At 41.0% G+C, this 144179-nt stretch overlaps 4 protein-coding genes and 2 long non-coding RNA genes across 7 annotated transcripts in view; 5 read left to right on the forward strand and 1 right to left on the reverse strand.

The window, feature by feature from the left end:
* The first annotated feature begins 6818 nt into the window (after positions 1-6818).
* SRGN (serglycin) lies at positions 6819-26853 on the forward strand. Its single transcript, XM_040485228.1, has 4 exons — positions 6819-6831; positions 11440-11539; positions 21594-21741; positions 25895-26853. The coding sequence occupies exons 2-4, from the start codon at positions 11464-11466 to the stop codon at positions 26160-26162; spliced, it is 492 nt and encodes a 163-aa protein (XP_040341162.1). The 5' UTR covers positions 6819-6831; positions 11440-11463; the 3' UTR covers positions 26163-26853.
* A 4746-nt stretch (positions 26854-31599) lies between these two features.
* On the reverse strand, positions 31600-46118 carry LOC121036722 (uncharacterized). Its single transcript, XR_005793450.1, has 2 exons — positions 45773-46118; positions 31600-32470 (listed from the first exon to the last, which is right to left on the reverse strand). It is a non-coding gene; the product is annotated as an uncharacterized LOC121036722 (long non-coding RNA).
* Positions 42660-43379, forward strand: LOC121036721 (uncharacterized). The gene is made up of 2 exons (XR_005793449.1): positions 42660-42832; positions 43060-43379. It is a non-coding gene; the product is annotated as an uncharacterized LOC121036721 (long non-coding RNA).
* Positions 46119-46433: 315 nt separating the features above from the next.
* Positions 46434-79445, forward strand: VPS26A (VPS26 retromer complex component A). Of its 2 annotated transcripts, none has more exons than XM_040485230.1 (9): positions 46434-46543; positions 53515-53664; positions 64546-64621; positions 65781-65937; positions 66512-66676; positions 69234-69340; positions 71640-71708; positions 74206-74348; positions 77508-79445. In XM_040485230.1, exons 1-9 carry the CDS (start codon positions 46541-46543, stop codon positions 77619-77621), a joined length of 984 nt encoding a protein of 327 aa, XP_040341164.1. In that variant the 5' UTR covers positions 46434-46540; the 3' UTR covers positions 77622-79445. The 2 variants fall into 2 exon arrangements, with proteins under 2 accessions (XP_040341164.1, XP_040341163.1); XM_040485229.1 differs by lacking the exon at positions 46434-46543 and adding an exon at positions 46759-46893.
* A 9373-nt stretch (positions 79446-88818) lies between these two features.
* On the forward strand, positions 88819-116588 carry SUPV3L1 (Suv3 like RNA helicase). The gene is made up of 15 exons (XM_040485231.1): positions 88819-89201; positions 96092-96169; positions 96998-97105; positions 98380-98494; positions 99893-100061; positions 102166-102277; positions 104819-104896; positions 106541-106632; positions 107910-108090; positions 108630-108723; positions 109650-109869; positions 111141-111221; positions 111599-111775; positions 115069-115217; positions 115847-116588. The coding sequence occupies exons 1-15, from the start codon at positions 88925-88927 to the stop codon at positions 116277-116279; spliced, it is 2364 nt and encodes a 787-aa protein (XP_040341165.1). The 5' UTR covers positions 88819-88924; the 3' UTR covers positions 116280-116588.
* A 14583-nt stretch (positions 116589-131171) lies between these two features.
* HKDC1 (hexokinase domain containing 1) overlaps positions 131172-144179 on the forward strand; it is a 52142-nt gene continuing 39134 nt past the window's right edge. The window contains exons 1-2 of the mRNA XM_040485235.1: positions 131172-131434; positions 138723-138885. Coding sequence (XP_040341169.1) covers positions 131372-131434; positions 138723-138885 — 226 coding nt within the window. The 5' untranslated portion in view covers positions 131172-131371. The remainder of the gene's footprint in view (positions 131435-138722; positions 138886-144179) is intronic.

The raw sequence follows: 144179 nt of genomic DNA on the forward strand, positions 1-144179 counted from the left end.
CTGTGGAGATGGGCCAGAGTCGACAGAGGGTTGAGACAGCCAGAAGTGGAACATCCAGAGGACACGGGGCCCAGGATGGGGGCAGCCCTGCCTGGGGAGGGCAGTCGCGTGACCCTAACCTCATTCTTGTGGCTGCCCTTAGGTACTGATTATCCTCTTTGGGGGACTGAAGCAAGAGGTCAGATGTCTCTGAAGCTCAGTTATCTCTGGGAGTTGGATCTCTGTGGGGTCTTGCCTCACACACCAGTTGTGGGGTTCTTCCTATCTCTGTTTCACACACACACATCGCAGATTAGGAGGCGGGGCCAATGGATCATATCAAGGAAGCTCCTCCCAGGAAGATTTTGAGGCCAGGATCGAGAGACCTTAAATTAAAATTTCTGCTAGGAAGGAATTGTGCTTCATAGGCGGCCCTGCCTTCGGAGGGTCTGACGAGGGTGTGACAGGATCTGATTCTCACTGTAACAAGCTGGCTCCGGCCGCGGGACAAGATTAGTGGGGCTGAGTCTGTACTCTCCCCCCCGCCCCCCAGAAGGTCAACCCTATGGGAGCCCACCTTGGCCGGAGTCCTGGATTGGAGAGGTCCCCTCTGTCAGCCTCCTTGGAGCATGGCTACAGCTGATCAAATTCTATCCTCAGCTTCCCCATCTGCACAACCCTCAAAGGATTGAATGTGTTAAATGTGAAAGGTGCTTAGAGCGGGACCTGCTCATATTTTACATGTGAGTGATTATTATTATAATTCCTCCTGGCCTCATGAACAGAGATGGACAGAAACTGGAGTCTGTCCTGTGTCCCTCCTCTTTACCAGCCAGCCCTCACCGTGAGGTGGGGGATGGGAAGGCCAAGCTGGCAGAATGATGTGAGGATCAGACCTCACCCTCAGGCCCTGCCTGACCCATGGTAGACCCCTCTGCACCCAAGATTAAAGAAAATGGGTTTAAGATTTCTCAGGAAGGTTTAGGGCGCCTGGGTGGCTCAGTCAGTTGAGCGTCTGACTTCAGCTCAGGTCACGATCTTGCTGTTCATGGGTTTGAGCCCCGCGTCAGGCTCTGTGTAGATGGCTCGGAGCCTGGAGCCTGCTTCGGATTCTGTGTCTCCCTCTCTCTGCCCCTCCCCCACTCACACTGTCTCTCTGTCTCTCTCTCTCAGGTAAATTAAAAAAAAGAAAAAATTCTCAGGAAGGTTTGCTCCTGCTGGTTTCCCTTCCTGGTTTCCCAATTGTCCATGCTCTTCCCCCCAGCCCCGCCCTGCCCCAAGCTACCCCCAGCTTTCCCATCTTCAGTTCCCGGATCTAGTGTGGCTCCTTGTAGCTTCTGTGTCAGCTAAGATTACCCTTTTGGTGTCTCTGCCAGCCCTCTGCCTCTGGGAAATAACATATACTTTTAAGGACTTCCATCCAAGCACACCACGCTCAAATGGTAGGAACACCTACCTACCACGTGCCGACTGGGCGCTGACTTTGTTCTTTTTTTTTTAAATTTTTTTTCAACGTTTTATTTATTTTTGGGACAGAGAGAGACAGAGCATGAACGGGGGAGGGTCAGAGAGAGGGAGACACAGAATCGGAAACAGGCTCCAGGCTCTGAGCCATCAGCCCAGAGCCCGACGTGGGGCTCGAACTCACGGACCGCGAGATCGTGACCTGGCTGAAGTCGGACGCTTAACCGACTGCGCCACCCAGGCGCCCCTGACTTTGTTCTTTATCGTCTTCTGCCAGGCCTTCACCCGCTCCTAGGTTTGATCCCCAGCGCTCCTAGGTGGTTGGCGCAATCATCGCCCCATTTAATGATGGAAAAACTGAGACACACCTGACATCACAGCCAGGAAGTGGCAGGTTTGAACCTCCACAGTCTCAGGCCAAGCCCCGGCCCCAACCGCTCCATTTTTCTTGCTGCCATATGCCCCTACCGTTTAGAATCCACAGGAATTGGGTAAAAGGAGCACTGACTTTGTCCTATAAATATCAGAGCTTTATTTGTTTGTTTTTAAAGTGTCTTTTAAAATTTTATTTTATCCATTTTTGAGGGAGAGAGAGAGACAGTGCAAGCAGGCAGAGAGAGAGGGAGATGGGATCCCAGGCAGACTCCGTGCTGACAGCGGGGAACCTGATGCAGGGCTCGAACTCATGAACCGTGAGATAGTGACCTGAGCCAAAGTCAGGTGTTCAACCGACGGAGACACCCAGGTGCCCCTCTTTGCTTTTTTTTTTTTTTTTTTTTTTTTACCCAAAAGATTACTTTAAGGTTGGACATCGCAAGTTTCCCCTGGTTCTATTGTATCTCCTTCTAAGGACAGCCTTCTTTCTAAATTTCATTGAACTTGCTTAGAAATAGGCACATTTTCTCTTGTTTCTGTCACCTGTAGAGATGGGAAACTGCTGATGAGCCCATTCTTTCACGCGCTGTAAAACAGTCCTACGATGTCTCAAAACCTCTCTGAGCCTGTTCCTCTGTGAAGCAAGAGGGCCCTGGCCCCTTCCCACTAGCCTGGTTTCCTGTCCACGTTTCTGAGAAAAGCGTTCAGTGTTTTCCAGGCTCTCTCCTTCCTCAGAATTTTATTTTACCTTAATTTGCTATTTCCATGTACCAGAACATTTAGAAATGAAATAAAAGTGTAAAGAAGTAGGGAAATAAAGTAATGCCTAAGATCTCTCTCCTGACATAGTTATACAGATTAGGCTCGACCTTCAACCTGAGGGAGGCCTGCCTATATGCTCAGCACTGCAAGGGCCTTGCCCTGAGATTCTTACAGTCTGAGCTGATGAACGTGGAGAACAGCTTTGAACATTTCCCATTGCAAACAGTATTTATAGAGCATCTACTGTGACCACGGGTTCTTTCTCGTGTTTGGGGTCTATCTGCAAACAAGATCCCTATCCTCACAGAGCTCACATTCTAGTGGGGAAGGCGGATGATGAATTCATAAATGTTATAGAAAAAAGAAAAGGAAGAGGGTCGGGTTGCAGGGTGTGTGGGGGGAGCCTGCAGTATTTTTTTTTAACTTTTTTTTTTTAACATTTATTTATTTTTGAGACCGAGACAGAGCATGAATGGGGTGGGGGGTGCAGGGCAGAGAGAGAGGGAGACAGAATCCAAAGCAGGATCCAGGCTCTGAGCTGTCAGCACAGAGCCCCATGTGGGGCTCAAACTCACGGACCATGAGATCATGACCTGAGCAGAAGTCAGACACTCAACCAACTGAGCCACCCAGACGCCCCGGGGAGCCTGCAGTATTAAACGGGGGACAGGGGTGGCCTTCTTAAGGTCAGATTTGGGGCACCTGGCTAACTCAGTCGGCAGGGCATGTGACTCTTGATCTTGGGATCGTGAGTTCAAACCCCATGGTGGGCGTTGGGCATAGGGTTTACTTAAGGGGAAAAAAAAAGGTCAGATTTGAGTCAAGACTTGAAAAAGGTAAGGGATTTGGCCAGGCGGATATCTGAGAATAGCGTGTTTTAGGCAGCAGGAATAGCTAAATTCTCAAAGAAACAAAATCCAACACAAACATCAGGAAGGGGCCACCCGAAAGATAAGAAGTCTGAGAAAGGGCCAAAGGGAGGAAGGAGGTCTTCTTATGCTAATCACATGCTGGTGGCTCTGTTGGGTGGGGTGACTTATCCGCCCCTGGGGACCACTCTGCCCAAACCTCTGGGTCAACGGAAATCTGCTGTGACCCAGGCTCTCTCATAACTGGGACACGGCCTTGAGGGAGCACGTACTCCCAGGGCCTCAGCGGCCTCCTCTGTAAAAAAAGGCAGCCAACATCTGACTGCTCTCTGGTGTCCTGGCCCCTCGCTCCGTGAGTGCCCTTTGTAGTCATGATAGTAATAACAATAATAGTAATAATAATAATAACCTCACAAAAAAATAAGATGGCAGTTACAGCATTTTTCTGGGGTGAACAAGTTAATTAATCTTATTATTGGGACTTTTAAAAACCAAAGGCAAAACCACTGCTGTGGTTTCTGAGGAAAAGAAGGCAAGAGCATGGCCTTCAGTCAGGGGGGAGAAAATGAGGCAAAAGAGGCAAAAAGCTTCCTCTGACCAGCGTTTAACCGTCGTCTCCCCTCTGTGGGAAGTGTGCTCTGAGGGCCCTCTTGGCCGCTCCTGAGAGTATTTCCTTAGCTGAGGTTCAGAACATCCGTGAGCAGCCAACTGTCACTTTGGGAAGGTTTGGGAAATATTATGCAAAAGGTAAAAAAAAAAAAAAAAAAAAACAACCCAACCCAAAACGGTCTTTGACAAACGTTTAAAAGTTACAACTTAGCAAAGTTTCCAAGCCTTTAGGCTGTAGGGGCCAGAAACGTAAAACTGTTCTCACAATCCACTGAGTTGCTAAAAAGGAGGGATTTGAGTCAGACACTTGATTTTGCCCAAATGGCAGGATTCTAGGCCCTGTGATTCTAGGGAAGGGCTTTCCCTACTCATGACAGACAGGAGTGTTTTGGGTTTTTTTAACGCCAGGGCAGAGGTGGGGTGGGCTTTCTGGGGAAATAACACTGACAAAGAAAAGATCCCCTGCAGAAAGTACATCCAGAAAGGAGAACTCATGTGAGGGGTCACAGAACAAGAAAGAGGGTCTGAAGTCAGATTGCCAAAAGTCAAATCCCACCTGCAATTAAAACTCCTTGTGCCTCAGTTTCCTCATCTGTATAATAAGTATACAAATGATGCCTACTTCACAGGGTAGTTGTAAGAAGCAAGTGAATTAATGCACATGAGGTCCTTACCCATGGAACCCATGTCCTAATGAAACGGCCAACAGTGGATACTTTGGGTTGTATGAGTTCTTTCTAAGTAAAGTTTGAGTGTTTTTCATTGAGAGCTGCCACTTTAGGGAACATTTTCCATGCAAGCACACTTTCAGGTTATGTATCTCCCTTCTAACGCAAATTTTCCTTGATCTTAAAAGAGCCATCATTTTTTTTTATGCCAACACTGTCCAATAATAGAAATACGATGCAAGTGTAGGGGCCAAGGGCAGGCCACCCCCAAATGTGCCACTTTGACATATTGATTGTTTTAAATAAAAGTCACTTAAGAGAGTCAATGTAAAAAAAACATTCTGCCAGGGGCACCTGGGTAACTCAGTTGGTTAAGCATCCTGACTCTTGATTTTGGCTCAGGTTATGATCTCATTGTTCACGAGATCACATGCCGCATTGGGCTCTGCACTGACGGCTCAGAACCTGCTTGGGATTCTCTCTCTCTCCTCTCTCTCTGCCCCTCCCCCGCTATCACACAGGCTTGCGTGCACAGTCTCTCTCTCTCGGTATAAATAAACACTAAAAAAAAAAAAAAAAACAAAAAAACAAAAAACACTCTGCCCACCCCCAGCAGAAAGAAAGAAATCTCCCATGTGAAATGTACCCTCCCTGTGCCAAGAGGTAGACATCCTTATCACGAGATATGGGAAATTTATTTTTTAATTAATTAATTAATTATTTTTTAAAATACATCCAAGTTAGTTAGCATATAGTGCAATAATGATTTCAGGAGTAGAATCTGGTGATTCATCCCCTATGTATAACACCCAGTGCTCATCCCAACAAGTGTCTTCCTTAATGCCCCTTACCCATTTAGTCCATCCCCCGACCCACAGCCCCTCTGGAAACCCTCTATTTGTTCTCTATATTTAAGAGTCTCTTATGTATTGTCCTCCTCCCTGTTTTTATATTATTTTTGCTTCCCTTCCCTTATGTTCATCTGTTTTGCATCTTAAATTCCACATATGAGTGAAATCGTATGATATTTGTCTTTCTCTGACTAATTTCGCTTAGTATAACACCTTCCAGTTCCATCCACGGTGTTGCAAATGGCAAGATTTCATTCTTTTTGACTGCTGAGTAATATTCCATTGTGTGTGTGTGTGTGTGTGTGTGTGTGTGTGTATGTACACACACACACACACACACACACACACACACCACATCTTCTTTATCCATTCATCTGTCGATGGACATTTGGGTTCTTTCTGTACTTTGGCTATTATCAATAGCACTGCTATAAACATTGGGGTGCATGTGCCCCTTTGAAACAGCACACCTGCATCCCTTGGATAAATACCTAGTAGTACAATTGGTGGGTCATAGGGTAGTTCTACTTTTAATTTTTTGAGGAAACTCCATACTGTTTTCCTGAATGGCTGCACCAGTTTGCATTCCGATATGGGAAATTTAGATCCAAGAAGGCTGTATAAACACTCCTTGTTACTTTTTACTAATTTACAGCCTAAACTAAAATTCTGTTTAGTATTCCTTACTAATTGAAGCTCCCAAAGTTAAATTTTCTTTGTATTGTCACTTCCTCACAGATTTATTGTCTCTTTGTCTAAAAAGTATGAAAACTGCCTGCTTTGGGTCTCAGTTCATTATTGGACCCCATGTGCATATAATTAAACTTTGGGTTTTTTTCCTCCCCATTAATTTGTTTCATGTCAATGTAACTTTTAGACCAGCTGGAAGACTCTTGAAGGTTAGTAGGACATTTTTCCTCCCCTCCATAGCCACAAATGTATGTCACTATGTGTGATTTTACATCTTCTAGTAGCCACATTTTAAAAAAGTAAAACAAACCAGGCAACATTAATTTTAATAATATATTTTAACCCAATATATTCAAAATACCTCAACATAATCAATATAAAAATTATTAATAAGATTTTACATTTTTTCCTTAATATATCTTTTAAATCCAATGTATAGTTTACAAATAGAGCATATCTCAATTCAGATTAGCACATGTCAGGTGCTTACTAACCACGTAGGGCTACCATGTTGGACAGTGCAGTTCTGAGTGATGGGAGGATGGTTCTTGGCAGTGAGCTGGGGTGGGCTAGTTAGGCTGGGCCCTGATTCCCTCCCAATCACCACGATGATATCCAGAAAGGCCTCTGGGATGAGGATCTTCTGGTCATACAGAACGAGGAAGATCTTGATTGCAAGCCCTACAAGTTCAAGAGTGTGGTTTTGAATAGTGATCTATTGAGCAAGCTCTTGCTTGCCCCTAACGGTCTTTTCTTTTCTCCCCACTAGCCCCATCCTATCTGAAAACTACATTGGGAGTCCCTTGAAATAGGAATTTCGCTGAATTGTTCTGCCTATATTCCCACCAGCCAGGAAGGAGAGACCATCCCATCCCCCCTTGGGGAAATGCCCTTTGGTCCAATTCAAGGAGATTTCACTTTGGTCTTTAAAGTAGGATGGGCCTTGGGGAAGACTGACTTGATTTTGAGGACAAGACCTCTTCTCTTCACCTCTTTAGACATGAATTTGCATGTCTTTCCTCCAGTTCATTATTATAAGTTTGTTTGAAGGGAGCCTCATTTTCTTATTTTCAAGTTTTTAAAAAGAGTGGAAGGGAACTCATTCTTACCCCCATGAGCTAGAAGTATCAATACCTCCATGGATACTCTAAAATCTGAAAAGAAACTCATGCTCATTACATTTGTGATGAGGTTGCACTATCTACTTAACCCACAGATGTTCTTTTCTTTCAGCCTTCCTAACTACTGTTTGTACGAATCTTTGATATTTCCAGCCACATTGCCTTGAGGTGAATTACTTTTATCAGGCAGTTCTTAAGTGCTGATCTCTGATTCAACTTTCTCTTTTTTTTTTTAAGTTTGTTTGTTTGTTAGTTTGTTTATTTATTTCTTTATTTCTTTCTTTCTTTATTTAGAGAGCAAGAGAGAGCACACAACCTGGGAAGGGGCAGAGAGAGAAAGAGGGAGAGAGAGAATCCCAAGCAGGCTCCATGCTGTCAGCAAAGAGCTTGACACCTGTGCTTCCAACCCACCACCCGTGAGGTCATGATCTGAGCCAAAATAAAAAATCAGGACGCTTAATCGACTGAGCCACCCAGTTGCCTCTGATTCAACTTCTTTGATATCATTGTGCCCCAAAGGAGGGAGATACAAATTAAAGCCACAATGAGATACCACCTCACACTAGTCAGAATTACCAACATTAACAACTGAGGCAACAACAGATGTTGGGGAGGATGTGGAGAAAGAGGGTCTCTTTTGCATTGCTGGTGGGAATGCAAGCTGGTGCGGCCACTCTGGAAAACAGTATGGAGGTTCCTCAAAAAGTTAAAAATAGGGGCGCCTGGGTGGCTCAGTCAGTTAAGCGGCTGACTTCGGCTCAGGTCATGATCTTGCGGTCCATGAGTTCTAGCCCCGCGTCGGCTCTGTGCTGACAGCTCAGAGCCTGGAGCCTGTTTCAGAGTCTGTGTCTCCCTCTCTCTGACCCTCCCCCGTTCATGCTCTGTCTCTCTCTGTCTCAAAAATAAATAAACGTTAAAAAAAAAAAAAGTTAAAAATAGAACTACCCTATGAGCCAGCAATTGCACTACTCGGTATTTATCCAAAGGATACAGGTGTGCTGTTTCAAAGGGGCACATGCACCCCAATGTTTATAGCAGTGCTATTGACAATAGCCAAAGTACAGAAAGCACCCAAATGTCCATCAACGGATGAATGGATAAAGAAGATGTGGTGTATATACACACACACACACACACACACACACACACACAATGGGGTATTACTCAGCAATCAAAAAGAATGAAATCTTGCCATTTGCAACAATGTGGATGGAATTAGAGGGTATTATGCTAAGCGAAATTAATCAGAGAAAGACAAATATCATATGGCTTCACTTATATGTGGAATTTAAGATACAAAACAGTTGAACATAAGGGAAGGGAAGCAAAAATAATATAAAAACTGGGAGGGGGACAAAACATAAGAGACTCTTAAATATAGAGAACTGAGGGTCGCTGGAGGGGTTGTGGGTGGGATATTAAGGGGTATTAAGGAAGACACTTGTTGGGATGAGCATGGGGTGTTACACATAGTGGATGAATCACTGGAATCTACTCCTGAAATCATTATTGCACTGAATACTAACTTGGATGTAAATTTATTAATTAATTAATTAAATTAAAAAAAAGAAAAAAGCAGTTGCTTAACTGACTAAGCCACTCAGGTGCCCCAAAACAGATCTGCTTTTAAAAAGACCACCCTGAAACCAATAGCTAGTGGGAAGCCATGTTGTTGTTTTTAATATTTTGTTTATTTTTGAGAAAGAGAGACGGAGTATGGGCAGGGGCAGAGAGAGAGGGAGACACAGAATCGGAAGCAGGCTCCAGGCTCCGAGCTGTCAGCACAGAGCTCAACATGGGGCTCGAACCCCTGAGCCTCAAGATTATGACCTGAGCCAAAGTCAGATGCTTAACCAACAGAGCCACCCAGGCACCCTGGTGAAAAGTCATGTTTATGTGAAGAGGGGAGGAGGCGGGGTACATTACTTTTTAGATGTGGAACTGGTGTGTGTCCTGTTCCAGGTGATTGTTAAGGCATGAAGATGCCCACGCTACGGGAAAATCAATTGCGTGTGAAATAAAACAGATGCATTTAAGGTTGCCTGGTAACTGAAGAATGAAGTCCAGAACAGAATTTCCCTTTTAAAATTATGGAGAACAGGCTTATTGTAGAGGGTAAGGTTTAGGGACAGATAAAGATCCTCTTTGGTTAATGGAGGAAATTTGGGGCAAGAAGAATGGTAGGTCCCCAGCCCAGAGGGGCGCCGCTAACGCACTCCTCATAGGGTATGCCGTGAGCTTCCTCGGGCACCCTCTCATTGGTTCCCCTCACCATTGTCAGAACCAGAGCAGGGGGCCCAACGTCCCTCAGCTGCTAAGTGAGGGAGTCAAGTTAGGACCCAGGACTTCTGGATGCCACATGCATTTGTCCTGCTCCTCTGCAGCTTAAAGAAGCCTAGGGAAATGAAACTGGAGGAAGGCTGTTTGGGAAAAGAAACTGTTGGTTGTCAGCGTAGCGGGAGAAGAGCAGATGGTTGAGAATGCGGCACCATTAAAAAAAAAAAAAAATCACCATGACCCAGAGAAGGAAAAAATGAAATACCCAAAGGAAAAAGGCCTCCAAAATGATCATTTTCAATCAGGAGCTCTAAGCAGTTCTGTGGTTTTGCAGGGCTTACGGGAGCTATCGTTTTCGGGCCAGGGCTTTAAATTGGGGGATAGGGTTAAAAAAGACCAGAGATGAGGGCTGTTATTTCAAGCTGAAACCAATATTCCATACTGGGGAACTCACTAGGTTTGTGAGTTTTGGGGTTGGGTACAGCTAAAGAGGGGTCCCTGGCCTCACTTCCAGATGGTTCTGAGGACCGTCAAGATGTGCATTCTTCATAGCTCTTGTGGACTTGGACCACAGCTACTCAGCGATTAGATTGTGAGGCCTGTCCTTAGCAGGAAATGGTAAAGGAATCAGCAGGAAGCTGAAAACAAGAAAACGGAAACCCCTCCCTCCTGTCAAAGGACCGACAACAGTGAGGGTGAAAATGGAAAGTGGGGGCTGTAGGGACAGGCATGTGGAAATGGAGAGTGGTTGAACCTTGAATAGAAGGCAACAGTGTGTGCCCCCAGGCGAGAACACGTGTTCAACTGTTATGTCTGTCCTGCAACTTTAACGTGGAGCCTCTACCCGGTGTTCCTCAGTCCCCCAGAAGTCTATGCACGATTCCCAGGACCTGAGAAACAGCCACTCCTTTAGTTACAGGGGGCAGCGCAGCATGAGCTCCAGCAGCCCACTGGGCGGACACAACACACCTTGTTTCTGATGCCCAGCTCATTCAAGGCCAGAGAACCCCAAATTCAAGGTGGAAACTTTTACCAGGAGAAAAGGTGAAAGCATAAATGCAATTGCATCGTAAGAAATACTTGGTGTGGAGGGGCAGAGAAGTGCAAAGTCGTTTTTCTGTTGTGCCCAAGTGCTTGGTAACCAGAAATCCTCGCTCCATTCTTGAGGAAGAGGGAGAGCCAGGGATCGATCCAATGGAAGCAACAGAGTCCAATAAGAAACCTGTTCTCTGAAACCGGAGAACACTTTTTTTGTAGATGAGAACTCAGCTTTGAACTCTTACCTCTCGAGCTCGACTCAGTGACTTGTGCTACTCCTGACAGAAAGGAAAATTAACATTTTATGTTGAAGGTCCTCAGTATGAAAAGGCAGTGCCCAGCTCCCCCTCATCCACAGGGCAGTGGACTCTTTATGTTAAAAATCTTGTGTTCAGATTGCTAATTGAGGAGAGGAAAAACCGACTCTACTGAATGCTGATTCTACTGTTTTAGTGGGAAAACAATTTCTAACAGGCAAGTGTGAAGCAACAAAACTTTTGAAAAAGCAGACCTGGGGAGAGTTCAGTGCAGTTTCATAATGGGTATGAATAGTTATTTTGCTGTCTTTTTTTTTTTTTTTTTTTAATCTTTCTGGGTTTTGATGTGGATCTCTTTCTATTTGTTCAGGAAATTGTGACGTGTGTTCTGGGCAGGGTTTGAGGTTTTGGAACTTTTTCTAAAAGGGACAGAGTGCACCCTGCTACATTTCCTAATCGTGAAGTTGGTGTCCAGGCAGCAGGACCGAAGTGAGCTGGTCACGATGCAACGGCTCCTCCAGGGCACTACGTTTGTCCTGGCTCTTGCCCTCCTCCTGGTTTTTGATTCTTCGGTTCAAGGTAAGACCTGGGAAACTTGCACCCCCTGCTCCCCGCTGTAATCTTTGTAAGCCCCATGTTTCCCACAAATGATAATATTCACCTTAAGATACAGAATGTATTGTGGGAGAAAGTATGCAAGGAAAAAGTATTTGGGGTGGCTAAACTCCTTAATGTGAGTTTGGTTAAGTTTGGTACCAAGAAGGATGAGGCTCTGGAGGCAGGTGTGGCCTTGTAAGCTCTCACAATGGTTGAAACGTGCTCTTTTATTTTGGGATGAAAAGGTATAGTTTATAAACTTTTTTTAAATGTATATTTTCTTTTACTGAGAGAGAGAGAGAGAGAGAGAGAGAGAGAGAGACAGAGGGAGAGAGAATCCCAAGCAGGCTCAGCGCTGTCAGCACAGAGTCCCATGCAGGGCTCTATCCCAGGAACCCTGAGATCATGACCTGAGTCGAGATCAAGAGTCCCACACTTAACTGACGGAGGCACACAGGCACCCCTAGTTTATAAACTTTCAGAAATTCAAGAAAGTAATATAGAAAAATACCTATGTGTCTATGGAGAAAGTGGCACTGTTGAATGCCTATCCCTTAGGGTTTCTATCAGTCCCAAGTTTTCCTATATTATGGTGGTGTCATAATTACTCTAACAGTGGGAAATGATATAATTGTAGAAATCAGAGTAAATTTGTTTTTTTTTTTCCTTTTTAAAAAAAAACTTGGTTCTTAGTGAAAATTCAATTATGGCTAGACATAGTACAAGCCCTCTCAGAGTTTATAAAGAGGCCGAAGAATTTTAGTATCTGTGCTGTTGCTCAGAGAGACATTACATCTGGAAATTTCTTGTTAGATTTCTCTATGATCCAGGGTTGTTTAGTCAGACTGAAACAACTTAAAGTCTTAATGACTAAGACAACGAAAATTAACAGTTTGTAGGAAAGATACAATTTCTTCTCCTTTGGTAAATAAGGGATCATGTCTAAACAAGGCAGAAGGTCATTACCTGATAAATAGATGGGAGAGTTTATGGTAGAAACACATTTAAGGTTCCCCAAATTGCACAGGAAATACTGACTCCTAGTGACATACATGTCCCGGATTTGTTTCTTCAAAGTGACTCTAATGGTCTTGTTTTTACTTTTGGTGGAAATGAAATCATATAGGGAATCTCAGATATGTTCGTCATGTACTGGAAATTTATAAAGTTATTTTCTTCTTCTTATGCATTTATTGAAGAAAATAACAGCAAGTAGTGTTGCTGAAACTTTTTTATGAATCTATTTATTTAAAAAAAATTTTTTTTTACATTTATTTATTTTTGAGAGACGGAGAGAGACAGAGCACAAGTGGGGGAGGGGCCGAGGGAGAGGGAGACACAGAATCCGAAGCAGGCTCCAGGCTCTGAGCTGTCAGCACAGAGCCCGAGGCGGGGCTCGAACTCACAAACCACGAGATCGTGACCTGAGCTGAAGTTGGATGCTTAACCAACTGAGCCACGCAGGAGCCCCAAATCTATTTATTTTTTACAGTATAAAACATTATTGATTGTAGGGAACAGGCTTGGGTCTTTTAGGGAAAATCTTCAGCTTGACGAGGTAATTCCCTAGTGTGTTGTGACAAGATCCAGGGTAATGAGGTCTATATTTGTAGCACAGATTTGAGTGACCAGTTGGTGGGGAGAGGGGGTGGGGTGCGGGGGGAGTCCACCCTGGCAAGAGCTAAGTTAGTCTTTACGTATTCAGAATTTCCCCCAAATATCACGTTCCCCACAAAGATTCAGTAGGTAAAACTGGAATTAAAGCAAAAACGTTCCTTATGTAGTAGGTATTCATCAGAAAGAAGTGAAGAAACCATGATGAAACTGTACAAAGTACTAGCATTTATATCATCACCTGGTAGGTTTGGCTCTTTGTTGGAAAAGGAACCAAGAAAGAGAGAATGAATGAACTGAAAAACTAGGGTATTTCCAAAGGAGAAGTGCACTTGGTGTTGGAATGAAGGGTTTGTGCCCACGTCTCAATAGGAAGGGAGGGGCGCCTGGGTGGCTCGGTCAGTTAAGCGTCCGACTTCGGCTCAGGTCACGATCTCATGGTCCGTGAGTTCGAGTCCCACGTCGGGCTCTGTGCTGACCGCTCAGAGCCTGGAGCCTGTTTCAGATTCTGTGTCTCCCTCTCTCTCTGCCCCTCCCCTGTTCATGCTCTGTCTCTCTCTGTCTAAAAAATAAATAAACGTTAAAAAAAAAATTCAATAGGAAGGGAAACAGATGCCCACCCGGGGCTGTGTGTGCGAGTGACGGCAAGCTCAAGGCTGCAGTGGAAAGAGCCACGCCACTATTTCACCACACATCCACGTGATGCCAGGTGTGATCTGACAGTGTTTTTCCTCCATCTTTTAAAAAATATTTACTCAAACCACTGGTTTGACTGAACTGATCAAATTAACTAGGCTTTTGGCTTGCTTTTACTGCACATATTCAAAACATCTTAGATTACTGTATTTGTTTGCGAAGACTGCCCAGTATCCCAGACTGGTGTGGCTTAAACAACAGAAGTTTATTTCCTCACAGTTCTGGAGGCTAGAAGTCCAAGATCAAGATGTCAGTGGGGTTGGTTTCATTCTGAAGCCTCTTTCCTTGCCTTGAAGATGCCCATCTCTCTGTGTCTTCACATGGTCCTTCCTCTGTGTGTGTCTGTGTCCAGATCTCTTCTTCATAAGAGACACCAGCCATATTGGATTATAAGGACCCAGCCATATTGGATTAGGGTATATCCATATGACCTCATTTGACCTTAATTACCTCTTTTTAGTCCCTATCTCCAGATACAACCCCATTCTGAGGTATTGAGAGTTAGGGCTTCGACACACAAATTGAGGGACACAACTCAGCCCCTATCAGTTACTATAAGTCAAACCCAAGTAAAGACATGATGTAAAATCATGTCTATTAGGGGCAAAGAAATGGAAATTTGGCAACGCATGGGAGACCCTAGAGAGCACAGGTGGCCATCGATTTAATGTAGAGCTCCAGGGGATTATTGATTATTGATAAGGTCTGTGAATCCTAAAGTCTTTTATTGCCCCCCTTTTAATTTTTTTCATGTTTATTTATTTATTTTGAGAGGAGAGTGGGGTGGAGAGGGGCAGAGGGAGAGAGAGAGAGAGAGAGTCCCAAGCAGACTCCGCATTCTGTGGGGTGTCATCTGACAAACCATGACATCATGACATGAGCCAAAATCAAGAACTGGACGCTTAACTGACTGAGCCACACAGGCGCCCTGCCCCTCTTTTTAAAAGATGCCCATAAAGAGAGAAAATGGAAAATCCACGAGCAGTTGTGGCCAGATCATGTGTTCACTCCACACTATTGGGTTACAGTAGATATTGATTCCACCCATGTGTGCTGCTGTTTGATTGTAAAGTGATTTCATGTACATTCTCTCGTAAATGATCATCACATTTCCTATGAAGAGGAATTAACACCACTTTATAGAAGAGAAGATTCATTTGCTTTTTAGACCAACTGCTTGCAAAATATTTTGAGACTTTAGGCCAGAAGTGGCCATCTGATTTCAAGGACAGAGTTAACTTTCTACTGCAACTTGACTGTCTTCTAGGTAGAGATTTTCTTTTTTCTTTACTGATCTTATCTTTTCTCTTCTTATCTTTTCTTTCTTTTTAAAGTTTTTATTTTTAAGTAATCACTATATCCAATGTGGGACTTGAACTTACAACTCTGAGATCAAGAGTAACGTGTTCTACTGACTGAGTCAGCCAGGTGCCTCAAGTTTTTCTTTCTTTAAAACAAAAAAACCTTGTTTTGACTGTAGTAAACTTGCTATAAAGTTTACCAGCGAACTGAGGTATAGAGAGGGAGAAATTGAAAGTAAACTGGGAACCGTGGCAAGCCATGGCAAGGGTGGGGGAACCTTATCTATCTTGTAGAATTGATTGTCTAGTAGGAAGCAACTCCAACTTAGTGATGTCTGTTTCCATGCTACCCAAACAACGAATAAAATGGCCTTTTTTTTTTTTTTTAACCCTCCGCATGGCAGTTTCTGCTTAAGTTTCTCTAACATACCTGCAGCAGATCTCCATTAAGAATAGGAAATTGACTGGGGCGCCTGGGTGGCGCAGTCGGTTAAGCGTCCGACTTCAGCCAGGTCACGATCTCGCGGTCCGTGAGTTCGAGCCCCACGTCAGGCTCTGGGCTGATGGCTCAGAGCCTGGAGCCTGTTTCACATTCTGTGTCTCCCTCTCTCTCTGCCCCTCCCCCGTTCATGCTCTATCTCTCTCTGTCCCCAAAAAATAAATAAACGTTGAAAAAAAAATTAAAAAAAAAAAGTATAGGAAATTGGCAAATTGTGATGATGTTGGGGAAAAATTGGTACTACAATATATAAAGATGCAGAGAGATTACTGGGGTAATGTTCATTCACAGAAAGCATTTTGTATAAGGTGGGACTAGTGACTTTGTGTGTATGTGGGGGTGGCAAGCAATGAGGAAAGGATTCTAAATCATTTACCCTTCTTTTCCCTGGAATCTACCACAAAGTTCACCAGCAGATCCAGTAGGTGGGGCCTTTGGAGAAGATAACCCTTGTGTCCACTAGCGTTCTCTCTTTTATTTTTTCCAATTATGGTAATCAGTAATCATGAGGCATTTCTCTCAAGCAAGATAGGAGTCAAGATATTCCCACAACATCGGGGGCTGGAACTGTTGAATTCACATCCTGCCAACACCCTTCAACAGATATGTCAGGAACATCGTGTCTGTAACCATGTTCTTTATTTTAATCCAACTGAAAATTATCAATCCCAAATTAGATACACTTTTCTGGGGGGGGGGGTGACTTCTACCTTTGATTTCTTTATGAGTTTTTAAACAGCTTTATTGAAATAGCATTCACATACCATAGAGTTCATCCATTCAAAGTGTACAATTCAAAGTTTTTAAATTATATTCACAGATATATGCAACTATCACTATAGTCAATTTTAGAACATTTTCATCAACCCCCAAAAGAAGCCCCTCTTTTTTTTTTTTAATATTTTATTTTAAAGTAATCCCTACACCCAGTGTGAGGCCTGAACTTACAACCCTGAGATCAGGAGTCATGCATTTTACCCACTGAGTCAGTCAGGCATCCCAAGAAGCCCCTCTTTATAAATTTTAAAAGCTGAGACTCTGAATTCTGGGGGGAATTTTGTATTTTAGAATTTGTTTTCATGAGTTTATGAAAGCTGTATTATGCCAGCAAAATGATAGGGTCTTTCACCTGGACGCTTCCCCGTAAAGTTTTAGTTTTACTTTTCTGTTTAACTTCCTATCTATGCAAACATTCTCTCAGCTTGATAGCACATCGGCTGCCTGTAAAGGAGAAGGCAAACATCTACAATACCCAAAATGATAGCCTCTGAGCGCTTGAAATGGGGTGAATCCAAACTGAAATGTGCTGTTAGTGCAAAATATGCACCCAGACTTACATGAAAAGAAAAACGTAAAATATTCATTAAGAACTTACATTGCTTATATGTTAAATGGCAATATCTGAATACATTGGTTAAATGAAATGTCTTGAAATTAATTTCACTTGTCTCTTTCTACTTTAAAAAATAGAGCTACTATGACATTGAAAATTCCATATGTGGGCGCCTGGGTGGCCCAGTGGGTTAAGCGTGGGACTTAGGCTCAGGTCATGATCCTGTGAGTTCGAGCCCCCGTTCAGGCCCTGTGCTGACAGCTCAGACCCTGAAGCCTGCTTCAGGCTGCCGCTCCCCCGATCTGTCTCTGTCTCTCTCAAATATAAATAAACATTAAAAAAAAAGAAAGAATATTTCATACATGGTTGTCTGAACACTTCTATTGGACAGCGCTGTTCTAGACAGCACACAGTGTGAAGACATCGCCCTCTGCTGGACATGTTGGATTTTTTTTTTTTTTTTTTTTAGTCCCACCTACAAGGCAGGGCTTTTAAGTAGCAAGCACTCAATGCCAAACTTACGCTGCTTGAGGAAAGAATCAGAGGAGAAAGGTAAACCATACCAATACCAGGTGCAAAGATTTGTGCTAGATGTTTTACATACTTTCATCTCACTGTAAAGGAACTGTTTGGGATACTATTATTCATCTTTGAAAGATGAGAAATTGAGAATCAGACAGATGCTAAATGGTAGAATGAGTGTTTAAATTCTGATGTCTTTATAAGTTGTCCACTAGCAGAGATTGGTCATTGTGGTCTCCTCCTCATCGGAGAAACTAGTGTTTAAGGAGCTCTGACCATGGTGCTAGTTATTATTCTAAGAACCTAACATTTATATCTCATTATCAGATCTATTACTGTTCCCATTTCATGGATGAAGAAATTGAGCTACACAGAGGTTAAGTAAGTTGGTCAAGGTCACACAGCTAGTAAGGGGCATTGGATGTCATCTTGCTACCTCACCTCCAGTCTCCAGACAGTGACAGAACTAACCTATTTTGGATGACTAGCTGTCCCAGGCCAGATACAGTTAACGATATTCAGGAACCATGGGGAAAATTGTGATAGTATTTCCAAAGGTAAGAAAGAAAGAAAGAAACAAACAAACAAACAAACAAACCAGTGGGAGAATATTTACTTTCTTACATTAGTGTCTTTAATTTTTCAAGGAATATTGTTATGTATAGAAATTTATAAAACAAAATGAGAAAAAAATCACCAAAGAGTCTATCACTATATTTTTGTGGATTTCCTCAAATTTCTCCCCAATATCTGTTTATGCGGTTGCATTAACAACTACTATGCAGCATGGCGTTCTGCCTTTTTCACTCATTTTTAAATATAGAGTTTCCCATGATGTTACATAGTCTTTTCTATAACCACTACTTTTTAACTTTTTTGTCAATATTCCCCCATATGAATGACTAATGAGATTTTTAACTGCATTGATCAAGTTATTTCCTGTTTCCCTGGTTTAAATAGTATTAAGGTGAATAGTTTCATGTATCTTTTATACATTGTATTTTACCTATATCTATATATCTCTTTATAGATATAAAATGTGTATCATATATCTTAATGATGTAATAACTTGGTTAATCAGAGCTATTAGGACAAATTTGAGTACAAATAGACATGATAGAGAATCATAAAGAAAGAGGACATTTTGAAAAAGTTCTGTGGTTCTGCAGTCTTTTAAGAACAAAGTCCTTGGCCATCCTATTGAGAGGTAAAGTGAACTTGACTTTGGTATCAACCTCTGATAGTTGCTGTCAGAAGAGAACAGGACATAGTTTGTGCATATTCTTCTAGAAACAGATACTGGGGGTGACCCCAAAACTCCAAAGTTCATGGTCTCTGGGGATGTTGGGTAATGAGATTAGGGGTCATTTTTCTTTTTTTTTTTTTTTTGTTTAATACATTTTTCAAAATTTCCTATAATAAGCTCATATTTCTTTTCTCCTTTTAAAAAATAAAGTTATTTAAGTTTATTTATTTTAAGAGAAAGAGAGTGTAGAGGAAGGGCAGAGAGAGAGAGAGAGAGAGAGAGAGAGAGAATCCCAGGCAGGCTCCATGCTGTCAGCGTGGAGCCCTATGTGGGGCTCGAACACACGAACCATGAGATCATGACCTGAGGCAAAACCAAGAGTCAGAAGCTTAACCAACAGAGCCACCCAGGCGCCCTGTAACATAAGTGTTATTTTAAAAAATTGCAACAAAAGCAGTCTAGATGTAAGGAATATCTAAACAGACTGCCCATTTCTAGAGGAGAGTGCTGTAAAAGGTAAAGACACCTTTCCATTAGTCCCTGAATTAAAACAATCTCAGGAAACACTGTCAAATTGCTGTAGGAGTCCATTTATGTAAAATTATAGAAGATATAAACTAATTTTTTAAGTCTATTTATTTATTTACTTTTGAGAGAGAGAGGGCGAGCAGAGGAAGGGAAGAGAGAGAGGGAGAGAGAGAATCCCAAGCAGGCTTCGTGCTGTCAGCACAGAGCCTGATGCAGGGCTCAAATTCATGAACTGTGAGATCATGACCTGAGCCAAAATCAAGATTTGGAGGCTTAACTGACTGAGCCACCCAGTCGTCCCTAAACTAATTTATGATGACAGGAAGCAGATGAATTGTTGTAGGGGGCTTGCAGAAGTGTGTCAAGAGGAGGGAGGGCAGTCAGGGTCCTTCCTTCCTCTGTCTTCTGCCTACCAATCCCCTCCACAAAGGCAATCAGTATGTTGTGTAACTTTTCAGAGGTTCAAGATACATATATGCAAGCATATATGTAAATATATTCTTAAAAACACAGGGGCGCCTGGGTGGCGCAGTCGGTTAAGCGTCCGACTTCAGCCAGGTCACGATCTCACGGTCCGTGAGTTCGAGCCCCGCGTCGGGCTCTGGGCTGATGGCTCAGAGCCTGGAGCCTGTTTCCGATTCTGTGTCTCCCTCTCTCTCTGCCCCTCCCCCGTTCATGCTCTGTCTCTCTCTGTCCCAAAAAAATAAATAAACGTTGAAAAAAAAAATTTAAAAAAAAACAAAACACAAACACACACAAATGTTAACACAATGCACAGTGTTCCTTACTTTGTTTTAAACTTAATAATCTACTTTGGAGAATCTATATCAGTGTCCAGAGAGCTGCCTCATTCTTTTTTTTTTTTTTTTTAAGTTTATTTATTTGTTTTGAGAGCGAGAGCAACTGGGATGGAGGCAGAGAGAGAGAGAATCCCAAGCAGGCTCTGCACTGTCAGTGCAGAGCTCAACGTGGGGCTCAAACCCACGAACCACAAGACGTGGCCTGAAATCAAGAGTCGGACGCTTAACCAACTGAGCCACCCAGGCACCCCTGCCTCATTCTTTTAATAGCTGTACTTTAACATGTAATTTTCCAATCTTTTACTATTGCAAAAAAAAAAAAAAAAAAAAGTTGCTGTGATTGTCCATAGCACTGGGTTTTTTGTTTGTTTTCTGAAATAGTTGTTACCATTTCCACTTTGATCTGTACAGACAACAATGTACTGGGTTTTAAAACCACTTTTCCTGCTTTTCAAGGATTCTAGACAAGCCCTTTCTTGCTAGGTGATTATTAGTTGCCCTTGTGTGAATAAAACATGGGCTTCGGGTGGGGAGGAGATGAACCTTTTGGAGTATGGGGAAGTATTTCTCACCATCGGGCTTCCATTCTTGCTAAAGTGAAGAATAGACAGTTTATTTCATGAATTAATAAGGCATCTCTTGTATGACCTTCTAACACCAGATTTGGAGACTTCTGTGTAGAAACTAAACTCAAAAGAAGCTGTGACAAACTAGGGTATTCCAACCAGTCTGTCCCTCTGCGAATAGAACAGCCTGGTTCTTCTGAAATCTCGACTGGATCTGAGGGCAAAGAAAGAGGGCAGGTTTTTATTTACTTTTCACTCCTAAGAACATCATATGGCCCTAAAGAACTAGGGCCCTGTAATGTCTTAGGTACTACTTGGTGTATTCCTTAATCTTTCTTAATGTGATTTGACTCATCTCTTTAAGAAGGGGCAGGCTTTGGGGGTCAGATATGGGTTTGAATACTGGGCCCTTCAATACCCGTGTGGCCTCAGTTTTCCTTTGCGTAAAGTGGAGAGAATAGTATAAAAATAATAGTTAACACTACCAAGTGTTTATTGTGTTCCTGGCACTATGTTAACGTCTTTACATGCATTTCTCATTTAATTTTGAGGACCAGCTTATGAGAAAAAATGACGCTGTTAGCATCTTCATTTCACAGAGGGGGCTCAGGGAAGTGAAGGTTTCCCAGGTCACGAGTAGCATAGCTGGGACTTTACTCCAGGTGGCTGATTGCCCAAGCCTATTCTAACCTTAAACCCTGGGCTACTTTATGGGGTTGTTGGGAGGACAATGTATCTAAAAGGCTGGCACACCGGTGGATGCTGCTATTCTATTTATGGTCTTTCTATTTACGGTCTATTTATGGTCATGCCCACACCTTACCTTCTACCAAATTTAGAATTCATTTAATCAACAATTCCTTCTGGACAGAGCGATGAGAAGCTGTGTGAGAGGTACTTAGTAACCACATGGGTTCCTTTTTTGGGGTAGGTTCTCCTGTGCGGAGGGCCAGGTACCAGTGGGTACGCTGTAATCCTGAGAGTAATTCTGCAAACTGCATTGATGAAAAAGGACCAATGTTCAACCTGCTTCCAGATGAAACCAACAGAATCCTCCCTCCAAGGACTGACCCTTTTTTGTAAGTGAACTTTCTCTGATCTTACTTTCACTGACCCCTGTTGAGACCTTGGCTTGGAGATGGGAGGGTTGTCCAGTGTGTTTTTCTTCAGGCTCTTGCCTTGGTGGCTTGGTTTTCGCCACACAGTACACGGTAAAGCCGTATACTGTATTTACTGGTGTGTGAGATGCGCAAGAATGCACGATTCATCCATACTTTTGCAAGGTCTTTTTGTGGTGGCAGAGACAAAAACCAACTACTTTTCACTAACAAGTATTGGAAATGATTGAGCATTATTCTGTTTATGTAAATAGAGCACGTTATATATTAAAATCCAATAGGAGTCTGGCAACTGCGTGCATAAATAAAATGCAGTATTTCGCTACAGTGGACTATTATTTGGCCAAATAAGGAACGAAGTGTGCGATCACATGGATCTATCCTGAAAACATTATGCAAAGTGAAAAAAACCAGACACAAAAAGCCACACCTTGCATGATTCTATCCATATGAAATGCCCAGAATAGTCAATTCTACGGAGGTGGAAAATAGATGAGTGGTCACCAGGGGCTGGAGGAGAGGGAGGAATACAGAATGATTGCTAATAGGGGTTATTAAAATATCCTGAGAGGGGCGCCTGGGTGGCTTGGTCGATTAAGCGTCCGACTTTGGCTCAGGTCATGATCTCATGGTACGTGAGTTCGAGCCCCACGTCGGGCTCTGTGCTGACTGCTCAGAGCCTGCAGCCTGTTTCGGATTCTGTGTCTCCCTCTTTCTCTGCCCCTCCCCTGTTCATGCTCTGTCTCTCTCTGTCTCAAAAATAAATAAACATTAAAAAAATTAAAAAAAAATAAATAAATAAAATAAAATATCCTGAGATTAGATAGTAGTGATGAAAAAAGAAATTAGGGAAGAGAAGAATAAATGGCCATGGCTTATCAGAGACAAAGCCAAACCTCTTCTTGATGAAATAAAACCTGATTTAAACTTGCAAAAAAGATCCAATAGGAATTCATAAGTAACAAAAATGGAATTGTCTTCGAATCAATTGTTTTAGTAAGCAGCAAAGTCGTATAACAGGTAGCAAAAATGCGTTATGAAAAGGATTATCATAAAGGTTTAATCTTCAGACTTGGAAGATTAACCCTAGAAAATTACTCTCCTCAAAGCCAGGGAAGTCATCATGCCCAAACCAGGTGAGGCCATCATCACTCAGCGGGGCAGGGGGGAGGTCCTGGCGACCCTCTTCGTTTGCTGGCACTCACTGCATAAGAGATTACATCGTCACCATCCTCAAAATGTCGCTCTGCAATCCTGCTCCTATGCCTCTACTTCCTTTTTTTTTCTTTTTTTTTTTTATAACCTTTATTCAGTACCTTTATTCAGTATTGAGAGTCAGAGAGACAGAGCGTGGGGGTGGGGGGGAGGGGGAAGGGGAGGCAGAGGGGGACTGGGATGGGCAGAGAGCATGGGAAACACAGAATCCAAAGCAGGCTCCAGGCTCTGAGCTGTCAGCACAGAGCCGGATGTGGGGCTTGAACTCACGAACCGCGAGATCATGACCTGAGCTGAAGTTGGCCACTTAACCGACTGAGCCACCCGGGCACCCCTCCTGTACCTCTACTTTTAGTCCACAGCATTAAGCTTGAAATTGATTTTGTAGCATCCTCCATTATTTTAACTTCTGAGTTTCCACAGTAATTCATTTAAAGCTAAAATGTTGGAGGAATAACCCAAGTTCTCCCAAACAACTATTTTTACCCCATTTCTTCTCTCCTTAAGTCTCTACAATCTTCTCTTTCCTCAGCCGGGAAATTTTCCATCTCACTCTGACCCCAGACACTTAGGAGTGAACAGTTCTTGCTTCTGTGTTAGTCCCAGGCCCATTTGCCCTCCTATCCATTCTTTTTCCTTTCCTCTTCCTTCTCTCTATTGGGTAAGGGGTGAGGGCTCATCCCATGGTCTGCATCTCTCAGGCTCCCTGATCTGTGGCTGAGTTTGGACAATGGAAGGCACAGAAAGGAGACCAGAGAGCATGAGAGGCAGGGAGAGATCAGGATGTTTCTTCTCCTCGGTCCCTGCCTTGAGTGGCACCTCTGGCAGGACTGTGTCTCCTCCATGACTTCGGCTCCCACCAGATACCCCTCGTAGCTGGGCTCAGGGAAATCCACCTCCTTCCATTGTCCCTTTAGCCCAGGGAGAGAAGTATCTTCTCTCATCTCTGGGTTTCCTCGCTATCCCCTATCTGGCTTCACTGCTTTTCCATCACACATTAAGTAGTTTCCTGTGTTAAATATTGAGATGAGTTTCCTGATTGGACTCTGTGGCAGCTTCTAGGGCCACTCCTCCTTGTTCTGGGGATCCTACCTCTACACGCCTTTTCTAGGACTTCAGTTCTGCAGTGACTCCTGTGAGACCAGCATCTTGTTTACACCGGGGTGCAGAATTCTCTAGCATCTCAGGCAGTTAGCTAGAATCCCTTCTTTGACTCTGCATCCTGTCCAGCTATTGCCCGTTCTCTGCTCCTCTTCACAGTAACACTTACCAAAAAGGATGCTTCCTGTCTCCCCATCCCTCTACCCCTTCTGTTTGTACTTCCGTTCATTTCTACCTTCCCCTCAGAATGTTTGGTAAGGTCACAATTACTCCTGGTTAACACATCCACTCTTTACTTCTCTGTGTTTGGCTTTCTCAACTTCTTAATTGCCTTCAAAACAGTTGATGCCCCCACCCTGGAAATGCTTTCTTCTCTAGGCTTCCATGGCCCCACCTTATCTTGAGTTTTCTTCTACTTCCCTGACTATTCGTTCTCCTCTGTTCAATATTTAATATATTGATATGGCCCTGGCTCTGTGCTGGGCCTCTTTTCTATCTGCACACTTTCTTTAGGTGACCTCATTGTTCCATGTTTTTGATACTCTGTGTGTGTGTGTGTGTGTGTGTGCGTGCGCATGCGTTTCCACTTTTCCGGTGCCGATCCCTTTTCCCTGACCCCACAGTCTAAACTAGCCACCTGGTCACCCTTTCATACATTAGTCTATTTCACTTCTCTGCATAGCATTTAGCACCATCTCATAGTTTCCTGATTTATTCACTTTTTATGGTCTGTCTTCCCCAATAAGTTCTAAATTTCTCGAGGAGGGACCTCATCTGTTCATCCCCATTCTATCCTAGGCACTTAGAATAGGGATCCGCTGTTCAATATTTACTGAAGTCATGCATGCATGATGCTCTAATCTGTTGTATGGCCTGTGGTTCACTATCTTCACGGAAAAAATGACCCATAGACTATGAAACACAGTTTTTGTCTCTGATATTTAGTTGTGTTGTTGTACCACTGAGGGGTAGTGACATGGCTCTGGTCTTTTGGTGCTGAGTGGACTTCTAAACCACCAAACTGAACCCAACTGAATAAATATATTTACTTTTTTTTTAAGTTTATTTATTTATTTTGAGACAGACAGGGAGCACAAGTGGGGAAGCAGCAGAGACAGCGGGGGAGAGAGAGAATCCCAAGCAGGCTCTGTGCCGTCAGCACTGAGCCCAATGCAGGGCTCGATCTCACGAACCATGAGTTCATGACCTGAGCCAACATCAAGAGTCAGATGCTTAACCTTCCGAGCCACTCAGGTGCCCCAATACGTTTACTGTTTGAGAGGAAATTGAATGTTAATACGGTGGCAAACATAACGCTTAACTTGTCACAAAGAATTTCTTTAGATTCAGTTGTGTTGAAGCACTGTGAATATTAGAAGTTTTGTAGAAATTTTAAATTTGGGAAAAATGTCATGTATCTAGGCTGACTTACTTGTTTGTGCTTTCTTTAAGGGAAGAAAATGGGAAAATATATCTTTTTTTTTAAATAAATGTCCTCTTAATTTACCAAATACAGGATTGCTATGCTACCGATAAGAAAATTAGCATTGCTTATATGAGTCTGCAATGTGTAGATGTGGATAGATAAATGCAATGAGTTAAGTCTAGGCAAACATGTAGAAAGGCCTGATTGATTTGTTTTTTGTTTTAAAGCATTGAATAACTGGGAAATGTGTAACTTTTAATTTGAGCAACTGGGTGGCTGCATTAATTTTCTACCTTAAAAATTTTTTATGATTTTCTTTCATATGTCTCAAACTTCACTGTTTTTCTTTTCCATTTTTTGTTCTTACTTCAGAAGGACAGGATCCCAGAACTTGAATGATATCTTCCCTCTCTCTGAGGACTATTTTGGATCTGGATCTGGATCCGGATCTGGCTCTGGCTCTGGCTCAGGATCTGGAAGTGGCTCTGGAAGTGGCCTCCTCACTGAAATTGACCAGGAATACCAACCAGTAGATGAAAACGATGCTTTTTATTACAACTTTAGGCCTCTCAAGAGAAATCTGCCCTCAGACAACCAGGACTTGGGCCAAGATGGACCAGAAGAGAATTTCATTCTGTGAAAGAGAGGGTTTCCCATTTTGATGCCAGGCAATGCATTCTATACGTTTTATGTACCGGAGTGAAATGATCCATTCTGGAATGAAAAAAGGTTTATAGGATTTCAAAAACATCTGAAAGAAAAGTTTAGGTTTTATCACCTTTTTTTCTTCATGAATTCTTCAAGCTTCCTTCACCTATCCTATTGTCCTGGAAAATACCTGCATTCCCTTTGTATCGTATTCAGCCAACATCACTATGAAATTACCTAGACTGCCCACATCTAGAAAATGGCTTTAAAGAATAACTTAACCTGTTTAAAAAAAAAATTCAGCCTGAGAAACAAATTGACAAGTGATATTTCACACCCCAGTCTTCAGAAACCTGACACTGATTGTGAATTTTATTGATATGCCCCTTTTCTTATGAAAAATCCAGATGAAACACCAGGTAAATTTATAGAGTGGGTGGGTAATTGACAAGTCCCCTGTAAAGTGTACCACTCTACTGTTACCACTGGATGTGCTGGGAGAGCTGGTGGGCCATGTTTGCTGAGAACTACGATTGGTGTTACAATTAGAAACTTAGGACCCAAACTAAAGCACGACTGTGCTCGGAATACTTCATACTGCTTTCCTTTTTTTGTTTTTTTTTTTCCTGGATATCTGTGTATTTTCAAATGTTCCTCTATTAAAGCAGAACTATAATCAATGAGTTAAGCTGTCTGGGATCTCTTGTTATAATAGATAAATTAAGAAATAATCATTTTTGCTCAGATGTTTCTAGAAGTCTTATCGACAAGATATCAGCAAGATTATTTTACAGAACAAATTTTGCAATCAAATCCTATTAACCAGCAGATGAAGAGAACAATTGTGGTAGAGCGAGGTTATTCTTGTCCAGGCGCCTCTTCTTCCTGAAGGCTGTTCCCATCTCTGTTCCCCTGAGTTCTGAAAAGCTTGTCAGCATCGTTGTCATGAATCCTGTTCTTCCTTTACTTAGTCTTGCTTCCTTCCATTCCCCTTCCAGGTTATCTGTCCTGAGAATGCTCCCTTAGAAACTTACTGCATTGCTACATGGAAAGTCCAACTGGTGACAGCTGGCGACAGGAACGTAGAAAGCAGATGCTAAAATGGGATCTGGGAGCTAGATCACCTGCTGCCTGACTGGCAATGAGGACCCCATCCCTGGCCAGAGATGCAGCACAGGGACAGGACAGCACAGCAATTACTGAAGTTTTCACTGACGATGACCTCGGGGGTATTAGGGCTAGGGTGTTGGGCATTGAGAAATATGAGGAAGTGGTAATTATAAAGACAATAGTATTGGATGGCTATTGCTAGAAGCAAGTAATGCTTTTAAAAGAGACAATGAAAGACCAAGGATGGTTAATTAAAGGCTAAATGTGAAAACAGATGGGCTTCCTTCGCAGCATTGGGGCACGCCTCAGACACATTGCAGTTTCAGTTCCAGACCACCACAATAAAGTGAGTTTTGCAATAAAGTGAGTCAAACGAATGTTCTGGTTTCCCATTCCATATAAAAGTTATATTTATACTATACTGTAGTCTATTAAGTATGCTATAGCATTATGTCTAAAAAAAGCCAAAAACAATGTACGTACCTCAATTTAAAAATACTTTATTGCTGAAAAATGCTAACCATCATCTCTCAGTGAGTCATAATCTTTTTGTTAGTGGAGTAACTTGTCTAGATGTTGATGGTCGCTGACTCATCAGGGTGGGGGTTGCCGAAGGCTGGGGTGGCTCCAGCAATGAAGTTTGCCACATTCATTGACTCTTCTTTTCACGGATGATTTCTCTGTAGCAGGTGATGCTGTTTGATAGCATTTTATCCACAGTAGAACTTATTTCAAAATTGGACTCAATCGTCTTGAACTCTGTCCCTGCTTTGTCAGCTAAGTTTATAAGATATTCCAAATCGTTTGCTGTCGTTTCAACCATCTTCACAGCATCTTCACCAGGAGTAGATTCTGTTCCAGAAACTATTTTCTTTGCTCGTCCATAAGAAGCAACTCCTCATCTGTTCAGTTTTATCATGACACTGCAGCCACATCTTCAGGCTCGACTTATTTTTTTTTCAGTCTCCGCTTCTTTAAAATTTTATTTTTAATCTTTATTTTTGAAAGGGAGAGAGAGAGAGAGAGAGACAGAGATACAGTGCAAGTGGGGGAGGAACAGAGAGACAGGAAGACACAGAATCTGAAGCAGGCTCCAGGCTGTCAGTGCAGAGCCTGACGCGGGGCTTGAACTCATGACCACCAAATCAGCCGTTACTTCCTCCACTGAAGTCCTGAACCCCATGAAGTCATCCATGAAGGTTGGAATCAACTTCTGCCACACTCCTGTTCATGCTATTTTGAAAAATTTTTTTAACGTTTATTTATTTTTGAGACAGAGAGAGACAGAGCATCAACAGGGGAGGGGCAGAGAGAGAGGGAGACACAGAATCGGAAACAGGCTCCAGGCTCTGAGCTGTCAGCACAGAGCCCGACGCGGGGCTCGAACTCACGGGCCGTGAGATCATGACCTGAGCCGAAGTCAGATGCTTAACCGACCGAGCCACCCAGGCGCCCCTGTTCATGCTATTTTGACTGCTTCCCGTGAATCACGAATGTTCTTAATGGCATCTAGAATGGTGAATCCTTTCCCGAAGGTGTTCCATTTACTTTGTCCAGATTCATCAGAGGAATCGCTATGTATGACAGAAATATAGATATTAAGAAATATATTTCTTTAAATGATAAGACTTGCAAGTCTCAGTGTCTCCTTGACCCAGGGCTGCGGAATGGATGTTGCGTTCGCAGGCACGAAAATGACATTAATCTCCTTGTACCTCTCCCTCAGAGCTCTCGGGTGCATCGCCAACGAACAGTAACATTTTGAAAGAAATCTTTCTTCTAAGCAATAGTTCTCATCAGTGAGCTTAAAATATTCAGTATATCGTGTTGTCAACAGAAATGCTGTCATCCAGGCTTTGTTCCATTTATAGAGCACAGGCAGAGTAGATTTAACATGATTCTTAAGGGTCCTTAGGAGTTTTGGAATGGGAAATGAGCCCGGGCTTCAACTTAAAAGTCACCAGCTTTACTGGCCCCTAAAAAGAGAGTCAGTCGGTGCTTTGAAGCCTTGAAGCCAGGCATTGACATCTCTCTAGCTGTGAAAGTCCTACGTGACATCTTCTTCCAACAGGCCGTCTTGTCTATATTGAAAATTTGTTATTGAGTGTAGCCACCTTCACGAATGATCTTAGCTGGATCTTCTGGAAAACTTGCTGCAGCTTCTACACCAGCACTTGTCACCTTACCTTGCACTTTCACGTTATGGAGAAGGCTTCTTCCCTTCAACCTCACGAATCAACCTCTGGTAGCTCCAAACTTTTCTTCTGCCACTTTCTCACCTCTTTCAGCCTTCAGAGAGCTGCAGAGAGTTAGGGCCTCGCTCTGGATCGGGTTTTGGCTTGAGGGAATGTTGTGGCCGGTTTGATCTTCTATCCCGACCACTCCAACTTTGTCCATATCCGTATAAAGCTATTTTGCTTTCTTATCGTTCATGTGTTGACTCGAGTACCACTTTTCACTTCCTTCAAGAACTTGCCCCTTATAGTCACTACTCGGCTGTTGGCGCAAGAGGCCTAGCTTTCCGCCGATCCTGGCTTTCGACATGCCTCCAGGCCTTCGTCACTAAACTTAGTCATTTCTAGCTTTTGATTTAAAGTGAGAGATATGTGACTGACTCTTCCTTTCACTCGAACACTTAGAGGCCCTTGTAGGGTTATCAATTGGCCCAATTTCAATACTGCTGTGTTTCAGGGAATAGGGAGGCCTGAGGAGAGAGAGAGAGACAGAGAGAGAGAAGAGAGACAGGGGAACAGCTGATTGGCGGAGCAGTCAGAATACACATATTTATGAAGTTTGTCATCTTGTTTGGGTGCAATTTATGACACTCCAGGACAATTACAATACTAACATCCGAGATCACCGCTCACAGATCACCGTAACAAGTATGGCAACGAAAAAGAAATATTGTGAGCATGACCAAAATGTGACGCAGAGACACAAAGTGAGCAAACGCTGTCGAATGTTGAACTGTCAACCTAGCCAAGTCTGTCATGTAAAGTCAAGGCCCTGACTGGAAAAAAAATGGGACCCCGAGAGATGACACCCAGGTTGATACATTCAGATCTCGATGCCCCTGATTCCCTCAAGCCCTCTGAACTTCAGCGGCCCACTCCTTAAGAAGTAGGTCTTCCCTCTGGCTTAAAGGTGGTTAAGAGGCTTGTGCCCTTCAATACCACACGCAGGCTCCCTCAAGGTCTATCCCTAACTTCTCTCCTTACCCATGAGATGAGTAACTACAGCTACAATAAAAATGAACGGGGAAATTTGGGGCCCGCTAAGAAAGAAAGGTAATATACTCTGCGGGTTCTGCAGAACCCAGCTGTCATGTACCTCAGCAGTGAGTGTCTATATGACTTAATTCGAAGGGACAGAGGTAAAACATAGACATAGTATTCTGTTTTAACACCCTGGCAAGAACTCCGGGAGAAGGTGTTGACGCCATGCTAGAATGGCTCTTAGAAGCTAGAAGAAAGCAACAGCCCTTCTTAAGTGGAGTAGGAATGCTTACAACCACCACAGCAGGCCGTGGAAGAAGGGGTGAAAGGGTTTAAGGAAGTGAGCACGTTACACGAACAGACTGTCAGTCCTGAAAACCCCCAAGAAGATTTTGTTCAACGGGAAGCCCCAAGTGATAAAGAATATGCTGGTGAGAATCTCGACATCTCTGAGCTATCAGTAGTAACTTTCCTCTGAAGGGCAAGGTTAATGGTACAGATGTTGCTGCAGAACTGGGCTCACTAATAGCAATGGGAATGAGAGGTTCTCGAAACGATAGAGGCCAGGTGGTAGTGCAACCGTTAGAAGCCAGGCGGTGCAGTTACCATAATAAGCAGCGGGGGCAGGAGGAATCCAGGGGAGCCTGCTGGGCAGGGTCATGGAAATGTCATCTCTAGAGGTAAGAGAGCTGGGAAGCGTTCTGCACCCAGTTCCAGTGTGTGCCTGAGGGGTCGTGTGTGGGCCAACACCAGCTAGCAAGTCAAACACACACACACACACACACACACACACACACGAATATTAGGTATAAAAAAGAATGAAATATTGCCATTTGCCACAACACGGATGGACCTAGAGGGTATTACGCTAAGTGAAATAAGTTAGACGGAAAAAGACAAATACTGTATCATTTCACTTCTATGTGGACTCTAAAAACAAAACAGAAGTGGACTCATAAATACAGAGAACTGGTGGTTGCCAAAGGGAAGGTGGTAAAGGGATGGGTGAAATAGGTGTTGTCTGTTTAGCTGTTTTCTGACGATCCCTTTTTTATTTATTTTATATTTTATTTTTATTTATTATTATTATTTTTTATTTATTCCTGGACCAATCTGAGTTATTTATGTAAGCCATCTCCTGCCACAAGCAAAGGGATGGAAGGTCAGCATACTGGTCGTCATTTGATACACGTAAGGGAAGGTGAGCTTCAGGTCCCACATACTTTTCTGGTCCGTGTGCGGAGTCATGGTCCAAACCAGCGCTGTGGTCCCCGCCCCCCGGGGCCGTGGTCCAGGTTCTCTTTATTCATCTCCGTAGCCGGTGGGAAGTGGATTCACGTGGGAGTCATGGAATAGAGTGGGATTACCATCTCCCCAGGGAAAGGGCTTGGCCCTGATGCGGAGATGGGGGGAGGCGACCAACTAGGGTCTCTCGCGCTCTGCGTGATGCGAATTCAGGAAGACGTTCCGCATGCTCACTTCCACGCCAGGAAGAGCTACGAAGTAGGTGAGGGCCTTTCACGTGCGAGCTGAGCCCTCCTCGCCGTGGGCGCCGCTGGACGTGGACCAGTCCCAGCTGTGCCCCGGACCGACCTGGCAGCCCCGGAAGCCGGGACACAGCCACCGCCCCCCATTTTCGACCTGGACAGCCTCAGCGCCTGATGATCCCCTTTTTATACTTACACTCTGAGCGCTGGCACACGACTGGGGTTTCATACTAGTTTTTTCTTCTTGTAAGAGAAAAGATTCATCCTACCTCTGGGGTCGTTCCTGGTTAACTGCCCGCGCTAAGGCCTGGCTGGGCCTGCTCTCCTGGCCCCACGCGGTGCCTGGCCTGTCCCAAGAGGGAGCCTTCCTCTCGTGGGTCCTCATATGACGAGCAGCGAGGGGAGTGCCAGCTGCACCCCCGTGTCTGTGATGCCCGTGGCAAAGAGAAAATCTGCTGGAATAGATTTCTTCGGGGTAGGAGAGCTCACTACAATGTTGATTACAAAAAAAAAAAAAAAAAAAAAAGCAGTAAGTACAAACCTCCAGTTATGAAACAAATAATTCCTAGGGGTATAAAATGCAGTGTAGGGAATATAATCAAGTATATTGTAATAACTTTGCGACAGATGACAACTATACTTATGGCAGTGAGCATTTAATAATATATACAAATGTTGAATTGGGATGTTGTTTACGTGAAACTAACATGATACTGTATGCCAACTGGGCTTCAATTAAAAAATACATCCATTGTTGGGGGGGCACCTGCGTGCCTCAGTTGGTGGAGCATGAGACTCTTATTCTTGAGGTTATAAGTTCGAGGCAGACGTTAGGCATAGAGATAACTTAAAATCTTAAAAAAAAAAAAAATATATATATATATGTATATGTATTGTTGAAAGTAGTTCCGATATAATAAATGAAAAAAAAAAAAGAAAATAGCTGTGAGAGGAAATTCTTCCTGTGGGCAGAGCTTCAGGTGGTGTAACTGGTCATTTACTCTGTGTGGAAAGAAAAGTAGCCTAAGGTTAGAATATATACACTTTCATGGGTAGTGGTGAATGTTTTGGTCAGGGGCCTAAAATAGAAAGATTGTAGACTGGGGACTAAGAAGTCTGAGGTAAAGGTATGTGAATGGCTTAAAGTAAGACGTAGAGTGTGAAAATATGTTTTTAAAATAAAGTTTATTTATTTTAGTAATCTCCACACCCAATGTGGGGCCTGAACTCACAACCCCAAGATCAAGAGTCGCTTTTACAACTGAGCCAGCCCGGTGTCCCCAGAGTGTGAAAATCTTCGTATCAAATGTAATGCCCATCAGAAAGCATCCGTCCCAATCTTTATAGCATTTTACTTTTGGTGACAGTTGTTAAGTTATACCCTCATCTTCCCATTAATAAATCTGTGATTTTTCAGGAGGAAGTTTGTGAGTTTTTATGCTCAATAGGGTGTTACCGTCATGAGACCTATTTTTTGGCTCCCATAACTATTCCAACAGAGGGAAAAAAAGGCATGTTTTAGAAAATACATATACTGCTTTGTGTTTTCTAGTTGAGTGTTACATCTTACATATTTGAAGAATAGAGGAGTGCCTGGGTGGCTCAGTTGGTTGAGTGTCCTTCTCTTGATATTGTCATGGTCCCAGGGTTGTGGGATCGAGCCCTGCATTCTGCTGAGTGTGGAGCATGCTTGAGATTTTCTCTCTCTCTCTCTCTCTCTCTCTGCCCCTTCCCCTGCTCGTGCTCTCTCTCTTTAATGTAAAAAAAAGGAAGAAAGAATACATAGCCTAGGTTGATTTTTTTTTTGTAGTTTCAAGTTTTTATTTAAATTCCAGTTAGTTAACATACAGTGTAATATTAGTTTCAGGAGTAGAATTTACTGATTCAGCATTTACATACAACACTCAGTGCTCATTATAACAAGTGTGCTCCTTAATGCCCATCCCCATTTAACCATCCCTACGTTGGTTTTTATTTATAATACAATACTTTTATGGAGAAAGATTTAAAAAAATTTTTTTCAACGTTTTTTTTATTTATTTTTGGGACAGAGAGAGACAGAGCATGAACGGGGGAGGGGCAGAGAGAGAGGGAGACACAGAATCGGAAACAGGCTCCAGGCTCTGAGCCATCAGCCCAGAGCCCGACGCGGGGCTCGAACTCAATGACCGCGAGATCATGACCTGGCTGAAGTCGGACGCTTAACCGACTGCGCCACCCAGGCGCCCCTGGAGAAAGATTTTAAACTAGCCACAAAGGAACTGTAGAATATTTCTATCTTTGGAGAGGTAATTAGACTGAATGAAAAAGTGTAAGTTTTAGAACTGCAAGGTCCTGGCTTAATACCAATTTCTCTCTTTATTAGCTTTGTAACTCAAGGCAAGTCGCTTAATTTTGCTAAGCTTGTCCAGGGAAGGAAATAGTGAAGGGGTTAATTGTGTGAACTCTGAGGGCAGGTTACCTGGATTCAAAACTCTGTCACTCACCCACTAGGTAACCCTAGATCAGTTACTTAACCTCTCTGTACCTCAGGTTCCTCCTCTTTAAAATGAAGATAATGTGGGGCGCCTGGGTGGTCAGTCGGTTGAGCGTCTGACTTTGGCTCAGGTCACAATCTCGCGGTTCTTGAGTTCGAGCCCCACGTCAGGCTCTGGGCTGATGGCTCAGAGCCTGGAGCCTGCTTCTGATTCTGTGTCTCCCTCTCTCTCTGCCCCTCCCCCGTTCATGCTCTGTCTCTCTCTGTCCCAAAAATAAATAAACGTTAAAAAAAAAATTTTGTTTAAAATGAAGATAATGATAGTGCCTACCCTACAGGCTTATTGAGAAGATTGAATAAATTAATGTATGTAAAGTGCTCAGGACAGTGTCATTGAGTGAGTGATCAAAAACACAGGCTATTATCATTATCAGTATTATAGGTTAACAATATTTGCCAAAGGGTGGTGGTGAAGATCAAATAAGGCAATATATGAGATACGGTTAAGCTCAGTGTTTGGCACATAGTTAGTCCCTAAAAAAATTCTAATCATGGAAATGTGTGTTATAGCTACTTCATAAGATTATTTTAAAGGTTCCATCTATGTGCCAGGTACTGCGCTAGGTGATGGGGATACAGAGAGAAACAAAGACCTACAACATAGCCTTTGTCCTTGAGCTTAGAGTCTAACAGAGAGATTGAATGAGAATCAACGTGTCAGTCTCGCCTGGCACAAAAGCAGGTAGACAGATGGAAGTGAATATTCTCAGACACATAAAGGAAGTAGAATCCAAGTAGATTTTTTAAAATTCTGATTCTTTTACTTTTGGGTTCTATTTGTCAATCATTGCCATAATTCTAGGGCTTTTTAGAGGGGGAAGACTTAGGGTTTCTTCTAATTTGTGCCTTTGAGTAAGTAATCCATCATCATTTTTCTCATATGATACAATCAACAAAATTCTACAAAGGATCAAGTTACCAGGAATAAACAGTTAAGAATATTCCCAGTGTAACGGGGGAAACACATACATAGCTGTAATACATTTTACGTTATATTTTTTCAAATCTGTAATGATTATACACAAAAATCTAAGGTAGCAAAGAGGAGGCAATGATTGATTTTGCGAAAGCGTTTTGTCTCCATTCCCTCAGCATGCAGTCTGTTTTACCAGCTGAGTCACTGCTTAAAATATTAATACAATTGATCTTTCAGAACTCTATTTGTCTTCTTAGGTTTACACTAACCCAAGGTTTCTCAGCTTTAACATTATTGACATTCTGGACAGGATACCTCTTTGTTGTAAGGGGCTGTCCTGTGCATTGTAACATGTTTAGCAGGATTTCCAATCTCAGTAGCATTCCTACAGACTTGACGATCAAAAATGTCTTCAGGCATTGGCAAGAGTCCATTGGAGAGAAATATCCTCTCTTCTTGAGAACCACTGCACTAAACCAATGATTATTTTGGGACTTAAGTCTTATCAGTTATGTTTCTAGCTTATAATGGTATAGTATGATTTATCACTTATAATTGGTTCATAAGAACTTGGAACTTTACTATCACAATCATGCAGCTAGTTGATATGTGATTTGTTACAGAGGAAATTATGCACAAATCTACACTTTAAAATGTTTATATATTGATTACTGGATATTTTATTTCTTTATCTTCATAAGGACAAAATGCTAATAACATATGACTTTCAGAGAATAATAAACAGTCCTTAAGAATTAAAAAATATAATAGTATCTATTATTTAATTATTGCTTTTAATAAATTACCTCAAAACTTATTGGCTTCAAATAACAATAAACTTTAATTATTTCATAGTTTCTGTGGGTCAGAAATCTGGGAGTGGATTACCTAGGTATTTCTGGTTAGGAGGTTTTCTCATGAGGTTGGCAGTTAGGATGTTAGCTGGGTGGCAGTCATCTGAAGACTTGACTGGGATGGGAGGACCAGCTTTCCAAAATGGTTCATTCACATGGCTGGCAAGTTAGTGTAGCTGTTTACAGTGAGGCCTTGACCCTCACTTTGTGGACCTCTCCATTGTGCTACATGACATGGCTGCTGACTTCTCTCAAAGTGAATGATCTGAGAGAGCAAGTCAGAAGCAGCCTTGGAAGTCACACACTATCACTTCCACCTTTTTTGTGTTGGGCATACAGAACAACCTTGACAGAATTTGACAAGGGACTACATCGAAGTATGGATCGTTGGGAGCAATCTTAGAAGCTGGTTACCATAACATGGCAATAAAAAAAAAATTATAAGTGTTGGGACAAAAAGTTGGGGAAAAGAGGAAATAAAAACAACAACAGCAAACCAGATAGGTGGAATATAGGAAAGAAAAAATATGAAAATGACACAACCAATCCAGTAAGCCCAATATATGACTAATAGAAGATCCAGGAAGAGAGAGGAGAGAAAAGAGGTGAGAGGAAATCAAAGAAATGTATCAAGGTTGCAAGATACAAAGTCAAAATAGAAAACCATACACACAAGCATTAAAGAATTAGAAAATGAAATTTTAAAATTCCATCAAAAATATAAATGCTTAGAGCTAAATTTAGCAGTAGATGTATAAGACCTCTACACTGGAAACTACAAAACATGGCTGAGAGAAGATCTAAATAAATGGAGAAATATACCATGTTCATGGATTGGAAAGCTTGATATTGTTAAGATGTCAATTTCCCCCAAACTGAGCTACCAATCTCAATAAAAATCACAGCAGGTTTTTGCTGTTGTTTTTGCTGTTGTTGTTGTGGTTGCTTTGGTGGAAGTAGATTAACAATTCAAAAATTTGTGTGGAAATACAAAAAATTTAACCAAAACATTCTAGAAAAAGAACTAAGTTCCAAGTAATTACACTTCCTTACATCAAAGCTTACTATAAAGCTATAGTAATCCAGACAATGTGGTATTGCATAAAGGTAGACAAACAGATCAATGAAATAGAATAAAAACTTAAGAAATAGATCTATAATTATATAGTCAATAAATTTTTGACAAGGCACCAAAGCAATTTGATGAGGTAAAGAAAATTATGTTCAATAAATGGTGCTGGAACCATGTGGACATAAGTAAGCCCTCAAATCCCACCTCATGTTATTTGCAAACTTTAATTTGAGATGGATCACATACCTCAACTTAAAAGCCAAAATTCTCAGGTCATCCAAAAACATTTAGAAAGTAAATAGGCAAGCTATAGACTTAGAGAAAATATTTTCAATTAATATATCTGATACAGGAAATGTATCCAAAATATTTAATAAACTAGAACTCAATAATAAGATAAACATCCTAATAAAATATTGTCAAAGTCTTTTTTTTTTTTGGAAAGAGGATTTTTTACTTTTTATTTTATTTTTTAATGTTTATTTATTTTTGAGAGAGAAAGAGACAAAGACAGACCATAAGCGGGGGAGGGGTGACATGGAGGGGAGACACAGAATCAGAAGCAGGCTCCAGTCTCTGAGCTGTCAGCACAAAGCCCGAAGTGGGGCTTGAAATCATGAAGTGTGAGATCATGACCTGAGCCAAAATCCACTGCTTAACCGAGTCACCCAGGTGCCCCAAAGATTGGCAAAGTCTTAACAAACACTTCACAAAAGGAGGTATACACATATGGCCCACAGGCACATGAAAATGTGCTTGACATTAATCTTCAGGAAAATGCAAATTAAAACTACAGTGAGGGTCGCTTGGGTGGCTCAGTCGGTTAAGCATCCAACTTCGGTTCAGGCCATGATCTCACAGCTCATGAGTTCAAGCCCCACATTGGGCTCTGTGCTGACAGTTCACAGCCTAGAACCTGCTTCTGATTCTATGTCTCTCTCTCTCTCTCTCTCTCTCTCTCTCTCTCTGTGCCTCCCCCACTCATGTTCTCTCTCTCTCAAAAATAAATGATTAAAAAAAACTACAGTGAGATAACTACACATCCATAATGGCTAATATTGAAAACATTGACAGCACAAAATGTTGGCAAAGATGTAAAGATGCTAAACTTTTAAATACTGCTGATAGGAGGGTAAAATGGCACAACGGTTTTGGGAAAGGGTGCAGTAGTTTCTTAATAAATATATACCTGTGCTACCCAGAAATTCCACTTTAGGTATGTTCACAAAAGGGCTTGTATATGAATGCTAATTGCGCTTTCAAAAAACAGATGTCCATTAACGGGAAGAAAGGAAAAATATTCCGTAATCTATTCATACAATGGAATACTACTAAGCAATAAAAATGGCCAAACTGCTGATAACATAGAATAACATGGATGAATTTCAAAATGATTATGCTCAGCAAATGAAATGAGACACAAAAGAGTACTTATTGTATGGTTCCATTACTGTGACATTACAGAACACTCAAAGCTAAACAATATTGAAAAAAATCAAAATAGCATTTGCTTCTTAGAGACGGGGTTGGTTGAGACAATATAAGGTTTTCTGGGGTTGATGGCAGCATTCATATCTTGATAGAGGTGTAGGTTAAACAAATGCTTGCATTTGTCAAAACTGATCAAATTGTATACTTAAGACTTGCATATTTCATTGTATGTAAATTATATCTCAATTTAAAAAAGGGGGACACTGAGATAAAACATTGAGTACATTTAAGAAAAGAACTATGTATTTTTGAAAGAAACAATTGCTATTTACAATGGTGACTTGAAAAAGGGGAAAAAAAGAGTATTTACCGTGATTACAACTGTACTGGCTAAAGTTAAAGAGAATAAATATATTCTATTTATATATTCTCTCTATATTTTCTACTACATTTATATCCTATAAATATATTTATCTATTTATCTATATATATCTATATATATAGATAGATATGTAGATAGATATCTATATATAGATAATATATATATTTTTTCATATATATCATATATTACATATTTTATATATTATATATTTGTATATTTTAAAATATATTTTTATATTCTATAGCTATTTAGAATACATACCTATATTCTAAGTTGAGAAAAAAAGTGTTTTTATACTCAGTATACTGTAAATTCGATTTTAAGGTTTTCATTCTTTTGGTATATTTATTCTTTTTTTTCCTTTTTCTTTTTACTTATTTGAGAGAGAGAGAGAGAGAGAGAGAGAGAGCAAGGGACAGGGACTGGAGGAGAGAGTGACAAAGAGAGAATCTTGAGCAGGTTCCACGCTCAGCACAGAGCCTGACACGGGGCTTGATCCCATGACCCTGGGATCATAACCTGAGCTGAAATCAAGACTTGGATGCTCAGATGACTGAGCCACTCAGGTGCCCCTCATGTATTTGTTCTTGATTCCCTTTATTTAGCTTTGGCTGTCAACTCTGCAAATAGCTGCTCCTTTCCACTGTCACAGGTATTAATACGACTTTTTAGTTTTCATGAATTTCAACAAATGGCTATTTTTCTCTTAAGAGGTTGCTGGTAGGTAGATAAAGACTCAAATTATCTTCTCACCTAATACTTTTTTCCTAAACCTGGTCCTTCTGTTTGTGAAAGTAAATGCTCATAAGTTAGTCATATTTTCCCCACCTCTTTTATTTGCAAAGGGCAAATTTACAGATGTCACAGTCCTTGCCTGGAAAAACACTGTACTTCTTACAATCCAGCTTTAACATTCTGGCTTGCCAAATAAGTAGACAGGTAGATAGGTAGGTAGGTAGATAGATAACTTGCTCAACAGCACCACTGCTCCTTGTATTTATTACAATAACATAGCTATTGGGTTTTGATCAGCAGAACAAGTCATTAGCACAAATTGGCCTTTGGCATGACCTTCTTTGCCAGCTCTTATTCATACTTGGCTTCAGCGTTTCTTCACCGCTGCTACTTTTCTTTCATTTATTCTCCTTAATGTGTTGATATTTAGGCCCCCAGACAAGAGTGGGTGGGAACCAGAATAGCAGTCAAGATAACAGGCATATCTTCTAAGTCTATATATAAAAAAATCGTCTTCTTTTTTCATTAGTAATGTCATTTCATGAAGATTTGGCATTGTTTTTATGATTTTCTTCTCACAGTTCAAATGACAGTATCAGCATCAATACAGTTATGAGTAATATACTAATACCTAATACAGCTTTAAAATAACTTTTGGAAATTTAGAAATCATTGGACTCCATCCAGGTTCTATCTGACTTATTAAACGGGCTTTGACCATGCTCTTTATTATTATTATTTAAAATAATTTTTTAATGTTTACTTTTTTTTTTTTTTTGAGAGAGAGAGAGAGAGAGACAGTGCACGAATGAGGGAGGGGGAGAGGAAGGGGGGAGACACAGAATCCAAAGCAGGCTCCAGGCTCTGAGCTTGTCAGCAGAACCTGACATGTGGCTCGAACACACGGACTGTGAGATCATGACCTGAGCCAAAGTCGGACGCTTAACCAACTGAGCTACCCAGGCACCCCTAGTATTTATTAATGTCAAGTGGGTAGTCTGGTAGGGTTAAAAAGAACTGTACTGTAAGTCAGGTCATCAGCTCTTCTACCCTCACCATTTGTATAGTCTTGATCCTAATAAGAGTCGGGACTAGTTGATCTCCACTTAGAGATCTAATTAAAAATTAAGTCAAAATATTTACTGTAGGTTTACTGGGTTTTAGGTACTGCAGTCGGTCAGAGGTATGGGATGAAGTTGTAACTTTTGGTTCCTTCCCTAAACTGGTAAGGAAGAGAAACTATTTAAAGGGAGGTGACTCTTCCTTTCATATTTCAGTTTAAATGTCACCTTCCTACCACCCTATCTAAAAATAGCTCTTTTCTGAGGCACCTGGGTGGCTCAGTCGGTTAAACAGCTGACTTCAGGTCAGGTCATGATCTCGTGGTTAGTGAGTTCGAGCCCCTCGTTGGGCTCTGTGCTGACAGCTTGGAGCCTGGAGCCTGCTGTGGAATCTGTGACTCCACCTCTCTCTCTGTCCCCTCCCCAGCTCATGCTGTGTCTCTGTCTCTCAAAAAATAATAAACGTTAATAAAAGAAAAATTTAAAAATAGCTCTTTTCCACTCATGTCACCATGTTTATTTCTTTTTAGTGCTTTCTTCTAATTAAAAATATTATATTTAATTACTTGTTTATTGACCACTTTCTACACTAGAACATAAGTGCTTGGGGACAAGAACCTTATTCTTATCATTCATTATTATTATTATTACTTTCTAATTGGTTCTATCTCCACAGCCTAAAACAACACCTGTCATTTAGTAAGCACTCAATAACTATATGGTTTTTTTTTTCGTTTATTTATTTTTGAGACAGAGAGAGACAGAGCATGAACAGGGGAGGAGCAGAGAGAGAGGGAGACACAGAATCTGAAGCAGGCTCCAGGCTCTGAGCTGTCAGCACAGAGCCCAACGCGGGGCTCGAACTCACGGACTGTGAGATCATGACCTGAGCCGAAGTCGGATGCTTAACCGACCAAGCCACCCAGGCGCCCCTACATGTTTAATGAACAAATGTCTGCATCCCTGAATCCAAATATCTGGCTTCAGGAAATAGTTATTTGATGGAGATTCCTATTTAAACAACAACAACAACAACAAACAACAACAAAACTACCTAGAATGGGAAAACATAGAACACATTCCCTCTTCTTAGATTTAGCTTTACTTTCTTTGCAGTCTTAAAGTTTCATTTGTTTTTGTTTCATTATTATCTATATTTTATTAAAGTTTACTTATTTATTTTGGAAAAGCGTGTGGCAGAGGGGCGAGGCCGAGAGAGAAGGGGAGAATCCCAAGCAGCCTCCTTGCTGTCAGGGCAGAGCCCCACAGGGGCCTTAATCCCACAAACTGTGAGATCATGACCTGAGCTGAAACCAAGAGTCAGGTGCTTAACCGAGTGAGCCACCCAGGCACCCCTTTACCTATATTTTAATGCTGATTTGAGCATCAACAATAACAGAGACGAACTTTAAAACATGTACAAAGATGTTGTCCCACTCCACTAAATAGGAATTTTAGAGGCACACAAAGGAACACATTTAACCACAGTGTAGGGCTAACCCACAGATCATGGTTTTTACAGAGATTTCTACTTTATAAACTTGGTTTAGGATTTTTTGCAGCTAAGGTTATGAAGGATGTTGATGCGCAGTTTTCTTTCCTGTAATGTCCTTGTTGGATTTTGACATCAGGGTTACGCTGGCCTCAGAAAAAGAGTTGGGAGGCATTCTCTCCTCCTGTATTCTCTTAAAAAGTTTGTGTAGAAAGATTGGTATTGTTTCTTTGTTACAGTTTTGTAGAACTCACCAGTGAAGTCTGCAGCCTAGATGGATTTTAGGGTGGGAAGATATTAAATTTTGTGTTCAATTTCAGTGATGTAAGACTGTTCAGATTTTGTATTTCCTCTTATGTTCGTTTCAGAAAGTTGTTTTTTTTTTTAATTTTTTAACGTTTATTTATTTTTGAGACAGAGAGAGACAGAGCATGATCGGGGGAGGGTCAGAGAGAGGGAGACACAGAATCCGAAACAGGCTCCAGGCTCTGAGCTGTCAGCACAGAGCCCGACGCGGGGCTCGAACTCACGGACCGCGAGATCATGACCTGAGCCGAAGTCGGCCGCCCAACCGACTGAGCCACCCAGGCGCCCCCAGAAAGTTGTTTTAATGGAACATGTCCATTCCCCTAAGTTGTCAAACTTATTGGCATAAAAGTTGTTCACATATTTCCCTGTTATCCTTTCGATGTCTGTAGGATCTGAAGCGATGCCTTCTTTTCCATTCCAAATATTGTTAATTTGTGTTTTCTCTTATTTTCTTGATCAGTATTGCTTATCAACTTCATTTGTCTTTTCAAAGAACCAACTATTGGATTTCTTGATCTTCTCTACTGCTTACCTATATCTATTCCATTGATCCATTCTTATCTTTGTTTTCCTTCCTTCTACTCTCAGAGTTTAATTTTTTTGTTGTGGAAAAAAAAAACACACAAAATTTACCAACTTAACCATTTTTAAGTGTACAGTTTGGTAATGTTAAGTATATTCACATTGTGAAACAGATCTCCAGAACATTCTCATCTGGCAAATCTGAAACTCTATATTCATTAAATAGTAACTCCTCTTTCCCCCTTCCCTCAGCTTCTGGGAACCATCATTCTACTTTTTGTGTCTATGGATTTGACCAGATACTTCATATAAGTGGAATCATCCTGTATTTATTTTTTTGTGTATGGCCTATTTCACTTAGCATAGTGTCCTCAAGTTTCCTCTATGTTGTAGGGTGTGATAGGATTTCCTTCCTTTTCAAGACTGATTAATATTGCATTTATCTGTCTGTGAGCATCTGGGTTGCTTCTACCTCTTGGCTATTATGAATGAATATGAGTGCTCATATGTGCTATGAACATGTATGTGCAAATACCTCTTTGAGACCCTACTTCCAATTCTTTTCGATACATAGCCAGGAGTGGGATGGCTAGATCATGACAGTTCTATTCTCAATTTTTTAAAGAACCTCCATGCTGTTTTCCATAAGGGGCCTTGACATTTTGTAATTCCACCAGCAGTGCACAAAGTTCCAGTTTCTCCACATCCTCACCCATACCTGTTATTATTATTTTTAATGGTAGCCACCCTTGGGGCACCTGGGTGGCTCAGTTGGCTAAGCGCCTGACTTCGGCTCAGGCCATGATCTTACAGTCCATGAGTTTGAGCCCCTCGTCGGGCTCTATGCTGACAGCTCAGACCTGGAGCCTGCTTTGGATTCTGTGTCTCCCTCTCTCTCTGCCCCTCCCCTGCTCATGCTCTGTCTCAAAAATAAATAAAAACATTAAAAAAAAAATAGTAGCCACGCTGGGGTGCCTTGGTGGCTCAGTCGGTTAAGGGCTGACTCTTGGTTCCAGCTCAGGTCATGATCTCACTGTGAGCTCGAGCCCTGAAGTGGGTTCCATACTGACAGTGTGAAGTCTGCTTGGGATTCTCTCTCTCTCTGCCCCTCCAGTGCACACACACTCTCCCTCTCTCTCTCTTTCTCTCTCAAAATAAATAAACTTAAAAAAAAGTAGCTGCCCTAATGGCTGTGAGATGCTATCTTGTAGTTTTAATTTGCATTTCTCTGATTAGTGATGTTGAGCATCTTTTCGTATGCTTATTGGGCATTTGTATATCGTCTTTGGAGAAATATTTGCTCAAGTCTTTTGCCCATTTGTTTAATCGTGTTATTTGATTTTTTGTTATTGAGTTATAGTATTCTTCCTATAGTCTAATACTAAGAATATATGTTTAGCTGTAGGAGCAATTTATATAGTCTTAATATCTTATCAGATATATGATTTGCAACTATTTTCTCCCATTCCATAGGTTTCCCTTCCACTCTGTTGTGTCCTTTGATGCATAAAAGCTTTTAAGTTTGATACAGTCCCATTTGTCTATCTTTGCTTTGATACAGTCCCATTTGTCTATCTTTGCCAGTCCTATGCCTGTCATTTCTGTTGCTTTTGGTGTCATATTCACGAAATCATTGCCAAGCCCAAAGATCTTCCCCTATGTTTTCTCCTACCAGCTTTATAGTTTTAAGTCTTAAGCCCATTTTGAGTGAATTTCTCTATACGGTGTAAGATAAGGGTCCAACTTTACTCTTGTAAGTGGAAATCCAGTTTTCCCAACACCATTTGTTGAAGAGACTGTCCTTTCCTCATTGAGTTGTCATGCCATCCTTATTGAAGATAATTTAACCATCCCTGTGAGGACTTACTATATATATACGTTTAGATAAGCTTTAAGTTCACAGAAAAGTAGAGTGCAAAGTATAGCTCTCATATACCCCCTGCTCCTCTCCACATGTTCATATGCTTTTACTTCCAGATGTGAACTTACATTGCTGATTTTTAAACTCTTCTTTTCAAATATATACCTTTAAAGCTACAGACCTCCCTGTAAATACTTCGTACCATAAATTCTGCTATGTTGTATGTTTTCTTTTAGTTCAAACTATTTTTAAGTTTCCACTAACGTCTTCTTTGACACGGAGGCTTAGAATTACGTTGCTTAGTTTCCGTATGTTTGTGGATTTTCTGACTATCTTTTTGATATTTCTCGTTGAATTTTTTTGTGGCTAGAGACCATACTCTAATTTTATGCTTGCTTTATGGCCCTGCGGCACAAACTGGATTTTGTTTTACGATGGGATACCGATGGCGCGTTCAGATTCTCATTTTTTTCCTGCTTTGGTCAGGTACAGAATACACCGTGGTGGTTCAACACTGCTTTTAAAAACTAAAACAGCCTCCCATTCAACTGGAGGGCCTCTGGGCTACACCACAGCGTCAGGATGCGGTTAAAACCAGAGTAGTGGCTGGTAGCATCACCTGTTTCAGGAAGGCTTCCCCCACCTCACGGACTGGCTGGGCTGCAGGGCCTGGGGGAGGCGGGGCTAGATCGCAAGCTATCCGCGTACTTTACAAAGCAACGGATGTAGCACCCTCACGTTTTTTCTATTGGTCGGCTCTTCAGAGGCTACAAAGCTAACAAGTTCTCAAAACCCAGAACCTCTCAGAAGGAGCGGGAGCTGGGCAGAGTTCCAGAAAGATGGAAAAATGCATAATCCCTGGATGAAGAGAGCACGTACCCTGCGAGGCCTAGGGAAGCAGGGCCTCGGGTAACAGCGCCCCTTCTCCTCGGAGGGGCCCTAGTAACCCACCCAGGGAGATAACCCCCCCCCTCCTTTTCCAGTTACTCAAACTTCCACAGGGAAGAGGAACTGGGCGTGGCAAAGCCCGTCAGCCGACCGCCCCTCACGTGACGGAAGGGAGGGAGAGAAGGGCCTGTGGTGCCTGCGTCCGCCCAGGCCCCTCCCACTTTACGTCATCTCAGTGGCCCCGCCTCCTCAGCCGTAGGGTGGAGCACGAGGCCCCGCCTCCAAACTGCCAGTCCTCGAGGGCCTGGCTGGCCAGTGGGGCGGGGCAAGAGGCCGGGAGGGGACCTGAGCAGGGGGAGAGGAGGAAAGGAAGGGAGGGGTCACGTGCGGCCAGCGGCTCCAGGTCACGTGACGGGCGCTGGGGCGGAGGGAATCGGGGCTGGGAGTTCTCCTGAGGGAAGCGGAGTGAAGTGGGGGGGACGCGGCGGCGGCGCTGACAATGGTGAGTGCGCGGCGGCTCGCGCGCTCGCCTCCAGTCCTGGCCCTACAGCGCGCGGCGGGCCCGCCAACGGCGGGCCGGGTATCCCGGGTGGGGCGGAGGGGAGCGGCAGGAGGGGGGCGGCGAGCAGGGCGGGGAACCGGGTTAGGCCTGTCTAGCCACCCCCGGGATCGGGGAAGGCGGGCGGGGCCGCCTTTTCCCGGTCTCGCAGAGGCCCGAGCACCTGCGGGCGGCTGCGCGCTCTCCTGGCCATGTCGGAGCCTCTGCCCGCCTTCCTCGACCGGCTGTGGGGGCCCTGGCTGGGTACTCGGACCCCGCCTCTGCGGGGGCTCAGCGCCGCCTCCCCTTCCAAGGTAGCTAGTCCCTCCGCTCCTTCCGGACAGCCTAGCTTCCCTTCAGGTGGAGTGACCCGGGAGTCCCCCAGTCCCGGGCTGGTGGGGGGGGGGTACTGGGTCACTCTCTTTCAGTGTCACGAGCTTGATAAACTCCGGGTTGTTGTTGTTTAATCTCTTTGTGGTGACATTCTGCCGTATCCTGACCCCAGTTCAGCCTTGATTTTGACACTTGTAGAATGGGAGAAAAAAAGGAAAGGACGTTGAAGTGGGATGATTTTAATTCAGACACTGGTTTTGTGCCAGCTAGTTTAAGCTTTGGCTCTCATTTCCTTCCCCAAGCCATTTTCTAGAAACTTAACGCTTCGGGATGTTGAAATGGCCTAGGGAACAGAGAAGGGAGGGAAATCGGAGTACTCCAACCGGTTCGTGAGAAGCACAAGGCGTTTAACTTTGTGTGTGTTGGCCGTCTCTAGAATGGATCTCATTTGGCTCACTTTGTGGTATTCGTTTGATTTTAACAAGTGTACGCTGAGTGCCTACTGTGTGCTCTCTTGATACTATTAGCTTTACCAAAGCTCACTGGTTGAGTAAACTGAGAGTTTTGGCTGAAGCAGAAGCTAGGTTTATTTTTAAAAAATTAAAAATAAATTGTTTTGAATAAATACATCTTAAACTCAGAAATCGTGTTGATTTAATTAAAATCAGAAAAGTAAAAGACAGACCTATTCATTCTTAAACTGGGGGCCCTTTTTTTCATGCAACAAATAATTACTTAGGCTGGCCAGGGGCCACGAGCAAGACTGAAACAGGCCTTGCTCTCTTGCAGCTTACAGTCTAGAGGTAGGTAAACATCTGTTTGTACAAATTATTTAACGTGGAAATTACAGTTGTGATAAATCTAAAAAGGAGACCTTGCCTAGTGAGGGAGTTAGGGAAGTCTTTTTTAATTGAATATAATTTGCCAAGAAGACATAAAAGGCCCTCCTATTTATTGCTTATTTTTAAAATTATTACTTTTAATAAGCTTTTGAATAGTTTAAGAGCAATTTATTTTCAAGTTACTCATCAAACATAAACTGAATTGTAAAGCTTTATAACACAAATGGACATAAATGTAACCTATGCAAGAAAATTTGCTGTTTCATTGCTTGTGTAAATTTTGAGAGCCTCCCTATCTACTCACCTTGAGTTGCATTTCTTTACATCCACTGGAGGTAGTGAAATTTCTTCAGTGAGGGCTAAAGAGTTTGTTGGCTTTTAACATATTCACATGTAATTTTGCTGGGTGGTAATGCCCAGTATGGGTTTATGAATTATATGGAAAATCTTAAGTTAACCTAAAGGTGATAGGAGGGTTAGGCCAAAAATTAGAAAACTGTAAAAACAATGCTGTAATCTTTTCATAGTCATATATATTGCAGGTTAGCTACTTAAAGGCTATCTAAGAGTTTTGACTTGTATATTATTGTCTAATATTGCTCCTGAAAATCTCATATTTTAAATACTCACTTGAAGATATGAGTAATCTTTCAGTTTAATACATGTCTTCTGTAATTTCAGCAAAAGCCTATGTTAATGTATACTAACCTTCTTTACAATTTTCATTCACTTTCTACCTCCTAGTCTTCACCATCTTGTCAATTATGTATTTTGATTACATAACAGGAAAATTATTAAAATTTGATGTGAATAATTAAAAAAGATTTTAATTTTATGACTTTTGTTTGAAATGATGGAAAATGCATATCTTGTAGTAAAAACTTCAAAAGCAAGACTTTGGGTAGACAAATCTTTTTTCTTTCAACTCCTTTTAGAAGGAAAACAAAGGGGCGCCTGGGTGGCTCTGTCGGTCTGGTCGCTTAAGCATCTGACTTTGGCTCGGGTCATGATCTCAAGGTTCATGGGTTTAAGCCCCCCTTGTTGGGCTCTGTATTGACAGCCTAGGGCCTGCATCGGATTGTGTCTCTCCCTCTCTTTCTCTCTGCCCTCCTTTCCACCTGCGTGCTCTCTCTCTCAAAAATACATAAACAACAAAAAACAAAAAGAAGGAAAAAAGACAAACTTTTTCCTCAGATGTCTTTTTCTCTCCGTTGTCTACTTGTTACTTGTAAGACATTGACAGTTTTCTGGAGGCCTTTGATAAGACTAGTTTGTTTTTGATGTGTCCTAATGTGAAAAACTGGATGTTAACCTGGTGCTGAATTCTCATGGTGTTTGTTAACTTAATCTTGTTAAAATGTTACAGTTTATTAATCTATTATGCTTCTGTATGTATTATAACTAGGCTTTTTAAAAAAATCTAATCTGTCCCCATCTTAGTGTTTTGACAATTTATGTTGAAAAGTAAGCCTACTTTTTAAAGTTTTAGTTGTGAAATACTACATGCATACAGAATGTAATAGAGGATAACATAGCTTTCACATATTTTTAATGCATAGGAATTTTTAATTTTTACCTATCATGTCAAAATAAGACTTACTATTTAACTATATAATTATGTTATTAGTTAATTGTGAAGTTTTATAAGACTAGCAAGTGTGAGCGGGGGAGAGGCAAGAGAGAGGGAGAGAGAGAATCCCAAGCAGGCTCTGCGCTGTCAGTGTAGAACCCCCATGTGGGCTTGATCTCCTGAACTGCAAGATCATGACCTGAGCTGAAATGAAGAGTTGGTCGCCTAGCCTGACTGAGCCATCAAGGTGCCCCTCTTTTACACCATTTTAATTAGTGGCAATTTTGATTTTGATCTTTTAGTGTCAGCTTTCAAATCCTAAGTTCTCTGTGTGTTAAGTATCCATATGTGGGAAAAGTTACCATAATATTTGCTTTTATTTGTAAAATAATTTTTGTAGTTTTCGAATCTCATTTTTCCTGGAAGCAGCTCTGGGAAGTACTAAAGGGGAATGAAAAAATTGAATTTTATTTTCCTGCTTCTATTTTATATCTTAAATGAGGTTGTTGTCTTCTACCCTTTCATAATTGCTCCTCCCATAGCAGTTCCCAACTTCCCACCCTTCCCTGCCACCTTGGCTGGCTCAGTAGTTTGCACATAGTTGATAATTAGTAAATATCAGCAGACTGATTTTGAGCTGCTGTACATTGTCATATCTGTAGCCCTTAGGAGAACATAAACCATCTTGAGCAAGTTTTGAATTTAAAACTTGGGAGTGTGAAAGCTAACTAGGAAGGGACAGTGCATATGACCTATCACTGATGTTTTTCATTCTAAGTTCAGAATCATTTTCTGATTAAAATTAGTTTTCTGGTTAAAATTGACTTTGTTATTTGTAATGTTGCCAGGAAAGATTAAAACATTGCTGAAAGGAAAACATGCTGCTTGTGTTTTTGTGGTATGTCAAAAATACAAATCTGGCAATTTTTTGAGTTGATTTCTTGAAATTACGATATATTTATTTTTAAACTTGCCCATTTTTTTTTTAAAGTTTATTTATTTTGAGAGAGAGAGAGCACAACTTGGATGAAGGCAGAGAGAGAGGGGAGAAGGAGAATTCCAAGCAGGCTCTGCACAATCAGTGTTGAGCTGGATGCGGAGCTCAAACCCACAGACCGTGAGATCAGGACCTGAGTGGAAACCAAGAGTCAGACGTTTAACCGACTGAGCCACCCAGGCATCCCTGAAATCACAATCTTTTTGTTAATATAGGATTAATAAAACCCAGCAGGCTCAGAATTTAGGAAAACACTGTCTTCTTTGATCATGGTATCATCCTGTGACCTACTGAGTTTTAAGAGGATCATTAGCTTGCTTGCTGTTACTCTGCTACCTAAGGACAGAATTGAGATTTGATGCAAGTTCCTTGCTTTAGACTTATCTACTGCACTGATGCTAACTTTTGGGGGGAGGGCTAGTTTCACCAAATATTCCAGATTTAACTCCTTTCTTTTGTATCTATTTTTTATTATGAGGACAGCATGTGTTTTTAACTTTTTTATATTTAATTTTTTTAAGTTTTCTTTAATGTTTATTTTTGACAGAGAGAGAGAGAGAGAGAGAGAGAGAGAGAGAGAGAGGCAGAGAGAGAAGGAGATAGAGGGTCTGAAGCAGGCTTCACACTGTCAGCCCAGAGCCCAGTGTGGGGTTTGAACTCAAACTGTGAGACCATGACCTGAGCTGAAGTCGGGCATTCAACCGACTGAGCCACCCAGGGTCCCCAGAACAGTATGTGTTTTATTCAATATTAATTTAACATTCAGTATATATTTTAATGCTTTCTACTAAATTCCACATACTACCCATAGCTACTGTGTCTTCAGTGATGAGCAAAGGATAAAGTATCTGTCCTCACGGAATTTACGGTTCAGTTAGGGATTCAGGTATTGAATAAGCACACAGTATAATAGATGATGAAGTAAAAACTACATGGTGTTGTGAGGCCTAAATTTGGAGACTCTAGTTTCAATTAGGAAGGAAAGGAAGGCCTCTTTATGGAAATGAGTCAGACTGAGACTCAGAGGATGAATTAGTTAGGTTAAGGATACTTGGTCTAGGATGAGAAAGAAACTGGCAAATTTGATTAACTTGGATAATTTGAGGCTGGTGTGGTTGGAGGTAATGGGTAGAGCCAGTTACATGTAGGTCACGTTAGGGAATACGTGTGTGTGTGTGTGTAACAGTGAAGTACAGAAGAGTGCACAAATATACAGCTTGATGTATCTTCACAAAGTGAATGAACCTGTGTAGGAAGTGCTCTGATAAAAACAAACAGCATAGGGGGGTGCCTGGGTGGTTCAGTTGGTTGAGTGACCCATTTCAGCTCAGGTCATGATCTCATGGTCTGTGTGTTTGAGCCCCGCATCAGGCTCTGCTGACAGCTCAGAGCCTGGAGCCTGCTTCAGATTCTGTGTCTCCCTCTCTCTCTCTGCCCCTTCCCCACTCATGCGCTGTCTCTCTCAAAGAATAAATAAACATTAAAAAAAAATTGAAAACACAACAGCATAACTAGCCCTCTAGAAGCTCCCTCTGTGCTCTCTTCTAGCCACTTCCTGATTTCTAATACTAGAGTGTATGTTACGTGTTTTTGACTTTTTAATAAACGGAATAATATTGCATGTGTATTCTTTCTGTGTCTGGCCTCTTTCAGTATTAGTGGGTATGTGTGTGTGTGTGAGTCATCTGTGTGTATAGTTGTGTCCCATTCCTTTGCCTATTTATGAATAGACTAAAATTTATGTACCCATTCTCTTGTTGATGGATATTTGAATTGTTTCCTATTTGGAGCTATTGTGAACAATGATGTTATTAACATTCTTACATTTGTTTCCTGGTTCATGTGTAAGAGTTCTCTTTAGGGTAGATAACTAGGGGTGTAATTGCTGGGTCATGGGGTATGTATATCTTTAGCTTTACCAGATAATGCCACCTGTTTTCTAAAGTAGTTGTTCCCATTTGTACTCTCACCAGCCTGTTGAAGGATTTTAAACAGCATATGATCAGGTTTATGTTTTTGAGAGATTACTATGGTTGTGTAGGGCAGACTAAGAAAGGATGTAGGATGACAGGATAGGAGATGGTTCTTCATGTAAATCTTATTATTTATTTATATTTTAGAGTCAGAGGGCCAGAGGGAGAGGGGGAGAGAGTGAATCTTCAGCAGGCCGTGTCCCCAACACAGAGCCTGATGCGGGGCTCATCCCACAACCCTGAGATCATGACCTGAGCCGAAGTCGGATGCTTAACCGACTGAGCAATTGAGACACCCCAGCTTATACATTTTCTTTGGAAAAATTCACAAATTTAGTCAGTCTCCTCTACTAGAGCCAGTTTTATTTATTCCAAGGGCTTACACAATGTAACGCATCCTGTTCAGACCCATATCGCAGTGCATTTTATAGTAAGTAGTACATAGTAATAATTCATTTGGATCTATATGCATAATTTGGATTTTATGAGTTCTGCTATATGAAAGAGCCACACAGAAGAATAAAGGTGACTTTTCAAACCATATATTAAGAATTAATTTTTAGGGGTGCCTGGGTGGTACAGTCTATTGAGTGTCTGTCCCTTGATTTTTGCCCAGGTAATGATCTCACAGTTTGTGGGTTTGAACCCCACATTGGGCTCCACACTGACCACATGGAACCTTCTTGGGATTCTCTCTGCCCCTCCCCTGTGCACTCTCTCTCAAATCAATAAATAAAAAAAATTTTTTTTAGATTTCTGTTATATGTTAGTAATTATTTATAGCATTTACCTATGGCAATGATTGAAATTATAGCATGTTTAAATTTTAGTTTTCTTTTTGTCTTTTAAGAAATTGTGGTAAAAAACATATAAATTTGTCCTCTTAACATTTTAATGTACAGTACAATATTAGTTGTATGTGCATTGTTATACTAAATTTGTTTAGGTTTTTTGTTTTTTTAAGGATTTTATTTTTAAGTAATCTCTATACCCAATGTAGGGCCCAAGCTCACAACCCCGAGGTCAAGAGTTGCATGGTCTGACCCAGCTTGGGTGCTCCTAAATTTGTTTAGTTTTGATGTGGAATTTAAGTTCTTATTTCCTTGTTGTACTCAACAGATTTGCAGTCTGTTTAACGGTAGGTCATAGGTGATTTTACTTGAATTACAAAATGTACTGTCTGACAACACATAATTATGGGCATTTTCCTTTTATTTCAGAGTTTTCTTGGAGGCTTTTTTGGACCCATTTGTGAGATCGATGTTGTCCTTAATGATGGGGAAACCAGGAAGATGGCCGAGATGAAAACTGAAGATGGCAAAGTAGAAAAACACTATCTTTTCTATGATGGAGAATCTGTTTCAGGAAAGGTAAATCTTGTGTTTGGGAGAACTACCTAGTTGTAGGATATTAGAATTAGTCATCAAAGTTGTCTGTGCTGTTTCTAAATTTGAATGATTTTGTTGGAGATGGAAGGTTTTTTTGGAAGGTCAGCTAAAATCCTTGATTCCATTAGAGCATTTATAGGAAAGATTTTTTTTTTTAAAGTTTACTTATTTATTTTGAGAGAGAGAGAGAGAATGGGGCAGGGGAGGGGTACACGAAGAGGGGGAAAGAATCCCAAGCAGGTTCCACACTATTAGCGCAGAGCCTGACTTGGGGCTCAAACTCATGAACTGGGAGATCATGACCTGAGCTGAAGTCAAGAGTCACTTGACTGACTGAGCCACCCAGGTTCCCCTACAAGAGAGATTCTTACTGGAAGGATTACAGGGACAGAGTCTAAAATTGTACGCAGAATTTTGTGTTTGTGACTATGCATGTTTTGCTTTAGCTTCTTCATTGGGGCTGTGATCCACTCAAAAGTTTGTTTCTCCTTTTACATTAAGTTGAGTTGTAGAGATTGGGGATAATTCTTTAGTATACCTTTCTAAAAATTTCTTTCTCATTCTTTGTAGCTTATCTCTCTACACTACTACTGTGGTGTCTGTTGATCTCATTTCTTGGTACCCTGTAGAGGATTTAATGTACATTTGGAATGTATCTATGCATAGTCAGATACGTTTATGATACCTTACGTAAGGTTTCACTTTTGCCCCTTTTCCTTATCAAGCAATGTAGAAGAATAATCTTTTTTTGTAGAAGAATAATCTTACACCTTAGCAAATATGATTGATACCCATTATCATAACTTTTGTTTGTTTGTTTTTTAATTTTTTTATTAGTTTTCTTTATTTTTGAGAGGCAGAGAGAGACAGAGTGCTTGTGGGGGAGGGGCAGAGAGAGAGGGAGACACAGAATCGGAAGCAGGCTTCAGGCTCCAGGCTCTGAGCTGTCAGCACAGAGCCCGATGCGGGACCCGAACTCAGGAACCGTGAGATCATGGCCTGAGCCGAAATAGGACGCTGAACCGACTGACCCACCCAGGTGCCCCGTTTGTTTTTAAGTCTCGAAGGGAACATTTATTGTCTGGTTTAACATAATCTTATGTCATCTGGGCCAATTAGGAGTTCATGGCTGATGTTTATAGGACAAATAAAGGAAGAGGACAAATTTAAGGAAATAAAGCTACTTCAGTGTGGTTTTTAAAAAACAGTAGGCCTTCAGATTATATTTTTGGAATTGCTAGAGATCATATGTAGACCTAATCAATAACTATAGACTACATTTTTTAAAATGATAAAACCTTTTGTAGATAAATGTTTTCTGTTGCTCAAAAGATACCGTATCTGGAATCTGATTATTTATTGACCTGAGATTTTTTTTTCATTTTTAACCTTTTTATTGTAAATAAAACACGTAGAGAAAAACCACAAAATAAATATAAGGCATGTTTTCTTGTAATTACCATTGATGTTAAGAAGGAGAACTTTGCCAGTTGCCCCTGTGTCTCATCTCAGTCAGTTATAGTCTCTTCTCAAAAGAAGCCAGCCACTATGCTTTCTATAATAATAAAATCCCTTGTGTTTCTTAATCGTTTCTTGTTCCTTTAAAAAGATTGATATCGCTTTTAAATCTCTTTCAATCTCTGGTTCCCTCTTTATGACTATCTTTTCTTTAAACTTTGAAGAACTTGGGACACTTGAACTGCAGAGTTCTTTGTGATTGGATACTCATGACAGAGTTTTTGCCTTGTAAATTGGTAGCTGAATTTAGAGACTTGTTGAGACACAAGTTAAATTCTATTGGCAAGAGTATATGTGGGTAGTGTTTTTGTTGTTTTTTATCAGAGGGGTACATGATATTTGCTTTTTGTATCTATTTTGCAAATGTTGTAACTGCTGTTAATATTGATTCCTGACATACCTTTAGAACACGTTATTAAATAGATGATTTATGAGTATTTTGAAAAGATAGCTTAAAAGAGAAGAAAACAAGCATTGATTATCTGTGACCCAGCATGTTCACTAAGAACAAGTCTAGGTTTTCTGAAATATCTGAATATAATAAAAAAGATTGTTGGATTAGAGTTGGGAGATCTAGCCATGACTTTACCAATCTTGGTAGATAATTCGGGGCAGTCATTTAACCTTATGGATTTCACCTTAAAATTAGGGAGGTTGGACTGAATAATTGGTTTCCAGACTTGGCTTTGCATTGTAGGGACTCTGCATAAAAATCCTGCATATATTAGATCTAGTTTTGAAGTTCTAAGAGGTCTGATATCCCATCCAAAGCAAGAATAAATTCTTTTTATGGTATTCCTGACATGTGAATTTCTGTCTGCATACTTTTTTTTTCCAGAACTTTTTTTTAAGAATTACTTTTTTAAGCAGTTTTAGGTTTACAGAAAAATTGAGAGGGAAGTACAGTTATTTCCTGTATACCTCCTGCCCTTATACATGTATAGCCTCTCATTATCAACATCACTCACCAGAGTGGCATAGTCTTTACTAAGGACAAGCCTACATTAACACATCATAATCACCCAAAGTCCATAGTTTACCTGAGGGTTCAGTCTTTTAGTGTTGCTATTGTGTGAGTTTGGACAAATGTATAATGACATATATCCATCATTATAATATCATACAGCATAGTTTCATTGCCTGAAAAATACTTTTCTTTGTACTACCTGTTCATCTCCCCTGTCCTCCCCCCCCGATTGTTCTGCCAGTTCGTCTTCCCTGTCCTGCCCCCTAAACCACTGACCTTTTTATTGTTTCCATAGTTTTGCTTTTTGCAGAATGTCATGTAGTTGGAATCATACAGTATCTAGCCTTTTCCGATTGGCTTCTCTAACTTTGTAATACGCAAGGTTCCTTCATGTCTTTTCACAGGCTCATTTCTCTTCAGTGCCAAATAATATTTCATTGTCTGGATGTATCATGGTCTTTTCTTTTTAAAGTTTGTGGGTTTTTTTGGGGGTGGGGGCACCTGGGTGGCTCAATTGGTTAGGTGTCTGACTTAGGCTCAGGTCATGATCTCGAAGTCTGTGAATTTGAGCCCTGTGTTGGGCTCTGTGCTGACGGCTCAGTCGAGCCTGCTTCAGATTCTGTGTCTCCGTCTCTCTCTGACCCTCCCCTGCTTGCTCGCTGTCTTTCTCTCATTAAAAAAAAAAGAATTTCTAAAGTTTTTTTTTTTAACTTATTTATTTTGAGAGAAGGAGAGAGACAGAAAGAGTGGGTTGGCAAGCAGGAGGGGGGCAGAGAAAGAGGGGGAGAGAGAATCCCAAGCAGGCTCTGTGCTGTGTGGGGCCCAAATTCACAAACTGTGAGATCGTGACCTCAGCTGAAATCAAGAGTCAGATGCCTGATTGTGCCACCCAGACGCCCCATATGTGCCACAGTTTATTTATCCACTCACCTACTGAAGCACATCTTGGTCGCTTCCAAGTTTTGGCAATTTATGAGTGAGGCTGCTACAAACATCTTTGTGCAAGTTTTGTATAGGTATAAGTTTTAAGCCCATTTGGATGAATACCTAGAAGTGTGCTTGTTGGATTGTGTGGTAAGCCTATCTTTAGCTCTGTAAGAACCTGCTAAACTGTCTTTCATTGTAGTGCTGCCATTTTGCATTCCTTCAGCAACGTGTGAGAGCACCTGTTGCTCCACATCTTTGTCAGCATTTGGTGTTGTCAGCTTTCTGGATTTGGTCCATTTTATTTATTTTATTTTATTTTATTTTTTTTAATTTTTTTTAACATTGATTTATTTTTGAGAAACAGAGTGAGACAAAGCGTGAGTGGGGGAGGGGCAGAGAGAGAAGGAGACACAGGATCTGAAGCAGGTTCCAGGGTCTGAGCAAGCGGTCAGCACAGAGCCTGATGCGGGGCTCGAACTCACAAACTGTGAGATCATGACCTGAGCCGAAGTCGGATGCTCAACCAACTGAGCCACCCAGGCGCCCCTGGATTTGGTCCATTTTAATAGGTGTGTAGTGGTAATGGGATGTTGAATATCTTTTTTATGTTTATTTGCCAAATGTTTATCTTCTTGGTTGAGGCTCCTGTTCACATGATCTGCCTAATTTTTAATTGGCAGAGTTTTAAATTGTTTGTTTTCTTCTTGTTGAGTTTTAAGAGATGTTTTTATGTTCTGGATAACAGTCCTTTACCAGATGTGTCTCCTGCAGATATTTTTTCTCATTCTATGGCTTGTCTTCTTGTAGTCTCATTCCCTTGATTGTTACATGGTATTAATTTTGATTTCCCTGATGTTCAGTGAAGTTGAACTACTTTTCATAGATGTATTGGCCATTTGATATCTTTTATGAAGTGCCTATTCAAGTTTTTTGGAGAGTGGGGAGAGCTCATTTTTCTACTCAGTTGACTTTTTTCTTATTGATGAATAATATTGGAGAGACAGTGCATGAGAGTGGGGGAGGAGCGGGGGGGGGGCGGTGGACAGAGGATCTGAAGCGGGCTTCGCTGCTGACAGCAGCGAACCAAAACTATTGAGAGCGTGACGTGGCCAAAGTTGGCCGCTCAATTGACTGAGCTACCCAGGCGCCCCCTTGTGGCTGTCTTTTGATGAATAGCTCTTAATTTTAATACATTACAAATGTTACGTTTCCTTATTATTATTTTTTTAAGTTTATTTATTTTGAGAGAGCACGAGCCGGGGAGAGGCAGAGAGAGAGAGAGAAAAAAAGAGAGAATCCCAAGCAGGCTCTGCACCATCAGTGCAGAGCCCGACATGGGGCTTGATCTCTCAAACTGTGAGATAATGACCTGTGTCAAAATCAAGAGTCTTAATGACTGAGCCAATCCAGGTGCCCCAATTTCCTTTTTGTTAGTATGTTTTGTATCCTATTTAAGGAATCTTTGCCTACGTTATGGGCATGAAGATATTCTCCTGTTACCTTTCTCCTGTAAATTTGTTTATTTTACACACTTCACATTAAAAATTTTTTTTAATATTTACTTATATTTGAGAGAGAGAGAGTGCATGAGTAGGGGAGAGGCAGAGAGAGATGGAGACAGAATCTGAAGCAGACTCCAGGCTCTGAGCTGTCAGCACAGAGCCTGACTTGGGGCTTGAACTCACGAACCATGAGATCATGACCTAAGCCGAAGTCGGATGCTTAATGGACTGAGCCACCCAGGTGCCCCTACACTTCACATTTAGAGCCTCAGTTTGCTTGGAGTTGATTTTGTCTGTGTGACATAGGAGTCAAGGCTAGTTTCCCCCTACTCCCCACATGGATATCTGGTGAACCCAGAACATTTATCGTTTCCTTCATTGCACTGCAATATCACCTTTGTCATAGTTTAGAGGTTGTATGATTTTATTCCAACTTCTCTGTTGTGTTCCGTTGGTCTATTTGTGACATTTGCTTTCTTTTCTTTTTTAAAAAATAACCTATTGAGTATAATTCACATACCATGAAATTCACCCTTTTGAAGTGTACAAGTTAGTGTTTTTACTATATTTGCAGAATTGTACTGCCATCGCCACTAATTCCCTAACATTTTCATCACCACAAAAGAAACACCATACCATTAGCAATCGCTTCCTTAGTGCTATACACTGAATATTTGTGCCTTCTTAAAATTCATGTGTTGAAACCTAATTGTCAACGTGATGGTATTTGGAGATAGGGCCTTTGGGACATGATTAGGTTATGAGGGCAGAACCCTTATGAATGGGATTAGTGCTCTTATAAAAGAAACCCCAGAGAAATCCCTTATACCTTCTGCCATGTGAGAACACAGTTAAAAAGATAGCCCTCTGTGAACCAGAAAGAGTGCTCTCAACCAAGTCTGGTGGCAATTGATCTGATCTTGGAACTTCCTAGCCTCCAGAACTGTGAGCAATGAATTCCTGTTGTTTACAAGCCATCCTGTTGACAGTATTTTGTAATAGCAGCCCGAATGGACTGAGACACCTAGCAGTCGCTAATCTACAAATCTTTCTTTCTCTATGGATTGGCCTTTTCTGGATATTTTATATATATGGACTCGTACAATATATAGCCTCTGGTGTCTAGCTCCTTAATGTGATGTTTTCAGGGTTCATTCCTTTTTAAAAAGTTAGTAAAAAAAAAAATATACTAAATTTGCCATTTTATCCATTTTTTAAGTACAATTCAGTGGCATTAACTACATTCCCAGAGTTGTACAACCATTACAGAATTTGTTCATCACCCCAAAGAGAAACTTTGTACCCATCAAACAATAACTAGCCATTTCCTTTTTCTCCCAGTCCCTGGATACCTCTGGTCCACTTTGTTTTCTGTAAATTTACCTGTTCTAGTTATTTTTTTTAAATGTTTTATTTATTTTTAAGAGAGAGAGTGTGAGCAGGGAAGGGATGGCGTGGTGGGGGACAGAAGATTCAAAGTGGCCTATGTGCTGAGGGCAGCAAGGCCAGTGCAGGACTCAAACTCACGAACTGCAAGATCATGACCTGAGCTGAGGTCAGACGCTCAACTGACTGAGCCACCCAGGCGCCCCTGTAGTTATTTCTTAAAGGTGGTCATACAAAATTTGCCCTTTCGCGTCTGCCTTATTTCCTTTAGCATAATGTTTTCAAGGTTTGTTCATGTAGCACGTATCAAAACATCATTTTTTATGGTTAATATTCCAATATATATCCATGTGGAATATGGAGGGATATACCACATTTCCTTTATCCGGTTCATCAGTTGAGGACATTTGGGTTTCTGCTTTTTGGCTGTTATGAATAATAATGCTGTACATTTGTGTACAAGTTTTTGTGTGAATATATGTTTTCATTTCTCTTAGATGTATATACGTTAGAGTAGAATTGCTCAGTCATGTTAATTCTGTGTTAACTTTTGGAAAAACTGCCAGTCTTTTCCAAGCAGCTGCACCATTTTACATTCTTTCCAGCAATGTATGAGGGTTCCAGTTTCTTCACTTTTTTGGCACTACTTAATATTGTATTTTTTATTATGGCCATCTTAGTGGGTATGAAGTGCTATCTCATCTCATGGTTTTGGTCTGCATTTCCCTAATGACTAGTACTGAACATCTTTTCATGTGCTGATTGCCATTTGTATATCTTTGGAGAAAAGTCTATTCTTACCCATTTTTTTTTTCTTTTTATTGTGTTGTCTTTTTATTGAGTTACAAGAGTTCTTTTTATATGCTGGATACAAGTCCATTATCAGTTATGTTTCACAAATATTTTCTCCTGTTCTCTGAATTGTATTCATTTTTTTTTTTAAGTTTATTAATTTACTGTGAGAGAGAGAGGAAGAGTGCTCAGTTGGTTAAGTGTCCAGCTTTGGCTCAGGTCATGATCTCACAGTTCGTGAGTTTGAGCCCTGCATCAGGTTATCTGCTGTCAGCCCAGAGCCCACTTTGGATCCTCTGCCCCCTCTCTTTGCCCCTTCCCTACTTGCACGCACGTGTGCTCTTAAAAATAAACATTGAAAAAATTAAATGAAAAATAAATAAAATTAATTTCAACTTTATCACTAGGCCTTCTGAGTAATTCTGAGAGTCTTACTGATTGTTTAATTATTGTTTATTATTAATTTAAATTACTAGGTACAGTAATTGTAGAAAATTGTGAATTGTGAAAGATTTGATAGTGATTTTTCTGGGAATATTTTTGGTGGGTTCATAAGGTATAATTCCTTAACATTCTTTTAGATTGATCAGTGATAAGTAAATTGTCTTGAAGCAATTCAAGCTTGTCTACCAAGCCACCCATAGTGAATTCTGAATTCCTTGTTACAAAAGTGAACAGAGGTTTATTCTGAGGTTAAGGGCTTTATAGTTTAATTTTTTAAACAAAGAATATTACTGAAGTATCTTTCAAGAATATGGACTTTATTCTTCTGGCAGCAGTTGAAACTAATTTTGGGAAACCACAATATCCAGCAACAACAGAGTACAGATATCTTGGTAATTAACTGCAAATTATACTATAAATGGTGTGGAAATTGATACATGTTTGTCTTAAACACAGTGTAGATGAATTTCACTTACATAGCTCCTGAAGACAGCATTATTTGAGACATCTACGGGATATTATATGCTGAAGAATGAGCTTTGAGATTGGCCTGTTAGAGCGATGAATAGGTCTTTTTTTTACGTTTATTTATTTTGAGAGAGAAAGAGGAGAGAGAGAATGCATGAGCGGGGAGAGCGGCAGAGAGAGAGAGAGAGAGAGGAGAGAGAATCCCAAGCAGGCCCTGCACTGTCAGTGCAGAGCTCAACACGGGGCTTGAACTCACTAACTGTGAGATCATGACCTGAGCCGAAATCAAGAGACACTTAACTGACTCAGCCACCCAGTTGCCCCTGTGTATGTTTTATATATGGATTGTTTCCTTATGTTTTGTTTTCATGGCCTTTTACACGTATACACATAGTCTCACATATCTCAAATTACTTATTAATAGCAAAGGGGAAAAATAGTAACTTCAAATTGGAGAAACCTGGTAGATCACCTTGACCAGATGATCAAAGTTAACATCACCAATTGGCATCATGTACTTCCTCATAAGATACACTGAGAAGGATACAACTTCATTTTCTGCAATATTCTTGGCAAAAATGCATAAACTGAGTCTAACTGTGGTAAAACATCAAACAAAACCCAAATTGAGGGATATTCTACAAAGTAAGTGACCTATATTCTTAAAAACATCAAGGTCAAGAAAGGCATTGACTGAGGAATGTTTGAGATTAAAGGAGACTAAAAAGACATAACTGTATGTAACTTACGATTCTAGATTAGAGCCTGGACAGAAGGAAAAAAGGGTATAAAGTACATTATTGGGACAGTTGTTGGAATTCGAATATAAACTGGAGTTTTAACTTTCCTGATTTTGATAATTGCACTGTGATTATGTAAGAGATTATAGAGGAGCATGATGCTTCCAGATTATTCTCAACTGTGAAAAAAAAGTTATGTATCTATGCATGCACATATATAGAGAGATAAAAGGTGGTAAAGCATATGGGACAGAATATAAACATGATGAATTTGAATAAAGATTATATGGAATTTCCTTGTGCTGTTATTAAAACTATTTTGTAAATTTGAAATTGTAATAAAAGTTACAAAATTGTAGCAGTTAGTATTAAAACTTTTTAACCCAGTTCACTATCCTAGTTTAATTTATGTTTCTATGCTCCCTTTTAGAACAGCTTTTAAATATGCTTAATTATGTTTTCTAACTCTGGGATCCTTTAGATTCCAGAATATCTTGCATTAGGCTTAAAAAGCAACTGTTTTTGACATCAGTAGGAGATCAAGGACAATTTCAGAGTTTAGATAATTTGATAGGAAAATGAAATAACTTTGCATTTCTACCTTAATAATAGGGTTTCAGAATGTTTTTTGAAGGTCTGTACATTTAAAAAATACCAGACACAGCCATGTTCAAATGAAGACATTCCCAAAACCTGTTGCCAAATAGACATTTTAAAAAGTATGTTCTTCTTACGTGTTTTATTAGTATAAGAGAATAGCTCTAATTCCTGCTTGGCTTGTGAAACAGCTGGGAGTATGCTTGTTTTATGCTAGTTTTATGCTTGTTTTATTTGTGGTTCAAACCTAAAATTCAACTTGTTAGTGTATGTGGAGCCTCTAAGTACTAATTTTTTTTCCTTCAAGAAGTATTTTTCTGACTTTGAAGGTGTTATTTGCCTATTGTAAAAGAGCAACAAAAGAAATCTTGAAAACTACAAAGAAGAAAACAAAATTACTCATACATTCCAGAAGTAACTGTTGTTAAGAGTATTTCTTTTGTGTAGTTTAAAAAATACAATTGGCATTATGCTTGCATACAATTTGACCATGCTTCCTTCATGTAACATACCATGCACATCTTCCCACATCATTAAAAATTCTTTGATCTTATTATTTTTAAACTTTAATAATATTCCATCATATGATGTACCACAATTTGTTTATTCTTTCTCTGAGATATTAATTTGGAAGGCAAGTAACTAACTCATTCTGGTTACAGATATGGAAGATATAGAAAAATGAATATTTTAGTTAATATAGTTTTCAAACAGAAGTAATTGGACCTCTGCTTTTATTGACCCTTGATTACTGTTATCTTTTGAGAAGCATTATTAAAAATGCTTTTTTGAGTCATGTTAATATTTTTTATAGTAAAGAATACATCTGGAAGTATGCTTTTTTATATGTTAGCTAATCCTTTAATGTTTGGAAAAAAATTTTCTTAATATGTATGTACTTTACGGATATTTTGTCAATTCAAATTAAAAATTTATAAAATTAAGTTTTCCATTTGGCAGATGTGAATTTAGGAATTTAACGATTATATATTTTACTTAAAAAATATGTGAGATAAATCATACTCAAAATTTAAATCTTTAGAAATTCTGTTTTTAGGGTGAGTAGCAGATTCAGGGGCAATAAACATGGCTTTTAAGGTTAGGAATTATAACAATATATTTTTGGTTACTAAGAGCTGAAAATGATCTTTTTAAGTAAATTCTTGGAATTAGTGATTACCTTACATTAAAATGCTATTGTGTAGAATTGTTTAACTATTTGACTGGAAAACGCATTTGAATAGTTGAAACTTTTCCCTTTTTTTGATTTGAGTATAGTTCTCCAGCTTATAAAGGATTCCTTCCTAACAAAGCAGGTGCTTTTAAATTTATGTATAAGTGATTGTATAAGTTATACCTTCTCTACTGCTATAAAGTCATCATGATCTAGGTATGTGGTGGTGTCTCAAACTTCAGAAATGAATACCTGAAAGGCTTATATATTGCATTCATCTGGAAGGAATCTATTAGTAGGCCCACTCAAAGGATTGTTAACATCTTTTATAATTTCATGTTTTGGCAGGTAAACCTAGCCTTTAAGCAACCTGGAAAGAGGCTAGAGCACCAAGGAATTAGAATTGAATTTGTAGGTCAAATTGGTGAGTTTTAAAATAGTATTACTTTTTTTTTTTTTTTTTTTTTAATGATAACTGAGTTTGAAAAGGGTTGGATTTGGCACTTACATACGTGAATTAGAGCTTAGCTTTGTGGAAGGAAGGAATTGATTTTGCATAATAAAAGAGGATTTGTTTTGTAAACATTAAAGCAGGTTTCTTTGTATTGTATTAAATGATACTTGACTCAGCCTGCCTTTATTTGTTATTAAACTTAGTTACTAAAAATGAAAGGAGTTATGTGAGCTACCAGCCTTGAGAAATAATTCAAGTAAAATTAGTTGACTTACTGAAATTTCCATCTGCCTACATCTTTCACCAGCTTTACAATTTCCAGTGTCACTTTCATCCTTCACTTTCTAATTACCCATGCCATTTGTCTTCCTAACCTACTGTGTGCCTGTAGCCAGACTCACCTGTCAGAAGATTCCATGTGAAAAGGAGGGATGTAATTTCTTCTTGACTTAGATCAGCTTCCATAAATATTTCCATATATGTATTTCAGAGGCATTCTTGATTTAGTAGGAGTTAAACTCTATAAATCTTTTGCTACTACAGATTCAGAAAAAAGAAAATGGATCTTTCTAATACAGTATACATAGCTGGGTTTTAAATCTAGCTTTCTAAGTTTTTCTGTACATTTTTAAAGTGTCAAAATTGGAATGGGTAGATACTTGTTTCTGTATCTATTCCAGATGAGATTATATTTGAAGGGGGAAATTTTAGTAATTCACTGATAGTTGAAAAGTTTTTTGTATTTGTATATTATAGTTTTATCAAGGTAATATATTTGCCTAACTAAAGCAAAACAATAAATGCTTTCTGCCTTGAGGGGAGGAGGTTCAAATAATTGCTGGAAATGTGTCTATTAAAACAGCTTCATATTGGGCAAACTCTACATTAGAGGGATGAATATGTTATTAATAATAGAAATTTTCATTGTGCTGTGATGCTTGAATTTTTTTATGCCTAGGTGGAGCATAATGAAGGGAATAATGGAATTTATATCATAGCTCTAGTGTATTAGAGACAAATCCAACTAATTATTTTGGTAAAAATTATTTGCTTTGGAGGTAGAAGTTTGAATTTTAATGAAACAGATATTAAATGTAATTGGTCGTTTTTGCTTTTTCAAATTTCTTAGAACTTTTCAATGACAAGAGTAATACTCACGAATTCGTAAACCTAGTGAAAGAACTAGCCTTGCCTGGAGAATTGACTCAGAGCAGAAGTTATGATTTTGAATTTATGCAAGTTGAAAAGCCATATGAATCTTACATCGGTGCCAATGTCCGCTTGAGGTATGAATGCGTATTAGCAACTGTAGATAGTGTCAAAAACAGAAAGTAATGGCTACTGTTGAATGTCTCATTAGAACTTCTAATTACAATTCTGGACTGAAAGGCAATTCTGCCAAATATTTTGTTTTGTCTAGCTAATGCTCATCTGAGGTAACAATAGTCTTCTATCATAGATTTAGAGAACCCCATCACGAGAAGTTTGGTTTAGTCATATACTTCTTTTGTATGAATCATCCCCTAGGTACTTTCTTTGGTAAACAGAATTACCTCAAAATCCATTAGTTTCCCAACAAATCCCATTTAGTATATGGTTAAGAAGTGCTAAAGAGAGATTTGCCCAAGTAGGTGTGACCATAGCACTTCAAATGCGTGTAAAAAAGTATGTACTCTATTCTTAAATTTGTTGTTTGTATTTTTTTGATGGGAGCATTTAAAAATTTGAATTTGTAAATGAAGTAAGTTGATCCCAAAGGATCAGCAAGGAGGAAAGCTGAGTTGCAGTTAATGTTTGCTTATTGAAGACACTGAAATTTATGGTAGGAGATTTAACTTACCCTCTCCTTTAACTTCATAGGTATTTTCTTAAAGTGACAATAGTAAGAAGACTCACAGACTTGGTAAAAGAATATGATCTTATTGTTCACCAGCTTGCCACATATCCTGATGTTAACAACTCTATTAAGATGGAAGTGGGCATTGAAGATTGTCTACACATAGAATTTGAATATAATAAATCAAAGTAAGTACCTTTAACAACAGATAACTTAAATGTTCAGGGAAAATTAACAAGCCTTTCAGGTCTTTGTAAATTGGTCAGGGTAAGGATAGAATTGACATTAATTGGATGTTAACAGCCCAGTAGAATCTCTGAACAGAAAGAAACTTTTGGCATCTTCTAACTCAGTGCAGGTGTCTTTTGTATTCTATTCCTAATAGGTCTCTGCTTGTTTTTTGTTTTTTGAGAAAGAGCGAGAGCACAAGTTGGGGAGGCGGGCAGAGGGAGAGAGAGAGAATCTCAAGCAGATTCCACACTCAGTGCGGAGCCTGATGCAGGGCTCAGTCCCATGACCCTGGGATCTTGATGTGAGCTGAAATCAACAGTCGGATCCTCAACTGACTGAGCCACCCAGGTGCCCCAGTCAATTTTTGTAGAGGATCTTACCATCTCAGAGGGCAACTAATACCTTATGTATGTAAAAATTTACCTTACTGGGCTGATATAACTTTAGCCTAGTTATCTTTTTAAAACTAAAAGAGAACACATGCGAGAGTGAGCACAAGTTGGGGAGGGGCGGAAGAGAAGGAGAGACAGAATCCCAAGCAAGCTCTGCACCATCAGCTCAGAGCTTGATGCGGGGCTTGAACTCACGAACTGTGAGATCATGACCTGAGCTGACATCAAGAGTTGGACGCTTAATCAGCTGTGCCACCCAGGAGCTCCTATTATTTTTTCCACTTAATCACATTTAATATTCTCTTGTGTACCTTTCCATGGGGGAGGGGAAGGTATATATCACGTTTATATAATGTTGCATTTTTACAGAAATGGGCTTCTGTTTTGTTTATTGTTTAATGCCTTTTGAAACTAATATGGAATAATTTAAGTATAGACCAGAGTATATGGACACTGTAGTGAATCCTCAGGTACCCATTGCCCAGCTCTAGTAGTTATGAACACATGGTCAGGTCTGTTTTATCTGTATCCAGCCCTCACACTCCTCATAGATTATATTGAAGCCAGTTCCAGACATGGAATTTCAGCCATAAAAATTGTGTATCATTCTTAATAGAACGGTAATACTGTTATATCTAAAAATATTAATAGTTTCCTAATACCCATACTATATCCAGTCAGTGTTCACATTTCCCTGATTGTCTCATAAAATATCTTTTTCCCCCACATGGTTTGTTCAAATCAGTATCCACACAAGATTTGTTCAAATCCAGTGTATCCAAACACATTTCATTTGGTAGTTTGACTCTTAAATTTCTTTTAATTTGTTTTTTTTCCACTAAAATTTATTTGTTGAAGAAATGGATGTATACTTTTATCCTCTTCCTGTGTACTCTTCTGTTAAATGACTTTTATTACTTGTCACTCGCCAGTGTATATCACTAAAAATGTGATATAGACATGCCTTCAGGGTCTCAAATCATATTATTAATAAAATTATCAAATTGTTTAGGACCTAAAAGCTTGTCACTGGAAGCCTCCCTTCAGCCTGACATAATTACGTTGATCAATTCCTGGAAATTATTTTGAGATCCAAACCTGGGAGAAGGTTAAAAAGCCCTCTGGGTATTGTAGTAATTTCTAGGTTTATTACCACATTATTTCAGAATACTTGGGAAAGGTCTTTGATGACTAGATATCACAGCAGCAGACTCAACCTGTGGAGTCTCTTTATGGCCAAGTGCTTTGTTAACTGTGCTATTCTAGCACTTAGAGTAAGGACACTAAACTCTTGTGCAGAGTTTTGATGTTCAGAAACATCATTATACACCAAATAAATATTGCAAGCATGAAAATTTTAATTTTTTGCGCTTAAGTTCTTTGGAAACTAAGCTCTAAGTAAAGGACCTGCAGTTAATCAGGCTAATTCTTCCTTTGAGGTATATTGATAATCAAGTAAAAGCTTGATTCCTGTTGTTTTGTTTTGTTTTGTTTTTTGTTTTTAACGTTTATTTTTTGAAAGACAGAGCGTCAGTCAGGGAAGGGCAGAGAGAGAAGGAATCACAGAATCTGAAGCAGGCTCTAGGCTCTGAGCTGTCAGCACAGAGCCTGACGCGGGGCTTGAACTCATGAACTGTGAGATCGTGACCTGAGACGAAATCAGACACTTACCTGACTGAGCCACCCAGGCACCCCGATTCCTAATTTTATAGTAAAATAATAAATACTTTTTTATAAAAAAGGAACATTAAATAATATGAAGAGTCAAAATGGTATTCTTTTTTTTTTTTAATTTTTAAAAAAAAATTTTTATTTTTTTTTTTTACTTTTGAGAGAGAGAGACAGAGCATGAGCAGGGGAGGGGCAGAGAAAGGGGGAGACACAGAATCTGAAGCAGGCTCCAGGCTCTGAGCTGTCAGCACAGAGCCCAATGTGGGGCTTGAACTCATGGAGCTGAAATTGGACACTCAACCGACTGAGCCACCCAGGCGCCCCCAAAATGGTATTCTTAAATAGTTACTATCCTAAAGATGTCTGCTAAAGCCTTTCAGGACATATTTCATTCTTTTTGTTTGTTTTTTAAACTGATATTTAGTAAATGAGGTATATTCTTTCCCCAAAGGTATCATTTAAAGGATGTGATTGTTGGGAAAATTTACTTTTTATTAGTAAGAATAAAAATCCAACATATGGAGTTGCAACTGATCAAAAAAGAGATCACAGGAATTGGTAAGTCAAAAAAAATATTTGAATTAAAATTCCTGTTTTAGTTGAAATTTGAAAATCTTAAAATATTGTTTAAACACAGTAAATACACACATTGGATACAAATTTTGATACTTAGTATTGTTTAATAATCATGCCTTTTAGAAATTAATTTTTATAAATATTTTAAAAAGCATCAAAATTAGTAGGTTATAAATTCACACGTTTCAAAAATAAAGTGTAAAAAGTTTTACTATACAGTAAAAAGTGTCTGTGTACTTCAGCTCATAGGTCATATAAGTTTTAAAATGCTTCTAGATATTTATACATATACAATAAGTGCCTCTATATTATACCCTCCCCCTGCTTTTAGTTAAATGTTTATGTACAATACATGCTTTGCTTTTTCGCCTAGCAGTATATTTTAGAGATCTCTCCATATCAGTGGATAGAATATTTCCTCATCTTTTTTTATAGTATTCTTTCTATGGATATATAGAACTTAATTGGTCTGCTACAGGTTGTTTCCAGTCATTTCCTTCACTTAATAATGTCATTTTACATGTGTGCAAGTGTGTGTGCAAGATAAAAATCTTAGAAGTTGAATTGTTATTTCAGAGGGTATATTCATTTGTGATTTTGATATATATTATCAGTTTGTCTTCTTTAGGGGTTCTACATTCCAGCAAGGAATGTAGAAAAGTGCCTCTTTCCTCCTGTTCTTACCAACACAACATTGTAAAATTTTTAGCTGACATAATGGGTAGGGGAAGAAGGTTCCCCATTGTAGTTTTAGTTTTCTCATTCTGAATGAAGGTGAGCATCTTTTCCTGTGTGTAAAAGCTATTTCTTTTCTGTATACACTGCCTATCCATATCCTTTGCACCATCTGTATTATTATTAGTCTCTTACTGATTTGTAGAAACTCTGTATATATTAGGGAAATCAACTTTTTTTTTTCTGTATTAAAAGCAGCAAAACTTTTCCCAGTTTGTCTTGCTTATGATGGTTTTTACCATGTAGAAATTTTTGATGTTTGTGTAGTCAGATTTACCAGTTTTTCCTTTTATAGACTCTAGGTTTTATGCCACAGAAAGGCCTTTTTCACACTGAGGTTCTGAAAATAATTTTCTGTGTTTGATTCTCCTAAAATAATATAGTTTGGGGATTTTGTTTAAATTTTTAATTTCTTTGGAATTTGTCTTAAGATATGAGGTATGGATCCAACTTTAGTTTTTTCCAGATGGCTGACCAGTTGCCCCAGAATTATTTATAACTGCTTTTTAATTTTAATTAGTGTATAGATTTGTCTCCTTTGTTGGATTTTTGCTGAAAATAATTTTAGGCAGCACTTTGTTTTGTAAGTTTATTTATTCATTTTGAGAGAGAGAGCATGTGGGAAGGGGAGGGGCAGAGAGAGGGAGAGAGAGAGAACCCCAAGCAGGCTCTGTGCTGTCAGCGCAGAGCCTGACATGGGGCTCGATTCCCAGAACTGTGAGATCATGACCTGAGCTGAAATCCAGAGTCGGATGCTTAATCACCTGAGCCACCCAGGTGCCCCTAGGTGACACTTTTTAAGAATTTATAATTGTAGTCATAATTAGAAACATCTGTGATATCTTAATTTCCATTTTCACCTACTAATAAAAGTTTAAGTGATTTAAAGATATTAAAATAAAGTGTTGGGTTCCTTTTTGTTTAAAAAGAAATTATTTAAATACTTTTTCTGGTTATAAAAATTGTCTGATTCTATAAAAGTTTAAATAAAAAATAATCTGTACTCATTATTCAGAAGATGTAGCCTGCATATTGTGGGTATTTTAGGACAATGGGATCATTAATATATGTTTTCGTATACTTTTTTCACTTGCCGTATCTTGACTTTTTAAAAATCTCTGGGATCAAATAATCTCTTAGAAGATAAATACCCAAATTTAAAAGAACTATGTCAATCAGGTACTCAGTTTGATGTTTTCTCTGTGTCATGAAAGAAAACAATTTGGATGTTGCAGAGAAAACTAACAGGTCAGTGGTTATTTCTGATGTGCATTGTTAGTTTCTATTTTGGTAGATACTAGAAATGATTGAAGGAACTCTGAAGAATATTCTTTCTGAACTATGTGTTTGGGAAGAAGGGAGTGAATCATTCAGTTGAGTGATAAGTAGATTAAATAAATGTACATGGAGAAATAGAAAAGGATGAATAACATTTTCACAAAATGGGAAGATAAATTAATAATGTAGCTGGAAAATACGAAGTTATAAGGCTGGAAATTATATTCTGGAAATAGTTAACGTAATGTCATTTACATTATTGTGCTAGGACCCAGTACCACCACAGAAACAGAAACAATTGCTAAATACGAAATAATGGATGGTGCACCAGTAAAAGGTAAGATAACATACTTTCCATGTACTACTTTTTGTGATAGGTAGTGCAGATGTGTTCATGGAAGTTTAGTTTGAAAGTATTTAGTTTGAAAATTTTTAGTATAGAAGTATTTGTGAATTTTTAAAACGATTCTTAAAATACTGTTTTTAAGGTCATCTTTGTATAGATACTGAATGACTGTAATGATATTTCCTGGTCTGAAATAAGGTTTGATTTTTTTTTACTAAGTTTAAATTTAGTATTTAGAAGAGACATTTATATATTCTCTAGTTCTGAATTTGTAATATTTTGATTGTCTTCTGTTAGTCGTTTTTTTACTCATTAAATACAAGTTACAGTATAGCTGAGCATTAATTTCTGTGGGGTTTTCTGTGGGATTTTGTAGTCCTTATAGTATCCAAGAAAACTAGCAGTTCCATTATTATCTTCAGTATCCAAGATAATGAAGCCAGTATTTATCATTTTATTTTTTTAAGATTTTTTATTTTTTAAAGTAATCTCTACACCCAACATGGGGCTTGAACTTACTTACCAGCCCCAAGATCAAGAGTAGCGTGCTCCACCAACCGAGCCAGGCAGGCGCCCCAGGATTTATCATTTTAAATTTATGTCTTTGTTTTTTTCTCACTCTGTTAGTAATTACTTAAAAAAAGTAGCTTTCATTTACTGAGTGCCAACTGTAGATGAGGCATTATACTCTGAGGTGCTCTAATATTTCCTTTAAGTTAGGTGATGGTATAATGTTTCCTTTAAGTTAGGTGATGGTATTCCTTATTCCACAGATGAAGCTGAGATGCAAAGAGCTTTAAAAAACTTGTTAAAGGTGATACAGTGTAGGGGAAGCAGAACTTTACCTCTACCCATCTTAGATTTTCAGCTGGGACCCTTTAGCAGAGAGACAGATAAATAACGGAAAAAAAAAGTTTACTAATGGATGCAGTGGACATCATAAAGGAGAAACCTCAACACAAATAGCTCAAAACACTGGCAGGGCGCCTGGGTGGCTCAGTCGGTTAAGCGTCCAACTTTGGCTCAGGTCATGATCTCATGGTTCGTGAGCTCGTGATCCCTGTGTGGGGCTCTGTGCTGACAGCTCAGAGCCTGGAGCCTGCTTCGGATTCTGTGTGTGTCTCTCTCTCTGCCCCTCCCCTGCTTGTATTCTTTCTCTCTCTCTTTCAAAAATAAAATAAACACTGAAAAAAACTAAAAAAAAAACCAGTAGCTTAAAATTTCAGCTTATATAACATCTTCAAAAGAACAATAAATTTGGAGAGATGACCAGACAAGGGAAAGCAGAGCAGTTTTAGGCTTCCAAAGTTAGGGTAGACTGTGGGAAGGTAAATATATGGGAGGAAACTAATGGAGTAAGGTTTGTTTGTGGATTCTTTATCAGCCATCCTTGGGCTGGTAAGACTCTGTCTTCATTAAAAGGAGAATTTATATCCTGCCTTTAGGCAGAAAATGGGGAGCCTTTTCTGCTTTTTGCTGCTTCCTAATTGCCTGAAGTTCAAAATAATTTTATGTCCAAGAGGTAGATTTTGTGGTGCAATAATTTGGTTTCCTTCAATAGCTAATTATTGCAGAGTTGGAGTTAGAGCCCAGGCCTTTCTAGCTTCAAGACCTGTGTGTGTGCACTTCTGTGATGCAACATTATTTTGTAAAATTTCAGCAGCCACAAATTTTTATGTAAAGTAATAGGTCATATATCTTTCAGGAAATAGATGTGCACAAGAAAAGTATTACATAAAAAGGACTTAACAGAATATGCAAATAGCTACCCTTAGGAAAGGAGAAACTTTGAGAATCCGAATAGTAGTCTTTTTGGTAATGAATGACCAATCCTCATTCTGAACGCATTTGTTGTTTTGGATGAATTAGTTAATTCGTATTAAAGAAATTATACACGTGGTTAGAAATTATGGTAAACTTCATGAAAGAATAACAAAACTACTAAAATAGGACATATCTGTTGGCACCATTCTAAGCTTTTTACATATATTAACTCATATGGTCCTTACAAAGTCTCTACAAGATGGGTATTATTGGTATTCTACATTTCACAGATGAGGAACTTGAAACAGAATGGTTAAGTGACTTGGCCAACGTCCCACAGCCAGTAGGTTGTAGAACTGGGATCTGAATCCAGTATTCCAACTGCAGAGCAGTGGTTCTCATCTTGCCTAGTTTTGCTTTGGCCCGGGGGGGCCCCCCCACTCCTAGGACATTTGCTGTTGTCCGGAGTTATTTTTGGTTGCCACACTTGGGGAGTGCTGCTGACATCTAGTGAGTGGAGGCCAGGGATGATGCTTAAACTCCTACAGTGCACAGGACCTCACCCACAACAGGGAATAATCGGGCCCAAAATGTCAGTAGTGCTAAGTCTGAGAAACCCTGGTTTAAAGTTTTCTGTTATGCTGCCGTCTCATGAAGAGCTAAAGTGTTAGTGTCTTCTTTATAATGCTTCTTTAGAATTAAATGGAAATTGCTTTTCTTTCAGGTGAATCAATTCCAATAAGATTATTTTTAGCGGGATATGACCCAACTCCAACAATGAGAGATGTGAACAAAAAATTTTCAGTAAGGTACTTCTTGAATCTAGTCCTTGTTGATGAGGAAGACAGAAGGTATTTCAAGCAGCAGGTATGGCACAACCCAGGCTGATGTTTTGTTCTATGGCAGTTCTAGAAACACTGGAAAGTACTCACTTTTCTACACTTTATAGTACTGAGCAAGTGGGGGTTTCTATGAATATGCTAGGAAAGCAAGTGTGAGTGGAATAATTTGGGATAGATTTGTTCCCTGTCATTCTGCAGAACACCAGAATAGGCTATCATTTGGCAGCGTTTTTATTTTTCTCTTGGAAGTTTTGTATTTTTTTTGTTTTAACTTGTTTTATTTTTTATTTTTTAAAATTTATATCCAAATTAGTTAGCATATAGTGCAACACTGATTTCAGTAGATTCCTTAGTGCCTCTTGCCCATTTAGCCCTTCCCCCCTCCCAGAATCCCTCCTGTAACCCTCAGTTTGTTCTCCATATTTATGGGTCTCTTCTGTTTTGTCCCCCTCCCTGTTTTTATATTTTTGTTTCCCTTCCCTTATGTTCATCTGTTTTGTCTCTTAAAGTCCTCATATGAGTGAAGTCATAGGATTTTTGTCTTTCTCTGACTAATTTCACTTAGCATAATACCCTCCAGTTCCATCCACATAGTTGCAAATGGCAAGAGTTCATTCTTTTTGATTGCCGAGTAGTACTCCATTGTGTGTGTGTGTGTGTGTATATATATATATATATACATATATATATATATATATATATACCACATCTTCTTTATCCATTCATCCATCGATGGACATTTGGGCTCTTTCCATACTTTGGCTATTGTTGATAGCGCTGCTATAAACATGGGGTACCTGTGTCCCTTCGAAACAACATGCCTGTATCCCGTGGATAAATGCCTAGTAGTGCAATTGCTGGGTCGTAGGGTAGTTCTATTTTTTAAATTATTATTTTTTTAACGTTTATTTATTTTTGAGACAGAGAGAGACAGAGCATGAACGGGGGAGGGGCAGAGAGAGAGGGAGACACAGAACCGGAAGCAGGCTCCAGGCTCTGAGCCATCAGCCCAGAGCCGGACACGGGGCTCGAACTCACGGACCGCGAGATCGTGACCTGAGCTGAAGTCGGATGCTCAACCGACTGAGCCACCCAGGCGCCCCAGGGTAGTTCTATTTTTAGTTTTTTGAGGAACCTCCATACTGTTTTCCAGAGTGGCTGCACAAGCTTGCATTCCCAAGGTTTTGTATTTTTTTATAAAAATAATACCTATTGTTTGTTAAAAAAAGTCAGGCAGTAAAGAACAGAATGAAGTAAAGGTCAACAAAGTTTTCCAGACAAATTTGTATATGTGTATTTAGACCATGTTATGTGTGTTGTTCTTTAATTTGCTTTTTCACTGAATAGTGTCTTGAATATCTTTCCTTTATCAAAAAATGTAGATTTCCATTATCACTTTGAATGATTGCATTAACTTGATGGATTCTGGGTTTCCATTTTGTTGTAAATGTACTTGAGATGACCCAAATCTAATAATTTTTTTTATATATAATGTTTATCATAAAACTTGTTCTCATTTGAAGATCAATTGCAAGCCTTTGGTGAATTTTCAGTGAAGATTGTGAATGGAATGGTCTTTTGTATTCTGAATGAGATTAATAAATACTTGAGTGTCAGTTGAGCATTCAAAACTAAATTAGAAATTATTCTGTGCTGGGGCGCCTGGGTGGGTCAGTCGGTTAAGCCTCTGACTCTTGATTTCAGCTGAGGTCGTAGTCTCACAGTTTTTGGGATCAAGCTCTGAGTTGGGCTCTGCACTGATAGCATGGAGCCTGCTTGGGATTCTGTCTCCCTCTCTCTGTGCCCTTCCCTACCTTGAACATGTGTGCGCATGCGCGTTCTCTCTCAAAATAAATAAACTTAAAAAGGAAATCATTCTGTGCTATCGTGAAGAATACAAAAACTGCTTTTTATAAACATACTTTGTCTTAAAGGTCCTTACATTGCATATGTGCAGAAAAAGAAAAATTATATAAGTTAATTAAAATTTTTTTTATAGCTTATTTACTTATTTATTTTGAGAGGCAGAGACAGCATGAGCAGGGGAGGGACAGAGAGAGAATCCCAAGCAGGCTCCACACTGTCAGTGCAGAGCCCGATGTGGAGCTTGAACTCAAGAAACTGTGAGATTATGACCTGAAACGAAACCAAGAGTCAGCTTTTAATCGACTGAGCCACCTAGATATACTCCTAAATTAACTAACAAAAAACTTAAATAATAGTTTGACAATAATTTAGAAGAGAGAAAAACTTTTGCATTGATACTGCCGTAATGCTGTATAATTAAACATAGGTAATTTGTAACTCAAGATGGATTATATAAACTTTACAGTTTCCAAAATGTTGCATGTGTAGCCCTATGGAATAAGTACCTTGCTTCCCTTGGGCATTCACTTGGATGTTTGGTAACCAACATAAACAGCCTGTCATGACTTTATGAAGCAAATGATTATAGGATTTTTTTGAATTTTAGGAATTTAAAAGAGACTCAGGATGTATTGGTTAGGGTAAGATTAAATAGGCAGAGGAATGAGTATTTGAAAAACATATAGAAGTTGTAGGGCAGGTTTATTTGGAGTGCATTGGGAGCAGAGAGTTAACTCATTTTGGCTGGTAGGAGGAGTGATGTCGGCAAAGGTTGGATAAAGGTTAAGAAGGACCTTGAATGCTGGTTGGAGATTTATCCTAGAGGTGCTGAGAACTCCTGAAGTGCAATCCAAGCAGTGTTTTAGACAAATCTAGTCGTGATTGGAAGGATGGGCTAGAAAGGGGCCTCAGGCACTGGAGGCAGAGCCATCTACCCAGAAGCTCTTTTAAGTATCTAAGGTTGAAGTGACAGGGTTTGAACTTGGATAAAGGCAATTGATAGCAAACCAAAGGGTAGATTTTAGGAATTATTTAAAGCAGTAATAGCTAGAACTTTGTGCTGTGGTGCTCTGGATTGGGGGTGGTGGTGTGCATAGGTGCTGATGGTGGTGGGGGGGGGGGGGGGAGGATTGGCAGAAGGGGTGGTCCAAGATTAGAATTGGAAGAAAGTAGGTCACTCAGCAAAGAGAACAGCTTTTGTTGGAAGAAAAATTAATTTTGTTATAGTAAATATTGAAATGGCATTATTTCCATCGTGAAAACTTAAGGCATAATATGAGAATATTAATTTGTCGATGTCTTGCATTTGTTTTACTAGGAGATCATTTTATGGAGAAAAGCTCCTGAAAAATTGAGGAAACAGAGAACAAACTTTCACCAGCGATTTGAATCACCAGACTCCCAGGCATCTGCTGAACAGCCTGAAATGTGAACTGAATAGGAGAAAAAAAGAAAAAAAACTCCTATATCCATTGAGGTTACGTTCAGCAGGTTAAAGATGGTTGCAGCTTGTAGGGGGGAAAAGGCCAAAACTCCATTTATAATAGTCTTCCTTTATCTTACAGTGCTGCATTTATTTTATGATACAACTAAATTTTCTTCATGTATATACATTAAAAAAAAACGCTTTCTTTGAAACACTGGAACTTTCTTAAGCTGCCATTTTTTTTCTTTTCTTTTTTTTTTACTGCACACTTTGATTTGATGATAAGCACTCAGATATGCATCAACATAAACATTAAAGATTTTCACGTGAGTAGGCTGGTATTTGTAATTTGCTTTCTTCGTAATGTTGATTATAAATACTTTCTCCTTTTTCATGCTAATAATTACCTCTTATTCTCTACATGCAAAAAATTAAATATTTTGTGTTCAAATAAAAATAGAAAAATTGAGTGGACCTTACATCCTGCAAAGATTTAAAACATGGTGTCTCAGTATTTTTGAGAACTACATTTATGTTTCTACATGTGTGTTTGGGAAAGGCATATGGAGTGTTTCACCATAGGTGCTTCTTAGTCTACTATTCCATGGCTTCCTGAATTGTATCCTCTTTGAAGCCTTCTGGGGTGTGAATGTTAAACTTATTTCCCAAGAGATTATGTGGCATCTCCCCGAAGCCTGCTTGCCTGCCTCCTTCCTTCCTTCCCCCCTTCCTTCCCCTTCCTTCCTTCCTTCCCTCCTTCCCTCCTTCTCTTCTTCCCTTTCTTTACCGTCCGCCCTTCCTTCCTATTTCTCTCCCCCCCTTATCCCCCTCCCCCGCCCTCCTCCCTTCCTTCTTCCTTTCGCTTTCTTTTCTTTCCTCTTTTTCTTTTCTTTCTCTTTCTCTTTCTTTTTTGCCATATAAAGTAACTATTTTTGCCTCTGCCATCCAGCAGCTACCACTGTATGTTTTCTGCAATGTTGAGTTGACTCTATGTTGGCATTTTAAAGTTTGTTAGAACTATATAATTTTTCCGTAAATACTTTGAATTTTTTTTTAATTTAAGGCATCTTTTTACCACATATATACAAATAGAATATTCTTGCCTTCACAAATATTCTCTTCCCTTGCTAGGGGAAAATTTGAGGATAGGGAACTCAGGAGGACCTGTGAAGCATGTAGTTATCTAGATCTGGACAATTTCATATTCGGTAAGCTGGAACTTTGGCTAGTTCAAGCTCAGATTTAAACTTCACCCACTCTGTTTAAATTTTGTTAACACTAAATTCAAGTCATTAGTTCAAAGTCTCCAAAAAGAAGGTTTCAGTCATCTGTTCATATGCATGGGGTCTGAGCTCAGATACACTAAATGTGGGGTGTAGGAACTAAAATGAAGCCTGCTGTGTGAAACTACTTTCACATAGGGTTCACTGGTTTTTGTACCAATATTTTTTTATACACTTCAGCGCAAGTCTTGTCAGTTAACCTTACCTTATGAGTAAGCTAAGTAACCTAAATTACATTTCTTTAAACCTGTTTACTACTGTGGCACTTTGTTGATAAAATGGTCAGTAACCAACTTTACTGGCAAAAGGTTCCATGTACCATGTGCTGGAGCATCTATTTTAAATGTGGCTCTCTGTGAATGGTAATGTTTTCCTTCATGTAAGTGCCTGTTCAGAGTTTCAAAATTTAAAAATGCCAAATATTTTCATGGTCACTTGCATGTAGTAATTAGGGAATATTCAAAGAAATTTTGAAAACCAATTGTATTTAACCAGCCTCAAATTGTGCAACCATGATGTATAATAAAGAATTTGAAATGATACAGAACTTGCTATTTGAATCATTGAAAGAGTTCTATTCTCAAATCTCATTGTCAGGGTTATCGTTGAAGCCACAATTGCTCATGGTTTAGGAAGCTATAATTATGACAAGTTTTTATAAATATTGTCAGTTTCAATTTCAAATAGTTATATAATACTTTTAATTAGGTGGCTTAAAACACTGTCATAAATAAGATGCTTATTCACTTTGCTTGAGACTTTGTTGCACAACCAATTTGAAGAATAAACATTTGAAATCAATATTTAGTGAACTGAGTAAAAACTTGGCCAATTAGAAATAAACTGAAAAGGAAATTTGTGTCTTTAGTAAAAAGTACAGGGGCACCTGGCAGGCTCAGTGAGTAGAGCATGTGACTTGTCAGAGCTGTGAGTTGGAGCCCTGTGTTGGGTGTAGAGATTACTTAAGTAATTTTTAAAAAGTACAGGGGTGACTGGGTGGCTCAGTCAGTTAAGTGACCGACTCCTGATTTCAGCTCAGGTCATGATCTCAGGGTGGTGAGATCGAGTCCTGTGTCAGGCTCCATGTTGAAATTACAATATCTACTATAGTGGTTCTCGACCTTGGCTGCATGTTCAAATCACTTTATATTTTTAAAATAACCATGCCAGGTCCTACCCAAACTAATAAAATCAGAATTTCAGGGGCCAGGATATCAGCATTGAAAAACCTATCCAGGGTTGAGAACCACTGTCTAAACCATGTTAATAGTTGTTTCCATCACTAGTGAAGAATTTTTTTTTTGTAGTTTTGAACTTTTTTTTTTTCAGCAGAACTAAAAAAAAAAAAAAAATTAAAGAGGGTCAAAGCTTGGTCATTTTGAATTTCTGATAGCAAGAACATCATGAATTAAAAGTCACATCAGTTTTTAGAAAAACTAGAATTTTGGGGCACCTGGGTGGCTCAGTCGGTTGAGCGTCCAACTTCAGCTCAGGTCATGATCTCACGGTCTGTGAGTTCGAGCCCTGCGTCGGGCTCTGTGCTGACAGCTCAGAGCCTGGAACCTGCTTCGGATTCTGTCTCCCTCTCTCTCTCTCCTCCTCCTCCCCCGCTCACACTCTCTCTCAAAAATAAGCATTAAAAAAAATTATTTTTTTAATTAGCACACTTAACCAATTCTAACTTAGGCTCTATTGAATTTGAGAAGTAGCTGCCAAAGGAGTTTTATTATTTTGAAATCATAAAAGGGGGAAAGTACATAATTAGAAAAAGAACAAGTGGCTGGCAGTGTTTTGAATTGTTGGGGAGGAAAAACTTCATCTACCCTCTTGGATTCTATGTTTGGGAGCCTGCTGATTGACAAAAGACAGGCAAAAAAAAGGTGGACTTAGTATGAGGGAGTTCACAAAAATGCGACTTAAAGCGATAGTTAGAATTTGGGGCCTTATAGGGGCGCCTGGGTGGCGCAGTCGGTTAAGCGTCCGACTTCAGCCAGGTCACGATCTTGCGGTCCGTGAGTTCGAGCCCCGCGTCAGGCTCTGGGCTGATGGCTCAGAGCCTGGAGCCTGTTTCTGATTCTGTGTCTCCCTCTCTCTCTGCCCCTCCCCCGTTCATGCTCTGTCTCTCTCTGTCTCAAAAATAAATAAACGTTAAAAAAAAAAAATTAAAAAAATAAAAAAAAGAATTTGGGGCCTTATAGATCATCTTGAGAGGGGAAAGGGGTAAAAGACACTTACAAATGACTTCTTAACAGCAGAAGTTGGGGGTAGAAAGGGCAGTTATGCGGAAGCACGTGACTTAAAGAAAAAGGATGGTAACTATAATCATTTTGTGAGAAAAGTCTTGAGGTGTCATGCCAACTATGTCATCACTAGTGATGAGATAATCTTCCCTGGTTGCTCCCTGAGAGGGGATTTATGACAATTGAGTTCTTTCGGGAGGCTTTGCTTTTTAGGCAGAGGATTTCAGGAACTCAAATGTCTTCTACTCAAAACGTTTATGCCACAGTGGCATATTCCAGACCCCTTCATCAATATGGATCAAGTAGTTGGAATACTCAAGTCTTAAGTACCAGGTGAGTCAGTCAAGTCTTTAATTTCATTCCTTTTATATTTAACTGAATCTGTCAAACTTGCATAAAGGCATTCTCCAGGGGCTTATACTAGCCTGGATTGGAATGTAACATATTTTAAGTTTCAAATAAAGGCATAATGAGGAAAATGTGCCCCCTTATGTACATTCTTTTTTAGGCTTGGGGCCTTCGATGAGCGTAATTCTTATGTCTCTCCCCTGTCAAAAATCTTTTAGTGACTCAGTTGCAGGAGAAAGCTTAAATACTGTAAAACAGTTCCAGTTACTCGAGACTCTGGAGAATGCCTGCTCCCCTGCCAGTAGTCCCCTAGCTTTATAGTAAGGCTCTCCTGTCCAGTCTTGCCAAACACTCCAAGTCTCCAAGTCAAAGAGCTAGATGTTTCCTTGCTATGTTGCCAAGACATGCTGTGCACACCTCCAGGACTGTGCTTGCCACACTTTTATAAAAGGCTTTTTAATTTTATGGATTTTAAGCCTCTTGGCTCAGTCCTGTTTTGGTGTACTTTGTGCGTATTATATAATACACTCAATATCTGAATAAATGAAACTTATTTTCCTAGTGATTATAAAATTAGGTGTCCTCCTTTAGGAAAAAGTGAGTCTGATGAGGGATGGGAATGGAAAAATGTTCACCATTACCCCAGATGACTGACATCTCACCTGCATAGTTTTGATAAGGATCAAATACATGCTAGTTGCTACATTCTGGTCTCATGACTGCCTGTACATCTCACCCAGTTAATATCGAGCTGAATGATAAGCACCAGAGACATCTTGTGAAAGTATTTTAGGAGTAGAAACTTGAAGAAAACATTTATAACCTATGTACATTCCCTCTTCGTTGAACACTAAGCATATAACCACCAGCTTCATACAACTAAAGTGCAGCTCCTGCCCAGGGGCCTGTCCCTGTGCTGCTTAAACTTACTAAGTTGCTTTGTAAAACATCTCAAGAATTCCTTCCTGACTGAGCTCAGTGATCCCACAGTTTTGGGAGCCCATATGGGGATTATGGAATGAATCCAAGTGCCTTGATGTGGCTTGATAAGTCATCTTTATCCCCAATCTTTGTTTCTTACTTGTTCCTTTTTGGAGATGTACTGAGTAGTATAACCTTTCGGAACGTGTCTTTCCCGAATGCTCAGGACAGAACCTTTTGCCCATGGCGACACTATGGGGAGGGACAAACTTCCTGCCACCTGGCTGGATCCCAGTACCTTGGCCGTAATGGTGTTGGGCTCAGAAACATCAGGCTCTCCCTATTTTACCTGTTAAAACTTGTATTCTTAGGCACAGGAAGGCCATACACGTCATTAGGAAGGCTGCTTACCTTAAGACTCCTGTATCAGGTTTCTTCCTAAATAACGCAGTGTGATCCCTCCATGAACATAAAATCCAAGATATGTCTGTCTGTGTGCTTCCTGAAAGGGACTGGTCAGAACTATTACTTACTTGGGGCACTCACCCGACACGGGACCACTCCCTTGGGACTGGATCATGGCTAAAACTCACAAGAAAATTGCCTGGATTAGATAGGAATTCTATACTTTCATTTTCTCATGTCTCTCATTTGCCCTTACCCAGAGGTTGTTTGGCATTCCCAGTCCTGCTCTCAGATTGAAAAGTAGTTCTAGCTTAGTTTTGTTATGCTTGATAGAGAATAGCTGCCCCTTCTTAAAGGCCAGGACCTCTACTCCACCCATTAATACTAGATCTAGAGACTTACAAAGGGTATTATTGGTCACTGAATACATCAGTTCCTTCAAAATGGAAGGAGGCAGCCCCAATCTTTGTGGCATTTCAGTCCATTCACCAGCACCAGCACCCGCTGTAGTCCAGAATGCAACGGGGAAGCAGAGGGAGGTTGACATCCCTTCTCAGGGAGTACAAAGGAATCAGAGCAGTCGAGAAAGAGGGATGCTTACCTCCACTCTGAATCCCAGAAACCTTAGAGCCAGTATTCCTGATGGGATGCCATTCAGAAGCAAAAGGGGATTTTGGTAATGGACTCGTAGGTAATTAATGTACTCTCCTCGTTCTGTGGGAATTGACTATGGGATCAGCTTCCTCAATCCCAAAGGATTCCCTCTTAGGCTATCTCCCACTACATTGGAGTCAAATAAAAAGCACCCCAAGCTGTTGGACTATAAGAGATAGAAACCCAGTCCCCAAGGTGCACAGCTCTCTTGTAAACAGGAGGCTGTCCAGGGGCGCCTGGGTGGCTCAGTCGGTTGGACGTCTGACTTCGGCTCAGGTCACGACCTCAGGTTGGTGGGTTCGAGCCCCACGTGGGGCTCTAATGCTGACAGCTCAGAGCCTGGATCCTGCTTCAGATTCTGTCTCCCTCGCTCTCTGCCCCTCCCCCGCTCATGCTTTGTTTCGGTCTCAAAAATAAATCAAACAAAACAGGTGGCTGTCCAGATGCTATACATACCTCCCTCTTTTTCTGAAGTCACTATCTCTTTGCTTTTTGTGTGTCAGGTCTGGAATGTATCTTTTTTGTTTGTTTATTCATATTTGAGAGTGAGTGAGAGAGACAGAATAGGAGCAGGGGAGGGTCAGAGAGAGAGAGAGAGAGAGAGAGAGAGAGAGAGGAAGATATAGAATCCAAAGCAGGTTTCAGGCATAGACCCCCATGTGGGGCTCGAACTCATGCCAAGATCATGACTTGAGCTGAAGTTAGACGCTTAACTAACTGAGCCACCCAGGTGCCCCAGATCTGGGATGTATCTTAAAAAGACTGGATGAACGTTGCCTGACTCTTACTTTATGTGGGGTGTTCTCCATCATTCATTTCCTGGGTTAATTTGAGCCAATTGTCTGGTTAGCTTACCTCAGGACAGGGACTTTAAGGAATATTCCCAAAGCAGCTGCCAAAACTCCTTTTGTTTGGGGGAAGTTCCCTGTCTTCTCCGGCCCAACATGGAGTGCCTATTTTCACTTTTTGTTGGTGGAAAAAAGAAAGCGTGCATCTGCTCATTTGTCAGAGCTCATTTGTCAGAGCGGAGGAGTTTTAGGACCAGGAGTCCTCTCTACTGCCCTCTGGGCTTTTACCAGCCTCCAGTCTTGCTGGCCGAATGCCACCTACTCCGCCTCCACCCTTCTCCTCCTCCCCTCCTCCTGTTTTCACACCATCACTGGTGGGCTGGGCCAGGCCGACTTACCATTATTTTTGAGAGAGACAGAGCGCAAGTGAGGAGCGGCAGAGAGAGAGACACAGAGTCCGAAGCAGGCTGCAGGCTCTGAGCTGTCAGCACAGAGCCCCACATGGGGCTTGAACTCATGAGATCATGAGAGATCATGACCTGAGCCAAAGTCAAACGCTCAACTGACTGAGCCACCCAGGCGCCCTGAGGAAAAGAATTTTATGTGTGATCAGGACTAAGGTTGAAATGGATGGATTTTAAAAGTACATGGGTACAAGACTGATGGGACACCGGGGTGGCTCAGTCAGTTGAGCATCTGACTTGATTTTGGCTCAGGTCATGATTTCAAGGTACAGGAGTTTGCGCCCTGCGTTGGGCTTTGCACTGACAGTGAGGAGTCTGCTTGGGGTTCTCTCTCTCCCTCTTTCTCTCTGCCCCTCCCTGCTTGTGCTCTCTCTCAAAATAAACTAAAAAAAAAAAAAAAAAAGTACGCTGGTATAAGACTGACATTCTGCTTTTCTGTACGCTAAGAAGACAAAGTTTTCTTGGATTGCTGGTCTGCTTTTGATAAAACGTGAAAGTTTTTTCTTTATCTGCTCAGAAAACCAAAGCTTCTGTGTTTTGTCTGTTTCAGGTCTTTGATTACTTCAAGTTAAAACTTTTTTTTACATTAAAAAAATTTTTTTTAGTGTTTTATTTATTTTTGAGACAGAGTGTGAGTGGGGTAGGGGCAGAAAGAGAGAGGGAGACACAAAATCCAAAGCAGGCTCCAGGCTCCGAGCGGTCAGCACAGAGCCCGATGCGGGGCTCGAACTCATGAACAGCAATATTATGACCTGAGCCGAAGTCGGACGCCCAACCGAGTCACCCAGGCACCCCTGTGCGTCACTTCTGACTTCCTCAAAACTTAACTGATGACTAAAAGCCTAATAACAGAAACACATATTTTGAATGTTATATGTATTACCCTATTCATAAAGTAAGCTACAGAAAATGTTAAAAACAATCGTAAGAAAAAATATTTGTATAATACTGTACTTCTCGGAAGCGCCTGGGTGGCTCAGTCGGTTAAGCGTCTGGCTTTGGCTCAGGTCATGATCTCACAGTTCACGTGTTTGAGCTCCACGTCGGCCTCTGTGCTGACAGCTCAGAGCCTGGCGCCCGCTTCGGATTCTGATTCTCCCTCTCTCTCTGCTCCTCCCCCACTCACGTTCTCGCTCTCTTAAAAATAAAATATGAAAAAAAAAAAACCTAAAAAAAAATACTGTACTTATCAAAAGAGGATCCACATATTGGTAGACCCACAAAGTTCAAACCTGTCTTGTTCAACTGTACTACTCTAGAGACACAGTTATGACACAATTTTAGTGCTGGACGGTAGTTGTACTGGGTCCTACGGCATACAAGAGAGGCACCCAATGTTTTCAGAGGTCAGAGGTGAGGAATGATGACCTCATAGCTGGTATGTAGTTCTGGCACGAAGAGAATGATAGATACAGGAAGTAGAGAGACGGTATAAGGAGAGTTAGTTTAGGAGGGGCCTTGGATGCCATACAAATTAATGGAGTATGGGCTTTATCTGAACACTTATTCAGAATACACTGAAGGATTTTTTTTCTTTTCAACGTATTTATTTATTTATTTATTTATTTATTTATTTATTTATGGGACAGACAGAGACAGAGCATGAACGGGGGAGGGGCAGAGAGAGAGGGAGACACAGCATCGGAAACAGGCTCCAGGCTCCGAGCCGCCAGCCCAGAGCCCGACGCGGGGCTCGAACTCCCGGACCGCGAGATCGTGACCCGGCTGAAGTCGGACGCCTAACCGACTGCGCCACCCAGGCGCCCCTGCACTGAAGGATTTTAAGCAGGAATAACTTAATCAGATTTGTGTTTTCAAAGCATCATTACAGTGACTGCGCAAAGTCACAAAGATGGAGGTGTGAGAGCAGGCAAGGATACTGGTTATGATTACTGCATTCTATGGAGTCTCTAGTTACCAGGTGCTGATAACAGTACTGTAAACATCTCCCAAAGGGAATGACAGCTCTCTATCCTGTAAAAGCAAAAGTCTTATGTTGACTATTCCCGTTTCAATGTTTATGGAACTCTGCTAATGGCCGAAGAGGAAAACCTATATACGCTATCATAAAATTCAGACCACGGTTTATACCTGCAAGGAGGTACAAAGTTACCACTAAAATTGTTTTAAGATTTTTTTTTTTTTTTCTGCAAAGCTGTATTGGACTATGTTACTACCTCCGTAAGATTAGTAACGACTGCTGATTCTGGCCCCCAAATTATAAACGGTTGTCAGGCATACTAACAAAAGGAATAATAATAACAAAAGGCATATTAAATTTTTGGCTTGTTCATTCCCCTAGTTTCCAAATCTGATGAGACATCCTTGTTTAATGGCCTTTTATATCATATTTAAATTGTCCTAAGGATTTCTTTAAGTCTCTCTATGCCGTATACGTGGTCTCTACCATAATTCAGACACCCTAATCTACGATCTTTAGCTAGACATTTTGGAGAGTTGTAATTGGTTTTCCTCCCTGTTTTTTTGGAGGGAAGGGGTGGGGGAGACAGCTGTTCCAGTCTATCCTAGACATTTCTAAACTGACTGTTCAAAAATTTAACAACAATTTGCCAAACACAGAAGGAAGCCTGTCTTAATCCTGGCATTTAAATTTTTTCAGTATGCCTTTTCCATAGTTAAGCGTCTGCTTACACCTTTTCTCTGAAGAGAATTTCCTTACAACTTCCCTATTTGTCTTGTTTCATTTGCTTTTAAGTCTGGCAGAAACTTCCTTAAGGATCTGAAATCGCTCCTTTCTTTGACCTCTCACTGGCCTGAGTAACAACCATTTGCATTACTTAACATGTACAGTTCCTATCACTAAAACCAGATCTGAAATTATTTGAGAACAAAGGGTTATCTACTTGTATTCTGAGGTTTGAAATATATTCTGTGGGGGCGTCTGGCTAAGTCTTGAGCATTTGACTCTTGATCTGGGGTCCTGAGCTCCCGCCTCATCTTGGGGCTAGAATTTACTTAAAAACAAGTATAGGCTTAGTATATAGGCTTAGTCCATTGGGCTCAGGTCATGATCTTCTGACTAGGAGTCCGAGCTCCCATCTAGAGTCTGACAGCTCAGAGCCTGGGGAGCCTGCTTCAGATTCTGTGTCTCCCTCCCTCTCTCTGCCCTCCCCTGCTCACATTCTGTCTCTCTCAAAAATAAGCAAACATTAAAAAAAAAATTAAAAACCAAACCAAATATATATATATATATATATATATATATATATACACACACACACACGTATACGTGTATGTGATCAGCATATACATCAATATGTATAGATCCTGGGAATGAAAGGCACATTAACACATTGTTACTGGTATCCTATTTGACGCAGGAGTATTACATATCACATGACACGTCCCTTCAAGTTGCAAGATCTTAATGTTTCAGGTAGGAGAGAGATGTGGAAAATATAGCAGCATATTTTGAATTAACATGTTGCAAACTCCTATGACACAGTATTCAACCTATGCAAATGAAACGAAACTCTGGGGTACTAAGGACATATTTTAGTGCTATGCGGTTGTGACATCTCAGCTGCCTGGACGACGTACACAGACTGCTCATACTAAAAAAACGAGTACTTACACAAGTGTCACACAAGGGGTTTACCTAAGAACTTGCAGAAAAAAATTCCTTAGCAACACTCCTGAAGACCAGATCAGGTTATGCCCTCTCACGCTATTCTAACAGAAAACCAAAGTTAATAATCCAAGAAACTTGAGAAATGCTCTTTAGTGCTCCAGTCAGCAAGTCACGCTGGTGCCCACAGCAGAAGTACCCCCCAACCAGCCCGGTCAACACTGCGCCCCGCGGTGTCCACGCGATTCTGAACTCGCGCGCTCTTACAAGGCCAGCCTGAGTCACGTGACATAGCTCTCAGGCCCCCTCCCCTCATCTGTGACATCATCAATGGTGCCTGATTACTTTCTTTTCTTTAGAGAAAGCCGGCCCAATCAATAATGAAAAAGAGAAAGAATATAAGAACTTCATCTTTTCGGTTTTTATTTCTAAGCGTTTCCTCTTCTTTATGAGCAATCGCACGACACTACCTTCTCCTTATTGATCGGGCGTTATCCTGGGCAGTTCCCCTGCGCGGTCTGGGTCTTTCTGGACTGTAGGCACTGGCGGGTCGCGTCATTGTCCACCGCCAAGTCCCGGGCTGCTCCCGCCGGCTTCCTTTAGGGCGTGCGGCCTCGATGTCCTTCTCCCGGTGTGCCCTGTTGTGGGCTCGGCTCCCGGCGGGGCGCCGGGCTGGCCACCGGGCAGCCGTCTGCTCTGCCCTTCGCGCCCACGTCGAACCCCTTCCTGGGGCTTTGGGGCGCGTGTCTGCCGTTGCCTCCTCCTCCTCCTCCTCTGCCTCAGGAGGCTCCAAAGCCCCGAACACGTCTTTGTTCGTGCCGCTGACTGTGAAACCCCAGGGCCCCAGCGCGGATGGTGACGTCGGGGCCGAGCTAACCCGCCCTCTGGACAAGAGTGAGTGAGGGAGCCAGCGAGGGCGGCGGGGGTGTCTGCAGGCCCACGCGTGGCCGCGAGGAAGCCGCATCCCCTTTCCCGGGAGAACCCGGGTCCCCTCAAGCGTTGTCATCGTGCCTGTCAGTGTCTGCCTACCGCGCTGGTTTGTGAGCCCCTCCAAGCTCGGGGCTGCGTCTTAGGGATCCTTTTATATGTCGCCCCAGAAGTGGTCTTTTTCCTTTTACTGCTCTCTCTGAATCGTTTCAACCCTCTTCCGATGGGACGATTCGCCTTTCTTTCGTCGTTCGGTGGACGACCGCTTTTTCTGGCATCCTTTTTTGTTCCTTCGCTCCTGCCCAGAACTGATACCCCTGAGAAGGGGCAAGGGAGGTGTCAGTGAAAAGCCAGAGGAGGATCGCTTTAAGGAGTCTTTATAATTTACTGGCACTTAACACTCCAGAAACTTACAGTGTCGCGGGGAGAAAGGATGTACGGATAACCAAACGTAATACAAGTTAGAACATGATAAGGGTGTCCTCGCCTAAGGTGGTCTGTATCCTGATCATCCAGGAGATGGTCTGTATCCTGATCATCCAGGACTCCAGAGAGAAAGGAGTCCGCTTAGCATCAGTAAGTGGCAGTGTGTTTTGTTCCCCAAACTAACTTTGGATGGGTTTGGCAGGGAGGCATGCGGATGGTTTCAAAAGGATTTTCAGATTCTAAGGTTGTACGTCTTTAGTTTCTGAACGATTAAGGAGGCAGGGAATTTCCTCAGACCAAATGAAGCCCTGGGAGGCTGAGGGAATTGTATAGCTGCACAGGGCACTAGCTCTCCAGAAGCTGTTTTCAGGCAGTTCACTTCAACAAGCAACATTGGTCACTCCTATTGTAATTTTTGTTGTTGTTAATTTTCTTTTTAATTTTTTAAAAAATTTACATCCAAATTAGTTAGCATATAGTGCAACAATGATTTCAGGAGTAGATTCCTTACCCATTTAGCCCATCCCCCCTCCCACAACCCTTCCAGTAACCTTCAGTTTGTTCTCCATATTTATGAGTCTCTTCTGTTTTGTCCCCCTCCCTGTTTTTATATTGTTTTTGTTTCCCTTCCCTTATGTTCATCTGTTTTGTCTCTTAAAGTCCTCCTATGAGTGAGGTCATATGATTTTTGTCTTTCTCTGACTAATTTCACTTAGCACGATACTCTCCAGTTCCATCCATGTAGTTGCAAATGACAAGATTTCATTCTTTTTGATTGCCGAGTACTACTCCGTTGTGTGTGTGTGTGTGTGTGTGTGTGTGTGTGTGTGTGTGTGTATGTGTATATACCACATCTTCTTTATCCATTCATCCGTCGATGGACATTTGGGCTCTTTCCATACTTTGGCTATTGTTGATAGTGCTGCTATAAACATGGGGGTGCATGTGTCCCTTCAAAACAGCACACCTGTATCCCATGGATAAATGCCTAAGTAGTGCAATTGCTGGGTCGTAGGGTAGTTCTATTTTTAGTTTTTTGAGGAACCTCCATGCTGTTTTCCAGAGTGGCTGCACCAGCTTGCATTCCCACCAACAATGCAAAAGAGATCCTCTACTCCTATTGTAATTTAAAAATGTATACTACAACATACTATGGGCCAAAGCTTGTTTTGGGGGGCAGAAGTACAAATACTTAAAAAAATTTTTTTAATGTTTACTTATTTTTGAGAGAGACAGAGTGTGAGTTGGGGAGGGGCAGAGAGAGAGGGAGACACAGAATCCGAAGCAGGCTCCAGGCTCTGAACTGTCAGCACAGAGCCTGACTTGGCGCTCGAACTCATGAGCCATGAGATCGTGACCTGAGCCGAAGTCGGACGCTCAACCAGCTGAGCCACCCAGGCACCCCAAGAAGTATCATACTTTTACTGAAAAGTGTGATGGAACTCATGCCTATTCCTTTTTTTTTTTTAAGTTCATTTATTTATTTTGAGAAAGGGAGAGAGAGCACGAGCAGGGGAGGCACAGAGGGAGAGAGAATCCCAAGCAGGTTCTGCGCTGTCAGTGCAGAGCCCGTAGCAGTCAGTCCCACCACTGTGAGATCATGATCTGAGCCGAAATCAAGAGTCTGGACGCTTAACCTCCTGAGCTACCCAGGTGCTCCAGTATGTGCTATTCTTTAACCAGTTCTTCGAAGACAGTGTTAGGCTAGCTATTTCACTTAACATGGGAGTTGGGAGGTCTTTATTTTGGGGTACTTTTAATAATGTAATAATACTATTAAAATAATAACTTTAATAATGTAATTATTGGTATTAATACTATTTATTTATCTTAAGGTTGTGGTAAAAAAAATACATAACAAAACTTAACCATCTTAATTTTTGGTGTACAGGTCAGTAGTGGTTAAGTATATTCGCATTGTTGTGAAACAGATCTCCAGAACTTTTTATCTTGCAAAACTGAAAACCTAAACCCATTAAACAAGTTTCCTCGTTTATTTTATGTATTTTTTTCAAAATTTTATTTAAATTCTAGTTTGTTAACATATCGTGCAATGTTGATTTCAGGAGTAGAATTCAGTGATTCATCATTTATAACACCCAATGCTCATCATAACAAGTGCCTTCCTTAATACCTATCTCCCATCTAGCCTGTCCCCCACCCACATCTCTTCATCAACCCTCAGTTCTCTAAGAGTCTCTCATAGTTTGTTTCCTTCTCTCCTTTTACCCCCATCCCACATATTCATCTGTTTTGTTTCTTAAATACCACATATTAGCAAAATCATATGGTATTTGTGTTTCTCTGACTTACTCTGTTTAACATAACACACTGCAGCTCCAGCCACATCATTGCAAATGGCAAGATTTCATTCCTTTTGATGGCTGAGTATTATTCCATTGTGTGTGTGTGTGCGTGTGTGTGTGTGTGTACGTATGTGTGTGTGTGCATATATATACACACACACCATATCTTTATCCACTCATCAGTCAGTGGACATTTGGGCTCTTTCCATAGCTTGGCTATTGTTGATAATGCTGCTGTAAACTTCAAGGTGCATGATTCCCTTCGAATCTGTATTTTTGTATCTTTTGGGTAAATACCTAGCAGTGCAGTTGCTGGATGGTAGGGTAGTTCTACCTTTAACTTTTTGAGGAACCTCCACACTGTTTTCCAGAGTGGCCGCACCAGTTTGCATTCCCACCAACAGTGTAAGAGGATTCCCCTTTCTCCTCATTATCTCCAGCACCTGTTGTTTCTTGTATATAATTTTAGCTCTTCTGACAGGTGGGAGGTGGTATCTCATCGTGGTTTTGACTTGTATTTCCCTGATGATGAATCATGTTGAGCATCTTTTCATATTTCTGTTAGCCATCCATCTGACTGTCTTTGCAAAATTGTCTTTTCATGTTTTCTGCCCATTTTTTAACTAGATTATTTGTTTTTTGGGTGTTGAGTTTGCTAAGTTTTTTGTAGATTTTGGATTCTAACCCTTTATCTGATATGTCATTTGCAAACATCTTCCGTTTAGGCCACCTTTTAGTTTTGTTGATCATTTCTGTCACTGTGCAGAAGCTTTTTATGTTGATGAAGTCCCAGTAGTTCATTTTTGCTTTTGCCTCTGGTGACATAGAAGAAGTTGCTGCGGTCAGGGTCAAAGAGGTTGCTGCCTGTGTTCTTTAGGATTTGGATGGTTTCCTGTCTTACATTTAGGTCTTTCATTCATTTTGAATTTATACTTGTGTATGGTATAAGAAAGTGGAGGAACTTCCATTCCTCTGCATGTTGCTGTCCGGTTTGCTCAGCACCATTTGTTGAAGAGACTTGTCTTTTTTCCATCGGATGTTCTTTCCTGCTGTGTCAAAGATTAATTGACCATGTAGTTGTGGGTCCATTTCTGGGTTTTCTGTTCTGTTCCCGTTGATCTGAGTGTCTGTTTTTGTGCCAGTACTATACTATCTTGATGATTACAGCTTTGTAATATAGCTTGAAGTCCGGGATTGTGATGCTTCCAGCTTTGCTTTGCTTTTTCAAGATTGCTTTGGCTATTTCAGATCTTTTGTAGTTCCATACAAATTTTAGAATTGTTCATTCTGGCACTGTGAAAAATGCTGTTGGTATTTGGATAGGGATTGCATTAAAAGTGTAGATTGCTGGGGCGCCCGGGTAGCTCAGTCGGTTAAGCGTCCGACTTCGGCTCAGGTCATGATCTCGCGGTCCGTGAGTTCAAACCCCGCGTCGGGCTCTGTGCTGACAGCTCAGAGCCTGGAGCCTGTTTCAGATTCTGTGTCTCCCTCTCTCTGACCCTCCCCCGTTCATGCTCTGTCTCTCTGTCTCAAAAATAAATAAACATTTAAAAAAAAAAATTAAAGGGGCGCCTGGGTGGCGCAGTCGGTTGAGCGTCTGACTTCAGCCACGTCACAATCTCGCGGTTCGTGAGTTCGAGCCCCGTGTCAGGCTCTGGGCTGATGGCTCGGAGTCTGGAGCCTGTTTCCGATTCTGTGTCTCCCTCTCTCTCTGCCCCTCCCCCGTTCATGCTCTGTCCCTCTCTGTCCCAAAAATAAATAAAAAACGTTGAAAAAAAATTAAAAAAAAATTAAAAAAAAAAAGTGTAGGTTGCTTTGGGTAGTATGGACATCTGAATGATATTTGTTCTTCCAATCCATGAATGTGGAATGTTTTTCCACTTCTTCGTGTCTTCCTCAATTTCTTTCATAAGCTTTCTATAGTTTTCAGTGTACAGATCTTTAACCTCTTCGGTTAGATTTATTCCTCGGTATCTTAATGGTTTTTGGTGCAATTATAAATGGAATGAATTCCCTGATTTCTCTTTCTGCTGCTTCATTATTGTGGTAAAGAAATGCAACAGATTTCTGTATGTTGATTTTATATCCTGTGACTTTACTGAATTTGTGTATCAGTTCTAGTAATTTTTGGCAGGGTCTTTTGGGTTTTCTACATAGTTGTCTGTGAATAGTGAAAGTTTGACTTCTTCCTTACCAGTTGAGATGGCTTTTATTTTTTTGTTGTTGTTGTTTGTTGTCTGATTGCTGAGGCTAATACTTCCAGTCCTGTGTTAAATAACAATGGTGAGAGTGGACATTCCTGTCTTGTTCCTGACTTTAGAGGAAAAGCTTAGTTTTTACCCACTGAGGATGTTATTAGCTGTGGGTCTTTTGTATATGGCTTTTTTGATGTTGAACTATGTTCCTTCTATCCCTAGTTTGTTGAGGGTTTTTATCAAAATGGATGCTGTATTTGTCAAATGCTTTTTCTGTATCTATTGAGAGGATCATATGTATATATATATATTTTTAATGTTTATTTACTTTTGAGATAGCGTCAGCAGGGGGAGGGACAGAGAGAGAGGGACAGAAGATCCAAAGTGGACTCTGCTGACAGCAGTGAGTCTGATGCGGGGCTTGAACTCATGAACTGTGAGATCATGACCTGACCTGAGCCAAAGTGGGGACACTCAACTGACTGAGCCACCCAAGCACCCCAAGGATCATATGGTTCTTATCGTTTCTTTTATTAATGTGGTGTATCACATTGATTGATTTGTGAATATTGACCCATCCCTGGAGCTCAAGAATAAATCCCACTTGATTGTGGCGAATAATTCCTTTAATGGACTGTTGAATTCGATTTGCTGGCATCTTGTTGAGATTTTTTGCATTCATGTTCATCAGGGATAACGGCCTGCAATTCTCCTTTTTCGTGAGATCTTTGGTTTTGGAATCAAGGTAATGCTGGTCTCATAGAATGAGTTTGGAAGTTTTCCTTCCATTTCTATTTTTTTGGATGGCCTTTCTGTGTTTTGTGGGCAAAGACTGTATTCTCCATTTTTGCCTGCCCTTCCAGCAATATAGCATGTGTGCCTGGATCAGTAGAATGTTTATCTCTGTGGAATAGTGCAGTGATATTTAACATGTACAGCGTTAATACAATTTCAGCTTGATTAAAATATTTTCACTTATGACATTATTGATTTATAGTGGCCTGTTTCCTCAGCAGACATCTAACTCAGCTTCCCCTGTTACACAGTGATTCTCTGCTGTCACCCTTGAAATAGTTTTCTAAGCCTTGTTTGAATACTTCCAGTGACAAGGAGCTGGCACTTTTTTGAGGCAGCTTCCTTCACTCTTCTCATTGTTAGAAGTTCTTGTATAAGTTCCACTGAAATCTGCATCCCTTACTTCCCACTGGCTTTAATTATGCCATCTAGAACAAAGTAAGTGTAGTCTGTTCTTTTTTTTTTAATTTTTTTTTAACATTTATTTATTTTTGAGAGAGAGAGAGAGACAGAGCATGAACAGGGGAGGGTCAGAGAGAGAGGAAGACACAGAATCCGAAGCGGGCTCCAGGCTCTGAGCTGTCAGCACAGAGCCCGACGCTGGGCTCTAACTCACGGATCGCGAGATCATGACCTGAGCCGAAGTCGGCCGCTCAACCGTCTGAGCCACCCAGGCGCCCCAGTCTGTTCTTCTTAAAACCATCATCTTCCAACTAAAGATCATCCCTCACCTCTTTAGTCATTTACATAAAAACATGATGATCTGGTCCTTGAGGTACTGGTTGTTTTTCTAGATACTTTTTGGCCGCTCACTATTAGATGTTTAGAATGCTTGTAAGTGAATGAAACAGAATACATTTATCTAAAAGTGGCCTGATGGAGGCTAGGGACCATGTCTAATCCTGTGGTGCGTTGCTTATTCTTCTGCAGTAAACAGGAATATTCTGTTTGACTATAATTTTTCTGGACAGCCCATTGCACTATTAAACCATAAAGAGCTCATGGTCAACTAAAACCTTTAAGTGCTTACAGCACTCAGTAGACCTCTGGCTTGAGTATTAGGATTTCAAGTATCTTTTGCTCTTTGGGCCTTTCTCCATCTGGAAAACCAATGTTAAGCAAATCTTTCTTTCAGATGAAGTAAAGAAGATCTTAGACAAGTTTTACAAGAGGAAAGAAATTCAGAAACTGGGTGCTGATTATGGACTCGATGGTAAGGCTACTAGCATTTCTATTAGAGATATTATTTTATTACTTCTTAGATTACATCTTTGTCAGTATTGTGTGAGACCTAGTGTGCCCTGGAAATAAGTGCATGGGGGTAGTCTGGAGGATTTCCCTGACCTTTGCTTCTGTCTTGGCAGGAGTTGGGCAAGATGCATCTGCTGTGCTGGACACACAGCAAGGGAGCTGTTGTTTAGCTTTCCTTCCTGTTGTGCTAGGATTTCACTTTTGGTCAGATGATAGTAAACCAGCTGTAGACTCCCTGCCCCCACCTCAAAAAAAAAGTCACTTTGAATTTTTTTTAAATGTTTATTTATTTTTGAGAGAGAGACAAAGATTCAGAGCACAAGCAGGGGAGGGACAGAGAGAGACGGAGATGCCGAATCTGAAGCAGGCTCTAAACACTGAGCTGTCAGCACAGAGCCCGACACGGGGCTTGAACTCAAGAACTGTGAGATCATGACCTGAGCCGAAGTCGGACACCTAACCGACTGAGCCACCCAGGTGCCCCCCACCAAAATCACTTTGATGAGTTAGGTGTGTTGCGTGTATATACACTTTATACGTTTATTTACTTATCTTGAGAGCGTGCACATGAGCAGGAGAGGGACAGAGAGAGAGAGGGAGAGAAAGAGAGAATCCAGCAGGCTCTGTGCTGCCAGCACGGAGCCCGATGTGGGGCTCGGATGGTGAGATCATGACCTGAGCTGAAATTCAGAGTCCAGTAGTTAACAGGTGCCCCTGTGTATGTACACTTATAAATAAGAAATGAAATGAAGACTAAGTCTTACCTATTTTGGTTTTGTATTTCCTGCAGCTCGTCTCTTCCATCAAGCATTCATAAGCTTTAGAAATTATATCATGCAATCTCATTCCCTGGATGTGGACATTCACATTATTTTGAATGATATTTGCTTCAGTGCAGGCAAGTGTTTAGAGACTTTTAAAAATCTCTTTAAAAATGTGTTGAACATACTTTGTATTTCTTCCCATACTTCATGTTCATTTCTCTGGTCAGAGCTTATTCACATCCTGTAAATAATTCTGTGCTTTTATAGGAGGCCTTTGAGGTCGTTTTGCTTTAAAAAAAATTTTTTTTTAGGTTTATTTATTTTTGGGAGAGAGAGACAGAGCGTGAGTGGGGGAAGGGCAGAGAGAGAGGGAGACACAGAATCTGAAGCGGGCTCCAGGCTCTGAGCTGTCAGCACAGAGCCTGACACAGAGCTCGAACCCACGAACGGCAAGATCATGACCTGAGCTGAAGTCGGACACTTAACAGACTGAGCCACCTAGGCGTTCAGAGGTCATTTTGCTTTTATAGTGGGTCCCTGGGTTAAATCAACAATATATCTTAAGCTTGAGAAAGGCAGGGGCCTTGACTTTCTGCTCTCCACTCTGTGTTGTATACAGGCCGCAGTGAAATGAACTCTCACAGAAGACAGAATTAATACATGGTGGATTCTATTTGTTTCTGCCACTGACCTTTTTCTCCCACATATCAGGACAGAGTTCTTGATGTAAAAGAAAAAAATATAAGAACGTTATTGTTGTGTTCCCGTCGGCAGTTTGGCTTTGGTTATGGTTTTTAAATGTAAAGTGTTTGCACGTCTATTTCTGTTCAGTAACCATAGGTCTTCTTTCTAACGTATATATCCAGGTTGTTTATTTTTTTTATTTTTTATTTTTTTTAATTTCTTTTTAACGTTTATTTATTTTTGAGACAGAGAGAGACAGAGCATGAACGGGGGAGGGTCAGAGAGAGGGAGACACAGAATCTGAAACAGGCTCCAGGCTCTGAGCTGTCAGCACAGAGCCCGACGCGGGGCTCGAACTCACGGACCGCGAGATCATGACCTGAGCCGAAGTCGGTCGCTTAACCAACTGAGCCACTCAGGCGCCCCCAGGTTGTTTATTTTTAACTTAACTTTCACCCAAGTTGATCTTTACCTATTTATATTGGAGGATTAGAGCATGGTTGTTGACAGCCAATTTGTTGTTTCTGTAGAAAGTGTAAGCAAAATTAGGAAGAAAACGTAAGACAAAGGATCTCAGAAAAGGAATTCCTCGCTCCAGAGGTTTTTTTTTTTTATCCTGGGGGCAGTGTCCCCTGAAGTGGCTCACTAAGAGGAAAAGTTTCACTGAGTTTGGTTATGGATAACTTGTAGACTGTATGTGTTAATGTAGTGTTTTATTTTTCAGCTCATGTGGATGATTTATTTCCATTTTTCTTGAGACATGCGAAACAGATATTTCCTGTGTTGGAATGTAAGGACGATCTACGTAAGATCAGTGACTTAAGAATACCACCTAACTGGTTAGTTTCTTTATTTGTGGATTTGAGATTTTCAGTTTCTGATCTTGGGAGATTAGTGATCATTATATATTATTATATGTGTCATTATAATATTTTTTGTTGTATGCTGGAGAAGAAATCATAAGGAGGCTAGGAGTTGTTTTCCCTAGAAAAGCAGGCAATTAATTCTGGTATCTCCCCTTGATTCTGATCAAGTTAGGTTGTAGGTTTTATTAGGACAAATCTAGAGTAGCCCTTAGTTTAGGGTGTTGGCCTTACAACTCAAGTGTGGCCTTTCCAGTGTGAGCTCTCACCATTTCCACACTGTGGCTGGAACTCCAACATCTAGCGCTTTGCCACCCCTTTGAGACTTTCTGCCCAAACCCTTTGTGGTTGGGTGGGCCCTGCCCATGTTCAGCCCAGCCCTTGGTCAGGGATCCACAGGGTAGCCTCACATAGACTTCAAGGCATCCTCTCCACTGAACCCTTTCTTCTTTTCCACAGTTTGCTTTCAAATTCCACCTGCTTTAGCATCTCTGAATTTTCTCGCTACTGCTCAGCTCGTTGGGACTGTCATACTTTGCTTGGGTTCCACCTCCTTGTGCCCTCCTGGGGTGCAGTACGGCACAGCTCAAGTGTTCCTTTGTTTCAGGGCTTGTAGTCCTACACTGTCTGCTGTTTATATCCCTAAGCAGCTGCTGCATATACTGTCCAGTTTTGTACTTGTTTATGGTGGGAGGGCAAGTCCTGTACCATTCATCATGGCCAGAAGCAGAAGACTCAATTATTATATTATATATGTTGAAATTCAGAAGGCTAGGCATATTTACTTACAGGTTCATGTGTTTAAATTTTTTTTTTTTCAACATTTATTTATTTTTGGGACAGAGAGAGACAGAGCATGAACGGGGGAGGGGCAGAGAGAGAGGGAGACACAGAATTTGAAACAGGCTCCAGGCTCCGAGCCATCAGCCCAGAGCCTGACGCGGGGCTCGAACTCACGGACCGCGAGATCGTGACCTGGCTGAAGTCGGACGCTTAACCGACTGCGCCACCCAGGCGCCCCCAGGTTCATGTGTTTAGAGCTGTGGAAATGATGTGAACAGGTCTATGGAGCAGGATGGGGTTTAAACTTATTTGAAGTAACTTCTGAAGAAAAGGGACTAGTACAATAGCAAAAATATCCAAGAAATTAGTTTGCATTTAGATTTTTCTGTCCTCTAGTTAGTAAATGCCAGTCTTAGAAAATAGTCATTATTTTATTGTGGATCTGAAAGTTGTCGTTTAATTTTAGTTTCCAAAGATGCTCTCTTGTGAATATTAACAGGATGTTTCATTGGAATAGTTTTCAGTTGATACCTTTGCCAAGGTAGATTTTGAGGTTAATGGGATTAAGCTGTTTACCTTCTTATGTTTTAGGTACCCAGAAGCCAGAGCCATACAGCGGAAGATAATATTCCATTCAGGCCCCACAAACAGTGGAAAGACTTATCATGCAATCCAGAAGTACTTGTCAGCAAAATCTGGAGTGTATTGTGGCCCTTTAAAATTATTGGCACATGAGATCTTCGAAAAGAGTAATGCTGCTGTCAGTATATTACCAAGTATTTGCTTTTTTTCTTGTTAATTTTCTTGTTAATTTCTTGAAAATTGCTAATTTTCTTGTTAAGGAGGACTGGGCAGGGTGAAGGTGGGAGTTGGGAAAGGGCATATGTAGTAATTTGCCATTAATAAAAGTTGTCATAGTTCATTGTACTTTGTAAGATGTACCGCTATTTTATGTACAATTGAGAAAGAAAAAGATGCTGTCAACTGACTCTGACTTGCCGTCAGTTGTTAAAATATATTCTGATTTCAGAGATAGTAAAATGTGAAAAAATGTGTATTAGAATGAATGAAACACAATTATCACAGAATATTTCACAAATACAGAGAAGTGCAGAGAATTACACACAAATAACCTGAACCCACTCCCCAACTCCCATCAGATTCTAACATTTTGCCATACTTGCTCTATTTAGTTTTTTAAGCAATAAAATACTGATATAGTTGAAACTCCCTCTGAAGTCCTCCTTTGCTTCCTCAGAGTTAACCTAACTCTGATACGATATTTAATTTACCTTTTAGATCAGACTATGATGCTATCAAAAAGAAGTAATGATAAACCTGAAAAGGACTGAATGCCCTGTAGTCTGAGGCATCGTTTCACTAAATGGGCCACATTTTGGTTCACTGTTTTATTATAACTTTATAATGTAAGATGAACCAGTTTGGGTAGATAACTTGTATTCTGTTTTTTTGTTCAGAATAATTTGTGAATTTGCATACATAATGCCTCCTTATCCATAAATATTTAAGAAAATATTTCCTCAGAACAATGACTTTGTTTTGCATAACCACGTGGCATTTATCTACAGCAGGGTATTTAATATTGATAGAATACTATTACTTAATCTACGGTCCATATTCACATTTTGCCAGTTGTCAGTAATACCACCACCACTCTCTTCCAACCCCCCAGTATTCTGTCCAGGTTGCCAGCACTGTATTTTGTTCTCCTGTCTCTAGGTTCCATTAATCTAGGACAGTTCCTAGGATCCTTCTTTCATCTTTCATAACCTTTACGTTTTGGACGACTAATGGTCATCTGTGGTAAACTGTCACTCAGTTTGGACATGTCAGATATTTCCTTGTGATTAGTTTTAGGTCACTAGGGAGATGGGCTGTCCCAGGTTGCCTAGACTTTCCCAGATTTAGCACCAAAAGCACTTCGTCCTGAGGAATGCCTTAATTTCTGGGCAAACTATTATACGATAGTATTAATGTTGCTCCTTGTCAAGGAATTATATTAGGAGATCTTTCTGTTTTTTTTTTTTTTTTTAAATTTTTTTTTTTTTTTTATAAATTTTTTTTCAACATTTATTTATTTTTGGGACAGAGAGAGACAGAGCATGAACGGGCGAGGGGCACAGAGAGAGGGAGACACAGAATCGGAAACAGGCTCCAGGCTCTGAGCCATCAGCCCAGAGCCCGACGCGGGGCTCGAACTCACGGACCGTGAGATCGTGACCTGGCTGAAGTCGGACGCTTAACCAACTGTGCCACCCAGGCGCCCCTGTTTTTTTTTTTTTTAAATAATTCTTTTAATGTTTATTTATTTAGAGAGCACAGAGGAGGGGCAGAGAAAGAGAGGGATAGAATCTCAAGTAGGCTCTGTGCTCGCAGTGCAGAGCGGGACACTGGGTTCCATCTCATGAACTGAGATTATGACTTGAGCTGAAATTAAGAGTCGGATGCTAAAAAAAAAAAAAAAAAAAAGAGTTGGGTGTTTACCCAACTGAGCCACCCAGGCACCCCAGGAGGTCTTTCCATTCTTAAATATTACTTATGATATTCTTCCTGAATCCAGAAACAATTCACATTTGTTTTATTTTAATAAACTGCTACAGTACAGAAATATACAAAGTTAAGTGAAACTGCTACACTGTCTCATGTTTTTGATACCTGAGAATTTAGCTAATTAGAGGTGTTTCCAAGTTGACATACTTTGTGTAAGAGCGGCTTTCATAAAATTTTTTTAAAGGTTTGGGAATAAATTTGATGGTAATGGTGAGAATATTAAACAACCCAAACTTCTTTTTGCTATTATTTTAAAGACGGCAATAACTCCAGATATCTTTTTGTCACCTTAGGGCGTGCCGTGTGACTTGGTAACAGGTGAAGAACGTGTGACCGTGGAGCCAGACGGGAAACAGGCTGCCCATGTTGCTTGTACAGTTGAGATGTGCAGTGTTACAACTCCTTGTATGTACATGCCATTTAAGAAACTTTAGGGTTTAGTAAGTTTTTATTTTAAAATACAGTTAAACATATGAAATGTGTTTTTATTGTGAAAAAAATTTTAAATTGAGACGAATAGGACAACAGATATCCAGTGCTCAACAGTGCTCACTAATAAATGTCAGACTCTTGGTGGTGTTTGCTTGTGAATGTTCCTCTTCCCTTTTCTGTTAAAGGAACTAAAATGTTAACAAGTGTAATTGGTTCCTTTTTACCACTCCCCAGTTTAGTTCCTTTTTTGATCCAAGTGCTGTCAAGTGTTTGGTGTATATCTTTCCTGTCTTTTTTTACATCACTGATACGTTACCTACCGATAACTATGGATTGTATGATTCAAAACAGTCAGGTGATTATCATACTGTATTATTGTTCCACAACTTGCTTGGTACTCTATGCAGCATGTTTTTAGAACTAGTCTTGTTATATGTATGTTATATGTTTATCTTATGTGTATAATATGTATCATAAACATATCACGTTTATTCATTTAAACTTATAACGAAAATTCCATCTTACAACTAAAATTGTTAATTCCCCTACTAAAGAATATTTAGGTTGTTTAAGGTTTTTCATTATTATATATTGCACTGCAATGAACTTCTATTTAAGTAGTTTTGAAAATATTTTGTTTAGTTTTATTTTTTAAATGTTTATTTTGAAGGGGGGAGGTGTGTGTTAGCAGGGGAGGGGCAGAGAGAGGAGAATCCCAAGCAGGCTCTGTGCTGTCAGTGCAGAGCCTGACATGGGGCTTAAACTCACAAACTGTGAGCTCAAGACCTGAGCTGAAACCAAGAGTGGCCGCTTAACCGACTGAGTCACCCATGCGCCCCTGAAGATATTTTAAATAAAAATTAACTTTTCCTTACCAGTAAGCAGTCATATCTTTGTTATAGAAAATATAAACATAAATGCAAAGAGAAGGAAAAAACCCATAACCTCCCAGTCCTACTCATCCAGAATCAACAAGTGTTAACGCTGTGGTGTGTATTTTCCAGATTTCTTTTATGTTTATGTTTGTATTGTGTATGCATATACTAATGTGTGCATTGTGAGTGTGTATATTAAATAGGAATTACACATTATGTACTCTAGTTAGCTTTTTCATTTTAATAATCAACTTTCTGAGTAGTTTTTTTACAAATGAATTTATTATAAAAGTAACACATTGTAGACATTCTGATAGCACAGGAGTTCATAAATCAAAATTCCCTCTTCTGTCTCTTCTTTTCTGATCTTGTTTGTATGTACCCAGTTGGAATAAGTAATTTTTAATCTGATGGTTTTTCAGTATAAAACGTCCTCTCTTTTGTTTCCTAAATGTTATTATGGGTGTATTAATTTTTTTTAATGTGCTCTTCTCAACTCCTTGGTATTTGAGGAAGAAGATTAAAATAAAATTGATATGACACAAGGAGAATAAAATAATATGGTTGAAAACATTTTGGCAAGGGCATCTGTGTGGCTCAGTCGGTTAAGCGTCTGACTTTGGCTCAGGTCATGATTTCATGGTTTGTGAGTTCGAGCCCCTCATTTGGCTCTCAGCACAGAGCCCACTTTGGATCCTCTGTGCCCCTCTCTGCACCTCCCCCTGCTCGCTCACTCGCTCTCTCATAAAAAATAAACATTGGGGCGCCTGGGTGGCGCAGTCGGTTAAGCGTCCGACTTCAACCAGGTCACGATCTCACGGTCCGTGAGTTCGAGCCCCGTGTTGGGCTCTGGGCTGATGGCTCAGAGCCTGGAGCCTGTTTCCGATTCTGTGTCTCCCTCTCTCTGTGCCCCTCGCCCGTTCATGCTCTGTCTCTCTCTGTCCCAAAAATAAATAAACGTTGAAAAAAAAAAAAAAACATTAAAAAAATAAAATCTTTTTGGCGTTAGAAAATAAAAGGAGGCACTACTTTTTGCCTTAGTGATGAGGTTTTAAAACCCCTAAGAATGAGCATAGCTAGAGCTCAGGAAATTACACTTTCTATCCCATTTTCTGCTCCTGACACCTGTCTGGGTTCATATGATAGAGAAGCTTCATTTACAGTAGGACTGTCTGCTCCTTATTCCTGGAAGCCTAGATGCTTACTTCTTTTACTACCCTGTGGATGTGTTAGTTCTTATTAAGTAGATTCTCCAGGCTCCCTCTGAGATTGCAAAAAATAGGACAAATGAACCTACTAGATGTTGTATCGCCTGGGTTAGAATTTTATGTTTTTAGATCTTAAACTTGATCACTGTACATGCTGTATAAGCTTGGGCCAGTGACTTAACTTCCCTGGGCCTCAGTCTATTCTTCTATAAAATGGCTAGAAATATGATACTTATGGCATAGATTTGTTGTAAGGATTAAATGAGTTAAAATTGTAAAGCACTTAGAACAAGCCTACCAGAAAAGAAGTGCTTTGTGAGCGAGCGATGGTGGTGATTATGGTGGTGATGAAAGCTTGAGTTTGGGCGCTATGATTTGTTTATAATATTATTTAAGTAGATTGTATTGCTCATGACGAATTTTTATTTTAGATGAAGTGGCTGTGATTGATGAAATTCAAATGATTAAAGATCCAGCCAGAGGATGGGCCTGGACCAGAGCGCTTCTAGGTTGGTGGTCTTAATGCTAACACCCGTGCTTTGTGACCTCTGCACGGAGTTGCATTTCTCTGCTTGACATTGCCAGATAGAGTTCTTAGGATCCTCTCTTTTTGACACAAATCAAACAAAATGTCAGCCTAGTGTGAGTTCTTAGTTCCTAAATATTATTTTAAAAATGAGAAGTCCAGGGGCGCCTGGGTGGCACAGTCGGTTAAGCGTCCGACTTCAGCCAGGTCACGATCTCGGGGTCCGGGAGTTCGAGCCCCGCGTCAGGCTCTGGGCTGATGGCTCAGAGCCTGGAGCCTGTTTCCGATTCTGTGTCTCCCTCTCTCTCTGCCCCTCCCCCGTTCATGCTCTGTCTCTCTCTGTCCCAAAAATAAATAAACGTTGAAAAAAAAAAATTTAAAAATGGGAAGTCCAGTTTTCTTACTATAAAGTTAGCATAACCGGTTAATTAAAGTTAAAATGTTCAAATCTCGCCACCTTCACAACCATCTTAACATTTTGGTGTTTCATGCGGTCTTTTTCCTCGTGCATATGGTGTTTTGTGAATATATTATTTTGTATCTTGTGTTTTTTTCGGTTCTCTTGTTTCATAGATTTTTTTCACACCACATATTAATATTGCACATTCTCCATTGAAGAGCTATACTATTTTTTTCCACAGAGTTGAACATTTGTTCCTATTATTGATAGTGCTACAGTAAAAATTTCTGTGGCCATAGCTTTTTATTTATTTATTTTATTATTTCTTTAGGATAGGCTCCTGGAATTGGAGTTCTTGAGGTCCATGAATGAATATTTCTACTGCTCGATATTGGAGTGAATTTTTGATCATTGTGTTACAGGGCAGGTGTTTGCAAACTTAAAAACAAATAGCTGAACTCTCTCTTCAAACAAATCATATACCTTAAAGCCTATAATTTAAAATGAGAGTGGATCTGCTCAGTGGTAAGGAGCTTGGAGTTTCTTTTACCCTCCGGTCCCCAGCCTCCGAGGTACCTCAGTCATTCCATGGAGCCTAATTTGAAAAACACAAGTATAAGATTCAGTACTAACCATCAGAATGCCAGGTTCTGGTCCTTTGCTGGCTTTACTGTGTAGTGGACTCAAAACCATAGCCAAAGCACTTTAAAAGCACTGAGATTGGAGTGCCTGAGTGGCTCAGTTGGTTAGGCATCTGACTCTTGGTTTTGGCTCAAGTCATGATCTTACAGTTTCATGAATTCAAGTCCCGCATTGGGTTCTGTGCTGGCAGCATGGAGCCTACTTGAGATCCTCTCTCTCTCTCCTTCTCTGCTCCCTTCTACTTGCACCGTCTGTGTCTCTCTCAAAATAATAAAATAAAATAAAATAAAATAAAATAAAATAAAATAAAATAGGATAAGATAAGATAGGATAAGATAAGATAAGATAATAAAATATATATAAAATAAAAAAATACTGAGATTTATAGAGATAATCTTTGCCCGCTAGAAGGTTGTTGTCGTGAGGTTTGAATCAAAGAGATAATTATCAAAGAGATAATATTGATGAAAACACTTGGTAAAGTTATAGAGCAATCGGTAAGGAAACTTCAAGTATTTTTGTTATATGAAGTGTGAAATATTTAATTTCGTATCTTTAAAAAGCTATCGATTTTGCATTTAACAGGACTCTGTGCTGAAGAAGTCCATTTGTGTGGAGAATCTGCTGCCATTGACCTGGTTACTGAACTCATGTACACGACGGGAGAGGAAGTGGAGGTAGATCACATGCTTTGTTCTCAAGGTGGCATAACAAATAGCCTGGAGTACCCTAGCAGTGGCTTCAGGGGTCCCAGACAGCAGCAAAGTCAGAACTTAACTAAAAAGAAAGTGTCATTTCCTCACAGTTGGCTAGATCGTACGTGTTTGGTTGAACCTCATGATCCGGAATTCCGGCGGAATGACCATCATACCCCAAGCCTTCCAAAAGTACAAAGAGACTCGTAATCTTCTCTTGACAACGCCTTATGGAGTGTGAGCAGTTCTCTTTAGAATTAAATAAGTCAGGAATGTTGGAAGTTTGAGGCTTAGCAAAAGCATATGGTTTTCAGAATTTTGGATGTCAGAGATTAGGGCCCTTTGCTAGAGATAGTTTGTATCCCTTTCTCCAACGTGGAGAGTAGAAAATAACTGGTTTCCTTTCAATCCTAATTTTTTTTGTGTGTGTGTGTTTTTTTTTTTTTTTTTTTTTTACTATAGTTCTTTAATAAGATGAAGAAATACTTAAAAATTGGTTCGTCAGTTTTGTGTTCAGCTTTCAGAGAGACGGTGGGATGTAGTGGAAAAAATTCTGGGTTCTAGTCTTGGCTTTGCTGTTAACTAGCTTCGCGTTGTTAGGCAGATTGCAGAAGGCTAGAACCGAAGGAATCCTTATCAGGCCTGATCTTTTATGTGGACTTTATTTTGCTTTTTCATAAAATTGAAATAATAGTTCGTAAACCTCTGAACTTACCAAGTTGCCACGAAAATCGAATGTATATGAAAGTGCTTTGAAACTCTGTGACATGGGGGTGCCTGGGTGGCTCAGTTGGTTAAGCGTCCGACTCTTGACTTCAGCTCAGGTCATGATCTCACGGTTTGGGAGTTCGAGCTCTACGTCTCGGGCTGTGCACTGACAGCACGGAGCCTGCTTGGGATTCTCTCTCTCCCCTCCTCTCTCTGCCCCTCCCCGACTCGTGCTCCCTCCCTCCCTCCCTCCCTCTCTCTCTCTCTCTCTCTCAAAAATAAGTAAACTTTTAAATAAAGAACATTTAAAAAAAAATTTGGTATGCTGTATATAACATTTTGTTAATTTAGAAAACACCAATGAGAACTGATGGTAACATTTATAATATGAAAATAAATGTTTTTCTATATTGTAAAATACCATGTAAATGTAAAAACATTGGAACTTGTCAATTTTTAGCTGCTTTTGATTGCTCTGCCCATTTTTCACCTAATAGTGACAGGAAGTTGAGTTAGTTTTGTTATTTTACAATATCATGTCTTTATTGTAGGTTCGAAACTATAAGAGGCTTACCCCCATTTCTGTGCTGGATCATGCACTAGAATCATTAGACAACCTTCGGCCTGGGGATTGCATTGTCTGTTTTAGCAAGAATGATATTTATTCTGTGAGTCGACAGATTGAAATCCGGGGATTGGAATCAGCTGTCATATATGGCAGTCTCCCACCTGGTAATTATTGGCTTTCATCATGACAGGGACATGAAGTCTCTTATTTTTGCCATTTATGTTGAGATGTGTATAGAAAACACAGTAAAAGGCACTGAATAAGGTTGTTTGATACATTAGTAATTTGTTATGGGTCAAATAAATATATTTCTCTAGTTCATCTTGGTGGGGGTAGAAGTTTTTTAATTATAGCTCTTGCTGCTCTTGTTAGACTGTATTTTAAATGTTGAGTTGATGATTTTGTTACCGAAATGTCATTAAAATATGAGCTTGGTACATCGTCTTAAAGGTGTAGTCCTGAAATCTCTTTATAAGTGTTCTCAGAAATGGGGCTAGTAGGGGATTGTGTTGCTCTATGTCAGGATATTTAAAGGAGCAGGAAAGAAGGATAAATGGCTCTTTGAGGACATAAAGCAGTAAGTTTGAAACAGTAAGAGTTTTATTCATAAGAATGGAGAATGAGAGGTGAGGGTTCTAAGATCTACTTAGTGTGATGTAAAAGATTGAGAGCACTGAGCGAACGTAAACTGTTCTTGTTTTAGGGACCAAACTTGCTCAAGCAAAAAAGTTTAATGATCCTGATGATCCATGCAAAATCTTGGTTGCTACAGATGCAATTGGCATGGGACTTAATTTGTAAGTAATTTGTTTTTAATAATCATGGGTATTCTGTGGGTTTTCTAATTGGAATTAGAATGACCAAACACTTAACGTGTAGGAGAATGGGTATTATAATACAGTCGTGAGGTTTATCTTGCTGACATCTCTTGAGGGAATAAAAAGAAAATATCACATCGCACTAGGGATTTTGAATGACACTGCCTCCCACTAACCTGTTATAGTATCTCACTTTATTTTCAGTTTCTCAGCAGGTGTATGAGTGCCCATTATGAATGTGGGGCTGACCAATATCTCTAGGAGTAACAGTGTTGTGTCTAAGTATTTTCTCTGAGGAGTCAAGGCAGTTACACCTTTTGGAATCCAAGAAGTATTCAAAGCTATTAATGGCATCCAACTTCTTTATTTTAGAGAAAGAGAGGGAGCAAGAGCAGGGAAGAGGGGCAGAGGGAGGGACAGAGAATCTTAAGCAGGCTCCATGCACAGTATGGAGCCTAACATGGGGCTTGATCCCACAACCCTGGGATCATGACCTGAGCCGAAACCAACAGTCAGACGCTCAACAGACTGAGCCATCCAGGCTCCCCAATAGGAGCCAACTTTTAAAAACAGTCTGATAGCACTTTATATGGTTTACTGGTGGTAAAAAAAAAAAAAAAAAGTCATTTTCTATACCTTATTGAAGTATAATTTACACACTCCACAGTACATCCATTGTAATTGCACAGTTTAATGGTTTTTAGTAAATTTATACATTTGTTAAAAAGTACTACTTAATGGGAAGGAAAAGAATTACTGACAAACCTCTCTTATACTGTAAAGAGTGGACAAGATTGTAAGCAGGTCTAAACTAGAACTGGAGTGAACATTTCTGTAGTGACCCAAATGATGGGGAGTTTTTTATACAGCAGTCTGTATTGAGATTACTTTTATTTCTATTTCAGGAGCATAAGAAGAATTATTTTTTACTCCCTTATAAAACCCACTATCAATGAAAAGGGAGAGAAGGAAATAGAACCAATTACCACCTCTCAGGCCTTACAGATTGCTGGCAGAGCTGGCCGATTCAGTTCAAAATATAAAGAAGGAGAAGTGACAACAATGAATCGAGAAGATCTCAATTTACTAAAAGAAATTTTGAACAGGCCTGTGGATCCCATAAAGGTAAGGTGTAACGTGTTCATTACTTGTCTGCGAAGGACAGTCATTCCTTCCTTCACTCACCTTCCGGACCCTTGCCTCAGACACCTGGAAACAGAAATAAGCAAAAGAAAGTTTTGTGCCATGAAAATCCTGTCAAGAAAGCCCTACTTTACTGCTTTGGAGAGCCCTAGGGACCCCTTCATTAGAGAATGGTGAGCAAATGGAAGATCCAGATTGAACGAGTTTAGTAAACCTGATTTTCCTTGAGTTCTTTCTGTACTCTAGCATTGGGTGGGGAGAGGGGCGTAGTTGCCTCAGGTGGGCACCCCGCTGTGACAGCCCGCTGAAAAATTGTGAGAAGCCTGAATGTAGAAGAAACTCTTGAGTGTGGGGCAAAAACAGTACTAAGCGATATAACTTTGAGCCAGTTCGGACGAGGTTAACTTTCGGTTAGTGTGGTTAATGAGGCAGCAGCGTATGTATTTTAGTTACAAGTTTGTTAACTCATAATTTAAGTTGCCTAGAAAATTTTCTTATAAATTAACGTGGCTCATCTCGTTTTTCAGTGACCCTGGTAAAAGGGGAATGTAAATGAGTCGATGCAAGGGAAAATCCCTGGAGGAAAGCTGTGGTTGAAATCCTTTCTGTAGTTTTTGTTAAGAGTTCAGTTGCTAAGGACGCACCCCCATTTCCCCTGTGTGCCTCATTTCTTGTGCCCATACTCTTCGTCCCTCCCATGACTCAGGTCTGTCTTCTTTCCTCCTTTCCTCCTTTCCTCCTTTGCTCTTTGTGTTTCCCATTCCTTTTCTCTTTCTCTTTTTGCTTATACCCGCCTTATTAATACTGGGATACAGTTGAAGAGAGACTGGCCTCCATGTAGACATTCTCTCATGTATTTACCTATGTTTGTCTGTCAGTTTTATTGCCTTGGTTAAAGCGATTGGGTTTTCCTTGTTCATTTTTGTTCAGTGAAGATAACAGAGACCCTGGAAAGTATTTTTGGTACTCTGTCAGATCATCAGAGGTTTGAGAAATACTAACTAAAATGCCAGCGAAAGGTTGATGAGCCAACTCAGTGGGTATAATTGGTCAGGGTCACTAAACCATCTCATCAGCTTTCTCAATTGGTGATAAATGGGAAAGTGACATTGCTTTTTTCTTTTTTACTCAAATTCTTGTCATTTAACTCATTTGGTGAGAGCTTAGCCTGAATATAGGACTTTATAAACAACTTAAGAAAAGTTGTCCTCTAAGAAGGAGAAACTTAAGAGTTGTTCTTTCTTTTACTAAAGGCAGCTGGCCTTCATCCAACTGCGGAACAGATTGAAATGTTTGCCTACCATCTCCCTGATACGACACTTTCTAATCTCATTGTAAGTAAAAACTTACTTTTAAATCTCTCCTAAAATATCTAAAATATCTTTTCTAAAAAGGTTGATATTGCAGACAGTTACTAATTAACTTCGTGGGCATCAGTGGATAGTCTATTTTTGTGATATTGTTATTTATGAGGTTTATCTTGAAAGTGAAAACCTCCTCTCAAAATCTTCTGGAACTTTTGTCTTGAGGAATTTTCTGAGTATTTCAGGCTGGGAAAGATACAGGGGAGGTCTTTTAGCCTGTGAGGACAGTGAATTAAACAGGCCTTTCTAGAAGACTGTTAAGGATTCAGAGATTGTCTTTTGTAGGCTTGAGTACTTTATTCATGCCCACTTAGGCAGTCCAATAATGTATCTTTTTTTCCCTTCAGGATATTTTTGTAGACTTTTCACAAGTTGATGGGCAATATTTTGTCTGCAATATGGATGATTTTAAATTTTCTGCAGAGTTGATCCAGCATATTCCATTAAGTCTACGAGTGAGGTATGTTTTCTGCACAGCTCCTATCAACAAGAAGCAGCCTTTTGTCTGCTCTTCGTTGTTACAGGTAAGCCTTTATCTTTATATTTTGAGTTGTTTCAAGTCAATGCATTTCCCTAAACAGTACTTTGTTATTCAAGGTAAAACAGTTGGAGAGTACTTTTCCATAGGAGATACTATATAAGAACTTATATATAAAGTGGCTCTTTTTTTTTCTTAAATGACAAATTCTTTTGAGGGAAGGGGGTCTTGCCTGATGATATACGTCTTTTTTTTTTTTTTTTTGCCTGCTTTTTATTTTTATTTTTATTTTAAGTAGGCGTCATGCCCAGTGTGGGGTGTGAACTCACAACCCTGAGATTAAGAGTCACATGCTCTACTGACTGAGCTACCCAGGTGCTCGCTAATACACTTCTTTCTTAGTAGCATTGGTTAATATTTTTTGGAAGGGAAGGGGAGTAGGGGTTAGTGGTGGTCATAGTATTCGGTTTTCCTGATTATAAGGCACTGATCCAGGGATTGCTGTCTTTTATGAGTTTGGTGCCGGGCTTTTAGCCCCTTCTTATTCATTTGCATAGGGATACAAACCTCTGCCTTCTGAGGAGCATTTATGCACCCAAAAAAGGGGGGCAGGGAAGGGCAGTGGAAGCTGAACTTCCAGCCTCCTGCCATGTCCTCTCACCTTGCGGAGCCCTTGCCTCTCCCCTGTTGCCTCTTCCTAGAGTGCCCTCCCTGTCCCACTAAACCCAAGGGCCTCCTCTTGGAATCCTCCTCTGAAAAAAAAAAAAAAAGGGGGGCGCCTGGGTGGCTCAGTCGGTTAAGCGTCTGACTTCAGCTCAGGTCACAATCTCGCGGTCCGTGAGTTTGAGCCCCGCGTCAGGCTCTGGGCTGATGGCTCAGAGCCTGGAGCCTGCTTCCGATTCTGTGTCTCCCTCTCTCTCTGCCCCTCCCCCGTTCATGCTCTGTCTCTCTCTGTCTCAAAAATAAATAAACATTAAAAAAAAAAAAAAAAAAAAAGGAATCCTCCTCTGACTCTAGTCTTGCCCCTGTCTTCTATATAGAACTCAGCATTCTGCATACTGGCTGTGTTCTCACCAAATCTGTTTCTAAATTTATGTTTGAAATTACTTTCAAATTGCATAAATAATACATAAATGCTTTCTCACTGCGTGAAGTTAAAACATTACGGATAGGTTAAATTGGGCTACCACCCCCAATCTCAGTCTTTTGACAGAGCTACAGTTGACAGTTTGTGTCATTGCAGACCTTTTCCGTTGCATTTGCTGACATATGTGTACATATGGAAATTCTAGTTTTGTGGGTGTGTTTTCCCATAAATGTTATAATGAATTATTCTGCAACTTGCCTTTTTCTTTTCCCTTTAATATGTCTTAGAGGTATTGCACACCCAGGTATTTACTTAGGAAATATGTTTCTTAGAGCTGGCATTTATGAGAGAGTTAGTTAGCATAAGGTTGACATTTCTGGAATAAAGTCTGAAATGCTATAAAGTGACCTGGGTGGGGGCACCTGGGTGGCTCAGTCAGTTAAGCGTCCGACTTTGGCTCAGGCCATGATCTCGCGGTTTGTGAATTTGAGCCCTGCGTCGGGCTCTGTGCTGACAGCTAGAGCCTGGAGCCTGCTTTGGATTCTGTGTGTCCCCCTCTCTTTGCCTTTCCCATGCTCATGTTCTGTCTCTCCCTGTCTCTTGATAATAAATAAATGTTAAAAAAAGATTAAAAAAAAAAGTGACCTGGATGGAGCTCGGGTCCATGGTCCTGACTCTGTTTTACCACCCTTCAAACAGCTGTTCTAATGAAGCAGAAGCATTTTACTAAGGGGTAAGAAGTCTGGAATGGTAGAGGCCGGCAGTTGCTTATGTGTTCTGATACTGTTAGCATATGAAATGTAGAGATTTTTCCTTTTTTTCTTGATCACCATTATGACTGAACTTTAAAAGACCTCCATCCCATTGATGGCCTCTGGTGCCCCGCAGGATAGTTGTTTGGAAATGGTGTTCCAGGGAGCTCCTTTAGGGCCAGCTGTTGGACGGAGGTATCTGAATGGCTAAGTATCTCTCCCTTCCCCTTTTTGGACAGCTCCATACTTGGCTCTTTTACGTATTGGATTTTTACTAGTTTGTGGCCAGAAATATTAAAGTTTGGCTTGTCCTGCTCAGCAGGTTAGCTTGGTCACATTTCCATCCTTCATGGCTATTCTGTTTGGCATGTGTTAGCAGAATGCATGACCGAATTTAATAAAATCATAACATTATTTAACCACAATTGTTCTAAAACTGCCTCGCCTCTCTGAAGTATGGACTTTACTTAGGTTAGACATTTAGAGATAATTTTCTCTAATCAGGACATGAACGATTTGAAATCAGCTTATTCTTTTTTTTATTTTATTTTTTTCCAACGTTTATTTATTTTTGGGACAGAGAGAGACAGAGCATGAACGGGCGAGGGGCAGAGAGAGAGGGAGACACAGAATCGGAAACAGGCTCCAGGCTCTGAGCCATCAGCCCAGAACCCGACGCGGGGCTCGAACTCACGGACCGCGAGATCGTGACCTGGCTGAAGTCGGACGCTTAACCGACTGCGCCACCCAGGCGCCCCTGAAATCAGCTTATTCTTGAAGCTAAACTTTTGCTCTACAGGTCTCACATGGTTGTATTTCTGTCTCCTATAGTACATTGTGATGCATAATAATGCCTGGCATTTGTGGGGTTTGGGGGCAGCCTGGTTTTCCGAGCACATTCTCCCAACAGTGTCCTGTGGTTCAAGAAGGAGGTATGGTGGTCTTATGGTATTGATGAGGTCGCTGAAGCCCAGAGTGATGGCTTGGCCAGAGCCACACAGCTAGTGAAGAGGTGCAGAGTCTGTTTACTAGCTTGATCGACTCATGCCCAACCTTGCACCAAGCCACCTCAGAGTTTCTTTATGATAAGGAAGGATATTGACAAGATACAGCTTATATTTGCAGTTACAGGACCATTCCATAAAGGGGTGGAAATGAGAGACTTCAAAAATATCTGTCCAAAACTTGTAACATTAAATGTTCATTAAAGTTAACAGATTTGTTAACAGATTTAGGCTCTGTTAGTTTTTGTACGACTTCTGATGTACATATTATTGCCCTGGCTTTGGAAAATGAAGGAACCCCCCCCCCCCACTTTTTTTCTTCAAGGTATCTTTATGAAGTATTAAATATTCTTAAAAGTATGGAAAAGTATAAAGAAGGAAAGAAACCAGCCTGTTGAAACACAACCGCAGTTAATGTTTTGTTGTGCTTTCTGTTTCTGATTGCAGATTTAAGTGCATTTTGATTCTTTCACCAAACTCTTTTCTTCTCTTTCAGTTTGCCAGGCAGTATAGCAGGAATGAGCCACTGACCTTCTCGTGGTTACGCCGATATATTAAATGGCCATTACTTCCACCTAAGAATATTAAAGACCTCATGGATTTAGAAGCTGTCCATGATGTCTTGGATCTTTACCTTTGGCTAAGGTATCACATTTTTCCTTTACCTACTCTCACTTTTCTGAGTAATAGGGAAAATCAGGTTTTATGAATGGTCTTTTGCTCTCTCAAGTAACAGGCACATTTTTACAGGGTGCTGTTATGTTTACTGTCCATTATGGCAGTCGAGTCTTGTTTATACCCATTCTAAAAATGACTAATGACTTCTTATGATTCTAGTTCAGATAGGTAGGTGAGGAAGTGTACTAGATTCTTGCTACACAGATGGTGGTCCCCGGACCAAAAGCATTGGTATTATCTAGGAGCTTGTTAGAACTAGAGAATATCAGGCCCACCCCAAACTTAAACTACATTTTAACAAGATCCCCAGGTGATTCATTTGTATATTAACATTTGAAAGGTGCTGCTTTACATCACTGATTCTCAAAGGAGGGGCCTGTCCCCCTTAAAATATGATTCACTTAAGATATGAGTGATGACCTACCCTCATAATGACAGTATTCCTCAGGTGTGTTGGGGCTGAGCAGAGGCACTGGACAGAGTCTGCAAAAACAGAACATTTGGGGGCCAGTGTCCAGATGTAGTTACATCATTGAGATAAGCCCAATGATTCTGATAAGGGCTGTTGCTATATAACATAATATGTCTTTTCCTAGCTACCGGTTTATAGATATGTTTCCAGATGCCAGCCTCATTCGAGATCTCCAGAAAGAACTAGATGGCATTATCCAAGATGGTGTACACAACATCACGAAACTGATTAAAATTTCAGAGTCACATAAGCTGTTGAACTTGGAGAGCTTGTCGGCAGAGAACCGGTCCCGATTGTCAGGAACTTTAAAGAGCCAAGCTAGAAGGGTGCGCGGCACCAAAACTGTAGGGAGTAAAGCTGCTGAGCCACCTGTCCCCAATGGAGGAGAGAAATCCCTTGCTTCCAGACTGGTGCAGCAAGGACTCCTCACTGCAGACATGCTGAAACAGCTAGAAAAGGAGTGGCTGACACAACGAACTGATGGCAAAGAAAGAACAGAGCCTGGGACTTACTCAAAAGGGACAAGAAGAAAGAAGAAGGAACCTGATTCAGATTAGTTTTATTTTATTTTTATTTTTGCCAATAAAAATCTATTTTAAAATCCTTTTTTCCTCATATGTATTTACTGCCTGCTACGGTATGTGGCTATTACGGGGTTTTTGTTTGTTTGTTTTGTTTTTGTTTTGCTTTTTGCTTGGGAAAATTAGCTCTTAAAGATAACTGCTGTTTGTTTCAACATTTAAAAACTATGGAATGTCTTAGGGATTTTATTTAAAGCTTTATATAGTGGCCATTTGTAGTATAGCACTAAGACAATGCGCTATAAGGAACTGTGAATGAGAATAAAATCAGTTTGGTGAAATGTTTTGACCAGTTTCCTACACTGAAGATGTCATGATTGAAGTTTTTTGACACACGTTGCTGGTACCCATGTACTAGAGGCTGTTCTTGGTGCTGGATATAGGCAGAAAGCAAGACAGATAATGTTTCTGCCATCGTAGAGGTGGTATTTTGATACGGAACAAACAGGAGTAAGTTGACAAATGACGTCAGCTCTGTAAGGGCAAAGACTGTTGTCTGTCTGGTTCACTGCTATACTGTGGTTCCTGAAATACAGTCAAGGCAAATCAGTCTTTCTGAAATAAGTGGATATAATTTCAGAGATATGCTAGGAAGAAGTACAGTAAGGGGAGAGAATGACAAAAGTTGGACAGATCAGGGTACAGTTTCTCATCACTGCCAAGCTCATTGACCTTGCCCTCTCTGGGGCTTGGTCTCTGCATGGACAATAATGCCTACTTAGATTTGTCCAGTAGGTTAAGTGTGATGAGATCCCACTTAGCACAGGGCCTGGTATACAGGAACTCCTTTGTAAATGAACCTGAATGTTTGGGTTCATTCTGGGCTGTGAATTGAGCTCTTAGGTTTTAAGAGCTGAACTAATTTCTTCAGCAACTGCTAAATTGAGGCTGACTTCAGACTGGGGATTAGACCTGATTTGGTTGAAATTGGGTCAGGGAACAGCCAAGTTTACCAAACTAGCCATCTCTCTGGCTTTTTCTTCAGTAGTTCAGAGTTCAGATGATACTTCATTTAATTGAGATGGCAGTCTTTATTCTTTTGACTTTTGCTTTTATGGAAATACAGGTTGAACAGGTGTCCCTGACTAGAGTTCTCCCCTGCTTCTGGGTAAAGAGTAGTGAAGTGCCTGGAAGGGCATATTTCTTTTGATATTCTGCACGTGAGCAACTTCAGCTTCTAGAATTTGCTTTCTCCTGTGGCTTATACTATAGCAGACCTGGTGCATCTATTCTTGCCCAGATGGTCTCAAGAAATATTCATGAACTGACCTGTATAATGGATGTGATGTCACTGTATTTAAGTGGTAAGGCACATCACTTTGAATGTTGTAATTCTGCTACTTTCTCCAGCTTAGGGGCCAGGTTGGTGAGTCAGAGAAGACACTTAGGCAAGACACTTGCAAACATAGGTCAGTTAAATGTTAGTGAAGACCCAGACGAGAGGAGAGGGGGTGGGGGTGCTGTTAGGGAAGGGCTGCTTAAACACTGAGTTAAGGAGAGTTTATAAATAGTGATAAATCATTTACTCTTTAACCCTTCTCTTTGTGGGGGAGGGAAAACGTTGTGGTTAGAAGAAGATACTAAAGAAAGATGAAATCAGGAGAAATGTAACTTTGAAAGGAAAAATGTAATTGGAGGGGCCCTGAATAATTCTCTGCAGTGTGCTTACAATTGTCACCATGAAAACAGCTTGGTTTTCCTTCCACTAAGGTCATGTTCTCAACATTTCAAAAACAACTTTTTTTTTGTTTTTCCTTGCAGTTTTCTAGCAGGTTTTGAAGTTCTTGCTTGAAAGCCCTCCTTGGATTATTGTGGATTCAGCTTTACATCAACATGAGGCTTAGATGCCCACCTCAGTTCCATCAGAACAGATCTAGGTAATTCAATAAAATGTGCATAGTACATAACTGGTTAGGAATAATAACCAATGGCTTGTAATGCTTTTGTGCACTGTATTTGTGGACTAGTGTAAATCTGCAGAATAGATTTGGGTCCTTTGAAAAAATGACTTCTTGTGAATCACAGACATAGAAGACAATCATCGTAAAACACCTAGCCTCTTCTAGCTTACGACTGGGAGTCTGTAATTACGATGCACTCATTCTAGGTGTGTCCACCTCAAACCTGTTGGGGTACAATGACAGGTTATGCTTTGTTAAGAGACAAGTGAACATATAAATGAATCCGGCTATTTTCTCTCCTCCATTTCTAAAGCTATAAAATACATAAACTTGAGCAGAGATAGCAATGTTTATAAACAGACTTCTGAGTTATCACTGTTACGTAAAAGCCTGTCACTGAACATAGGGGGACAATTTCAGACAGATGATAGATAACAGTTGTCTTTATGGGCAAAAATGCTAGAGAACAACAAAAAACTTTTGAAATAGGATTGAGCAAAGAAGACAATGCAAGAAGCTACTTTTGGTAATGTTGGGTAGAGGAGGTGCTCTTGAACTTGGTTCTTCAAGGGTATACTTTTATAATCTACCCTAAAATTCACTATCATGTGCTTCCTATCCACTCTAAGCGCTTGAAAAGTCCCTGGTGCTTACAGAAGCTTCAGGAAAGGCTTGTAATCTTACTGACTGCTTTGAACTGCCAATGGACACACCTGTAAGTGGCAGTGAAATTGAAATCTGAAATCCCTGCTGGAAAGTCTTTTTTTTTTTTTTAAGTATTTTAATCAGGCCAAGACATATATACACATATATATAGGTATGTATATATGTGTATGTGTGTGTGTGTATTTTTAATCCCTGAAGTAATCTGCAATGTTTACAAGTTGCCTTGCTCTTTTAATAGCTACGTTTTCATTTTCTTAAGGTGTATCACTCATTGTTATCCTTTTAAAACTGATAAATAGATGGATGTTGACCACATTCTATAAAATTCCCTTTTCATATAAGTATTTGAAGTATAATAAATTCAAATTCAAAACAAATTCATGATACAAATTCAAAACAAAGCTTACTTGGAGATACTTTCTCTAAGACACACTTCTGCACATTAACCTATCTCTAATCTATATACATAAGCCAAATAAGCTTAAGCTATTAAAAATTTTTTTTTGTCAAAGGAATATATACACAGCTGAAAAACCAGAGACAAGTACTCCCAACTCTGTTATCTGTTTCTTCTAGAATTTACCTCGTTGACGTGACATAATATGCATCTACTATCTTCTGAGTTAGCATTTTAAGACATTAGCTGCTGATTTCCTGTTAGTATCAGGTGAGGATTTAGCTTTCTTAAATTGCTCCTTTGCTTAAGTCACTCATTTTTTTTCCATTTCCCTTTTGATATAGCTGTTACTCCTTTTTTTTCCTTTGTACTTTTTTGGGTTGTTGTTAAATCAGTATTTAGAAATTATGCTCATAACTTTAAAAAAAATTTTTTTAATGTTTATTTATTTTTGAGAGAGAGAGAGACAGAGCATGAGCAGGGGAGGGGCAGAGAGAGAGGGAGACACAGAATCTGAAACAGGTGCTAGGCTCTGAGCTGTCAGCACAGAGCCCAACATGGGGCTCAAACTCAGAACAGAGAGATGACTTAGGTTGAAGTCAGACTCCCAACCAACTGAGCCACCCAGGCACCCCTATGCTCATGACTTTGGTACAACTTTATAGGTCATTTCTCTATCTTTACTTTCTAGCCTATTGAAACCTTAGTTTATCATAGTGTTTGTTTCTTAGAGCTCTTTATTATAATTTCATAGTTCCTTTTTTCATTTTGAAAATAAAAGGAGTGACGATAACGTAATGTCTACATCTGAGAAGAGATTTAGATACATGTTTGAAAAGAAAGGGTCACAATTCAGAAGAATAAAGGGGAATATGACAGTGAGGGAAACAGAAGGTAAGAATTTTGTTGCTTCGTGTGAGAATGTTGGCATTCTAACAGCTGACTGTCCCGAGGTCTAAGAAAGTAGTAAAACCTTGGTTTGCAGGTGTAATTCATTCCGGAAACATGCTTGTAATCCAAAGCACTCCGTATATCAAGGGGAATGTCAAGAACCATTTGCTCAGTTGTGATCATGTGACATTTGGCGACATGTACTACTGGTTTTGCAAGACATCACTTGCTTATCAAGTTAAAATTTATTAGAAATGCTAGCTTGTCTTGCAGAACACTCACTCATAGAACAAGATACTCACAATCCAAGGTTTTACTGTAGATGCTTCCAGTGCTGGGCTTTTTAGTGGAGACTTGGAACCATCAGAAGAAAAGACTACCTTGAGAATTGATGGAAGAAAAACCTCCTGTGACTTGGTCTTCTATATTCTGCACAGTGGTTTAATTTCATCACTACCTGCTCCATAAACTGTGACTTAGATATATATACAAATTCATATAAATGAATTATCAATTCTGCCTGCTGTTATTTAATTTTTAGTAATATTAGAACTAATGTATTTTTACATATTTTAACTAAGTCTTGCCCTGATCTTAAAGCTCATCTTGCCTGTTTTCCTAGGCAAATGCACTTCTCCCCTTACTAATGTAATGCATCAGGTATGCCTATATATTATTTCATTTACTGACAATCTTAGTACAGTATTTCTTTTTTTTTTTAATTTTTTTTTCTTTTTTTTCAACGTTTTATTTATTTTTGGGACAGAGAGAGACAGAGCATGAACGGGGGAGGGTCAGAGAGAGGGAGACACAGAATCGGAAACAGGCTCCAGGCTCTGAGCCATCAGCCCAGAGCCCGACGCGGGGCTCGAACTCACGGACCGCGAGATCGTGACCTGGCTGAAGTCGGACGCTCAACCGACTGCGCCACCCAGGCGCCCCAGTACAGTATTTCTTAAACACTGTTAACTTATTAGCTGAATTTAAACTGCTCAAAGCTAATTAAGAATGCTATAAAATGTAACCAGAGAATATAAATGCTTAATATTGTCATAGTAAAAAAATACTGAAAAATGTGTCAGAAAGTACCCCTTTAAATCATTCCCAGAAAGTCTTATTAAGAAATTCCTTATAGATTCATATAAGCTTTTTATCAGTAATGACCTTTCCTAATTAGCCCAGAGTTAAATTTCTCTTTTTGAACTTAAAACACTTACTAGAAAAAAATACTGATTTTTTTTTTAAAGTGTCATATAGTTCCTCCACTCTGCCTCTCCAGCTCAATTATTTTGAGTTATCTTAATTTTGTTTTGGGGATGCAATGTCTTATTTTCCTAAAGACACAACAAATATTTTAAAAGTTTTCTTCTATTTCATATATATATATATACATATGTATATATATGTATATATATATATATTCTCTTTGGTTTGATTTCTGCCTTTTTGGTAACTTTTCTTGAGTGTCTAGTAATCTTTGTCTCTGTTCATATTTAAAAGTGAGGAATTAAGCTAATAGGAAGCTCTGTTGACATGGATGGGGCTTATTAACTTGTGGGTTTTGATGCAGGTTAATTGGATCATAAGGTGGCTTTTTTAAAAGTAAGAAATAATTGATGTATAACATTGTATGAGTTTAAGCTGTACAAAGTGTTAGTTTGATACATTTATATATTGCACTATGATTACTACAGTAGCATTAGCTAATGCCTTTACTATGTCATTTTGTATTGAGACCAGTTAAGATTTAATCTTTTAGTAACTTTGAGGTTTATAATATAGTACTGTTGACTGTAATCACTTTGTTATACCTTAGATCTCTAGAACTTATTTATCTACTTGTTGTAAGTTTGCCCCCTTAAACAACAGCTCCCAAAATCTCTATTCCCTAGTCCCTGCTAATTACCATTCTACTCTCTGTTTACAAATTCAGTTTTATTCATTTATTTATTATTTATTTATTTTAATTTTTTAATGTTTGTTTATTTTTGAGGGGGAGAGAGAATCTGAGTGGGGGATGGGCAGAGAGGGAGGGAGACACAGAATCTGAAGCAGACTCCAGGCTCTGAGCTGTCAACGTAGTTGACGCAGGGCTCGAACTCATGAACCGTGAGATCGTGACCTGAGCTGAAGTCAGATGCTTAACTGACTGAGCCACCCAGGCACCCCAATTCAGTTTTTTTAGATCCCACATATAAGTGATATACAATATTTGTCCTTTTCTGTCTGACTTACCTCACTTAGCATAATGCCTTCAGAGTCCATCCTTGTCACAAATGGCAGGATTTCCTTGTTTCTCATGGCTGAATGATCCATCTTCTTTATCCGTTCATCCATTGACAGATACTCAGATGATTTCCATATCTTGACTATTGTGAATAATGCTGCTGTGAACATGTGTGCAGATATCCCCTCATGATACTAATTTCAGTTCCTTTGGACATATACCTAAGAGTGGGATTGTTGAAACTTGTGGTAGTTCCATTTTTATTTTTTATTTTTTATTTTTTTTGAGGAACTGCCATACTGTTTTCCATAATAACTGTACCAATTTACATCCCCACCAATAGTATGTAGGGTTCCCTTTTCTCCACATTCTTGCCAACATTTGCTATCTCTTCTCTTTTTGATAAAAGGCATCCTAACATGGGGAGGTGATATCTCATTGTGGATTTGATTTTCATTTCCCTGATGATTAGTGATGTCAGACACCTTTTTATGTTCTTTTTGGCCATTCGTGTATCTTCTTTGGAAAAATGCTTTTCAGGCCCTTTGTTCATTTTTAAACTGGATTTTTTTGTTTTTTTGCTATAATATGAGTTCTTTTTTTTTTTAAGTTTATTTATTTTGAGAGAGAGAGAGAGAGAGAGAGACAGAGAGAGTGAGAATGGGGGAAGGACACAGAGAGAGAGACAGAGAGGAATCCCAAGCAGGCTCTGCTTTATCAGTGCATAGCCTGATGCGGGGCTTGAACTCATGAACTGCAAGATCATGACCTGAGCCAAAGTTAGACACTTAACTGAGCCACCCAGGAACGCCATGAATTCTTTTTTTTTTTTTTTAAGTTTATTTATTTATTTTGAGAGAGAGCAAGTGAGCAGGGGAGGGGCAGAGAGAGAGGGAGAGAGAGAATGCCAAGCAGGTTCCACGCTGTCAGCACAGAGCCTGACACAGGGCTTGAACTCGTGAACCATGAGATTGTGACTTGAGCCAAATCAAGAGTAAGATGCTCAACTGACTGAGCCACCCAGGCACCCCTCAGGTCTTACATTTAAATCTTTGATCATTTTGAGTTACTTTTTGTGAGTGGTGTAAGGTTAGGGGTCCAGTTTTATTCTTTTGCATGTGGATATCCACTTTTCCCAGCACCATTTATTGACGAGACCATTCTTTTCCCATTGTGTGTTCTTGGCACCCTCATCAAAAATTAGTTGACTGTTTATGTGGGGGGTTATGTGTGGGCTCTCTGTTCCATTCCATTGATCTAGCTGCCTGTTTTTTTTTTTTAAATATTTTTTCAATGTTTTTATTTATTTTTGGGACAGAGAGAGACAGAGCATGAACGGGGGAGGGGCAGAGAGAGAGAGGGAGACACAGAATCGGAAACAGGCTCCAGGCTCCGAGCCATCAGCCCAGAGCCTGACGCGGGGCTCGAACTCACAGACAGCGAGATCGTGACCTGGCTGAAGTCGGACGCTTAACCGACTGCGCCACCCAGGCGCCCCTAGCTGCCTGTTTTTATGCTTGTACCGTACTGTTCTGATAAGTATAGCTTTGTAATATAGCTTGAAATCAGGTTTTATGATATCTGTTCTTTCTCAGGATTGCTTTGGCTATTGGGTTATTAGCTGGCTTTTTCAGTGTGTTTCCCAAATATCAGCATCTATAAGGTTTAAAAAAATAAACTTAAAAAATTTAGAACAGTTTTACTTTTATTAGTATTATTATTTTAATTTTCTTAATATTTGTGTTTTAGAGAGAGAGAGAGAGAGAGACAGAATGCGAGTGGGGGAGGGGCAGAGAGAGAGGGAGACACAGAATCTGAAGCAGGCTCCAGGCTCGGAGCTGTCAGCACAGAGCCCGATGCAGGGCTCAAACGCAGGAACCATGAGATCATGACTGAGCTGAAGTTGGATGTTTAACTGACTAGGTGCCCCTAGTATAGTTTCAGATTTACAGAAGAGTTGCAGAGATAGTACAGAGTTCTCATATACCCCCATACCAAGTTCCCCTTATTGTTAGCATCTTAACATTAGTGTGGTACATTTGTCAGAATTAATGAACCAATAAAGATAGATTATTATTAACTAAAGTCCACAGATTATTTAGATTTCCTTAGTTCTTAACCTAATGTCCTTTTTCTGTACCAGGATCCCATCCAGGATACGTTGTTACATTTAGCTCTCCTATCTCCTTGGGCTCCTCTTGGCCATGACAGTTTCTCAGACTTTCTTGCTTTTGATGACTTCAATAGCTTTGACCTGGACTGGTCACATATACTTTTTTTAAGTTTATTTATTTATGTTGAGAGGGGGGCGGTGTAGGGCAGAGATTGAGGGAGAGAGAGAGAATCCCAAGCAGGCTTCACAACATCAGCAGAGAGCCTGATGCGGGACTTGATCTCACAAACTGAAATCATGACCTGAGCTGAAACCAAGAGTCGAACACTTAACTGACTGAGCCACCCAGGTGCCCCTGGACTAGTCACATACTCTATAGAATGTCCTTCGGTTGGGACATTCAACAGAGCCTGGAGCCTGCTTTGGATTCTGTGTCTCCTTCTTTCTCTGCCCCTCCCCTGCTTGCTCTCTGTCTCTGTCTCAAAAATAAATATTTAAAATTTTTTATATATATTTTTTCAACGTTTATTTATTTTTAGGACAGGACAGAGAGAGACAGAGCATGAACGGGGGAGGGGCAGAGAGAGAGGGAGACACAGAATCGGAAACAGGCTCCAGGCTCCGAGCCATCAGCCCAGAGCCTGATGCGGGGCTCGAACTCACAGACCGCGAGATCGTGACCTGGCTGAAGTCGGACGCTTAACCGACTGCGCCACCCAGGCGCCCCTAAAATTTTTTATATTTTTAAAAATGTTTTTATTTATTATTTCTGAGGTATCAGCACAGAGCCTGATGTGGGGCTCGAACTCACAAACTGCGAGATTATTACCTGAGCTGAAGTCACACACGTAACTGATTAAGCCACCCAGGTGCCCCTATTCAATTACTTCTTTTTTTTTTTTTTTAAATTTTAAAAATGTTTTTATTTTTGAGAGAGAAAAAGAGAGCAGGGGAGGGGCAGAGAGAGAGCAGGGGAGGGGCAGAGAGAGAAGGAGACACAGAATCTGAAGCAGGCTCCAGGCTCCGAGCTGTCAGCACAGAGCCCGATGCGGGGCTCAAACTCACAAACTGTGAGATCATGACCTGAGCTGAAGTCAGATGCTTAACTGACTGAGCCACCCAGGTCCCCCTTCTGAATATTTTTTTAAATTCACATACATTAAATTCCTTCTTTGTGCTATAAAGTTCTATGGGTTTTGACAAACATTGCGTTATGTATTTACTGTTACAGCATCATACAGAACAGTTTTACTGCCCTAAAAACTTCCCTGTGCTTCACTTACTCAATCTTCTTCTTTAAATGTTAAGTTTTATTTATTTATTTTTTGAGAGAGACAGAGACAGCATGAGTGTGGAAGGGGCAGAGAGAGATTGAGAGAGAGAGAGAGAGAGAGAGAGAGAGAGAGAGAGAGAGAGAGAGAGGCGGCGGGGGGAGAATCCCAAGCAGGCTCTGTGCTGCCTGCAAAGAGCCCCATGTGGGGCTCGAGCCCGTGAAACCATGAGACTACAACCTGAGCTGAAATCAAGAGTCAGACACTTTACCAACTGAGCCACACAGACACCCCATTAATCCTCTACTTTAAACCCCCTGATCTGTATATTGTCTCTATCCTTTTGCCTTTTCCATATCTAAGGACATTTGGTTTTACCAGAGGAAAAACTGGATCCCCTGACTCCTCCCAGGGAGGGAGGAAGGGGATGTCTATAGATAGATGTCTGCTGGCAGAAACTGGGCAGAAAGTGGTTCGGGGGTCTCATTGCCTATTTTGAGGCTTTCACTTGGAGACCGCATTTTCAGTTTTGTGCCCCATTCCTACTTCCCACGGTGCCTGGTAGTCCCGAGTCCAGAGGCTTTGGGGTTCCATCTCTCCAGTGAATAAAAGCCCACTCGCTGGTACGGGTGGTGGTTGGTTGGTCACCCTGTGCTCTAGGTGGAGGGGCATACTTGATGCATACTGCTTTTTTTCTTCTAAAGAACTCCCATTTTTGGCACTATGTCTTGCCTCCTCCTCTTCTGAGGTATCAGGGCTTGCAATTCCTGAGCATTTCTAGAGTTGAAAATGTCTTTTCGCATTTCTCAGCAAAATCCCTCTCTGCAAGGTTTCCTCTGCTAAGCTAGTCTCTGTTGGCTTTCTACCTTTCAAAATTACGTTAAGATCTCTTATTAATCACTATTTCATTTCCTTTTCCTGGTGGGCTTACCACATGTTTAACCAGAAGTCTCGTTTGCTTTTTCGAGTTTGCTGGTTTGTGCAATTGAGGTTGTAACTACTCTGAAAAATGTTAAAAGCCACACGGATTGAATTTGCTTGTGTGACTGGTTTCTCTTTAACATATACAGCTGTTTTTAAAGTTTATTTATTTATTTTTGAGAGAGAGAGAGAGAGAGAGAGAGAGAGAGAGTGTATGAGCAGCGGAGGGGCAGAGAGAGAAGGAGGAGAGAGGAGAGAGAAAGCATCCCAAGCAGGCTCTGCACCACCAGGGCAGAACCCAGCCTGGGGCTCGAACTCACGAACTGCGAGATCATGATCCGAGCCGAAATCAAGAGTAAAACGCTCAACCGACTGAGCAAATACAGCTCTTAATGTAGAGTTGTGATAAAAATAATTGTGTGCAATTTATTTTTTTATGAGCATTTCCAGACCTTTCTGGGTCAGGACTAAACCTATAAAAAATGATCAGTAGCATTCTTTTGAAACTTGCTGAAGTTAACGTTTCTGCTTCATTTGTGGTTGCTCCCATAGAGACACCATAGTAACTGTAACTCTTGGCAGGGCTTGGAAGTTTCTACATTGACTTTCCTGTATGGAAGTTTGCTCTCTCTCACACACACACTCTTATTCTTTTGCAGTAAGTGGAATACCAGCAGGTTAGACTGATTTACATTTTGGACAACCTAATTTTGGATTTGTCATTAAAAAGAGTATGGAACAGAATTCAAGATCTATTTCCTTTTGTTGAACAGGAATAGAATACTTATAAAATTCCTAATTGTTCCAGTCATGCCAGTAAATGGAACTGGTACCTTCTAATTGTTTATGGTTATGCTTTACTGAAGGTGTTGAATGGGCTACATGCATTTTCTTATTCTTTTTTTTTTTTTATGTTTTTATTTATTTTTGAGATAGAGACAGAGCATGAGCAGGGGAGGGGCAGAGAGAGAGGGAGACACAGAATCCGAAGCAGGCTCCAGGCTCCGAGCTGTCAGCACAGAGCCCGACGCGGGGCTGGAGCTCACGGACCGCGAGATCGTGACCTGAGCTGACGTCCGACGCTTAACCGACTGAGCCACCCAGGCGCCCCGCATTTTCTTATTCTGAGGGACCAAATGGGATGAAATGAAAGAGCAATTTTAAGAAGGGGTCCCCAGCCATGTGAAGGCTTGGATTAAAGAAATGTTTTTCATGTGCCTACTGTGGGCCACATGGATTCCTTTGTGATCTCTTTTACTTTGGAGTAGCTACGAACCCTTTGCAGATATGAACCTAGGGCCTTCATCTTCAGTTGAGGGCAAAGCCAAAGTGGGATCCCAGGGCATGTGCATTCTCCATTGTGCTGCCTGGGGCTTTAGGCTGCTTTTCCCAGGTTGGGTCCCGTGTTTCCTTATGCTTTGCTTCCAGGTTAGCGAGAGCCAGTATAGCACAGTGGCTAGCATGGGCTCTGAAGCCACACTGCCTGCATTCAAATATTTACTCCACCATGTACCAGTTGGGCCCTGTGCCTCAGTGTTTCCACCTGTAAAATGAAGAGCATGAAATGATAGTTGCTTGGGCAATTAATATTATAAAGCACTTAGTATACGCTATAAAAGTGTTTACTAAAGAAATAGGTACTTTCGGGGAGCCTGGGTGGCTCAGGCAGTTAAGCGTCCGACTTCAACTCAGGTCATGAACTCACGGCTCGTGAATTTGAGCCCTGCGTCAGGCTCTGTGCTGCCAGCTCAGAGCCTGGAGCCTGCTTCGGATTCTGTGTCTCCCTCTCTCTCTGACCCTCCCCTGCTTGCACGCTGTCTCTCTCTCTCTCTCAAAAATAAACAAAAACATAAAAAAACTTTTAAATAAATCGGTACATTCTGTTAAACTTCTAGTCCTCCTACCGTGCTCAGTGCTTAAAAGAAAGCAGGGATTATCTTTAGGCCTTTCCATAAGGGAGAGTTCTATGGAAACGGAGATGTGTATAGAGCTGAGAGCGTTTCCATTCTTTCATCTTCCCAAATGAAAGATTTGGGTCAGATGGGTAATATCCTTTAATGAAAATGTCACTTAGCGGTGCCCACCCTCGAATGGGTGTTCTTAAACAAAATCTAAGTGCTTATAAGACTCACACCCAGATATCCTTGAATAGCTACATAGAAACTTAATAAGAGTGAAAAATTCTGAGTTGTTGGGCTGGAATAATCAGATGAGACTTGGCGCAATATTTTGTCTTTATTCTGTAAAGTGAGGAGAGGGAGGTACAGGACTCCAAATGTATGTGATCTTTATAATGGTTAAACTCAGTTTAGTTGGCTAGCTCAAACCTGGAGTGCAGGTGCAGATGTGCTGACATTAAAAATGGAAAGATGTAACAGGTGAACATCCTCCGATATTGTCTGCCTGAGGAAAATCCCCAAGGCTGCCTATCTGTGCACATAAGCAGCCATGAGATTGTAGGGACCTTCGGTCAGGGCTTTGTGGTTTTTTGTCCACTGGCCATTGTAACCTTTTACCCTGATGGTGAATAAATCAAGGACGGTCGGTGCCACACTGCACCGCAGAGGTGACTTTTTTTTTTTAAGTTTATTTGTTTATTTTGATATTTTGAGAGAGAGGGAGAGAGACAGACAGACAGACAGACAGACAGACAGAACCATTGGGTAGGGACAGAGAGACAGGGGGCAGAGCACTCAAAGCAGGCTCCTCTGTGCTGACAGCACGGAGCCCGAGGTGGGGCTCGATCATGACCTGATCCCAAATCAGATGCTTAACCGACTTAGCCACCCAGATGCCCCTAAATGGAGGACTTAAGACAAGTATTGTTAGCACTTGTGGGCAGGTGATCTGCCCCAGGATGTCATCCCCAGCCTGTACGGACTCCGGCATAGCACGTCTGTTTCAGAATACCAACGATTCCACATGGTTTGGGGCACTGAATGGTTTCATCAACTGAAGGTTAACTTTTGTTTGCTTGGATAATAGACAAAGTAAAGGAGTGAAAAGAGAGTTCATAGTCTGAGGGGTGAACAGACTGAAAGGGATGGGGAGACGGTTTTATATCAATCTGAGGGAAGTATCTGGAGTAATTTTAGTCAAACGCTGTGTGCTTACGCTAGACTTCCAGAGGCTCAGTCACATGATGGATGGGTAAAGAGCCTTGACTGGAGATTGGTGGCTTCTGAAGAGGCCGCAGTTGAAGGTTCTTTCACCAGGCAATTGTTTGGTAATCATTTTGATTAATGAGGTTGTGTGGCAGAAAAGCAAACAAAGCTGAGGCGGCTAAACTGAAGATCAGGTATATGTGGGAGCGAGAAACATTGGGGGGCGCCCGGCAGACCTGCCTTCACATTAGTTCGGTTGCTAATTTGGGGAAGCATTGGATTAATATTTGGGAAGTTATGGTCAGGAATTCCTCCATTTGTTACTTCCCCTCACCGGGAAGACCCTGTTGGAATGGTATCCCTGTATGTAGCTATCCAAGTGGTCGGAATTTTTGACAACAGTCCAGCCGAAAGCTGGTGCTATTAATAGGTATCAGTTGAGTATCCATTGCAGGGAGGAAGACGAGAGGCGACATTATGTATCAGTTAAAGGCTAGGCCCTGGAATGAAACTCCTGGGTTTGATTCCTCACTGCACCGTTCACAGGCTTTGTGATTTTGAGTCAGTCGCTTAACCTTTCCGAACTTCAGTTTTCCCATCTATGAAATGGGAACAGTAATTGCTCCCTCCTTGCTAGCTGCTCTTGTTAACACTACAGTTGTTACTGATTTTGTTAGCTGACCAATGACTGCAGGAGGAGTGCAAGGTCTAAAGTACCCACACGCTGGCCCCTTTCTGGGTCCTTCTCACATCCAGTATGAGTGAGATGAGTAAACCAAATTTCTCAGTGGCATGAGACATTTCTGCCTCTGACTTCAGTCTTTCTCTCCGGCAGCAGCTTTCCGGTGAGCACTGGTGACATCAGTCCATTCTTTCTCGTGTATATTTTTTCCTGGGTCACTACCTCTGTAATCAAGGTTTTCTGGCTTATCACTGTGACTAGATAAACTTTTATTGGTTCTCTTCCATTACCACGGGCTGTTGGCCAAGAGATCTGATCTGTCACAAATGGAGGGATTTGCCTCAACATTCTTGAAATCTCCCTGACCAGGGCAGTGTTTTAGTCTTAATTAAGACAGTGCTACGGAGGGGCAGGGAGTCAGGAGTTACATCCCTGGATTGAGAAGAAAAGGACAAAAGAGAAAAGGCTGAGACCAAACATTTGCCGAGCAGTTCAGCTGGTTCAAAGTTGGCTTTGTTTAACGCCCAACTTCTCGGATTTTCCTCGGCTGAGTGGGCTTGGTGGAACGCTGGCTTGAGAGTGTTGCTTAGCAATGGGATTTTGTGGCACCCAATTCTCAAAGAGTCAAGCAACCCATCACCTGCCTCCCCTCCACCAATCCTCAGCTGCCTTCACCAAGCCTCCTATTAGACAATCAAGTGTATGCTGGAGGGAGGGACCGAGCGAGGGGGCGAAGTTTAATCATTGAACTAAGCAGCCTGGAGGTATTCAATCTGTAGCACCTAGTTCCTGGAGGCCTCCAGCCTGACCGGGAGTGGGCAGCACTCCAGAGACACGGGAGTAAACACTGCACAGAAATCTCTGCCCATCTCAGGAGAAACCAAACTTGGAAAAAATGTTTGCCGTACACTTGATGGCATTTTACTTCACCAAGCTGAAGGAGGATCAGATCAAGAAGGTAAGGACTCGCAAAGCTCAGAGATACCTGGCTCATTCTTGACTGAAAGAACTAATTGATACCGTGGCTGCATCCAAAGGGACTTAAGCAAGCTTATTAGAGAAGACCCAGGGAGCACAGGACCAGCAAAGAGCTCACGGAGTGGGGTGCGGAGCAAATCTCCCACAGGCTGGGCATTAGACATTGTCCTCGGTCTTGCATTTCACTCTGCACTTCCTGGCAGATATCACTGGGTGTGGATGAGGCTAAAGTCTTTAGAAAGGTGAAAGACAATCGTGTTTGATGTCGGGGATGTTTGAGGGGAAAGGCTACAAAGGAGGGGAGAGAAATTTTGAGAACCTTTCAAGTAATTCACATGATTCTTCATGTGCTTGAAAGAATGGAAGCATGAGAACCAACCAAGAGGGATGTGGGTTTTGATGTACAATAGTTGAAATATTTATTATTGCCATGGCTGTTGGCCAATGGTAGGCTGTGCATTATTCCGCCACTTTGCCCACGAAACCTCTCCACAAAATTGATTCCACGGTAGGCTGCTTAAAAGTTGCCAAGGCTCACCATTCTCTGCTGGCAGCCTGGAAGGAGCCCAGCCTGCCACACCAGCCACTCCAGCTGCCGAGGCAGCGCCCTGGGCACTAGTGTCTCTCAATTTACAGATAACAGAAATCCTCTCAGGAGGCGGACTTAGCCAAAGCCACCCGAGTATTTAAGGTGGAGTGAGGATTAAACCCAAGTCTCTGACTCCCCTAGCATTCTTTCCATTGTGCCGTGATGCCTCCAGGCTTTTCAAACACAGAGAGGAAGCATGGTCCCTTACAGCCCTCATGTGCTTGGTGGGACAAACCTCCACTAAATTCTGTTCATTAGAGATTTGGGTTAGAAGTTACAGCAAATCTTAAAGTATTGTGAATCAATCTGATTTAAGCGGTCTTAATTTTCACTTATTGATTAGTTTCAGGGAGTCCTCTACTGGCTTCTTGAGGAGGTAGAAAAGTCCTAAAGGGTACAACTTAAAGATTCACTTTCCATTATTATCTGCTTAGTAAAGAAGAAACCTGCACGTATCTCTACAAAACCCAAGAGAGAAGTCTTTGGAACCTTTCCATTTGGTTCTGTGAATTAGTTTCATTTCCTTGGTTCCTTTTGTTACATCCTAGAATCAGGTGGGACCTGCTTGTCCGCCAGCCCCAGGTTGCAGCCTCCACGGATTTGTTCGGGTCCTCTGCGAGGAGGGTGAGCCTTTGTCAAGGCCTGAGGTTGACCCTTCCCACCTCCCTCCTCTCTCCCCTTCAAGAAAGCTGAAGAGTGAGCTGAGGAGGGGTAGTCAGGAGCACCTTGTGGCCACCTGAAGTAACAGGTGACTGGGATAGTACGGGCATCTGGTTTATTGGTTGCTGGATGAGTCACAGGTTCTGAGAACATGGGCTCGTGCCCTCCTCCACGTGGTGTAAACACACCTGGTCAAAAGGCACAGGCCCTTTCTTTCTCTCCAGGGTCAGGTAGTCTATCCCCTCCTTAGTTTCTGTGCTTCTTGCCTCCAGAGTGTCAAGATCCTGGGCCATACTTGCCTGGGAGGGTTACCGTTTAGACCCTGGAACAATTTTTTTCAATCTCCCTATACCAATGTTAAAACAAAGACCAAACAAAGTAAAACCAGAAGGGAGAGAGAGAGGGAGGGAGGGAGGGAGGGAGGGAGGGAAGGAAGGAAGGAAGGAAGGAAGGAAGGAAGGAAGGAAGGAAACACCACTGTGATAGCTTCTTTTCCAATTCAATATATTGACATTATTTGACCTACTGATAACATTGGGCTGACTCTGGTCACTGACCTGCAGATTGTTCACTCATAAGAGAAGGGCTGGTTAGGTTTTCAGTATGTACTTTTTACGGTTCAGTAAGTCAACATTACGAAAAGGGGAAATGTTACCTTTATTCCCACCCCTCTCACAAACACTGTCAGATTTGCCCGGTGGAAGCTGTTATGGTATGTTTTTACAGTTGTATTTCTATCTCATCTACAATTCTGACTCTTGTGTCCTTCACTTATTGTTATATTGTAACCACTTGTGTACATTTCTCCCACTTCTTCATTATTATCATTTTATTATCCTCTGATAGTCAATCCTGTTGGATATACTGTAATTTAATCTTTTCCCTCTTGTTGGACATTTGGCTACTTAAAAACATATTTTTTAACGTTTATTCATTTTTGAGAGACCGAGAGAGACAGAGTGCAAGCGGGGGTGGGGCAGAGAGAGAGGGAGACACAGAATCCGAAGCAGGCTCCAGGCTCTGAGCTGTCAGCACAGAGCCTGATGTGGGACTCAGAGTCACGAACCGTAAGATCATGACCTGAACGGAAGTTGGATGCTTAACCAACTGAGCCACCCAGGTGCCCCTGACATTTGGCTACTTTTGAAAACATTTTTTAACAGTTAAGATATTGTTATGAAAAACACTGGAATGTGTTTACTGTTATACATCTTTGTGATCATCATAAGGTTAGATTTTCAGAACCGAAATCACTGGGTCAAAGAGGTGAACCTTTTTATGACTCTTGATTCATATGGGACCTTTGGACTAAGTGATCTCTAAAGTCACTTCCGGCTCCCACATTCTGTCATTCAGCAAGTCTGAGCTTACATTTTTGAATTTGCTCTTGTATGTTAAATGTACCGTGTGTTGGCTCTTTTGTTTAGAAGATATCCTGTTTCATGGTCTCAGAGTCTTTCCAAATGTGTGCTTGGTTTTCTGCAACTCAAACACCCGCCCTTAGTGCCTGCAAAGGATGTGCCTGGTTACACAGGCCCCAAATCACCTGTTTGGATTTACAATACAGCTTTCCCTCCCCAACATATGTTTCATTTTTCCCATCTAGCTACTGCACTAGGTCCTGTGGGAGGTACAAAGAATAAACAAGAAATTGTTGCTAAGCTGACATTCTTTCTGTCACGACTTGAACTTAGTGAAACAGCAGGAGCGGAAACCCAAAGGTCTGAAGGACTCTTAAACTGCAGCTGGCAAATGACCCCAATGGGGCTTCAAACCCATGTCTTGTACATGAGGGATGACACTATGGGGATGCGGGAGAAGTTCTGTTGGGCGCTGAGCAAAATGAGCTGTAGGTCCAAGGGCGCATTTCAGGGTCCTTGGGGTGGAAAGGGAGCAAGTTTAGTTCCCGTGTAGTACATCTCACCCTTCCCCAAGCCCCAATTACTTGGGTCATGTCCCTTCTGTCGGTTTTCTCCGTGTGTGTGGCTGTGCCAACCAATTAGTCATAAACAGACTCAGGGTGAACAGGAAGCCCTTAATGAAGCATGACCTGGTTCCATCCTATCTCCTCAAATACACTGAAAGCCCAATTGTCCTTTTTGCTAATGGCTCTTTGATGGTTTTCTGGCCTCTCCTTGGCCCCCAAGTCCCTGGAGCCATGCGCCATTTCACTGTCTTGGGTCTCCATATTGTCCCCAGCCTAAGCTGGGACGCCGCCCAGTAGGCCTGGCTGATGACTAGGCACCTGTCCTGTGATAAAGGTCATGTGGCCCCTGCACTTTCGGTGTAATGTCTCTGTTGGGCTCCTGTGTCCTGCACAGAGCTGTGAAGCAAAACCAGGCAAAACCAGACTGGATTCTAGTCTCACGGCTGCCGTTCACTTACAGCTCTCCCAGTGTTGCTTCATGACTCTGAGGCTTGGAGTCCTCATTTCTCAACCAGAAGCAAGAATTCTGGCCTCACCTGGCTGCCTCAAAGCCATGTCAGGGAGATTGAACGAGGTTGCCTACATGAAAGCACTTTGTAGACTGCAACGAATGTTCTTAGCCTTTGAGAAAAGTGTGGGAGAGTGATTCCTTTAGGAATGTGCTGGGATCAAGTCTGCTTGTGACTTGGGTGGGTGGAGAGGCTGCTCAGTATGTGTACATAAAGCAGGAGGGGCAAATACAGGGCATCTGTGCCACTGTCCCTGGTCGTGACCCCCTCAGTCATCTGTTCCAGTATGCCCTGGGAATCCAGGCTGTCACTATCAAATGATGAGCGTTACCATGAAGAGGAAACTGTTGTACTGAGTGCAGCCAGAGTGAGTTTTATAATGTCCCTCCATTAGGGCAGTGGTCCTTTGCCCACTCATTTGAAAATGAGTGTTTCCCACTCATTTGAAAATGAGTGTTTCCCACTCATTTTCAGGAGCAACTGGGGCTGGCTTTAAAAATTAAACTTCATCTTGGGGCGCCTGGTGGCTCAGTCGGTTGAGTGTCCGACTTCGGCTCAGGTCATGATCTCACGGTTCATGGGTTGGAGCCCCGCGTTGGGCTCTGGGCTGACGGCTCGGAGCCTGGAGCCTGCTTCCGATTCTGTGTCTCCCTCTCTCTCTGCCCCTCCCCTGCTCATGCCCTGTTTCTCTCTGCCTCTCAAAAATAAAGAAACGTAATAAAAAAAAATTTAAAAAGAAATTAAACTTCATCTTAATTGGAACAACCTCAGTTAAAAGCAGAATGACTGGCACAAAAACAGACACATAGACCAATGGAATAGAATAGAAACCCCAGAACTAGACCCACAAACGTATGGCCAACTAATCTTTGACAAAGCAGGAAAGAACATCCAATGGAAAAAAGACAGTCTCTTTAGCAAATGGTGCTGGAAGAACTGGACAGCAACATGCAGAAGGTTGAAACTAGACCACTTTCTCACACCATTCACAAAAATAAACTCAAAATCGATAAAGGACCTGAATGTGAGACAGGAAACCATCAAAACCTTAGAGGAGAAAGCAGGAAAAGACCTCTCTGACCTCAGCCGTAGCAATCTCTTACTCGACACATCCCCAAAGGCGAGGGAATTAAAAGCAAAAGTGAATTACTGGGACCTTATGAAGATAAAAAGCTTCTGCACAGCAAAGGAAACAACCAACAAAACTAAAAGGCAACCAACGGAATGGGAAAAGATATTTGCAAATGACATATCGGACAAAGGGCTAGTATCCAAAATCTATAAAGAGCTCACCAAACTCCACACCCGAAAAGCAAATAACCCAGTGAAGAAATGGGCAGAAAACATGAATAGACACTTCTCTAAAGAAGACATCCAGATGGCCAACAGGCACATGAAAAGATGTTCAGCGTCACTCCTTATCAGGGAAATACAAATCAAAACCACACTCAGGTATCACCTCACGCCAGTCAGAGTGGCCAAAATGAACAAATCAGGAGACTATAGATGCTGGAGAGGATGTGGAGAAACGGGAACCCTCTTGCACTGTTGGTGGGAATGCAAATTGGTGCAGCCACTCTGGAAAGCAGTGTGGAGGTTCCTCAGAAAATTAAAAATAGACCTACCCTATGACCCAGCAATAGCACTGCTAGGAATTTATCCAAGGGACACAGGAGTACTGATGCATAGGGGCACTTGTACCCCAATGTTCATAGCAGCACTCTCAACAATAGCCAAATTATGGAAAGAGCCTAAATGTCCATCAACTGATGAATGGATAAAGAAATTGTGGTTTATATACACAATGGAATACTACGTGGCAATGAGAAAAAATGAAATATGGCCTTTTGTAGCAACGTGGATGGAACTGGAGAGTGTGATGCTAAGTGAAATAAGCCATACAGAGAAAGACAGATACCATATGGTTTCACTCTTATGTGGATCCTGAGAAACTTAACAGGAACCCATGGGGGAGGGGAAGGAAAAAAAAAAAAAAAAGAGGTTAGAGTGGGAGAGAGCCAAAGCATAAGAGACTGTTGAGAACTGAGAGCAAACTGAGGGTTGATGGGGGGTGGGAGGGAGGAGGGGGTGGGTGATGGGTATTGAGGAGGGCACCTTTTGGGATGAGCACTGGGTGTTGTATGGAAACCAATTTGATAATAAATTTCATATCTAAATTAAAAAAAGAAAAAGAAAAAAAACACAGGGAAGGATCATATTATGTACTTTAATGTACTTTTTTCACCTACAAATATAAATGGAACCTCTTTCCATAACAATATCTTTCTATAGCATTTTTAGAAAAATCAACACCATATTAACGGACATTTAAGCTGTTGTCAGTGTTTTCATATTGTAAGCAATGATGTGAAAACATTACTTTTTATCTCTCCTTGCCTTTTTTATTTTTAAAAATAATTACAATTTTACTGAGTGCTTACCATGTGCCATATATTGTTCTTAATGCTTTACATGTATTAACTTAGTTAATCGTCATAAAAATCCTATGACGTGTACTATTATTACCAGCATTTTGTAGATAAGAGAAGTGAGATACAGAGTGGTTAAGGTAACTCTATCAGGGTCACACTGCTAGTAAGAGGAGTAGCTGAATTTGAACCCAGGCTGCCTGGCTCCAGAGCCCAAACTTTAATCTTTGTATCCGTCCGTTTTTATTTCTTTAGGATAAATTTCTGGGTGAAAAGAAATCCTTAGATAAGAAATTAACAATAAGTTGTAATATATCAATGGGAAGAAATGTGTACATCTACCCAAGAGAGCACATCCTTGTCCAACTTTCCTACGATCATAGCAGAATTAAAAGTGGACAAGTTGGTGGGGCGCCTGAGTGGCTCAGTCGGTTAAGCGTCCAACTTCGGCTCAGGTCATGGTCTCACGGCTGGTGAGTTTGAGCCCCGCGTCGGGCTCTGGGCTGACAACTCAGAGCCTGGAGCCCACTTCGGATTCTGTATCTTCCTCTGTCTGCCCTTCCACTGCTTGCACTCTGTCTCTCGCATTGTCTCAAAAATAAATAAACATTAAAAAAAATTAAAAAAAAAAAGCAGAATGACAATTTAAGGAACTAGAATTTAGATTGCAATTGGAAACTAAATTTAGCTGAGCTTCCTAGCAGCCCATAAACAAAAGGAAACAAGTTTGGATATATATTGTCATCATTGGAAGTGAAAACTTCCGTGCTTAGGAATTTACCTTTAAAACTATAGCTAGTCTTTTGTAGTGGAGAGGCAATGAGACAACGGTGCAGGCCCTGGGCTAGGAATTAGAAACCCTGAATCCTTTGTACCTTTTGCCCCTCTATTGTCCCATCAGAAAAATGGAAGAATCCTTTCTTCCTCAGAGCTTGCCCTTCGGAGGAATAAATTCCTACCTCCCAACCTTCCAATCCATTCTGTTCTCCCAATTCCCCACTTTGTCTCCAAGATGTGAGGGGTCAGGCAAGGAGCTTTTGGGAATCGACATCATGACTGTCGATGTCCCCAGAGTCAGAAATGCAGCTTCGTGATGGCAGTGGAGGACAAGCACCCCTAACAGGGAACCCTGGTCACCCTGGTGTCTGTTCCAGGTGGACAGATTCCTGTATCACATGCGGCTCTCCGATGAGACCCTTTTGGACATCATGGCTCGGTTCCAGGCTGAAATGCAGAAGGGCCTGGGGAAGGACACCAACCCCACAGCCTCCGTGAAGATGCTGCCCACCTTTGTCAGGGCCATTCCAGATGGCTCAGGTGAGTGGGTCTAGGGGCTGCCAGGGACCCTGATCTCCCTGCTTTCTCCCTGGCTGATGGGTACCTGTCCCCTGGCTTATCTCTCCAGCCCTCTGTGCACATTCCTCTCCAACTCTCTATGCTTCTGTCTAGTCAGTACCAAAAGTTTTGAACCAAAGTTCAAATGTACCCGGCTTTTTCTCCGCTCACCTTGGCCCCACACATTTTGTTTATTCACTTGCTGGGGCATCCAACATTCTTCCTCTTGTGAACATCAACCTGGCTCTTCAGTCTCAGGGTAGCGGTCACTGCCTCCATCTAGGAAGCATTCCCATGCTGGGTCTCCCTACTGGGCCAGCGCTCCCTGAGGGCAGGGTCTGTTTCTTCTTCACCACAGTGTTCTGAGCACCTAGCAAAGTGCCTGATGCACACTAGGCCCTGAAATATTTGTTGAATGGATAATAAGTGGTGTTTCATGCCTAGGTATCTAGATTCTAGGCCCAAGGTGCTAAGTAATGGAAGATAAGGTGATGTAGTGGGAGGAAGAATAAATGACAGTTCAAGAAACCTGGGTTCTAGGCCCATTTCTTGGTGACCTTTGTCCAAACGTTTAACCTTAGTTTCTTTATCTGTAAAATGAGAGAGTTGGCCTCTGTATTTGTTTTCTGTTTTCTGCTATAATAAGTTACCACAAACGTAGCAGCTTAAAACCCACCCAAAATTTATTCTCTTACAGCTCTGAAGGTCAGAAGTCTGAACTGGGTCCCACTGGGCTATAATCAGGCTGTCAGCAGGGCCATATTCCTTTTGGAAGCTCTGGGGTAGAATCTCTTTCCTTGCATTTTCCACCTGCATTCCGTGGCTCATGCCCCTTTTTATCTCCAAACCACCTGTGGAGCATCTTTAAATCTCTCTCTGACTCTGATCCTTCTGCTTCTCTCTTCCACATTTAAAGACCTTGTGATTACACATTAGGCACACTCAGATAATCCAGGATAATCTTCCAAAATCAAGGCCAACCCATGAACAGTTTTAATCCCATCTGTAACCTTAATTTTCCCTTGCCATGTAACTAACATATATACAGATCTGGGGATAAGGATGTGGACATCTTTTTTTTTTTTTTTTTTTTTTTAATTTTGAGAGAGAGAGAGAGAATGAGCATGAGCATGAGCCTGAGGCAGGGCTTCATACCACAACCCTGGGATCATGACCTGAGCCAAAATCAAAAGTCAGATGCTCAACCGACTGAGCCACCCAGGCATCCCAGGATGTGGACATCCTTGGGGAACTATTGCTTTGCTGACCGTAGCCTAGAGGTCTCTAGAGGGAATCCACAAGTTTCCATCCACCTCCTCCCTTCTCAGCCTCTGGGCAAAGCCACAGGAGGGACAGGAACTGGTGTCTACCAGGCACCCTCTGTGGTCAGGGGCGTTACTGTCCCTTAAGAACCCTGAGTTGTAACTGTTTTGCCCAGGTAAGATGAGAACACTGAGGACCAATGAGCTCCCCCAATGGCAGTGTCCCAGTGCTCCCACCAAGCTCCAGCGAGGGCTTTGGGGCCCTTGAAGGAGCAGGGACTGAAGTTTAGGAAACTCCCAGGGACTTTGATTGGATTAGCTGGGTTCTGGGCCCCTGTGGGCCAATGACTGGGTCAAGGTAGTTTCTGCCATTCTAGAGTTCTCCGGGAACTGTGATGTGAAAGTCCTATTCCCGCAGGGGTGGGTGGGTGACATGGTGGACAATTACTCACCCTGGAGGGACATAAGCTTTGGAGAGAGACAGTCCTGTTTAAAAAAATCTGCTGAGTTCCAGATGCTGTTCTATGAAAGTGCCTAGGGGACTATGGTCCTCGAAGGGTCATCCAGGGCCATTCAGAGTAAGCATCTGAGTCATGGGTGTGTCTATGGCGGGAGGCACCAGGGTGAAGTCCTCCCAGCTTCCTGTGCTTTGGTTCTTCCTGCTGAGGGGTGTCCCCAGAAACGAGGGAAAGTGACTTTGATGGTCTGGAGGCTGTGGGGATAGATGTGTCTTCCTGGCCCTGGCTATTTCAGGCAGGTTTGGAAGTGAAACTGACAAGTCTTAGAAACCCTCAGGCCCGGAGGTACCTCTCCTCAGAGCCTCTCATCATATAATAATTCTCACCGGTGATCCTGTTGCAGTGAGGTCTTGGGACCCAGAGTCCCTGGGGCCAAGTGGCCTTGGTAAGTCCCAGGACCACTGCACTCCTGTCTGCATCAGTAAAAGATCAGGGTTGTTAGGATCTGATGAAGTCATGTGGAGGGAGTGCTTTAAAATCTCCCAAATATTGCCCCAAGTCTTGTGTGGCTCCTGTGAGCTGGTGGTGTAATTTCATGTTTGCTAACAAAAGCAAACAAATAAAATGCTACTAATCCACTGGGACCTCCATTTCAAAAATGTGTGCAGGTGCCAGAGAAATCCTGAGTTCACCTACTGTCTGTAATTCCCTTCCTTTTATCCAAACCTACCTGAGAGGGGGTAACTTGTTAGAGCTTAGCTCCCTCCCAGCCTTTCAGTGAGGGAGCTGCAACTGACTGTTCTTACAAAATGCCTTAAAAGCGTTAGCATTTGTGCCTTATCCTCTACCAGTCACGAGGGAAGGGGGACGGGAAGTGCCCATCACATGATTGTGACGGTGACCCAACTCCAGATGCTGCTACTGAGGGGGGAGACTTGAAGGGGAGCCCAGGGGGCCTGACGTAGTCAGCTGATATGCCCAGGGGGCTGTCCTAGAACAGGGGTCCCTTGCTTACCTGAGTATGCGACTCAGCTGCAGGGCGCTTGGGTGGCTCAGTCATTAAGCATTTGACTTCAGCTCAGGTCATGATCTCACAGTTCGTGAGCTCGAGTCCCACTCTGGTGAGCATGAGCCCTGGGTGAGCCCCACTTTCTCTCTCTCTCTCTCTCTCTCTCTCTCTCTGCCCCTCTTTCACTTGTGCACTCTCTCTCTCTCAAAACAAAAAACAAAAAGACTCCCCTGAAGCAGTTCCTAAATGTGGTGTGGTTTCTCAGGTCTCTTCCCCTGGAGATTCTGCATCTCCAGGAATCTACACATTCAGTCATCGTGCATCTGTGGGAACAGGAAGGAACAGGGGCATAAACCCTGGGAGTGGCTTAGGAGAAGGAAACCCTGGAGCCTCGGAAAGGTCACAGAATCCGCCTACAGAGGCGGATTGTCAAGGCAACCTCACTCTCTTGGGAGATCGTTATCTTTTTATTTTTTAAAAAATTTTATTGAGATATAATTGGCACAACATTGTATTAGTTTCAGGTGTACAACACGATTTGATGTTTGTATATATGGCAAAATGACCACCACAGTGAGTCTAACATTTGGCAACACATGTAGTGACAAATTTCTTTTTTTCTTCTGATGATGACTTTTAAGACCTACCCTCTTAGCAGTTTTCAAATACGCAACACAGTATTATTAACTACAGTCACCATGTTGTACATTACGTCCCCACGATTGGACGGTCATGATAATCTTCATAATTGCTGTCGAGATCCTGACGGCCCCACTGCCGCTATTGCCTCTTCTTCTAGGTAGGTCCTCCCTCCCTCAGGTTCCAACGAGTCCTTTCTCTGGGGTCAAAGTCACAGAAGGGACCACGCCAGGTGGTTTCCATGAAATTGCATCTTGAGTCACTGGTGGAGCCAGGTGATTGCACACCGATAAGAGCACCGGTGTCCAGAGGAAGGGATGAATCCATGCTACGCTACACTGGGTTTTGCATATCACCTCCAACCCGAACCGCAGCACAGGAAGCTCCTCTGTTATTAAAATCCTCCAGTCTATTCTGACTGGTGCTGGAGGCGTTTTCCCCAAATCTCCATCAGAGCTCGGCACTCCCATGCTTCAAATCTTTCTGTGGCTCCCCCTCACCTTCTGGATAAAGCTCAAGCTCTTTGGGGTGGGGCAGTTTTTCCAACTCTTTCCTAGTTTATCCCGAGACTACCTGCGAGCCTCATTTCTGTCACACCTCCCTCTTTCCGCAGAAGCAGACCCTCCCTTCCCTACGTGAGCTCATTCCTTGGCTCCGGGTTTCCTCCCTGGGACCTCCTCTGGCCCGCTGCCTGCCTCCCTCCCTCGCATTCTTCAGTACTCTGCTCCTTCCACCTCCTCGGTGGCGTTCACTCCTGCCCTCCCTGTGCCTTCCTAGCACGTGGCATGTTATCTGGCACAGAGTCAGTGCTCAGTAAATGTTCATACAAGGATTGTGTGATCTTCCCTATTTCCTACTTCAGATAACATCTGCGAAAGCATCTCTTGTTTGGTACGTAATGAAGGCTAATAAAAATTGCACAGTATCAGGTCCCTGGATTCCCTTCATGAATAATAAATGACTCCAACAGGCTTCTTTGGGGGCTGATCTAGGGAGATAAGAATCTTTCTGTCCAAATAATCTCCACAAAAACAAAAGATCCAGCTGGCTGGGTCTATAAATGACTAAGCCCGTGCAACTCTAACTGTGGTCCAGAGACCTGCAACAGAGACCTGGGAACTTGTTTAGAAATATAAAGTCTCGGGGCGCCTGGGTGGCTCAGCCGGTTAAGTGTCTGGCTTCGGCTCAGGTCATGATCTCACGGTTCGTGAGTTCGAGCCCCGCGTCGGGCTCTGTGCTGACAGCTCAGAGCCTGGAGCCTGCTTTGGATTCTGTGTCTCCCTCTCTCTTTGACCCTCCCCCACTCACACTCTTTCTCTCTGTCTCTGTCTCTCTCAAAAATAAATAAACATTAAAAAAAAAAAAAAGAAAAATATAAAATCTCAGGGGTGCCTGGCTGGCTCAACTGAAAGAGCATGCGACTCTTGATTTCAGGGTCACGAGTTCAAGCCCCATGTTGGATGTAGTGATTACATCCATATGTACATACATACGTATATATACATACATTTTTTTAAAACCCACAAAATCTCTGACCCCACCTAAATTGAATCATGTAATCTGCATGTTAAAATTCTTGGGAGATTCACATGCACATTGAAGTTTGCAGAGCACACTGCTCAGGAGGGCCTGTCTCTAGCTCTTTGAGTGCCAGGAATGGAGAACCCAGGCAAGCCAGGTCAAGAAAGGAGGTCTGTTGTACAAAGACACAGAAAGCAAAAAGGAAGACACACAGGATCTCGTGAATCTGAGGGCAGGAACCGTGGTACACTTAAGCTGCAAGGGAACTAGGAGTCAGAATTTCCCTCCATGGTTTCGGCCTACATACATAGGGCCACCTTGGCTCCTCAGCTGACCTCTGGTCTGGGGCATCTTCCACTTTGGTTTTTACCACCAACTAGCAATTTC

The sequence above is a fragment of the Herpailurus yagouaroundi genome, unplaced genomic scaffold, assembly GCF_014898765.1.
Source record: "Herpailurus yagouaroundi ecotype Mexico unplaced genomic scaffold, PumYag 163, whole genome shotgun sequence".
In the NCBI taxonomy this organism is placed as follows: Eukaryota; Metazoa; Chordata; class Mammalia; order Carnivora; family Felidae; genus Herpailurus; species Herpailurus yagouaroundi.

Coding starts and splice junctions, on each gene's coding strand:
- SRGN (XM_040485228.1), top strand. CDS start 11,464: ATGCAACGGCTCCTCCAGGGCACTACGTTTGTCCTGGCTCTTGCCCTC. Junction 11,540..21,593: donor TTTTGATTCTTCGGTTCAAG/GTAAGACCTGGG, acceptor TTTTTGGGGTAG/GTTCTCCTGTGCGGAGGGCC. Junction 21,742..25,894: donor CCAAGGACTGACCCTTTTTT/GTAAGTGAACTT, acceptor TTCTTACTTCAG/AAGGACAGGATCCCAGAACT.
- VPS26A (XM_040485229.1), top strand. CDS start 46,792: ATGTCGGAGCCTCTGCCCGCCTTCCTCGACCGGCTGTGGGGGCCCTGG. Junction 66,677..69,233: donor TTTGAATATAATAAATCAAA/GTAAGTACCTTT, acceptor CTTTCCCCAAAG/GTATCATTTAAAGGATGTGA. Junction 69,341..71,639: donor AAAAGAGATCACAGGAATTG/GTAAGTCAAAAA, acceptor TTATTGTGCTAG/GACCCAGTACCACCACAGAA.
- SUPV3L1 (XM_040485231.1), top strand. CDS start 88,925: ATGTCCTTCTCCCGGTGTGCCCTGTTGTGGGCTCGGCTCCCGGCGGGG. Junction 100,062..102,165: donor TCGAAAAGAGTAATGCTGCT/GTCAGTATATTA, acceptor TTGTCACCTTAG/GGCGTGCCGTGTGACTTGGT. Junction 106,633..107,909: donor CGACGGGAGAGGAAGTGGAG/GTAGATCACATG, acceptor TCTTTATTGTAG/GTTCGAAACTATAAGAGGCT.